The sequence below is a fragment of the Adiantum capillus-veneris genome, chromosome 21 (genome assembly GCF_014529385.1).
Source record: "Adiantum capillus-veneris isolate H3 chromosome 21, ASM1452938v2, whole genome shotgun sequence".
Lineage (NCBI taxonomy): Eukaryota > Viridiplantae > Streptophyta > Polypodiopsida > Polypodiales > Pteridaceae > Adiantum > Adiantum capillus-veneris.
In genome coordinates, this window is record NC_140951.1 from 22484451 (window position 1) to 22628629 (window position 144179).

At 42.3% G+C, this 144179-nt stretch overlaps 1 protein-coding gene across 1 annotated transcript; it reads right to left on the reverse strand.

Annotated features, from left to right (window-relative positions):
- Window positions 1-30262: 30262 nt before the first annotated feature.
- Window positions 30263-63261, reverse strand: LOC147430648 (ribosome-binding factor A family protein). Its single transcript, XM_086493243.1, has 4 exons — window positions 63104-63261; window positions 62771-63028; window positions 30756-30929; window positions 30263-30665 (listed from the first exon to the last, which is right to left on the reverse strand). The coding sequence occupies exons 1-4, from the start codon at window positions 63134-63136 to the stop codon at window positions 30489-30491; spliced, it is 642 nt and encodes a 213-aa protein (XP_086349369.1). The 5' UTR covers window positions 63137-63261; the 3' UTR covers window positions 30263-30488.
- Between the last annotated feature and the right edge of the window lie 80918 nt (window positions 63262-144179).

Consider the following 144179-nt stretch of genomic DNA (forward strand, 5'->3'; position numbering starts at 1 on the left):
TACTTCTCTAGTTGTGTCATGACTCCATCAGAAAGGGATTCACCGCACTAGAACACATGGTGCTCACACTAATGTTTGCTACCACAAAGTTCCGCTCTTATCTACTGCCTAGACCCTTTGTAATTCTGACAATGGAGGAGGTTTTTCCGTATGTAATGCGACACATGGATGTCTCATCTAGGATCTCTAAATGGCTAGTAAGGTTACAAGAGTTTGACTACACCATGCAAGTAGAAAACTCCACCAGGGCTAGTTTAGCGGGTATTCTTACTCATCGCCACTATGAGAAGAAGATGAAGGTCAACACGGAAGCAAAAGAAGAGACACCAATGGTAGAAAGTCCCAAGCTAGAAAGAGCTCACTCTCTTTTCTTTGACGGAGCATACAAGAGAACAGTGGACCAGTCTGCAGTTGGTATCGTCATTTTCAATGAACAAACAGGAAAGGGTATTCTCCATCAGGCAGCTATTACACTCCCACTCCAACAACAAAGCAGAGTATGCAAATTTAATTCTTGGGTTAGAACAGTGTATTTTGCAAGGGATTCAGCACCTAAATGTGTTTGGCAATGCTTTGCTTTTGATAAAGCAGATAAACAGCACTTGGGTTTGTAAAAATCAGGTTTTACTTGGTCAACTACGCCAAGTTAAGGATCTTTTAAGAAAGTTTGAAGCAGTGCAATTATTCCATGTCCCCAGGACAAAAAATCAGGAGGTAGATGCTCTAGCCAAGGAAAGAATACAAGATGTTCCCACAGGAGCAATCAAACTAAAACTACCTCTCTTTCAAGGTAGTGATGCTAAGCCTGATATTATCAGCTTTCTAGACACAGGAGAATGTCCGGAAGGGTACACTAGGGGCCAGAAATAGTGGCTGGTAAGGAAGGCTACAAGATACCACCTTGTAAATGACCACTTGTATTGTAAAGGCAAGGATCAGATTCTGAGGCGAGTACCAACCTCCAGTGAGATCACAGAGGTAATTTCAAGTTTCATGATGGTGTCTGTGGCGGTCATTTTTCTTTAGATATCACCAGTAGGAAGATTCTACAGGCAGGATACTCTTGGCCTAGTCTGAACAGGGATGTGCATCATTGGTGTAAAACATGCAAGGCTTGTCAAGTGGCCAGTGATCGCACACTAACCTATAAGCCACAAAATCCTATCATCTCATATGGTCCGTTTGAGGAATGGGGAATAAACGCAATCGGTCCTCTACCAAGGGCCCAATTAGGTAAACTATACATTCTAGTTGTTGTAGACTACATGACCCGATGGGCGGAAGCATCAACCACCACCCGCATTACAGCCCAAGAGGTAGCAAAGTTCATATTTGAGCACATCTGTTGCCATTTTGGCACTCCTCTTGAGATAATATCTGATAGTGGGAGAACTGATGAAAACGTTAGGTATTACATGCCGACATTCCACACCATACTATCCACAGTGTAATGGCCTAGTAGGAATGGTAAAGGGAATGATCTGCAAAATCATCACAAAGTAGGTGAATAACCACACAGGTGACTGGGATAAACATCTCATGGCCGCTCTATGGGCCTACCGAACGACATTCCGAACATCATTAGGTTTCAACCCTTTCCATCTAGTTTACGAAAAGGAGGCAATTCTACCCATTGAGGTACAGATAGCCAGCTTACGAGTCATGGCTAGCCAATTACAATGCCCAATTATGAATCTCCGCAACCACATCCTGGATCTGGAAAGGCTCCAACTAGACAAGGAAGATGCAATCAATCACTATGCAGTGTAGGCAGAGCGACGCCGGCTCACATTCAATCAAGGGCTTAAAGAAAAGGGCCTGGAAAAAGGCATGTTAGTATTGAGATACAACAACAGATTTGACACCAGGAAGGACAAGAAATTTCAACCCCGATGGGAAGGACCATTCATTGTCAAAAGGTGCTATGACAACGGCAGCTATAAGCTGATGGAAGCAGATGGGAGAATTCACAAGACTAGACGCGATGGATGGAGGCTAAAAAGGTATTTCCTTAGGTTGGATCCAGAGTTCATGCTAGATATTCCAGAAGAGGGGGAACCCTCCAACTCCGCGAATAAAGAATTAGAGGTAGGGCTAGAAGCATGAATGCCTCTAGACAGACGGGAGGGCTAATGACGTCCGGTTTTTGAAACTGCGACTACGAGAACCAAACCCCAAGAAGGGGAGAGCATATTACCAAGAAAGAAAAAAAAAGTTTCTTTAACATTCACCACCCCTCTAGGCTTAACCATTGGCGGGGCACCACCAATTCAGCCACATCTCCCCATTATTGCCAGAAGACAGAGCTCTCTCTCTCTCCTACTGCTCGGCTCCGCCAACCCACTCTCTCTCACTTACCCTACCGCTGGATCACCCGGCCCAATGGGCGCATAAAAAAACATTTCCTATATTGCCTAGCGGGCCGCCAGTTTTGTAAATTCTCTCTCTCTTTCTTTCATTATTCACAATCTCTCTCTCTCTCTCTCTCTCTCTCTCTCTCTCTCTCTCTCTCTCTCTCTCTCTCTCTCTCTCTTCGCTCGTCCATATCCCAGCCCAGTGGGCCGCCATACCTGACCTCTCCCTCTTCCCTCTAGTCCACACCCCCTCGGCTCCACTCTCCTCCCTATCCTCCCCCCCCCCCCCCCCCCCCCCCCCCCCCCCCCCCTTGTTTTCTTCCCACCGGCGGACCACCGCCCTATCTTCCCCTCCCTCATTTAGCTCTCTCACTCTCTCGCCCTTTGAGTGAGTGGCCCCGCGGGCATGAAATAGGATGACACTCTCTCTCTCTCTCTCTCTCTCTCTCTCTCTCTCTCTCTCTCTCTCTCTCTCTCTCTCTCTCTCTCTCTCTCTCTCTCTCTCTCTCTCTCTCTCAATTCACCCCCTCCACATAACCTCTCCCTCTTGTCTATACCCCCCCCCCCCCCACTCACACACTCTCTCCCACTCTCTCTCCCACGGGTGGGAACCAGCCACAATATTATTCTCTCTCTCTCTCTCTCTCTACAACCACTAAACCCCCCCCCCCCTTTTTCCCATTCTGTTGACCACTCTCACACCCCCCCCTTCTCGCTCTCTGTCGACCACGGGCCACCCAAGCCCTTGCTCCCTCAGACTCTCTATCTCACGCTCTCTCTGCTCAAGCCCAAAGTCCGCAAGCAGCCAAGCGCTCCCTCATCTCGCACTCTCTCTGTGTCGAGCCCACAGCTCGAAGGCCGCCATGCATGAAGTAGAAACGCTCTCTCTCTCTCTCTAAGTCGGCCCGAAGACACAGCATGGCACCGAACCATTTTCTCTCTCTCTCTTAAACACACCCACACACACACACACACACACACACCTCAATCCCCTGAGAATCCCACCATCCCCCCCCCCCGCTCACTCACGTTCTCTCACCCTCTCCCTCGCTCTGTGCAATCGGCGAGCTTGCGAGCCAGAAAAAAAAGGATTTTTTTATACAATATATGATTTATTACACCCTCATTCCGACACACACATTCTCGTTCACACACACTCACCCACATGGCACACACAACCCCAATCTATACACACACATGCACGCAAACAATAACATATGCACTCACATATATAGTACGCACGCCTACACGCACGAGTTTAAGTATACACATACACACGTACGCGTATAGGCACACACCAAAAAACACAAAAACAAATCAAAGGACATCTACGACGTCGACAAAAAAAGAAAGGAGATGGTCAAGTCTCGCGTCGCCAACACCAAAACAAGCAAAGGCACCGAAGGCATGCCCCAGTCGATCCCGAAAGTGACGAATGCATTACACCGATGCACCAGCTAGGCCGGCATCGCGTCCAGGACGCCCTCTTCAGTAAAACCTGTAGGTTGTCGTCATTTTTCCAGTTTCAAACCAAATCTTGTAAAAAAATCCCAAATTTGTAAATTCTCATCTCTCTAGGTGATGGTCACAAAGGCCCACCTAGAGGTTTTCCTTATAATATTTCCTAAGACAAAACAAGGGTCAACCACCCAGGGCCCACCGCCTTGCTTTGTCTCCCCTGACTAGATTACCCTAATCAAACTAGATTACCCTAATCTAAAGCAGTCAGAACCTATAAAAAGGCACTGAGAGGTCACTATGGAGGGGGGGCAAGTTCATGAGAGGTCAGCAACAATTGGTAGTATTTTGGTGGGAGGAATTGGCAACATTTGCATCACAAGAGAGGGGAGTTAGTGTAGCAATTTTCTTTGGAAATTCGTACTATGTGAAGAAGCTATGTCTACATCTCGACTCCAATGGTCAATGCACACACACTCATGTTAGCAAGGTTCTCGTGTCGATGAGTCATCTTTAAAGAACGCACCAAGTAGGCTCACTATCTCTCTATCACCATAGTTTTCCACCTCGTCGGAAATAAGGTTGTTGTAAATATTGCAAGAAAATAATTCTCCCTCACACCCCCGAGGGTTTTCATCACCTGTCATTTTCCTCTCTCTCTCTCTCTCTCTCTCTCTCTCTCTCTCTCTCTCTCTCTCTCTCTCCATGTGTGTGTGTGTGTGTGTGTGTGTGTGGAGAGTCTGTGATATTTCAAATCACCGTTGTCTGTGTCCTAGCCGCTCAAAGCTAGGTGGTGCCCCCCCTGTTCGCTTCACCGTGACCGTTGTCGTATTGTGACACGTACATAGTGGGAACGCATGCTACAAGATCTATCTTGTAATTTTTTAGATACATAATTATCTTTCCTATAAAGTACATATGCATATTTAAGTATAATAATAAGTCTTCTATCTCATCCTATTATTTTTCTCAAGGGTAACATATTCTTACTTTACCATCAGAAAATACTATTGGAAAAGTGTCAATAGCTCCGCCTCTTTAACTTGGGGCAAAAAGCATTGATTCTTTATTTCTACTATCTCATTATCATCTCACACCCTAGCTAGATCCTATATCTAGGGTAAACTCCAATATATATATTCTATGTATTTTTCATATTTTTCTTATATTTCTTTTTAAATAGCTACTAGGGGGGAATCAAATCCTAGTGGGACACTAGGTGGCATGAGTTCAAAGATACAATTATTTTAATGCATTATTGCAAGCATGATTACAAAACTTTGTCAAGGAGCAATGTCATGCTTTCATATGGCATGAGGTGTCCTTTGGAATCAAATGAAAATCTAAGCTAAGGGGACTACAGGAAGACTTTTGCTGCCAGAAATGAACCCTATTTTGATGATTTTTTTACACAAGGTTCCAATCCGAATTGGAAAACGATTTTAAAATAAAAAACGTAGCTAATGAGCTGAAGTTTCTGCCCATATTTTTACTTTTTTATTTGGAGCCACGGTTGAGGAGATATAATCAAAATATTGGACCCCAGTCTCCCCACGTCATGCAGGGACAGCTCATTTCCAACTTTTTCAATTTTTGTTCACACTGGCTCCTCTCTTCTTGTTTAAACCCTTGGGGGTTCCCTTCACCTATAAAAGGGGACCTCTTCTTTCTTGAAAAAAAACTAAAGCATTCAAGCCATTGATGAGAGGAATTCATGAGGGAGCGAGTAGTAATGCCAAATTGTACTTAGCCATTAACATAATCCTAAGCCTACACTTTCTCCTAGAGGAAGACTAGCCATTCTTGCATACTATCCTTGGAAGATCAACTCTAATCAAAGAAGGTCGTGGACTTGGTGTATCAATCAAAGTGGAATTATCCACTCTTCTTCTCTCTCCATCAATAATGGTGCCGAAGGGTTTGTCAAGTAAGATGTGTTCTACATTGATGTTTTCTTGATTTCTTGTTGTTTTCTTTTTTATCTCTAATCCTACATATATATATATATATATCTAATCTCATCTCCTTAACCAAACCTATCTCTCTCACTCTTAGTAATTCATCCTCTCTACAAATTTTAGGTTCTCTTTGCTACAGGTACATCTCTCCCCGCAGTATCCTTATTGCGTACGGGCAAGAATAGAGCTTGGGAGGGAAACTTCTCATCTCTTCACTTCTCTCATATCTACATTTTACACATACTAGATTTATCATAGATGAATAATCCACATGATGATAATTTATACCGCTTTCACTATGTACGATCTATTTGAATTAACGTATGGATTAGCCGTAAAATACACTTTCAACAACGTATAGTGTTTCTCTTTGGCCCAGAAAGGCTCAATGAAATACTTCTATCACCGGATCCCATTATACTACCTCTCATAGACTATAACCTTTCTTTTGACGTAAGGGTAGTTATCTTGCTATGAACCAAGAGAATTTGTACACACAATTAATCCCAATCACTAGACAATATATATATTATGGTAAGCACAAAACTACAATTCCAAAGAACAATTCGTAGCCTATTTGGTCAGCCAAGGTTGAATGCCATTAACTCATCTATTAACCCTTTCATACTACCCATGATACGATATGACCATAGCCTTGATGTTTTCATCTTTGTGTTGTTTTGACATTCTCTTTTGTGTTCTTTCTTTGTGTGTGTGAGTGCAAGAGAGAAAGAGTGGGTCTTCTTTGATTGCACTTCTTTCCAAACCCTAGTCTTCATGGCATCTATGGTTTAACTCCTTCATATAGTTTTTGTTGAGTTCTCTCATAAACTCTCACAACCATAAGCCTGGTGCTTTCCTGGCAAGACCGCAAATTTCTCGACACCGTCTTGTGGCGTGCATTGGCTCCCGGCTTTTTCGAGGCCGTCGGGATTCGTGTCACGCTTTGCGTTCGTCAATGTCTACTCTCAATGGCCTAGTTCTATCACCAAAGTAATCCACCAATGTCAACTCTCAATGGCCTAGTTCTATCACCAAAGTAATCCACCACACCATGGTTTCTTTGCGCATAAATTTCCAACAAGGGGCCAGATGGAATGTCAAGCCCATGGAAAACAAAGATAAGAGTGATGCAAAGGGTAAAACCAATGCCCAAGGCAATTGAAACAACAACAATAATCCATCCAAGGAGATGGAAGTTTACAAAGGTGAAAACAAACTCTCTCTTGAAGATCTTGAAGCTTTTTGTAAGTACCAATGTTTTAAGTGTGGGGAGCAAGGACATGGCTATCATGCTTGCCCCAAGATAATACCTACAATGAGACTCCTAGAGCTTCCACTATCGAAGCTCCAAAAGAGGATGCTCATTGCAAAGGAGCACCTCTCTCCTATGCTTGGGGAAAGGTAAGGGATCATGATGCCTTCATCTTGTTTGACCCTGTCTCTACTCACAACTTCATATCAATGGAGTTGTTTGACCCTGGCTCTACTCACAACTTCATATCAATGGAGTTGGCCACCAAGTTGGGCAATCAAGCTTTTGAGATGGGAGATGTTGTAATGGCCGACACCGCTGTTAAGGGATAGCAAGCCTCCCTTGCTCCCTTGATTGGGAAGTTGAGGCTTCAGGTCCAAATTATGTTGACAAAGAAGATTTTTTCATCTCTCCTGTCCAACATGAGGATAATATCCTAGGGACACCATGGTACAACTGCATGGCTGCCAACATGAGGTTCCCTGAAAGGAGAATCTAATTCACCTACAGGGAAAAGAACATGTATATAGATGCTAGTGAGTCTGGTCGAATTACACCACTTGTAAATCCTCGTGCTTTTTATAAATCAATTAAGAGCTCAGTTTTTGCGTACATGATTTTTGTCAAAGAGTCCCTAAAAGGTCCTAATGTTTCATCAAATGTAAATGGTAGGAATCAAGAAGATTTAGACCCTGTCTAATTTTCTAAAAGGATTACAAGGTGTGTTCATCGATGATATCCCTATGGACTTACCTCCAAAAAGAGGGGATGATGACCATCAAATTGATCTCCTACCAACAAGCTCATTGCTTAAGAAGCCTCCTTATTGAGTTTCCCAAGCTCAACAAGAGGAGATCATGAGGCAGTACAAGAATTGGTAGACAAAGGGATGGTGAGCCTCATGACTAAAGAACACGGGGTCTTTAATGAAGACCCTGTCATGGAATCGACGATGGATGTGGCAAGCGCGAATCTCGAGGGAGATGGACGTCCAGCAAAAAACGAAGGTCAACGTCCGTCCGGTGGTTCGAACCCAACACCTTGGCCATGGCATCTTAGTGAGCTAACCACGCATGCACATGCATTTCGATGTCAACAAGGCGAGAAATAAACTATATAAGCTAAACTTCTATGAGGAAAAGTAAACTCGGACACGTCCGTTTAAAATCGGACGGTTGAGCTTACCTCTGCTTTTGTCCACGTAGCTTCTCGCCGTGGATCCCATGATCGGGCCTTCATTTAAGACCCCGTGTTACTTAGTCCTGAGGGATGGTGAGGCCTAGTTCCTCTCCCTTTTGTTCTCTAGTTCTTTTAATGTAAAAGAAAAATGGTACATACCGTATGTGTGTGGACTATCGAGCAATAAACCATATCATTATCAAAAATAGATTTTCTGTGTCTCGGGTAGAAGAGTTGTTGAATAAGCTACAAGGCTCTACCTACTTCAATAGGATTGACCTTAAAAGTGGCTATTATCAAATAAGGATAGTGAATGAAGATATCCTAAAGACCGCGTTTCGTACAATGTTTAATCTTTATGAATATCTAGTCATGCCTTTTGGCTTTACCAATGCACCATCCACATTCAATCGATTAATGGATAAAATATTTAGACCCTACTGCAAATTCATTAGAGTGCTCTTTGATGATATCATTATCTACTTCAAGTCATTGGACCCTTTGGAACGCCAAAATTATGCTCTTAGCTGGTACATGCTCAAGTATGTAGTTATTTCTATAACTTGCAAGTGACTTGGAAACTAGTCCTTGAAGGATATTCCATTTTTTTGCAGCATTAAGTACTAACACTTGGCTTTTACAAAATTACAAAAGGTCATCTCTACAAAAGATATACACTTAATTCATAGGAGCACCCCGCAGCTATGGCTAGAGGAGGTTAGGTAAAAGATTTGTTAGGTGTCGATTATTATTGTATTTGAGGAGTTAAATATTCGTAGGGAATCCAAGATTGAAAATGTGATTTTATTTTATTTTTTGGCTAAAATTCACGACTTAGAACTTACTATAATTCTTTGCATATGTCTTCTTTTGACATGGAGAAAAATGCAATGTTTTATTTCGCTCATAACCAACCTATGGTAGAAGCAAAGTGTAAAAAATTGTTTCAAGCTTGACAAATAAATTGCTAAAACTTGGTAGAAAAATAGGACCTTTAGTGTCTTAGGACACTTGAATCTCCAATTTACAGAACTAGTGTTAAACCCACATGTGCAATTATCCAAGGAAAACACACTTTATATATAAAGGAGGTGTTACTCCTCTTAAGAAACACAAAGGGGCACCCATCCCTCCCAAGAGCTCCAATAGTGTGGCTATGGCTTCCTACAGTTGTCATGTTAGCATACCTATGGTGTTGTTATACCGTGTGCGGGTGGCAATGACAGTAGTCGGTGGTGCCTGATGGCGCTATTAGTGATGTCCCCCCCCCCCCCCCCCCCCCCCTCCCTCCCTCTCGGCTTCAACCCCGAAACGGGGAAAAAGAAACAATTTTTGGAAAAGGGTATGCTATGTTTATAAAACAAGGAGGAACAAGCTGGAGAGGAGAAAAAACATATTTTTTGTTTGGACTTTTTGGAGTGTTATGCTCACGAATCTCATCAAATTTCATCGATGAACAAGAGGAAGGGAGGAAGGAAAGAGTCAAGTTTTTTCTCTCTCACTCTAGGGATTCTTTTTTGAGCTACGAGCAAGAGGGGAAAAGGAATCTATTAGAACAAAGGAAGAGGGAAGAAGAAGAAGATTTTGTTTTGGGGACTCTCTCTCTCTCTCTCAATTGGTAAGGAAAGTTGAAAGAGGATATCAAGTGCAAGAGTGGTGTTTCATAGAGATTGTGATTGCCAGGTGGATGGTTTTATTAGGGTGGTAGAATTACGAGTATTAGGTTTGCAAGCCGAGAAGCATACCAAGGATGGCGTACACAATTGGATTGTAATTGGGGTTTCAGAATCTATAAGAGAAGTTGTTGCGAATTCTAGGGACAAACTTTGAGTAATTTTTTATTTCTTACTGCTACTAATCAAAGTTTATTTACTCGTTATCTATCATCTCCTACAATTATTCTTTAACTACATTTATTTCTAATTAACTTTCAATAATTCCTAGCTGCACCTTATTCTCTTGGTTCTAGCCTAGACTAATTTTCCATCTATAGCCAGAGGCCCTGTGCCTTCTTGGTCTCCAATGGAAAGTTATGCTTTCCGACATTGGGTGTACATTTCCCTCTTCAGAAGAATTGGGCACTCCATTGAGACTCGCTTTCCTAGAAAAGTGACTCTTATGTTTGGTGAAGTATACCTGTGATGTTCCTAGTTTCATCCTTGTCAGACATACATACACCAATTATACACACATGTCACAATGCTAACTTTCAAACCTCAAGATTTGAACCCGCAGGTTCACTTGTGTATGTTGGCACAAATGCTAGATATATGCACACATAATATTACAACTATTATTATGCTATCAGAATACACAAACATACTAATGAATATTGAGTTATTATTTACAAGAAAGATACATAACACTCCTACAAACTCTTATATCACAAAGAAACACACAACAACTATGGCACAAGATATTTATGTCATATCAAAGGCTTCAATTACACCAGCTATATCCAGGAGAATGTCATATCAAAGGCTTCAATTACACCAGCTATATCCACGATTCAGGAGAATGACTCCTTATATAGAATTATGAAACTCACGCTATCTTTTCACATCTCCACTTATCCTAAGGTCTAATCAAGTCTACAATATCCATGCATCCCCTCTTCCTCTTGTGGATCCATAGCTTTAAAGCTTTGTGTTGAGACCTTCAATGAAGCTTTTGTACCCAGATCCTAGCCTATTTTGCATCGAGATCACCAAAACATAAGAAGTATGCAGTGCGGCTAGAAAAATGGCAGGCCTCTAACACTGAGGGTTTGGATCAAAACTTGGGGGTGCACTATGTATTCATGTTTATTTATCACATAATTCAATAGAAGAGATTTTTAAATACAAAAATTTTAGGAAAATTAATAGAGATACATTAACAAAAAGGATTTTTGCATTCCATTTTTGGAAAAAACAATAAAAATAAAGGGTCATTATAATTATTCAAGTTTTTAAAATACCCTGCGAATGCACGTTACATAGGGGGTGCACTAGTGTGCACCCCCGGGAGAAAAATCAAGAAAATTGTGGAAACTTTGAAGCAAAAGAAACACTTTTAAAAAAACAAAACTCCATCCATGAAAGCCTTAACCTAAAAAAGAACCAAAATTAGCTCAAAACTTGTGTGTGTGGTGATCTTGCATAGCCTCTCTCTCAATTGCACAGATACAATGCTCATTCGCCATGTTAAAACCCTAATCTTTCACCTCAATTCTTCATCGAGACCGTTAAATGGAAGCTTAAGCACTTCACTATACAAGCCCAAAAGGTTATTTGAAGAGAGAAACCCTAATTGGTGGCCGTACAAGCTCGAACACGAGGTAGAAATAGCATGGGATAGCACAAGGTCACCTTCTTTGATCACATGTATCTCCCTCATTAGATAGACAAATGAGCTAAATTTTTACTTTATAAGACCCTCCAACTTGAGCAACCACGTCCACCATTGTTGATAGGTCATTTGATCCATTTTGGGCTATTTTGAGGTTATCTTTATCCATTCTATGGCCATTTTTTGACCAAAATGATATTTTTCTAAAAAATCAAAACAAAATGGCAAAAATTTCTAAATTTGTGAAAATTTTCTCTTGGGCTCAAAGTCCATGTTCAATATCCATTTACCACTAGTCAAGCACTTTGGATACATCCTTTATGGCTTCGCATGAAGCCTACTATTTTTTAACGAGATTGTCGCATTAATTTGTGCCATCACGATGCACTTGACCAACTTATTCATGTTATAATGTGAAAAAATATGCAATAGTGACAAAATTATTCATGTTATTATGTGACAAAACATGCAATAGTGCCACATCTAGGGACTCGACTCAACGGTAAGGTATGTACACACCTACAACCATGGCAGCTACTTTCACACGTATGAAACTATATACAATGTAGAATTTGGTCCCACATATCAAAAGGTATAAAAAATGAGATGGAAATTGTAATTTCACATTGTAAACATGCTACAGCACGACAACGGAAGGGGAAACAAAAAGTGCGTGGATTTTCATCCCTTGTTATTGATACTCCTGTCTAAAACACAGAGTGGGTATTTGGAGTGCAAAGCTGGAATGGGAATGGGAAATGGAAGCTTGAAAATTGGCCATTCCTTGTAACTAAAACTCAAAGTCCTTGACACATTAGTGTTACTAGGAGAGTCACAAAATCATATCAAGTTGTAGGTAAAGCTAATATCCTTCATCCTATAATGAGTTTTAGGTAGAAAATACAAAAATTGTTGTATTAGAGAGCAATAGAAATTTTCTTTTAGTATCCCTTGTAGTAAAAGTATCAATAGTACAATGTGTGTGTGTGTGTGTGTGTGAGAGAGAGAGAGTGAGTGAGAGAGAGAGAAGATATCATTAAAAGCGAGGAGAGGAGGCATGTGTGGCAAAGAGGTGAGCACAAAGTGAATAGCCTGCATCACCCTGACATGGGCAAGATGAGCTCCACCATAAAACTTATATCTCCACTCTTCAAAGATCCAAAAATTATGGAACATTTTCACGATAAAGATAAACTTATGAGCTACGACTTTGTTTTTAACAATTTTCATAATTTGGAGTGAATATAGGTGCAAAACAATTCAACAAAACCATGTGTCCTTTTCCACTCCCCAAAGTCTTCATGTGGCTCCCTTTGTGTTGACATTGGCATTGTGTATCCAAAAGTGAGCCCCTCCAAGTAAAAAAGCATTACCTATAGCCTTGAATTTTTGCTTATAAGTATATGAATGGTATTGATCGTTATAGAATTAGGCATATAATATTATAAAATCTTGGAAAGTAGGATAGAGCAAAAGGATCTATCGGTGGTATCAAAAAGTGGTGTCTTGGAAAGTTCTTTGATAGCACTTTACAAAGCCCATTTTCATGTTCTACACGTAAACTAAACTAGTGTATTATATATCAATGGATAGTTTTTCAAAAGTAGAATTTAAAGGTATAACATTCGACAAATTTTGAGATTTTTTGTAAAAATTATAAGATCCTTCACTCTTTTTTTAGGGTACCACCAAACAGTATTAAAAGTGGTACCAACAATACATGGTTTCACCCAATAAGAATGTGCACAAAGGAGGGAATTCAAACACAACTACGACAATCATATCAAAAATCCAAATTTGATCCAAACTGGTCCTTAAAATTGTATAGACACAATCGAATGTGCAAAGCATACTAAGCATACTTCAAACACCTACGTACAACAACCTCCATACTGAATTCTATCAGAATAGGCTCTATCAAATCTATTTTGACTCAGATTTGATTATAATTCCTTTATAAGCTATAAAAACAAAAACATGATCTTTTGTATGTAGATGTATGCTTTGTATCAAGCATCAAAGTCTGATCCATTTCTTTTAGGCATTGATCAATCCAAATAAAGCGTTCAAAAAGTAATAAATTATTAGAAATGAAATACCACATGTAAAGATAATCACATCTTCCAAGAGACACTACAAGAGGTCACTTGAATTTCGGTGCCACATTACCGGGCGTCACTGGCGGGCGTCGGTATATGTGTGTGTATTTATGGAGGGAGCTAAGGTTTTTTTTTTAATTTGATTTTCAAATTTCCGATGCCTCTTTCGGCACGTATTCCGACGGCAGCGCGAACGCGCATTCCAACGCCCTTTCCGATGATTGTACCAATGACTGTACCGATAGCTGTACTTGCAAAAACCAAAACCGTGGTCTTTCTCTGTGCATTTCTCTTAGTTCTTGTGCCACATCTCAAGCTCTCCTCTTCACCATCTCTCACAGATCTGCTGCGATACACGCCATCGGCGGTGCTAATCTTGCTTGTGGGTTAGCGCATAACACTAAGGTAAGATTGTTTTCATGTTTACTTATAGATTTAGGGTTTAGGGATTAACTTTGTATTTGTGTGTGAGTTTTTACAGGTTCCACGACTTTTACAACAACTTTCATTGCTCAAATAAGACGAATGTGAGTGCTCAAACCTTTAAATGCATATTAAGTTTATTTAAATTACTTTGTATATTAAAAAAAGATAATTTCATGCTTTAAACTTTCAATGCTTTAAAAGAAATTAGGATTTGTTATGTGAAATTTCATTTTAAATTATGGAAAAAATTTGTTTAAGTTTATGAAAAAATCTTGTTTTGAAGAAATTTTTTATTGAATTATGTCGTTTTTCAAATTATGTAGTTGATGGGGTTTATGTTTTAGGTTAAGTTTAGGTTATAAGTTAAGTTAGATTAGGTTAGGTTACGTTAAGTTAAGCTGCATTGTTATGTTAGGTTATACGTTAAGTTAGGTTGGGTTATCTTATACGTTAGGTTAGATTAATTTAAGCTACGTTAGGTTAAGTTATATTAGGTCAGGTTAGGTTAAGCTACGTTAAGTTAGGTTATGTTATCTTATATGTTAGGGTAATCTATGTTAGGTTATGTTAGGTAAAGCTACATTAGGCTATGTTAGGTTTAGCTACGTTAGGTTATGTTAGCTTAGGTTAGGTAAAGCTACATTAGGTTAAGTTAGGTTAAGCTACATTCGACAATACGGCAAGCTATAGAGCTTACCCACAATGCATATTAAAAACAACACAATGGCAATCCATTCGTCAAAACGGTAAGCCATAAAGCTTACCCACAACACATATGCATTGTGGGAAAGCTCTATGGATTTTCGTATTGCCAACGGCTCGTCATTGTGTTGTTTATATGTTTGTGAGTGGTTTTCAAGTCCTAAAATAGCACCATGGTGAGCCGTTTGGCAATACAGCAAGCCATAGATCTTGCTTACAATGCATATGCATTGTGGGCAAGCTTTATGGCTTGTCGTATTGCCAAACGGCTCGCCATGGTGTTGTCTATATGTCTGCGAGCGATTTTCAAGCGTTAAAATTACCTCGTGTCCCTAAAAACAACACAATGGAGATCCGTTTGGCAATACGGCAAGCCATAAAGCTTACCCACAAGGTGTATGCATTGTGGGCAAGCTCTATGGCTTGCCATATTGCTAACAGCTCGCCATTGTGTTGTCTATATGTCTGCGAGACGACGAGCGATTTTCAGACCATAAAATCGCTTCGCAACTCTAAAAACAACACAATGGTGAGTCGTTTGCCAAATTGGCAAGCCAAAGAGCTTGTCCACATCACATATGCATTGTGGGCAAGATGTATGGCTTGTCGTTTTTAAACGCCTCACCATTGTGTTGTTTTGATGTTAGGTTAGGTTAGGTTAGGTTAGGTTAGGTTTAGGTAATATGTTAGGTGAGATTATAGGTTAGGTTAGAGCTATCGACGGCATAATAGTCGAGAAAATACAAACGGACTTCGCATATGACTTGTGTACTTTTAAAAACGCAAACGGACTTCGGTTAGGTTAGGTAGATGTTATAAGTTAGGTTATATTAAGTTAAGTTAGGTATAGGTTTTACGTTAGGTTAGATTATAGGTTAGGCATAACGATTATAGATTAGGTTAGAGCTAGTGTCAAATTAACAGTAGAAAAAATGCAATCCGACTTCGAAGATGACTCGTGTACTTCTAAAAACGCAAACGGACTTCGGTTAGGTTAGGTTATAGGTTAGGTAGATGTTATAAGATAGGTTACATTAAGTTAGGTTAGGTATAGGTTTTACGTAAAGTTAGATTATAGGTTAGGCGTAACGATTATAGGTTAGCTTAGAGCTAGTGTCAAATTAATAGTAGTAAAAACGCAATTGGACTTCGAAGATGACTCGTGTACTTCTAAAAACGCAAAAAGGACTTCAGTTAGGTTAGGTTATAGGTTAGGTAGATGTTATAAGTTAGGTTACATTAAATTAAGTTAGGTATAGGTTTTACGTTAGGGAGACGTTATGTTAGATTATAGGTTAGGCATAACGATTATAGGTTAGGTTAGAGCTATCGTCAAATTAATAGTAGAAAAAATGCAATTGGACTTCGAAGATGACTTGTGTACTTCTAAAAACGCAAACGGACTTTAGCTAGGTTAGGTTTAGGTTATAAGTTAGGCTACATTAAATTAGGTTAGGGTTATGTTATAGGTTAGGTTAGATTATAGGTTAGGTTAGAGCTAGCGTCAAATTAATAGTAGAAAAAACGCAATCAAACTTCAAAAGTGCACACAGACTTCAAGAACCTTACTATATAGTCATTGACCAATAAAGACAAGATTATTACCCTATGGTCCTAATCTCCGTGCACCTCTAGACCAAGGTGTGCGGGGATCGGGCCTGGCTAGAGAATGTGAAGTTGTTAGAGCTAGCAGAAAATAGTTGAAGAAATGTAATCGGACTTCAAAAGTGCACACAGACTTCAGAACTTTAAAATATAGTCATTGACCAATAAAGACGAGATTATTACCCTGTGGTCCTAATCTCCGTGCACCTTTTAGACCGAGGTGTGTGGGGATCGGGCCTGGCTAGAGAATGTGAGGTTGTTAAAGCTTGTCATGTACTTAGTAGTGTGTAGTTATAACAACTAGAGTGTTTTAATTATTTGTTGCATCATTGGTAGATAAAGTATGGACGATAGGATGGTGTGTCCTTGTGCGCATTGCAAGCATCATATCTTTTGAAAACACAAAATCTACGACCAACACATACGCAATTACGGTCTCTTTCCGATAGAGCAAGTACAAGACCTGCGTTATCAATCTCATGGTCTAGAGATTGAAGGTCAAAGTCCACAAGTAGATATTGCTCCAACTTCATCCCAGAAAAGACGAATTTCAAACGATCAGCCATCGACTGAGTCCTCCCAACCAATACTTGAAGCGGCATTTCAAGAAGTAGAGATGGAGCAGATGTTGGACGCGTTCTTTGACATGGATTCCAACATAGAAGGCGACAACATTGAACACAGTACTGTGGACCAGCCTCAACCATCCCGTTAATATTGACGGCATGATAGCAACAATGAGGAGGGCGAGATGATGCAAAGTCTTGCACGCATGCCGCTCTACACTGGTGCAAAAATCTCACTTCTACGTACTGCATTGGCAATGCTTAATGTGCTAGTCTGTCTACAGTTAGTCTGACGCCTCAATCACAGAGCTTTTCAGGTAAACATATTTATCCTAAGCATGGTAAAGTGCAAATTACAGTTCATATAAAGTGATCAAAGGGCTGACTTCTTCATGTAACGTCAGGTTGCTGAATGAGAAAATCTTGCCAGAAGGGAATCACATGCCCCCTACCCGTCCACCCGCTAAAAAGCTTCTTACTGATTTGGGCTTCGATTATCAGAAAATACATGTATGTCCTAATGATTCTATACTTTTTTGCAATGAGTATGTAAACCTGGAACAGTGTCCCAATTCTGGATCAAACAGGTACAGGGAGGACATACAAGGAAAATTTATCCCTACAAAGGTCTTTCAACACTTTCCTATCATTCCAAGAATAAAGAGCATGTTTAGGTGCAAGCCCATAGCCGCTTTGATGACATGGCACTCAAATACTAGATCGACAGATGATGTTATGCGGGTACTTGCTGACTCTCATGCATGGAAGCCCATAGAGGAAAGGTGGCCTACATTTAAGAACGAGCCTTGATGTATCCGCTTTGGTCTGGCAATGGACGTAGAGGAAAGGTAGCCTACATTTAAGAACGAGCCTCGATGTATCCGCTTTGGTCTAGCAATGGACGTAGTAAAGCCATTCGGATTACGGAGTTCGTCATGGAGCACGTGGCCTATTTGTCAGGTTAATTATAATCTTCCACCATGTCTCGCTATCAAGAAGGGCCATCTGTTGTTGTCATTGATTGTCCCAGGAAAGTACAAAGCAAAGAACATAGACGTCTATCTAGCACCACTTATAGAAGAGCTCCAAATATTGTGGACAGGAATCGATATGGTTGAAATGTCCCAACCAATCCGACGATGGAATGTACATGTGCAAGGCATTCTCATGTGGACCATGCACGATTGGCCAGGGTTCGGTGAGTGCTCAGGTAAGTGCCTTTAAAACCCTCGCATGCATGTCATTCATGGCTATGTCAACGCTTTTAAATATTAATATGTGATGTTTCAGGCTTGAGTAACTCGGGCAATCATGCATGTCCAAAATGTGGTCCTTGACTTGGCTTCCGCCACTCTGAGCATTTGATCAAGACAGTTTACGAGGAGCATGGTAGATTTTTGCCTGAAGGACATGAGCTACGTGGACCAAACATATGCAAACATGACATGCATCCACTGAAAGCAAGCAATTGGAAAAACATGTGGCTGGAGAGGAGAGGGTTGGGTGCCACCTGGAATGAAAATACTTTCTATTTTTCATGATATGCTGTACTGGAGTGACCTGCTGATTAATCATTTGCTCGACCCAATGCACATCTCCAAGAATGTGGGGGAGATCATCTGGAATACCATCACTCAAAAAAGGGAGAGCAAGGCCCAAAGAGATGACCTGCAGGCTGTGGGTCAAATGCGATATGTGGCCTCGACTTAAACCCAATGGAAAGTGGTCTATACCAAAAGGTCCATGGGTTCTGAGTTGCGCAGAAGAGCAACAAGGGAAGAAGACTATATCTTCATTCAAGACTCCCACAGGGTGCATGCGATGTTTGAAAACGGCTTTTACGAGAGATGACAATCTCAGTGGTCTTAAGTCCCACGATTGGCACAAATTTTTACAGTTCATCTTACCAATTTCCATAAAGGGTTGTTTGACAGATGACATAAGAAGAACAATCTACAAAACCAGTGAGTTGGTACGATGGATCAGTTCCAAAGAGATAAGAGAAGACAGCATCGATGCAGCACACTTAAATGCTATTGAAGCAGTGTGCATGGTGGAGAAGTACTTTCCAACAAACATTCTTACCATCCAAATGCATGTACTTGTGCATGTGGTCGATGAAGTTGCAATTGCTAGGGTGGTCCATAGCAGGTGGATGTTCTTCTTGGAGAGATTTATGAAGACTTTAAAGGGGTTGTTCGTCAAAGGGCTCGCCCCGAGGGTAGCATGTCCAAAGAATGGCTTGTACAAGAGTCTCTTGTCCTCATCAGTGAATTTTTTGTCTCAATTGATCCAGAGATGCCTCGAATGTGAACTACTGAGGTCAACGCCAAGGTGACAGGGGATGAGCCGCAAGGACAAGGCATCGTTAGGAAGATAGACATCACAATGCGAGAAAAGGTTATGAGATATTTCCTTCTCAACTCAGACATCATGCAAAAGTGGCTAGAGAGGTACGAAGGGGAAAAGCAACAACATTTGACAGATTGCCTTCAATTCAAGCGCAACCGTGCAACTAGAAACCTTCCTTTTCCATACCATCTTCAAAAATTGCCTGACTTTCCAACTGGGCGGTGATTATATGCGACACTCTCAGAGGCAAAGAGGAGTGGAGTGTTGATTACTGAAGAGGAAGAGGAGATGTCAAGGGGTTTCGATTGGCATGTACATTTCACAACCTCCTTTTTGAGCTCCATATGAAAATTAGTTTGCTTTGATAAATTTTAGTCTGTTTCAATTTTGTGGTTGCAGTATCACAAATATGGAGCTTTGTGGTCGCATGGGAAGCACTTCAGGGTGCAACAGATCGACGAACAAAGCCTTCACTTTCGACAGTGGTGTTAGGGCAAGCTTCATCCAAGAAAGTAGGAGTAGTTCCAGGGATGAGAATACAGAGACTGGCCAGCTTGAATACTTTGGCTACATCCAAGACATCTTGAAGATTAGCTTTAGAAAGTTTGATATGTTTATCTTTGATGTCAAGTGGTTCAAAGTTATTACCAGCGGCCCTAATGCAACTGTGCGCAAAGACAAGAGTGGATTGATTCAAGTGAACTCTAGGCGGGTGTGGACAAATGTGCGGGATACATTCGTACTTCCGCAGCATTGTGAACAAGTTGTGTTCATACACGATCCACTATGGACAAAAAATTATGAGAATGATATGTCTAAACCCTGCTGGCTCTATGTCGTTCAAGTTGCTCCACATAGCAAGCAAGTGTGTGAAGAATTGGACGTTGAGCTCGAAGAGTGATTCATGAACAAAGCGTAGAATCGTCTCCAACTTTAAGTTTAAATTTTGAGGTGAATGCCAGCATTGAGAAATTGTCTAAACCTAGAGATGAGGTGTCAAATAGTGAAGCTGATGCGGTGTCAAGAAGTTGGCGGTCTTGCCAAGAAGGCACCGGGCCTCTTGCTGTGAGAGTTTGTGAGTAAGCTCAAGGGTTATGAGAAGGAGCTAAGATGTAGATAACATAGCTTGTAAAGCTAAAGAATAAATGTAGCCAAAGAAGCCGCTCACTTTCACTTACAAACACACACACGTGATGGAGAGAACTCATGAAAGATAGTCAAAACAAAACAAAAATGAAAACATCGAGATTACGATCATATCGTATCATGGGTAGGATAAAAGGGTTAATTGATGAGTTAATGATATTTAATCTTTGTTGTCTAAATAAGCTACGCATTGCTCTTTGGAACTGTAGCTATGTGCTTACTATAATGTATATGTTTTGTCTAGTGATTGGGATTAGTTGTGAGTACAAATCCTCTTGATTCATAATAAAATAACCACATTCACATCAAAAGAGAAGTTATAGTCAATAATAGGTAGTATGATGGGATCTGGTGAGAGAAGTATTTCGCTGAGCCTTTCAGAACCAAATAGAAACACTATGCGTTGCTGAAAGTGAATCTTTCGACTAATCCAAATGTTGACCCTAATAGATTGCACAGAACGGAAATGAAATAAATTGCCTCTATGTGGATTATGGTTATTCATCAATGATATACTTAGTATGTTCAAAGATAAAGGTGTGAAAGAAGTGAAAGGAGAAGAAGAAGAGAGTTTCTCTCCCAAGCCCTATTGTTGCCCTTAGGCAATAAGGATACTGCGGGGAGAGAAGTACCTGTAGCAAGGAGGTTCTAGAGTTTGTGGAAGAGAATGAGAACCTAAAGAGAGAGAGATGCTTGTGAAAGATGAAGATATGGTTACTAACCTTGTGCACAAAATTGTTTCCCGCAAGAAGGTTGTACCCGTTACATTGACAAGATTGCTGCCTGAATACCTTCCAATGAAACAATTAGGACACAACAAGAGAGATGAAAGGAAGAGTAAAGATAGAAATAGAGATAGATCTAAGTGTGGTGGTGGTATTAAGGATAGATAGTGAGAGATAGAGATAGAGATAGAGTTAGAGTCAAGTATTGGACTAGACATGCAAATGAAAGAAAAACTAGCAACATATATCTTACATGAGAGCAATCGTCACCACCTTAATGGAGAGATAAGATGAGACAAGACTTCAACCTTTCTTCAAGGGAAAGTATGGCACTAAGATGAGTGTGTCACTATGGAATTGAGCTATTCTCACTCACTCATAAATTGCCCCCAATGAAGAGAAGGTTGCCCTTTTTATAGGTGAGGGAGCCATGTTTTACATAATCACTTGATTGGGCTAAAGAATTAGCCCAAATCAAATGTTCTTTGGATATTTCTTAAAATGGGAAATATTAGGACTCAAAATATCATGAAATTCAGCATTTTTGGTCGTTGAGGCTCCATGTGGGTGCATGATGTATGTGGGCCCCACCTAGGCATCTTCTGTGTGGCTCCAGCAAGGGGTCCCAACTTGTGTGTCTTGTCCTTCAAGGCATCTTTGAGGTGTCACATTCACATGCTTATGTCTTTTATCCTCCAAATATCTTATTTTATGGAAAAATACCAAGATTACCTCTTTTCATTTGATTCACCTGTTTACCATCTCTTCTTGCAGTGTAGTTGTGAGAGGATTTTTCACTGTTTTCCCTGTAACTTTTGACCTGTAACTCGGATTGACATGCTTCAAAAAGAAAAATTGGCCTACTAAACGAGCTTGACTTGGTTTTGGCCTTTTCTACATGCCCTTAGGTCAGGATTTTCAAATTGGGATGGTCCAAGAAGCTTTGGATCTTCCTTTTCATAAAGTCTTCTAGTAGGCCCTTCCCTCTTGTATGTATCCAAGAAGGTATACATTATTGAAGGGTTATATTATTAAATAAATGTGAAAAGAAGAAAATAATTTATATATAGTAGGGTATAGCTGAGATATTAGAAGAAATATACAAATGCTTTTCCCCCAAACAAAAAGAGGCACAATCACTGATACTTCTCTTGCAGTACTTTCTAATAGTAATGTACATTTATATTACTTCAAAGGTAAATACTAAGGTATGGTAGAAAGCTTTTCTTTATGCATATGAGTATTATATGAAGTATACTTATGCGTCAAAAAGTCACAAGATAAATCGTTTAATGTCCGTTCCCACTATATACGTGCCACAGTACGACAGCGGAGAGCGATGAAGAGGTAGAGTTCGATGATGAAGATGCAGAAGTACAAATTGAGATAGACATCTTTGGTGCATCAGATCTCATAGAGGATAAGAGATTAACTAATGACTTTTGCTAGGAAACCTTTTGTAAAGCTCTTTATTTAGTCTACAATACACTTTAGATTTTGGTCATTTATGTAGCAATTTCGTTGATTTGTTATTTGTATTGATTAAGTATTTCTTAAGTAAACTAACGTATTTTGTGGGTGTTGTTTGTGTATGATTAGCCATGGCCAATGACGATGAGCCATACTCTCTTAGTTTTAGTTTTCCAGTCACTCTAGCCGGCATGTCACCCGAGCAGATGGGCTCGTTTTTGTCTTAGTTCACACCAGAGCAGATCGCAATGGCACAGCACCTTTGGGGTGCAGGTACCTCTAGACCTACTACGATCGACCCTACGCCCGGGACTAGTGTGGTCCCTACACCGAGCGGCCCCACACCTCAGCCTAGTGTGCCCCCTATGCCTAGGACTCGTGTGCCCTCTACACCGACGGGTGGTTCATCCTCGAGACGACGTAGCTGTCGTTTTGGAGGTGGTGGTTGTTGTGGTAGCGGTTCTACCGATGCGTCCACACCATGGAGAAAGCGTCCACCACTCTCTTTAGTAGATAGTTCACCGATGGGCACACCACATACACCTTGGGGATCACACGAGCATGATCCTAGCAAGGTGTACAGGAGCAGGGATGGGGCTGTTGTGGCAGATAGTGTCGGAAAGGAAATGCGACAGAGGATTTGACAGCTCTGTACGATTCAGTTTGGTCACTCTGTGATGGAGATTTGGAAAAATCTCGATCTTGAGAGAAAGAATTACATCGTCGACTCCATTTAGAGAGAGGATTAGAGAGAGGACAGGCCGGCAGAGGGATATGATCAGGTCTCGAACGCCTGGATTTTGAGCGTGGTGAGGTCCACAATGTCACACCGTCGGTCAGAGGCCAGAGACAGGTTCAATGATGGCAGTCCCAAGCCGGCATGGTTGGATGCAGAGGAGTGGACGGGGATTGCACGAGAGACACAAGACAATCCCAATAGATTTCAGCAGTAGAGAGATACAGCCAGAGCACGTTTGGAGTCTGTTGGAGCGTCACATCTTGGGAGTGGAGGCTATGATACGCTTCGACATGAGTTTGTAAGTTTTATACCTATGCTTTATATTATTGATAATATATATATTATTTGAAGATTTATCTAATGATTAAACCATAATTTTGCAGGAAGTTGCCGTGAAGCGCCTTCCGACACGCCAAAAGAAGAAGTATGGGTACAAGCATGGACTTGTGGCCCTTTTGACCCAGCTGTTTTGCAGGAGGAGGGAGAGGACGTCGATTGGGAGGCATTACCATGAGGGCTTCTCACTCAGTGATAGTTTGCATATGTACAGTTTTGTAGTACTTATGTTTATGGTTTATGGTTATGTTTATGATATGGTTAAGGTTTGACAGTCAACTTAAGATTATGGTTTTTCTATGATGGTATGACAATCATCTGATGGTTATGGTTATGGTTGTGCAAGGTTATGGTTATGGTTTTGATTATGGTTTTGCTATGGTTATGGTTATGGTTATGGTTATGGTTCTACATTGTTATGGTTATAATTTTGGTTCAGGTGATGGTTATGGTTTTGCTATGATGGTATAGCAATCGTGTGATGGTTATGGTTATGGTTATGGTTATGGTTATGGTTATGGTTATAGTATGACAAGCAAGTTATGGTAATGGTTATGGTATGGCAAACAGGTTATGTTTAGGTTTTATAGTTTTCGACTCATGTTTTAATTATGTTAACAAGTTATGTTATTCTTACAATTTTGCTAATTGCCATACACTCGCTCTTTAGCGTCAGCTTGTAGGTGGAGTGCGATTGCTTGTGCACTCTTCCTTTGGACAGAGAGGGCTGTTTTCTTTTGCTGCAGTACATGCAGCATTAGTTCCCAGCCCTCTCTACCCAAAAAAAAATTGCAGGTTTTGGTCGTCGGTACAGGTGACAGTATCACCGTTGGTAGAGCCAACGGAATGAGCGTCGGAATTTAATATATTAATACCGATGCTTATTACGTTGATTATTCCGACGCCTATTCAAAGGCCTATTCTGACGCCGGCCATACCGATGGTCATACCGACGCTACGATACCGGCGTCTCTTCCGAGGCTTATTTCAGCGCTTTTTAGTTTAAAAATTAGTGCTATTTCGTCGGTACCTGCACCGACTTCTGTGCCACGTCTTGTAGTGAGAAATGATAGATATCATCCACAAACACTTTACATCAACACGCACATATAGGATGCATCTCCACCCTTTAAGCTTCATTGTACGGCTAGGCAACATAGCCCCATCATGCTTTTAGTCCCATCAATCTGGTCCATTTCTTTTAGGCATTGATCAATCCAAATAAAGCGTTCAAAAAGTAATAAATTATTAGAAATGAAATACCACATGTAAAGATAATCACATCTTCCAAGAGAAATCATAGGTATCATCCACAAACACTTTACATCAACACGCACATATAGGATGCATCTCCACCCTTTAAGCTTCATTGTATGGCTAGGCAACATAGCCCCATCATGCTTCACTCCCAAGCTAAATGTGTGCATAAATGCGACAAACCCCTCATACATCATCTCATGAACACAATCAGAAGAAAATATTGCCCCCATTTGGTCGGGGTAGAATGCTTCAAGATCAAACACATCCTCATCAAAATTATAGTCATGGTTAGTTGTTTTATCCTGAACACAAACATCTCCCAAAACATTGAGCAAACATCATCATGGTTATCCAGTGCATCCAAGGTATGAAGTGCAAGTATGAGATCCAAGAATTGGTGATTTCCAAGTTCCTTGAGTCCACCCCTATGTTCTCCTTGCCAAAAACATCATCACGAGAAGACAAAAACTCCCCAACAACATCATCCTCATCAGCAACGTTCACCCCATCATCAAATATCATTGTGCCATCATCAAATATCATTGTGTTATGTAGATTCCCAAAAACAAAAGTTAATGCTCTCATTTTAATGACCAAATTTCTTTTGTCACCACCCTATGAGCATATTCTAGGTCATGTTAGGGGTATCTAGGGGTTCCTCTAGCCTTTTTTTGGCCCACCTTCTTTTGTAGTCCTATTCTTGACTCCCTTGGTGTCCCCATTTGTGTATGACTAGAGTTTTACATGCAAACCCATTCTTCTTCATCACTCGCATCAGTCGCAAGTTTGCCCTCATATTTGTCTCTCAACCTCGTGCATGCTTTTGGAGATTTTCCAATTCTTTTTTGACTACTGCCTGATTTATGTTTGTCCCTAGTATGGTCAACTGACCACTCGTATGCGCTTTTTAATTGCTCAAAGCTTTTTCATTTTTCCAATGCCCTTTACATTTCCTCATTACATGATTCTTTGTGCAATTGATGATTTTAGTAAATTTTATGCATACATTTGTCATAGATCATTTCGTACATGTGGTTCCTCTAGGACATTCATCCAACACATAGCATTATTCATGTAAACTATGCTCGTTACTCAAAAATATCGCACACTTCTTCCTCCTCTTCTTAGGCTCCAATTGCAATCACTTTCCTAAAATAAAATGATTATATCAAGCCCTCATGATCAATGCACTACACTTATTCAAGATTAATTAGATACAGAGAATGGAGAACCTCGGATGTTGAATTTAATTGGTTGCACAAACCAATTTGGGAATTGTCAAATGTGTCCGAGTTTACTTTTTTAAGTCCGAGTTTACATTTCAGCATTTTGGTCTACTTTAAATGTTTTTGTTTTCACCCTTTGGACAACCAAACGGTGAAAATCAAGAAAAGAGAGTAATTATTCCCCTTACCTACACCAGGCCTAATTCAACAACTTGAATCCATCACTAAAAGGCTTGCATGTGTAGGTTACAACTGGTGGAGAAAATGCAATACTTTTTCCTGAGGGTCACCTACACCAACTTGATAGCTGGTCATTCAAAAGCCAAGAAAAAAAAATTGTACTGGCTCAAGTGGAGAAGCCAAATGCACCCCAAACATGGCAACCTGGATAGATGGCATGTTGCTGAGGAGGCTCTTTCTACACTGACTTGGATGGAGAATAAGGGAAGCTCATGTAAAAGTCCAAGGAAGTCAACAGGCCTGAGAGGGGATGCACCCTAGAAATTGTCACCCACAACAACCTACTAGATGGCATGCTGAAGGCCAAGGAAGTTGATATGGCTCTTGCTAGATGGATTGTTAAAGGTCAAGGCGTATTAAAGGTGAAGAAAGCCAACAATGCTCTTGTTATCCTAACTCATTGGGATATGAGGGATGCACCCCGTCCACTATTACCTACAAAGCCTAATAGATGGCCCATTAAAGGTCAAGGAAGTCTACAGGGGTCTTGACATACTAACTCAGATGGAGGAGACTGGAAGCATCCCATTTACAACAAACTAATATATGGCATGTTGAAGGCCAAGGATGTCAATATGGCTCTTCACACTTACATCAAATCAAAGGGGTGAAGAAGAAATGGATTTTTCTCTTCTGACAAAAGTGTTATGTGCTTGAATTTTAAGGTGACGTGTATATTGCTCGCTAGTGCATCAATCACTTCAACATGTTTATAGCTATTCTTGCTTACTCGCCATCGACAGTGCGTTTCTGTGAAATTAGTGCTATCTATCTTGATCTTCCTATCTTTACTTGGCAAAGAAGGGAAACATGTGTGGACATAGAGAAGGGGAAATGCATGTATGTCAAAGTACGGAGGATCGTTCGAAGCAATGCATCAAAACTTGGCATCCCTTGATTCCAAACAAAGGTGGGCATGGGAGGGAGCACCAAGGATGCAAATCAGATTAATCCTTAAGTGAAAGTCGAGTGGGAATCAACCCTTGTGGTAGGAGTAAAGGCTTGAAGGGCAATGCAGAGGCATTAGGTACGATATGGGATGATAGCAATTTTTCCTATTAGCCGGGTTGTGGTATACTTTGGCTAGGAATGTTGAATCCTTTAGAGAAGTGGATGATGTACTAGTTATTTCAAGGTGAGCGTTGTCCAAGGAACCACGGAAGCTTATGAAGTTGTTCAATGTAAGAAATATAGAATCAGATGTGTGGGTCGTGAGCATACAAGAGGCATTTCCTATGGATACAATGTGCTATTGGGACATGTAATTGTGTTTCAGACTCTGGTTTTGAGAACTAGCATTGTAGGATTAGTTTTCTATCGTTCCAAGTGGTGATGTTGATGTTGTCTTTGTTGAATTTCACGAAAGAGGAGGATTTATGGATGAAGTTTTCATGTTCATTGTATTTGTTTCCTACACTATATCTTTGAAATAGATGATCTCTCGTTGATGTATGGTTCTCTCTATTCATCCTGTAAGTACTAATGTGGATGATTCTCTATAAGACGATCTTTGCCTCGGCATGTTGCAGTCACGAAAAAGTTCAAGACAAACTAAGAACTAGCTATAAAGTTGCAATATAGCTTTCCATATCTCAATAATCAATTTTAGAAGGCAAGAACACCCTTGTTCACCGTGGATTTGACATGCACAGTGGATATCTGTGCATTTTTTGGGCTTTTATGTGTTCTACTTATAGTATTGCGGGTCGACCAAGTTACCGGCTCCCAATCCTATAGGGGAAAAGTGATGCACCTTTACAATAAGAGAGGTTACAACAAGCACTGTTTGCAGAAAACTGGCCTTTAGTGAGAAATCCAAGCTTGCCTTGCAGAAAACCTCAAAATTTTGGTTTTGGTGTAAAAACGGGCAAATCCTAAGGATCTCTCCAGTTAGAAAAAGTGCTTTTGGTGAGCCCTGGCTACAAGCAAGTTACAATCATACAACCGACAATACAGGAAAGGTGGATACAACTATTCTATGTAGCTTCGACTACAAAAAGGCACCAAAGCCTAGCCAGCAGCACGACATGAAAAGACACCCCCTGCACATAGCCAAAACAAGCAACCAAAGGCGTGACGGACAGAGCAGGGCTTGGAGGCAAAGGAAAACAAGATGAAGCCTCACATGGGCATTCTAAAACAAAAGGTCACAACATGCCTTAATATTTTTTGTCTGTTAATAATCATAAAACTGCTTAACGATCATATTGTTTCAAGGGCTGGATGTCAGATCTTAGAAGATGGTAAGATATTCATATTATTAGGGATACCTATGGGTTTCAAGGTATCATTGGCTCAAATGTGGCAGTGGGTGTTGACAAAATCATAAAGAAAAGATTTTTATGGCAATCTTACCGGCCTAATTTGGCATCAAGGACACTGTTCCTGAAACATTATCCTCGAAGGCTTACCAGGCCATTTACATAATTCCCCCCACTGGATGAAAACCTCAAGGTCAAACTCGACATTAAGTGGGATGTACAGTGGAGCTCATCGCAATGGATATACAAGTTCAAATGCATTCGGAGCTTTCCAATCCCCATTAAGCACAATTTCCTAACCTGGCTGATCTTCCATCAAGGTGTATGGTCTGCCTACAGCGCTCTAAACGCTAACAGTGGAGATGGAGTACGCAACAGATGTCAAGGACTAGAAGATATCAACCACAACAATATGAAGATGGCAACGCTCAAGACATGGTGTTTCATTCTTCGTCCACAGGACTTCAATGTCAGAGCAATCTTACTTGGAGAATGCACAAACATGGACATTCCTCTTTGGGAATATTTGGAGGTCACTTTACCTGTGGTATTGCTGGATTCAAAGGACTGAAGCAATTCTTAAAGAAAAGACTGAAGAGAAGGCCTAGGACCTTAGAAGAGCTTCTACCTTTTGTGTCTCCTTCATGAATTTAGTTTATCCCTTCCCTCTCTCTACCAAACCCCATAGATGGCAAGTCCGGACATCTATTATGCTCTGCCATGGCCAACAATCCTTCGGATTTGTAACTCCTCTTCTCATGGGATGCCTCTTTCCCCTCCCTTGAGGCAAAGTTGTATTTTTTCTTTTCTTTGATATATTTCTGTTCATCTCAAAAAAGAAAAAAAAAAACAGGCAATTAAAGAGAGGTACCCTCTCACAAACTAAATTTAAACACAAAGAACCTTTCTCCCTTCTCCTCTTAAGGCCTGTTTCATCAGGCCAAAATTGACGACCACAAACAAGATTAGAACAAAAGAGCCTCAAAGCAAAAGGGAGTAGCAGGTGGCGTATGTACAGGTGTTGCAAATAGCCCTGCATTATAAGCCATCAAGCATCAACTCGCTCGGATGGTTTACACGGTCATACACTCCATGAAGAATGGAGTAGACTTATACATCAGAGGTCATCTACTCACTGTCCTTATCCAATTCATCCTTGCTGATTTCCTTCAATTGCAAGGAGCAAATCACTTTGTGTCAACCAAATGGACTTGGCCTCAGGATTGCAAGCCCATGGTTACTGTGGAATCCGTTTAAAAGAGTTCGCGATGCCGGAGACTATGTTGATGTCATTCAATATAAGGTTATGCCTTGTTTAAGCATGCATTACAAGGCCAGCCATTTAGTTTACAATCTCACAAGTGAGCATTATGTATGACCCAATTCAATATTTTCCACCTAACTAGATTTTTATTTTTTTTAAGACACTTGTGAAATATCATCATCTTCTCTCTCTCTCTCTCTCTCTCTCTCTCTCTCTCTCTCTCTCTCTCTCTCTCTGTGCTTGGCAGACAACATAAGGTTGCATGCACACATGGAACGCTCATCAATCATTCACTGATGGACTCCAAGGGGTGTCTGAAAAACTGGATGTTTGAGTGTGCTCGCCGCACAAACACTCATGCTTCTGCAATTACAACCAATTTGCTCAAGTGCTTAATTGCCAAAGCACCAAGCTGGCATATGTACAGGTATTACAAATAGCCCTGCATTTTAAGCAGGCAAGCATCAATTCACTGGGATGGCTCACACAATCATACACTGCATGAAGAACATCATAGCCTTCTACATTGGCCATCATCTACTCACTGTCCTTGTACAATCCATCTTGGTTGATTTCCTTTGACGCAGTTGCAAGCGGCTTTCCATCTTCCTCTATGTCCTCCCAATTATCATCATCATCACTATCATCGACACTGCCGTTCCCTGCTTCTCTCTGTTCTCTCTCTGTTTTTAGCCGGTCCAGAATAGCAAGAACCTGGCATCAAGCACATGCAACTCAGCGCTTTGAATTTTCATACTCAACAGAAAGAACAAGCCTCTATGCAAGACTTCATACAGCACATACCCGGCTCGCTCTCTCCAGAGAATCATCCATTATGAAGCGAACCTCTGGCGTCAGCCTCAGCTGCATTCTCTTTCCTAAGCCAGCTCTTACATGCTTGGTCTTGGCTTTTAACCCTTCCATGACGATTTCCTTCCCCCTTTCATCACTACATATTGAAACATACACTTTTGCAACCTGCACAAGGCCAACCTTGCTTCATGATAATAAGTTATGGTGGAAAGTGCCATAACGAGAAGAGAATTGACTACTAACATATTTAAACGTACACTTATGCAGCTTCATGATCATAAGAAAGTTATGGTGGAAAGTGCCATAGCGAGAAGATAACTGACTACTATCGCTACCTCCTCACGATCATGAATGCAAGAAACTGGCTTACAGAAGTTTAACAGAAAATGAAAATCAAGACTCTGCACGAAGTAACAAGCCCATGTGTAGCACTTCACAGCCCATGGTATATTTAGAATCTATAAATAGAACAGTAGGAAGTTTGGACTGTGATGGTAATGATTGTGCCTCATAACTACCTTGTCGTGGGTTAGTAGCCTGCACCTTATATCGTCAAATAGAACATCCATGTCCAGTTCACAATGCCATGGTTATTTCCTTTAAACCACAATAGGAAACCAGAAAAATACTTGCTATGCAGGGACCCTGAGATGTTCATGTCCTTGGCACCTAGAATCTGTGAAACGTTTCAAAAAGATTCTGTATGACCAATTTGTCCTTAAAACCCTTATATTTACTACCTGCGTAGTACACGTACATAGTGCAAGGACACTTTGAAGAGAAGAAAACGCTGAAGGAAACTGCAAGAACCCACGTGTGCTGCTGAAAGGATTGGTAAAAAATCAATCCATCTGTGGTACGTGGCTTCTTGGATTGGACATTGTTAGATCAAGAGATTCGCGTTCTTTTGTTAGTGTGAATCACATTTGCGATGGCTACCACTTCAAGCATCGTCAGCAGGCTGCTGTACAGCAGTGCCACATCATCAGCTGCATCCGTACTGGCCTCCCACACCAACAGCATCTGTACAGGGTGCCACATCACCTGCTACGTTAGTACAGCTGGTTCATGTCAGCAGACAGCCGCGTCATCACTTTGTGACAGGGTGCACAAACTCCAATGCGTTTCGTATGAGCTAAAAGTTTTATGACTCAAATGTTATGTCCATTATCTCCAGATATTTGGTGTAATCTCATAAAAGTTTGTGACCTATTTCGATGAGCAAAACCCCCAAAATTATCCGTGTTGTGCAGGAACCTTCAAAAATTTTAGGTCCTTGGCACCTAGAGCTTGTAAAATGTTTCAAAAGTGTTTCTCTTGAAAATTATAGCCACTACTTCTACAGATGGCGCAATAGAAGGGTTTAAGGGAATTAGGTCTCCTCAATCTCGGAAAAATAAAATGCCTTCCAAAACATCTTGTGAGAAGTCAAACTAATAGCGTTTGGATGAATCCTGGAAAGGACTCTTCGCCGGCCCACTCTAATGCGTAGGTCATGCGATACTTGAACTTCATAAAGGTCTGCAACGCTTGCTTCTTTGGGCCACGCCGAAAGCGACACAAAGTCATATGCGGCTCCTTCAATGCTTCAACTTCGTCTATAGTCATGAGTCTACCTTCTTCAAGAATCTCCGAGGATGAAAACTCCTGAAACCATTTCCAACACAAAAACATGAACATACCCATTCCATGTAAAGTGACTGGAAAAATTCTAATCTTCTTGAAAAACTGTGCATGCAATGTAGATGGACATAGAGACGGAGCTCCAAACCGTTTATCAAACACACGCAAACAATGGAATTGAAACTTGTCTTTCTGATCTAAATCTATCAACTGTGGCAAATCACAATGGAAATGCCGATGCTTGATGCTCAATCCTTCTTGTGCTCTTTCTGATATTGTGCCATGCCAAGGAAGAGACATGGAATGTGAATTCCTTGGGTGCAAACATTTCATCTTGTCATGAGTAATCTGCATACATCCGTGCTCATTCATGAGTGAATCGTGTTCAGCGTGCAATATGTCATGCCTATGAAAAGGGATCACATAAGGATGGTGACTAAAATACAGGAAAGCATCACGAATGAAACACTCGAACAATGCGTGCTAACTAATCATTCGAACACATGATACTTCCTGTGGGGGTTCTTTGGACCTCGACTCGAGAGCCAAGATCGGTTCTCCGTGATCTATCGAATCTGCAATGAGGTTAGCTTCACTACACAAAGTATCAACTAAACCATCATCCTGGTGAACAATCACATCATTATCCTACATATCATCATGCTCCTGAATAATCATATCTTGATCATGCAAATCATCATGCTTATCATTATCATGCAAATCATGCGTGTCGTGCTTTGGAGAAGACGAGACTGAGAGAGTCTCCTTCTCCTGATCCTTTGCAATCTGCGCCTGCACAATAGAAAAGAGTCGGAACAACTCTTGTATGTGTTGGTCTCTCTGTTCGGCCGCCAAGCGCGCTTGCTCACGCTCGCGATCCAATTCGGATCTTCTTTCGTTGTGCTCACGTTCCATTTTGGCTCTTCTTTCTTTGGCCTCCAAACGTGCTTGCTCGCGCTCACGCTCTATGGCTGCCCTTCTTTCTTCCCGTTCACGTGCTATGGCTTCCATTCTTTCTTGGTACTTACAATCAATTGCTGCCTTTCTTTCTGCGGTTCTTTCTTCGCGTTCTAACTTTCTGTCCATCATCATCTTGTCGAAAGCCTCCATAGGAGTTAGTGCAATCCTTGGCGTAGATGGGAAAGGGGGAGGGTCGGAAAAACCTCTTGGTAGGGAAAATTCTTCTTCGCCTCTTCCATGCTCATCACCTCCATGCGAAGTATCCATTCCGCTTCGGGTGATGACCATACACTAAAGTCGTGGGCTCTTAAGTTCAAGAGGAACTTGGGTTCTTGTGGGTCTTGGGTTCTTGGGTTCTTGGGGGTCTTGAGTCTTGAGGTTCTTGAGGTTCTTGATGGTCCTGAGGTTCTTGAGGGTCTTGAGGTTCTTCTTTAGCTTGCAATCTGTGTCAAAGAAGGATCTTCTCTTTACCCAAGCTCTTCTCTTTCCTGCGAGTGCACCCCTTGGCGGCCTTGCGCTCACACCAAGGTTGCTTTTTCCCACCTGACGTCGATTGGCCGGCCGCTAAGTGCACGGTCTGCTCTCAATGAGTAAAAAGAGAAACAAGGGGAGGCTGGACAAGCCCTTTTTTCTTGGGTTTCCTATCACTCTTCACAAACACGATTAGGAAACGACACCCCCAAGTGGACTTGGGTTACGTGCGACTCCAACAAGCAAAAAAAAAATTATGTGGGTTCTTCTGGTTCTTTCCTTGAGTGATACAGAACACTGCCAAAGCTCTGATACCAATGTAAGCTGCAGCGGAAGTGAATGTTGAACTTTGCTCAAGATGAGTGCTCCAAACTATGCTCAAGGTTCCTTTTACTTACAGAAGGGAGAGCCTTCCGTTCCTTTAGTGAGAGAGTGCAAATGATCACAAACAATGTGGGTAAACACTGTGCATGAAAGTACTTAAGACTGAGAGATATAGAGAGAAGAATACGACACCAGACAAGTTGTCAAACCCTCCTCCGAAGGCCCCACTCTCTATGGCGAGAGCGGTCTACTATTGATTACACAAATCTCTACAATGCTTTGGACTTGCCGACGACGATGAGGACGACGACGAGACGGGCTGAAAACTGAAAACGCTATGGGCTGAAATCTGAAAATCTTGTATCTGCTGATTTTTTACTCTATGTCGATGACGATGTCAATGGCGAGCTGAAAACGCAGATGCTGGAATCTGCATTTTCCGGGCTGAATCTGCAAACTACGCTGGATCTGACCGAGCGGCGAGGATCTGTTGTGGGAAGGTGAGATCCGCAAGGTTTGGGACTTCTACTGCGATGTCTAACTGCTGAAAACTGAAAACGCTGGTGCTTCTGGTGGTTCTGTCGCGGTGAATCTGCAAAACGCTAAGATGTCAGGTTGATCCAAAAACGCTAGGTGTTGATCTGGGTCCTTAATGCAAAAACGCTAGGCTTCTACTGTTTTGTTGCTGCCGGGGCTGATCCGCCATGCAAAAACGCCAAGGCTGCTGTAGGTGAAAAACGCTAGGCCTGCTTGCTGCAAAAACGCTAGGTTTGTTGATGGGGAGGAGTCTTGCTGAGAAGGTGCCTGTTGAACTCTTGTTCCTGCTACCTCTTCTGCCAGAGAGTGCTAGCGCTAGGTTTCTTATGTACTTGCTTATCAAAATTGCCTTACCTAGTTCCCAACAAAAGTCACTTAAAAAAAAATAAGTGAAAATTAGTTAAAATAGCGAAAATAGGTCTATGCACTATAAAAATACTCTTGATGGGTTCTGATGGAAATCTGATGATCATGCAGTGTGCAACCAAAGGATATGCATCTACTCTAAGTGTCTGGACATGCACGGTCTACGAACAGACTCACAAAAGTGCCAGATCACTTCCTAAGCTAGGCTGACTGAACTGAACTGAACCCGTGTCATGAAGTAGCTTGTCCACGTACAAATAGCGTTAGATGTGCACGTGACAACCGAATCTGCAATGAGGTTAGCTTCACTAGAAAAAGGATCAACAAAACCATCATTCTTATGAACAATCACATCTTTATCCTGCAAATCATCATGCTTATGAATAGTCAAATCATTATCATGCAAAGCATATGTGTCGTGCTTTGGAGAAGAAAAGACTCAGAGAGTCTCCTCCTGATTCTTTTCAATCTTCACCTGCACATTAGAAATGAGAGATGAAGAATGAACAACTTCCTCTCTACGAATGACAATGGGAGAGTCACTTTTGGCATTGAAAGTGAAAGTATTTTCCACCCAATCAATGAGAGGGTTATGCTCACGAAACCATCGAATGCCCAAAAGCATATCACATGCTGAAAGAGGAGATACTACAAATTTTCTGCAAAAGGACGCTTGTCAAACAGTGAACAACACATCAATGCATTCTCCTGTAATGAGAGAATCCATACCAGGAGCGAAGCCCGACACCTCAAAAGGAGATGTTGTGCGAACCTCCAAGCAAGCTCTTTCGACAAGAGGGACTAATCACATCATGCATACTACCAGAATCGAACAAGACCACCATGTGTAGACCATGCACATGATCATAACACTTCATGAGAGACTCATCAATGATAAGATCATGAGAAACTGGGGACACACGAGTGTTCTCATTTATGGCATTGATAGAGGATGTGGGTTTTATGGGTTCTTTAGGTTTGTTAGATTCAATCTTAGGACATGTTCTTTTTATGTGACCCTTGATGTAAATGATAACATCGACCTTCCTTAGAATAAATGCTTTGTTCTTCTGACGTGATGTATCCTCCTAAAATTCCTTGTGCTGCAATTTCATTTGGGGTGAGCTTAGGTTTAGCAATTGTGTTAGCTTTACCCTTAGATTCATTCAGAGTGTTCTTTTCCAAGAGACTATTGAAAGATTGGCTAGAAGAATTACCGTTCTTACCATTCTTACCATTCTGAGGGTTCCTGAGAAGTCTGAGTGGTACTTGGAGAAGTCTTGTTTTCCCTTAGGCTTTCCCTTATTGTGCTTCATCTCTTGTGCGAGAGCAATCGCTACTGCCTTGTTGAGATCGACTGGGTCGAGTAACTCGCCATCAAATCGTCCAATCCATAAAGGAATGCCTTCTTGCACTCAGCATCCGATTTGCGTAATTGGGTGCTGAGCTGCAAAACACGATTAGAGAAAGACATAACGGGCATACCATTTTGCTTGAGACCACGCCAATCGTTCTTCAATCGTGCTAGGTACTTGGGTGGCATAAACCGCGCCTTGAGCTTGTCTTGGAAGTCGGCCCAATTGAAGGAAAGGGGCGCGTCTTCGTGGGCTGCCTCTAGGTGCGCGGCCAACTGTGTCTCTTGCCATGCGTGGTATCAAGGTTGGATCAAAACGTATGTACGGATCGGTTCCGTACCGTACGCACGTTATGCACGTTTTTTTTTTTTTTTTGGGGATTGTTTTTTGTGTGGGAAAGCCGTACGGTGCTGATTTTAAAATAAAAATCTAAGTCTCTTGCAGTAGTTACACAGTAGGTGGTTGTCATGTAAAACATGTCTTTGAATGTCTCTATAAGTTGTTGGCTTCTCTTTTGTTTTTTATTGGAAATGTCCTAGAAAATTTAGTACTTTGCGGTTTTTTTACAAGAGTACGTATTTTTAACGTACATAAAAAAATTTCATGTACGGAACAACGTACAGTACGTACATATACGCCACGTACAGTACGTTGGTACCAATTAATGGCATCACCGACAAGGTACATGGCTGCCGTCAAAACCTTGCTATTCCCTGTCTTCTTAGTTGTCACAAAATAAGCATTAAATTGATGCAACCAAGAATGAATAACACTAGCATCCATCTTACCATCATACTTACTGAACATGATCTTCTCTGTGACGGGGTTGTTGGAGTTCAAGTCTCTGCTACTTGATGAACTATGAACATCTTTGACCGGCTCGGGTTTCGAGGTGAGTACTTGTAGGACCAACTCTTGCATGAGTTGGTCTCTCTGCGCTTCACGCTCTAACTCCAAGGCCGCTCGTCTGTCATCGGCCACTACTCATTAGGCTTCGCGTACTTGCTCATGCTCAAGCTCAATAGCTGCCTTTCTTTCTTCAGTCGCCAAGCGCGCTTACTCACGCTCACGCTCACGCTCCAAGGCTACCCTTTTCTCTTCGGCCGCCAAGCGCGCTTGCTCGCTCTCACCTCCATGCGAAGTATCCATTCCGCTTCGGGTGATTACCATACACTAAAGTCTTGGGTTATTAAGTTCACGAGGAACTTGGGTTCTTGTGGTTCTTAGGTTCTTGAGTGCTTGAGGTTCTTGAGGTTCTTGAGTTCTTGAGGTTCTTCTTTAGCTTGCAATCTGTGTTAGAGAAGGATCTTCTCTTACCCGAGCTCTCCTCTTTCCCACGGGCGTACACCTTGGCGGCCTTGCGCTCACACCAAGGTTGCTTTTTCCCACCTCACGTCGATTGGACGGCCGCTAAGTGCACGGTCCGCTCTCTATGAGTGAAAAGATAAACAAGGGGAGAAGCCCTTCTTTCTTGGGTTTCCTGTCACTCTTCAAAAACACAATTAGAAATCGACGTGCCCAAGTGGACTTGAGTTACGTGCGACCACAACAAGCAAAAAAAATTCTTGTGGTTCTTTCCTTGAGTAATACAGAACACTGCCAAAGCTCTGATACCAATGTAAGGTGCAGAGGAAGTGAATGTTGAACTTTGCTCAAGATGAGTGCTCCGAACTATGCTCAAGGGTTCCTTTTAATTACGGAAGGGAGAGCCCTCCGTTCTCTTAGTGAGAGAGTGCAAATGATCTCAAACAAAGTGGTAAACACTGTGAATGAAGGTGCTGAGACTGAGAGATAGAGAGAAGAATACGACACCAGAAAAGTTGTCAAATCCTCCTCCGAAGGACCCACTCTCTATGGGGAGAGCGGTCTACTATTGATTGCACAAATCTCTACAATGCAATGGACTTGCCGACGATGTCAACGACGACGAGACGGGCTGAAATCTGAAAACGCTTAGGGCTGAAATCTGCAAATCTTGTATCTGCTGAATTCTGACTCTGTGTCGGTGACGAAGGCGATGATGATGACGCGACGACGATGCGCTGAAAACGCAGATGCTGAAATCTGCAAATAGCAGGCTGGATCTGCACACACTGGCTGATCTGACCATGCGGCGAGGATCTGCCGCAGGAAGGTGAGATTTGCGAGGTTTGGGGGCTACGGTACGGAATCTAAATGCTGAAAACTGAAAACGCTGATGCAATCATGGGTTCTGTCGCGCCGGAATTCTGCAAACGCTAGAGGTAATCTGCAATTGCAAAAACGCTGGGCTGATATGCTGTCTTGTTGCAAAAACGCTAGGGAATCTGCTGTGATCTGCTGTCACCAGGCATGATCTGCAACTACAAATGCTGGGGCTGACCTGCAATGCTGAAAACGCTAGGTTACTTGATGGCTGAAAAACGCTAAGTTGTTCTGTAACAAACTGCTGATGTGTCAAAGCCTAAAGAATGGAGCCAACTTACAGATGCCAACCGAGGGGCCTAAACCCTAAGAAGAACAAGTAAGAGAAGAAGAAGTCCTGTCACAAAGTGATGACCTGGCGGATAGCAAAAACCCTAAAATTCCTACAAACCCTAATTTCTGCCAGAAACCCTAATTTCCGGAAATCGCGAAGGCTGAAAAAAAAAATGATGAGCGACTCGAATTTCGCTTTTGAAGAGAATGCTTTTTTTAAACAAAAAAGAAAGCCAAAAAGCACGGCAAAAAGCAGAAGAAAAGCACTGACTTTCCAGGTTATTTGGGTCGTCAGTTGACTTTTGACAAGGCAAAGAAACAGAAGAAGCGTGTTCGATTTGAAGGAGCACCCAGTTCTTCTTCTTCTTCTTCTTCTTCTTCTTCTTCTTATAGTTCTTCTAGCTCCTCGGATTCGAGCGAAGAAGACAGAAAAGGTAAAAAGCAAAGCAAGAAACAAAGCTTCGGAAAGGGCAAGAAAAAGGCAAAGAAAGCTACATCTCGCCCAGAGACTGACAGTTCTACTGAGGACTCGTCTACAGACAGCTCAGATTCCGATGACGGAAAGTTTTATACGAACAAGAAGAATTTTTACAAAGCCAACCAGTATGACTTTCTCGAAGATAAAAGCAAGAAAGTCCAAGAGTTTAAGGAAGGTGGCCACTCGATCAAGTTTGATACTTTTCAAGATACTCAGATGCTTCGAAGGCTTTGTCTTTTATACAGCAGTTTGACATCGCTTTCGCGGGAGGACGCTATTCAGAGCACTCCAAGATTCGGAGAGCTACCTCTTACCTTAAGGGGAATGCTCGTACTTGGTGGTCCACGCTTCTTTTAACAAGAGTGCGCCAGTTAAATGGCTGAATATTGAGAAGCTTTTTATTTCTTCTTGGTTAACGCAAGAATATAAACGAGATATACGAGCTGCTTGGAACCATCTTCGAATGAACAAGAAAGATACAATCAATGCTTACTGTGAAAGATTCTGGAGCTCTTTTCTACCCGCCTCTTCATTCAAGAAGATCTCGTTCAAAGAACAGATTGAGCGGTTCACCTTGGATCTACCTACAGAGATCCGAAATCACTGCTTGGAACAGAAGTCAGCTTCTATTCAGGAGTTGATGAGTCATGCGAAGCGGGGCCTTGCCATTCACTCTTGTCAGTCTGACCTACCCCACAGATGAGGCCATGACACAACGAGCCGAACAGACTTCTGGGAATGAAAGTCGAAAGAAAAAGAGCAACCCAGAGAAAAAGGATGCACGACCCAAGCTTACTCCTGAGGAGAGAGCTCGCTTCATCAAAGAGGGGAAGTGCTTTGGATGCGGGGAACATGGACATATCTCCGCGAAGTGCCCTAAAAAGGCACAGAAAGAACAGAATGATAAAGACGATGACGGGCCTGAGAGTTCGAGAGCAGCTGAGGAATGTGGCAGAAAAGGCAGATAGAAAAGCAGAACCGGTACCACATGGCGTGGGACCTACACCGAATCTAATGAATGAAAGTACAAACTTTGCTGCTTTTGGGGCAAAGTGAAGGTCAGGAAGCTCTTTTGAAGGAGCCAAGTCTTTTCACTTGGAATTGGCGGCTCGATTTGAAATTACACCCGACAGACTGACACCACAGGCGGAGGTAGTTCGACTGGCACCCGGATGGGATGTTGCCATTACACGCAATGACAGGGGTGTTCAGGGCACGCGAGTGACGTTCTACTCACGATCCCTTGGTACCACAAGAACTACGCCGTGGTTGACTACCGGGCCGAGAAAGCGACTTTGATAAATGAAGGGCTTAGAGATTGTACTTGATGAACTTCAGTTTCTTACTCATTCTTTTGGGAGAGAACTAAACGATGGATAAAGGTTGAATATATTTTGACCTGATCAAAAGAACGCCAAGATTTTTCTCCACACTCATGCCGATTGCTTTTCGGAGGGCTTGAGATCAAACCATTGATCTGATCCCTGGAAGCATGCCACCGAATCGGCCACCTTACCGTGTGAGCCGAGTACAGAATGAAAAGATTATGAACCAGTGAAAGACATCTTGGAAAAGGGTCTTGTCCAGCCTAGTACTTCACCGTATTGCTCTCCAGTGTTGTTGGTTTTGAAGAAAGACGGATCTTGGAGAATGTGCATCGATTATAGCACTCTCAACGAAATCACCATCAAGAACAGATTTCCGATTCCTAGGATCGATGATATACTCGACAGGTTAAAGGGATCCTCGTGCTTTAGCAGGATTGACTTGAAGAGTGGATATCATCAGATTAGGATAGCGCCAGGGGATGTCTACAAGACAGCTTTTCGGACAACTTTTGGGTTATTTGAGTTTTTGGTGATGCCTTTTGGCTTAACCAATGCTCCTGCGACATTTAACCGGATGATGGACAAGATTTTTCAAGAGTACAGGCTATTTGTTGGCACTTTCTGAGGCAGAACACAGAGATCATCTGCTTCAAGTCTTTCAGGCATTACGAGATCACACTTAGTGATTAATGCAAAGAAAAGTGAATTTTTCCTACCAGAGATACACTTTTTGGGACACATTGTGTCAGCAGCAGGAGTGCAGATGGACCCGGCCAAGATAGAGACTATCCGTGATTGGCCCGATTTGAGGAATGTCCATGAAGTTAGAAGCTTCTTGGGACTGTGTTGATACTACAGGCGGTTCATACGAAAGTTTGCAGAGGTTGCTTCCCCTTTGCATACCTTGACACAGAAAGGAGTACCTTTTTCGTGGGGACCCACAGAGGTGACTACCTTTGGGACATTGAAAGAGAAATTGACTACGAGACCTATTTTGACTTTGCCAGACTTGCAGAAGTCATTTGAAGTATATTGTGATGCTTGTGGTCGTAGTCCGAGTACGGTCTTCATGCAAGAAGGCCATGTCATAGCTTACGAGAGCCGTTTGTTCTCTAGGCCGGAGATGACAGCACAGATTTATGAGAAAGAGCTTTTGGCGGTTATCCATGCTCTTACTCAGTGGCAGCATTACCTACTCGGAGCGGATTTTACTGTCTTTACAGACCATCAGAGTTTGCGCTACTTCTTGTCACAGAAGCAGCTTTCGGAAAAGCAGATGCGGTGGGCGAACATCTTGTCACAGTTTCACTTCCAGATTATCCATGTGAAGGGACAGAAGAATGTGGTGGCAGATGCTTTGTCTCGGAAGCCATTGATTCTGGCTATTTCCGCGATACATCATAGAAGCTTCGAGGATATGGTCGATCAGTATGCCACAGACACAGATTTTGCAGATATTTTCACACGGATACGGGATGGGGAGACAGTAGCTGGATACTCCCTTCGGGAAGGCTACTTGATGAAAAAGACTATGTTATGCGTTACACAGCCGTTGAGGAATAAGGTTATGACTGAATGCCATTGTCCACCTTTTATGGGTCACCGCGGCATTGCTACCACCATGAAGGGGGTAGAGAGATACTTCTTTGGGCCGAGACTCAAAAAGGATGTGGAAGAGTTTGTGCGCGGTTGCTTGGTATGCCAGAAGGTCAAGTTTGACAGGCATAAGGCACAGGGATTGTTACAGCCTTTACCCATACCCACCCACCCCTAGGAAAGTATTACAATGGATTTCATTTTTGATCTCCCAAGAACACAGAATGATCATGATGATTTTCCGATTACATGGCACATCTGAGACGATTGTCTCCGACAGAGACCCCAGATTTATGAGTTTGTTTTGGAAGGCAATTTGGGAGAACATTGGCACGCAGCTGCAGTTCTCGTCATCGTTCCACTTGCAAACTGACGGGCAATTTGAGATTGCCAATTCAGTGATTTTAGATTTATTGAAGTCTTGTATCTCGGATTAGAAGACTCAATGGGAAAAGAACTTACCTTTGGTGGAATTTGCCTACAATTATTCGCGAGATTTGGATACGGCTTTTGCCAAGGTTCGCGAGACTTTGCAAGAGTCTCAAGAACGACAGAAAAAGGCAGCGGATCGCCATCGTCGCGACTTGAAATTGAAGGAGGATGATTGGGTGCTCTTACTTTTGAGAAGGCACGCCTACGAAAGAAAAAGGGAAAGAAGAGGCTTTTTCCAAAGCTTAGTATGCGATACTACGGACCTTTCCATATCACTGACAAGATAAATGATGTCTCCTTCCGATTGAAACTGCCAGATACTTGGAGGATTCATAATGCATTGCATGTGAGTCTCTTGAACCATGTTAAGGGTGATGTGCCTGATGATGGGGAGCTTGATGAGCAACCCGAAGTGGAAGAAAACGAGGAGATCCTTGTTCCTGAACAGATTTTTGCACATAACGATACGAAGAAAGGTAAAGTCCGAAGGCGGTTCTTGGTTTAGTTCAAGAACTTTCCTGCATTTGATGCGAAGTCGATAGAGGAGGAGGACCTAGCAGATACTCCTTGGATTGTGAAACTTTACCTCGATGTTTTGGTTTAGCATAGTCTACTCCAAACGGAACCCAGAAACTCAGCTTGGCCGAAGATCTGGTGCAGTGGGATGCACAAGAGGGCAGTTACTCCGCTCCTTTGTCAACAGATGCCTTGATTTTGATACTAAAGTCACTGATGTCTCTTTGAGCTTCAGGGATACTGAGAGCTGACAGTATTCTGCTGGATGACTTTATGAAATGGAATTCCTGATTATGATACTGATTTGTTCTTGACTTCTTGTGAGTGCAGGAACTGATAGCCGAGATGACTGCAGCATTTTGGTCTGTTTGATCTCGAATAGACATGGTTGCAATAGGGGTTAGTCAATCGGACATCATTGAGGTCCCGATTGGACCTAGATGTGATTGCTAGCTACATTGCCGATAAATCATGGTCTAAGATCCGAATGAATGTTGAATGTCATGTGATGTCCTGTGATGTCTGGTGATGTCCTGTGATGTCGTGTGATGTGACTGTCGATTTTGTACATGTGCTAGATGTGTGTTCCTAGTACATAGGTACAAACAGTCAGTATCTGCTAAGACGGTTTATGGCTTTTGTCGGTTTTGCAAGCGTAATCGCGGTCGATTACAATGCTTTCAAGAGGGGGGTATGTCACAAAGTGATGACGTGGCGGATAGCAAAAACCCTAATTTCTGCCAGAAACCCTAAAATTCTTGCAAACCCTAATTTCTGCCAAAAACCCTAATTTCCGAAAATCGCGGAGGCTGAAAAAAAAAATGATGAGCGACGCGAATTTCGCTTTTGAAGAGAATGCTTTTTTTTAAACAAAAAAAAGGAGAACTTGAGAGAGAAGAGCTTTTGAGCTCTTATGCTTTTTATTTTAAAAGCTTTTGGGGCTCTGCTTTTGGGCATCCCTTGTACCTTTAAATATGTGGAGAGGGCTTCACTTCTCAGGGCATCTGGACGCAGAGTCTGAGAGTGAAACCCTAGCCACTCTCTTGTACTTTGATTTGATTAATATAAAAAGAAATACCGAAAGGGGCGCCAGTCTTTGGGGCCAATATCTCTAGGCACGGAACTCCGTCGGGCCAGTGTACATCTATTGTGATCTGTGACTTGTTTTGAAGTGGTTATTTGGTGCTGTCGCGGTTGATTCTTGACTTGGAGTGTCCAAGTCTGTTACAAGTCCTACCAACTTATGAGGACCCCGTTCGATGGGGCCCCAAGTGACACAAAGGATTAAAATAAAGTAGGACCCGCATACACAACCAAAAAAAAAAAAAAAAAACTGATGACGCGGCAGATTGAAACCAGCCCGTAGGGCGGTAGGCGTTGGCTTTCACCCGAAATTCTTTACTTTAGACACACACACAGAGAGCACTTTGCAAAGAGAACTTGCGACGGGAATTAACACTTAATCACACACACGGCTAGGAAGCTAGAATGCTCCGAGCAGACGCCGACAACCTGTAGGCCCCAAAATTGGCGCCCCTTTCGGTATTTCTTTATTCTTTAGGAGGGTAAATTACAAGGTAAGGTCTTGGGAATCCTTCACGTGTATCCACCTAGATACCATTTGATTTGGCCAAATTTCGGCAACGTAACAGCCCCAAAACTTGCGCGAAACCCATTTCCCTGCTGGAACTCGCTTGCACTGTCGTATACCCTCTGATTCCTGTCCAAAAACAGTAAATTCAGCACGCTGTATTTACTGGTTTTTGCCCTGTTTTCAGCCCCAAACAGTGCCCTAACTGTCCTTTGCCAGTGGGGCACGATTCCCAATGATCCTGGCGTCCGTATGGCTGAAAAACAGTGAATTTACAGCGCATACACAGCGCTGATTTTGCACCTGTACGGTGAGGTTATGACCCTCACCAGTGCCTGCTTTGGAGCAGCAGTTAGCTACCCCTGTTCCTGCTCAAGGAGGCTCTTGCCTCAGCACAAAAGCATGAACCCACACAACTGTACATCAGTCAAATGAGGAGCCCTCTTATGGGGCATCACATAACTGCACGTAGGGGAGAGAGAGAGCTGTGTGTAGTGTGCAGGGCATCACTCCTAGCACCACACTATACATGAGAGGGAAAGGAAGCACTCCATAGCTCTTAACCTCTGACAAAAGCTGAAATGAGGCCTCTCCCAGCATAAAAATCAGCGCCCATTCTTCTGCAAGAGGAAAGTGCATGAAAAGTTGACACTTGGCGCATATACAAGCATTTGCCCGTTTCAGGCTTGCCGCTTAAAAATATCCTGACCGGTTGCCCAGTTGACTTCGCGGCAGAGTTGTAAAATGTTCCCCTAGTCATACCGGAGGTAATGACGCGAACACATTTCACGGCCCAAAATAGCAGTTCCCTAAATTTTAGGAGATGCTTCCGTTGGGCTCCCACTGGTCTTCTGACCATCTATCCTCATTGGGACCGCATCCAAAATTGCAATGTGGCCCAACTGTCGGATACTTTTTGTTGGTAGTCCCACCTTGACTTTACGCCTTAATTGAGTTCACTTCCTAGTATCCACCAACTTGCTAAGTGCGACGGGGGGACCTATATGATCTTGCTCTGAGCCTAGACATCCTCTTACCATACGAATTCTAGTGCCGACCACTTCCCGTCTGCGGGTGAATCTACCATTCACATTGGCCATACAATGTCCGACCGTTTGCTACTTCAAAAAGAGGGTCTCAAAACAAATAAAATAAACCCCATTGGAAAGAAACCAACAACCAAGGTTAGCAGTTGCCGCATCTCTGTGACATGGTTAATAACTGCCACGTCCTCGTGACATACCCCCCTCTTGAAATCGCAAACGTCCTCGATTGCATACCATAAATACACGCCATTGATGATCTTGTGCTATTAACACTCTTTTATCATCGCATGTATCCGCAAGAAAGGTCGTAACATACATAGATACAAATGACTTAATGAGGCCTTCATACTTTTGCCATTTCCATCTATGGCACTGAACTCATATGTACATTTAATGTACTAGCTCTATCATTACCCCTCCTTTGCACACGTTGGGTTGAGGCATAAGTAGGCTGTAACCCAAAGGCTTCAAGGTAAAGCTGCAATACATTTGGTGACTCTGACAGTTCATGCTCTTCCATCCACTTTGCATCCATAGGTGGATAGTTCTTGAACTTCACCAAATAACGTCTTGCAACTTGTCCTTTAACTTTTCTAGTCCTTATGTGCCAAAACTTGCTCAGGTACCAGGATCTCATCAAGTTCCTCAACTTGTGGCTGATCCTCAACTGGCATATCTTCTGGCACATCAACCACAAAGGGTCTTAGAAGACTCACGTGAAACGCATTATGAATCTTCCATGCATCAGGCAATTTCAGCCTGTAAGCCACATCGCTGATCTTGTCAAGCACTTGAAAAGGCCCATAGTAACGCATGCTGAGCTTAGGAAACAGCCGTTCCTTGCCCTTCATCTTCTTTAACCTTGCCTTTTCGAACCTTAAGAGAACCCAATCACCAGGTGATAGTAGCAATTCACGACGGTGACGATCAGCAGCCTTTTTCTGTTTTGCCTGAGTCTTCTCCAAGGCAACTTTAATCTTCTTATACATCTCATCCATGTTCTCAACATATCGATCTGCCTCAAAGATCTTGTCCTTTGTGTGCAAAATGGGAGGAACCTTTTTGCCGCCTTCAACAATTTCAAAAGGTGTTTTGCCAGTAGACGAATGCACCTTATTATTGTACGCATACTCAAGCATAGGCAAATACTGTTCCCACTTGCCCTTATTATCTGACACATAGCATTTCAGCAGATCTAAGACAGTAGAATTGGCCTCTTCTGACTGTCCATCAGTTTGTGGATGAAACGAAGACGAGAACTTGAGCGTAGTACCCATGTTCTCAAACAATCCTCTCCAGAACAAACTGGTCATGCGAGGATCACGATCACTGATAATCGATTGTGGCATACCATGGTACTTAAACACATTGTACATGAACAAGCGTGCCATTTGATCGGATTTTATCTTCTTCCTGACAGGGATAAAATGGGCCTGCTTGCTGAACCTGCAGATAATGGTCCATATACCATCATTCCCTGTTGGCGTTCTTGGAAGATCAAAGATAAAGTCCATAGCAATGCTTTCCCATGGCTTATCCGGAATCGGCAGTGGTTGTAACAACCCTGGTGCCTTTGGCCTGTCAAACTTGACCTTTTGGCAAACTATGCATGCTCGCACAAAGGCATCCACATCTCTCCTCAAGGTAGGCCAATAGAAGAACGTCTCTACCGCTTTAACTGTCGCATCAATGCCACGATGCCCTGCATACGGTGGGACATGACTCTCTTCCATGACCTTATGTCGCAGTGGCCTAGTTGCATCATCATAAAACCATCTCTGAGGAGGTAGTGCTCGTGATGTTGCCCCTCTTGTAACTGTTCAAAGATCCTTGCAAAATCTTCATCAACAGTATACTGTTCCTTCATGTCATCTAACTCATGATGATAAGGAATTGACACAGCTGAAATTTGTGGCTTTCTTGATAACGCATCAGCCACAACATTCTTCTTGCCTTCCACATGCATAATCTGGAAGTGGAACATGGAAAGAATGTTCGCCCATCGCATATGCTTTTCGGATAACTTTGACTGTGTCAAGAAGTATCGCAAGGTCTGATGATCTGTTTGGACAACAAAATCAGCACCTAAGAGGTAGTGCTTCCCGCTAGAAAGCGCATGAATCACGGCCAAGAGCTCTTTCTCATAGACTTGCATAGTCCTCTCTGGCCCTTGCAAAATTCGACTTTCATAGGCTACTACCCGTCCATCTTGCATTAGCACTGCTCCGATGCTACTGCCACACGCGTCACATTGGACCACAAATGACTTCCTGAGATCTGGAAAAACAATAACTGGATCTGAAGTCAACTTTTCCTTTAAGAGACTAAAAGCTGAAATCTCTTTTTGGGTCCATCTGAAAGTGACCTCTTTCTTTTGCAATGCGTGAAGAGGCGATGCTATCTCTGCAAAATTTCTGATAAACCTTCTATAGTAGGAACACAATCCCAAGAAGCTTCTGACATCGTGCACAGTCTTCAAGTCTGGCCATGTCTTGATAGCTTCGACCTTTGCGGGATCCATTCTTACACCATCCTTTGAGACTATGTGGCCCAGAAAGTGGATCTCTTCGAGGAAGAATTCACTTTTCTTAGGATTGACAAGTAACCTGTGACTGCGCAGCTCTTCGAACACAATGGTCAAGTGACGCCTATGCTCCTCTTCATTCTTCGAATACACAATCATGTCATCGAAGAATGTTCCAACAAACTGTTGATGCGAGCGGAAAATCCGGTCCATCATTCTGTTGAACGTGGCAGGAGCATTTGTTAGCCCAAACGGCATCACTAGAAACTCATAAAGACCAAATGTCGTTCTAAACGCAGTCTTGTGCACATCCTCTGGGCTTATACGAATCTGATGGTACCCACTCTTCAGGTCTATCCTGCTGAAAATTGCAGCACCCTCTAAACGATCGAGAATATCATCAATGCGAGGAATAGGAAACCTATTCTTGATGGTATTCTTATTCAACGCACGGTAATCAATACACATGCGCCATGAGCCATCCTTCTTCTGCACTAGGAGCACTGGGGAGCAAAAGAGTGAAGAACTAGGCTGAATCAGTCCCTTCTCTAATAACTCCTCAACCTGGCCCATAATCTCTTTCTGCTGCGCCGCACTAACCCTGTAGGGAGGTCTATTTGGTGGGCTACACCCTGGCACCAAATCTATCCGATGGTCCTCAGGTCTCTCTGGCGGCAATTGCGACGGTAATGAATCAGAAAAACAGTCACTAAACTTTTGCAAAAATGCTGACCTTTCTTTATCTAACACAAATAAATTTGACTGATCACTATCTGAGACATCACGTGCAAAAATCAAGTACACAGAAAGATGATTCTTTATTACAGAAATGATAGCAGAAGCAGATACAATAGGGACTGACTCTCCTTTAAGCTTTACATCCAAGATGTGAGTTTTGCCCCTATGCTGTACAGTGATCTTTTTGTTGTAGGCATCCAAGACTCCATGCACTCGGAACATCCACGGGATCCCCAACAAGGCGTCACAACCTTCCAGCGGCATGATGTAAAACTCTTCAGTGTCCACATACGACTGAATATGCAGACGCAGTTTTCCAATGATGGGAGTAACACACTCTGAGTGGCCAGGACATGCCAACCCTGCCTCTGCTGTGTACCCCATCTCTTCAGCTTTGATGCCGAGCTTCATAGCTAACTCTGGTGAGATAAAGTTGGCTTTGGCACCTGGATCAAAGAAGATGAGTGCCGTCTGATCCCTAACTTTACCCCATGCCCTGCATAACTCACTGGCATCTGTGTTGGGCCTGTCACCCACCATGTCTGGCACTAAACCTGCCGTGGGTTTTGGCTTCTTTCCTTTCTGGTCTTCTTTATCCTCTGAGTCAGCTGGCCTTTTCCTTTGTGGACAATTGATAGAAATATGACTAGGCTGCTCGCATATAAAGCATTTGTTCTCAGCCATTAGGACCTTCTTTTCCTCGAGCGACTTGCGCACAAAAGGCTTCCTTTTCTGTTTCTTTGCCTGCGCTCCAGAAGTCCCAGCTGAATCCTTGTCTTTGGTGGCCTGTTCTGACCCCTGTGACACATCAGGAGCCGTTTTCACAAAGGGCTTCTTCGCTGAATTTTTCTTTTGCTGCCCTCCTTTGTCACTGCTCGGAAATCAACTGTCCTCTCCTTTCAACAAGGCAAGACCAGTGTTCGCAACTTCCATAAGCTGAGTAAGGGTAGCGACTCTGTTCTTTGTACAGTAATCGCGAAGCCCTTTAGGCAACCCACAACAATACTTCTCTATCTGCTCTGTCAATGGCACAAATCTGTAGGAGGTCACTGAGAGTAATGCTTTACAAAACCTCCTATTGTACTCCAGCAAGCTCTTGCACGAAGCTGCCGTAAGCTGGTGCCAATCTGTCAGGACATCGGCTTCAAATTCATTTGATAGCCAAGCAGATGCAAACATTTGCTTGAAGTAAACCCAAGTGGCGGGTACCTGTCCTTGCATTAACAATGTCATCCACCATGTAAGCGCATTGTCCTTTAAGAAAGTGGCAGCTTTCCTGACCTTCGAGGCCTCTGTAAATATTCCCTCCCGCATAAGCTGTATCAAACTGCTGGAGGAAAGTGAGTGCCTTTGTCTTATCCTCGAAACCACTGAAGGTACTGAACTTTACCGCTGCACCACCTTCTTTGTAAGCCTTCGGCTTCTCTAGTGCCCCCAAGTTGTCATACGGGATGGTCTGCAACATGGGCACTGTACTAGGCATGATCGGCACGCTTTGACCATTCACATTTTGCGTAAGAGGTGCGATATCTGGCTGCTGTCCAGAAAAACCAGCCATGCCAAAATGACCCTGAGGCACCCCAAACTGGCCCTGGTTGCCGTGGAAACCTTGCTGCATGCCGATAGTACCATACATGGGGTTTGGCATGATGCCTTGCATACCCCCGAACACTGTTCCTGGCATGTACGGCTGACTTCCAGGCGCATAACCAGCCATACTTTGGAACACTGATCCACCCCCGAAATACCCAGGATGTACCATGGGTGGTGGAAAAACTGAGTGCATAGCCTGGTATCCAGCTCCCTGCCCATTCAAGACAGCATGCTGGCTCTGAAAGGTGGCGGGCTGAACTGGCATAACCTGTGGAATAGGCGTTCTAGCCACCTGTTCAAGCACGAGAGGAACCTGCTTTGGAGCCCCCGACTCCGCAACATGCGAGTGTTCCCTTTCCTCCTGCGCCTCATGAAGTACCTGGGCTTGAGCTTCAACAACCTCCGTACGCGGCGTAGGTTGCCTATTTTGATGTTGCACTGGTGGCGCTTGCAAGAATTCCATAAACCTCGGATTCTGCACCAGCTGCGAAAAGACATTCACCGCGGCAACTAACTGAGTTTTAAACGCATCATCCTCAAGTTGCCCTGTCATAAAGCCCTGTACTACTGGAGGGACATTCACGTTGACAGGAGGTACAGACTGACGTGGCCGTGAACTCTCGCCAATCTCAAAAACCATAGGAATCTCCTGCCTGTCCTTTGGGGAGGAACCCTCTTCCATAATTCCCTTCCCCTTGTCGGCCATAGTGTAATCCCCGCGTTCTTTCACTGTGTGTCTTTACCCTCAACAATCCAGGCTCACTCTTTAAGGAAAAAGTGATTGATATCCCGGCAATGGAACCATGAAACCGGCCCGTAGGGCGGTAGGCGTTGGCTTTCACCCGAAATTCTTTACTTTAGACACACACAGAGAGCACTTTGCAAAGAGAACCTGCGACGGGAATTAACACTTAATCACACACACGGCTCGGAAGCTAGAATGCTCCGAGCAGACGCCCACAACCTGTAGGCCCCAAAATTGGCGCCCCTTTCGGTATTTCTTTATTCTTTAGGAGGGTAAATTACAAGGTAAGGTCCTGGGAATCCTTCACGTGTATCCACCTAGATACCATTTGATTTGGCCAAATTTCGGTAACGTAACAGCCCCAAAACTTGCGCGAAACCCATTTCCCTGCTGGAACTCGCTTGCACTGTCGTATACCCTCTGATTCCTGTCCAAAAACAGTAAATTCAGCACGCTGTATTTACTGGTTTTTGCCCTGTTTTCAGCCCCAAACAGTCCCCTAACTGTCCTTTGCCAGTGGGGCACGATTCCCAATGATCCTGGCGTCCGTATGGCTGAAAAACAGTGAATTTACAGCGCATACACAGCGCTGATTTTGCACCTGTACGGTGAGGTTATGACCCTCACCAGTGCCTGCTTTGGAGCAGCAGTTAGCTACCCCTGTTCCTGCTCAAGGAGGCTCTTGCCTCAGCACAAAAGCATGAACCCACACAACTGTACATCAGTCAAATGAGGAGCCCTCTTGTGGGGCATCACATAACTGCACGTAGGGGAGAGAGAGAGCAGTGTGTAGTGTGCAGGGCATCACTCCTAGCACCACACTGTACATGAGAGGGAAAGGAAGCACTCCATAGCTCTTAACCTCTGACAAAAGCTGAAATGAGGCCTCTCCCAGCATAAAAATCAGCGCCCATTCTTCTGCAAGAGGAAAGTGCATGAAAAGTTGACACTTGGCGCATATACAAGCATTTGCCCGTTTCGGGCTTGCCGCTTAAAAATATCCTGACCGGTTGCCCAGTTGACTTCGCGGCAGAGTTGTAAAATGTTCCCCTAGTCATATCGGAGGTAATGACACGAACACATTTCACGGCCCAAAATAGCAGTTCCCTAAATTTTAGGAGATGCTTCCGTTGGGCTCCCACTGGTCTTCTGACCATCTATCCTCATTGGGACCGCATCCAAAATTGCAATGTGGCCCAACTGTCGGATACTTTTTGTTGGTAGTCCCACCTTGACTTTACGCCTTAATTGAGTTCACTTCCTAGTATCCACCAACTTGCTAAGTGCGACGGGGGGACCTATATGATCTTGCTCTGAGCCTAGACATCCTCTTACCATACGAATTCTAGTGCAGACCACTTCCCGTCTGCGGGTGAATCTACCGTTCACATTGGCCATACAATGTCCGACCGTTTGCTACTTCAAAAAGAGGGTCTCAAAACAAATAAAATAAACCCCATTGGAAAGAAACCAACAACCAAGGTTAGCAGTTGCCACATCTCTGTGACATGGTTAATAACTGCCACGTCCTCGTGACACAGATTTCCGAAAATTGCGCTAACATGATGACGTGGCATGCTGTACGGATTTCCGTAAATTGCGTTGGCCGATGACGTGGCAAGCTGTATGGATTTCCCTAAATTGCGCTGACAGCTTTTTGGCTTTGCTTTTGGACCAGAAGCTTTTGAGTTTTGAAGGCTTTTTACTGTAACCGTTTTTCAAGCTAAGGGCCTTTAAATATGAGGCTAGGGCTCATTCTTTGGCATGCTTCCTGGCGAAGGTGCAGAGTCTCGAGTACCGGCTTGTACTGTGTTGATGCAATATAAAGAAATACCGAAAGAGGTGCCAAGGTTTGGGGCCAATACTCTCTGGGGTGGAATTCCGCCACTCCGTGCCGCGTGTCGTCTCTCTCTCTCTCAATTCAATTGTTAATGAAGTGCTAAAAGTCTATTCAGTCTGCTCTTTTCTATTGGCACGTGGTGCACCTCTTGTGACATGTTCCACCGGGGGTCTTGCTGAGAAGGTGCACTGCCAGACACTTGGTACCTGCTGCCTCTTCTACCAGAAAGTACTAGCGCTAGCTTTTCTTATATACTAACTTGGCCAAATTGCCCTACCCAGTTTCCCAACAAAGTCACTTAATAATAGTGAGTGAAAAATGGCTAAATGTCACGTGACACATCCAACCCTATGTGTCCGTGGACAAGCTACAGCATGATCAGGGTTCAGTCAGTCCAGTCAGTCTAGATTAGAAGTGATCTGGCACTTTTGTGAGTCTATTCGTAGATCGTGCATGCCCAATCACTTGGTGTAGATGCATATCCTCTGGTTGCACACAGCATGATCATCAGTATTCCCCTCAGAATCCATTAGAATCAGTTAGGGGATTTTTCCAATGCATTTAGCCTATTTTCCCTATTTTTGACATTTTTCACTTATTATTTTTAAGTGACTTTCCAACAAAAGTAGGTAGGGCAATTTTGCTAAGTTTGTATATAAGCAAACCCAAGTTAGCACTCAATGGCACAAGAGGCAGCAGGAGCTCCCCACTCAACAGGCACCTTCTCAGCAAGATCCCATCAGCACCCACAAGCCTTGGCGATTTCCCTCTCCAAGCCCTAGCGTTTTCAGTTTTCCCCCATCGCCCACAACCCTCTGGCGTTTTCAGCATTGCAGTCGTCACCACAATCCCAGATTGGCCAGCGTTTTCAGTAACGCTACCAAGATAGCCAACGTTTTCTATCTTCAGCAATTCCTGCAGCAGCAGACAGTTAGCGTTTTCAGCAGTTAAGGACAGCAGTCAATTCAGCCTTAGACATTGCAGACGAACCCCATTTTCAGCCCTCAAAAACGCAGCCAAAAACAGCGTTTTTCAGCCACCCGAATCAGTCCCAAATTTTCAGCCATAGCGTTTTTATGGACAGCAGATAGAAGACCGCAAATTTCAGCCCTAAGTCGTCGTCATCATTCCCGTCGTCGTCACTGACATAGTCCCGGGTTGCATCAGTCCATTGCATCGTCATTGTACCACTTTGTGCAATCAATAGTAGACCACTCTCGCCGACGAGAGTGGGGCCTTCGGAGGAGGGTTTTACAACGTCTCTGGTGCCGTATCTCTCTTCTCTCTTTCTCTCAGTCTCATACACTTGCACGCATAGTGTCCATTCACTTTGTTTGTGATCAATGATCATAGCACTTTCCATTAAGAACGGAAGGCTCTCCAGAACTAAAAGGAACCTTGAGCACAGTTCGGAGCACTCATCTTGAGCAAAGCGCAAACATTCATTCCGCTGCACCTTACATTGGTATCAGAGCTTTGGCAGTGTTCTGTATCACTCAAGGAAAGAATCACAAGAATTTTTTTTGCTTGTTGTGGTCGCACGAACCCAAGTTCGATTGGGCGTGTCGGTTCCTAATCGTGTTTTTGAAGAGTGACAGGAATCCCAAGAAAGAAGGGCTTGTCCAGCCTCCCCTTGTGTCTCTTTTCACTCATTGAGAGCGGACCGTGCACTTAGCGGCCGGCCAATCGACGTGAGGTGGGAAAAAGCAACCTTGGTGTAAGCACAAGGCCGCCAAGGGGTGCGCCCGCCGAAAGGAGTAGAACTCGGGTGAAAAGAAGATCCTTCTCAAACACGGTTTGCAAGCAAAAGAAAACCTCAAGAACCTCAAGATCCTCAAGAACCCAAGATCAAGAACCCAAGAGCCCAAGAACCCAAGACCCTCAAGAACCCAAGTTCCTCGTGAACTTAAGAACCAAAGATCATAGTGCATGGTCGTCGTCACCCGAAGCGGAATGGATACTTCGCATACAAGTGATGAGCATGAGAGAGGCGGCGAAGATTTTTCCCCACCAGGAGATTTTTTCGACCCTTCGCCATCTACGCCACGAGTTGTACCAACTCCTATGGAGATGATGGTCAAGTCAATGATGGACATGATGCTAGCACAACAAGAACGAATTGAAAGAAATGCAATAAAACAACAAGAAGCGAATCGAGTTGCGTTGGCACAACAAAAAACCAATTGCCTTGCTTTCGAACGCGAGCGCGATGAAAGAAATGAACAAAAAGCAGAAAGGGAGGCCGAGCGTGCAGCTCAAAGAGAGCTATGCACTCAACAATTGCTTCGACAAGTGCTAGCCGCGAAGACAGAACCACCCAAAGATCGTCGGAGTTCCTCAAGTGGTGCAAGCCACGATGCGGATTCGAACCATCCAGTCACAGAGAAGTTGACTTTCAGTAAGTATGACAGTAAGATGGTACTACGGTTATTCATTCTTGGTTGCATCAATTTAATGCTTATTTTGCGACAACTAAGAAGACAGAAAATAGCAAAGTTTTGACGGTAGCTATGTACCTTGCTGGTGATGCCATTAATTGGTACCACGTATGGTAAGAGGCACAGTTAGCCACGCACCTAGAGGAAGCCGACGAATTCACGCCCCTTTCCTTCAATTCGGCTGATTTCCAAGGCAAGGTCAAGGTGCGGTTTATGCCACCTCAATACCTTGCACGATTGAAGGACGATTGGCGCGCTCTCAAGCAAAATGGTATGCCAGTCATGTCTTTTTCTAATCGTGTTTTGCAACTTGGCACTCAATTACGAAAATCGGATGATGAGCGCAAAGAGGCTTTTCTCTTTGGATTGGACGAGTATATCAAGTACGATGTCGAGGTGCTCGATCCAATCGATCTCAACAAGGCGGTAGCGATTGCTCTCGCACAGGAGATGAAGCACAACAAGGGAAAGCCTAAGGAGAACAAGACTTCCACAAGTACCTCGCAGACTTCTCAGAACCCTCAGAACGGTAAGAATGGTAACTCTTCTAACCAATCTTCCAACACTCTCTCAGAAAAGAATTCTTCCAATGTATCTAAGGGTAAGGCTAACACAATTGCTAAACCTAAGCTTACTCCAGATGAAAAGGTAGCACAAGGAATTGTAGGAGGATACATCACGTCGGAAGAGCAAAGCACTTATTCTAAGGAAGGTCGTTGTTTTCATGGTCACATTAAGGGTCACATAAAAAGAACATGTCTTAAGCTTGAATCGAATGAATCTAAAGAATCCACAGAACCACTTCCTCTGTCAATGCAATGAAAGATAACACGAGTGTGCCCCAAGTTTCTCACCCTCCCATTGATGATTCTCTCATTAAATGTTATGGTCGTACGTCGGGGCAGCGTTTTTTCATATTGTTTGACCCCGGTAGTATGCATGATGTGATCAGTCCCTCTCTTGTTGACAGAGCCCGCCTCGAAGTTAGTCCGAGATCTCCTATGGAGGTCTCTCGCTTTCTTCCCGGTATGGACGCTCTCATCACGGAGGAGTGCTTTGAGGTGTTATTTGGAATTCAACAAGCTGCCTTCACTAGACAATTTGTTGTTTCTCCTCTCTCAGGATGTGATATGATTTTGGACATTCCATAGTTTTGTGATAATAACCCTCTCATTGACTTTGAGGCTAACACTTTCACTCTCAATGCCAAAAGTGATTCTCCCATTGTCATTCATGGAGAAGATATTGTTCATTCTCCATCTCTCATTGCTAATATGCAGGACAAGATTGAAAGGATTCAGGAGAAGGAGACTCTCTCAGTCTCGTTTTCTCCAAAGCATGACACACAGGATTTGCATGATTATGAGAAGCATGATGATTTGGATAATAAAGACAATCATGATGATTTGCATGATCAAGATGTGATTTCTCACAAGCATGATGATTTGCATGCAGAAGATGTGATTGTTCACAAGGATGATGTGTTAGTTGATGCTTTTTCTAGCGAAGCTAACCTCGTTGCAAATTCGATCAATCATGAAGGATCAATCTTGGCTCTCGAGCCTAGGTCCAAAGAACCCTCACACGAAGTATTATGTGTTCGCATGATTGATACGCACGCATTGTTCGAGTGTTTCAGTCATGATCATTTCCTGTATTTTAGTCAGCATCTTTATGTGATCCCTTTTCCTAGGCATGATATATTGTATGTTGAGCACGTTTCTCTCATGGATGAGCACGAATGTATGCGGAATTTTCATGAAAAGCTGAAAGGTATGTATGTAAGGAAGTCACATTCCATGTCTCTTCCTTGGCATGACACAGTACTGAACGAGCACATGAAAGTATGAGCACCAAGCATGGGCATTTCCGTTGTGAATTGCCACACTTGATTGCTTTAGATCAAAAGAGAAAGCTTCGATCTGATTGTTTGCATGTGTTTGATGAACGGGTTGTCACTCCGTCTCTATGTTCATCTACATTGCATACACAGTCTTTAGCGAAGACAATATTTTTTCCACTCACTTTACATGGAATGGGTATGTTCATGTTTTTGTATTGGAAGTGGTTTCAGGAATTTTCAGCCGTGGAGATTCTTGAAGATGGAAGAAGCAGGACTCTAGACGAAGTTGTAGCATCGAAGGAGCCACAAAAGACATTGTGTCGCTTTCGGCGCGGCCCAAAGAAGCAAGCGTTGCAGACCTTTATGAAGTTCAAGTACCGCACGACCCACACATCAGAGTGGACCGGCGAAGAGTCCCTTCCAGGATTCCGAATGCTATTGGCGATCTCCCTCGACGCCATACAGTTCAGTACCAGTACCTCACTTTGAAAAGGAGGGGATGTCACGTGACACATCGAACCCTATGTGTCCGTGGACAAGCTACAGCATGATCAGGGTTCAGTCAGTCCAATCAGTCTAGATTAGAAGTGATTTGGCACTTTTGTGAGTCTATTCGTAGACCGTGCATGCCCAGTCACTTGGTGTAGATGCATATCCTCTGGTTGCACACAGCATGATCATCAGTATTCCCATCAGAATCCATTAGAATCAGTTAGGGGATTTTTCCAGTGCATTTAGCCTATTTTCCCTATTTTTAACATTTTTCACTTATTATTTTTAAGTGACTTTCCAACAAAAGTAGGTAGGGCAATTTTGCTAAGGTTGTATATAAGCAAACCCAAGTTAGCACTCAATGGCAGAAGAGGCAGCAGGAGCTCCCCGCTCAACAGGCACCTTCTCAGCAAGATCCCACAAGCCTTGGCGATTTCCCTCTCCAAGCCCTAGCTTTTCAGTTTTCCCCCATCGCCCACAGCCCTCTGGCGTTTTCAGCATTGCAGTCGTCACCACAGTCCCAGATTGGCCAGCGTTTTCCAGTAACCAAGATAGCCATTGTTTTCTATTTTCAGCAATTCCTGCCGCAAATAGTTAGCGTTTTCAGCAGTTAAGGACAGCAGTCAATTCAGCCTAAGACATTGCAGAAGAACCCCATTTTCAGCCCTCAAAAACACAGCCAAAACAACGTTTTTCAGCCAACCGAATCAGTCCCAGAGCCATAGCGTTTTTATGGATAGCAGATAGAAGACCGCAGATTTCAGCCCTAAGTCGTCGTCGTCATTCCCGTCGTAGTCACCGACATAGTCCCAAGTTGCATCAGTCCATTGCATCGTCATTGTACCACTTTGTGCAATCAATAGTAGACCACTCTCGCCGACGAGAGTGGGGCCTTCGGAGGAGGGTTTTACAACGTCTCTGGTGTCGTATCTCTCTTCTCTCTTTCTCTCAGTCTCATACACTTGCACGCACAGTGTCCATTCACTTTGTTTGTGATCATAGCACTTTCCATTAAGAACGGAAGGCTCTCCCTTCCATAAGAACTAAAAGGAACCTTGAGCACAATTCGGAGCACTCATCTTGAGCAAAGCGCAAACATTCATTCCGCTGCACCTTACACTAAAACAGGGAAAAAAGACTTTGTACACTGTAAAATGCTCCTGATGGAATCGGATGGTAATGTTGATGATCATGCTGTGTGCAACCAGAGGATATGCATCTACTCTAAGTGCTTGGACATGCACGGTCTACGAGCAGACTCACAAAAGTGCCAGAACACTTCCTAAGCTAAGCTAACTGAACCCTTGTCATGAAGTAGCTTGTCCACATGCACATAGAGTTAGATGTGCACGTGACAAAAACTCAAGCAACCCCTAAGTTAACACCCGATGAAAACTCTGCTAAAGGAATTGTAGGAGGTTGGTAAAGTCTTGAAGAAAGAACCGCTTAAAAAAAAGAAGGAAGATGTTTTAAGTGTCACACTAAGGGTCACATGAAAAGAGATGTCCTAAGGAATCACTTAAGAAAGAATCCACATCTTTTGTTAGTGTCATGCTTGAGCTAAGTAAGGCGTCCCAAGTTTCTGATGATCATCTTGATGAGTCTCTCATTAAGTGTTATGGTCATGTGAACTGTCAGCGTATTGTAATCTTGTTTGATCCTGGCAGTGTGCATGATGTGATTATTGATTCTCTTGTAAAAAGGGCACGCTTAGAAGCTACTCCAGCAACTCCCATTTCAGCAAGCATCTTTTGCTAGCAAGTTTGTTGTGTCTCCGCTAGCTGGATATTATATGATTTTAGGCATTAAATGGTTTCATGAGCATAAGCCACAAATAGATTGGAATGACAACAAGCTCGCTATCTCTCAAGGGGGTGCCTCTCCCGTGGTCATTCACGATAAGCAGAGCAACAAGCTCTGCTATCTCTCAAGGGGGTGCCTCTCCCGTGGTCATTCACGATAAGCAGAGCAACCATTCTTTGCCTCTAATCTCTCATGTGAAGGCTAAGCGTGAGCTACGTCAAAGAGCTCAAGCGGCGTTCATTTATGCCACTCCAATGGCTCAGGACCTCAAGAACACAACACACTACTCAAGCTTGTTTAAGAAGTATGAGCATCTATTCTTGCAAGATGATCTCCCACCACGTCTCCCTCCCAAGCGTCCGGAGGATCGTCGCATCGAACTCATGGAAGAAGTGTACCCCGTCAGCAAGGCTCCCTACCGCTTGAACAAATCACGAGAAGAGTAGTTAGAGCAGTAGCTAACCGAGCTAGTGACCAGGGGGTCTATACGACCTGGTGTAAGTCCCTTTGCTGCTCCTATTTTGTTTGTCTGTAAGAAAGATAGGTCTTCTCGTTTTTGTGAAGATCAGAGGGCACTCAACAAGATGACAATCAAGAACAAGTTTTCTATGTCTCGCATTGAGTATATCCTCAATAGGCTCAATGGGGCGAAGGTTTTCAGCAAGGTTCGATCTCAAGAGTGGCTACCACTAGGTGAGGGTATTCAAAGGTGATACCTACAATATTGCCTTCAGGACCGAGCAGTATCTTGTTCTACCTTTTGGATTGACACGTGTTGTGGGTACTTTCAATTGTTTCATGGTAGGTCGTTTTGGTGACATGATCGGCATATGTGTGTTTATTTTCCTTCATGACATTCTCTTTTTTTTTTCATCGTGGCAACACCATGAACCAGATGTAGAGAAGGTTTTAGCTCGTTTAGATGAGTGTCAGCTATATATTGCAGCTAAGAAGTTGGAATTTTCTCTGACTGAGGTTACTTAACTAGGCTATATCATCTCGACAAAAAGTGTCGAGTTGGATCCCGCAAAGGCCAAAGAGGTTTGTAAACGGGATATACCCAAAACAGTGTCAAGCATATAGTTCGCACTTTTACACACATTGCCGCACCAATGACTGATGTCTTGAAAGGGGTTAAGACTCGCCATCAGCGTGTTGTCTTGCTCGAAGCAGCAATTGAGGTTGTCGAAGCTCTCAAGGTTGCAATGATTGAAGCTCCGTGTCTCATCCTCGCCCCTTGGGATGACCCTTTCGAGGTATAGACGGATGCGAGCAACGTCGCCATAGGAGTTGTGCTGCAGTAGCATGGCCGTCTAGTTGCATTTCTTAGTAGAAACTTAAACAATGCAAAAAAGAACTACTCAATATACAATAAGGAACTTCTCTTTGTCATTCATTCTCGAAAGCATTAGAAACATTTCTTGTATTGATAGAGATTTTATTGTTCGTACTAATCATGAAGCCCTCAAGTGGCTCTAATCTATGTCTAGTGCATATTGAAGTGACTATCCAGCAAGGTAGTCCCAGTTTTTTGAGCAATTTGGTGGTTTGATTGAATATGTTCCTGGTAAAGCTAACCCCGTTGCAGATCCGTTAAGACGCAAAGGACAAATCTTGGCTCTTGAGTCAAATTCAAGAGTCTCCATTCAAGGAGTATCTTTTGATAGCATCAAAAAATAGTATGCAGATTCTGAGTTTGGTAAGGCATGGTTGCATCCCAAGGGCCCAGCAACTATCTCATTCGTCATAGTCTCTTGTATTTTTGTCACCGTCTTGGTGTGTTACCTTCTCTTAGGCAAGCCATCCGTAGGATTACTTTTCCCTCACCACGTTTCACACATCAAAAACAAGGGCGGCGGTTACATCATGAAATGTGCGCGGGCGATGTGATTGAGCTATGTGTGTGGGGAAGTCTAGGTGGTGGATTTAATTATCAGGGTTGCAAGGGGAGGGGGGGAGGCATGTCCATGAGATTACTTTAATACTCAAGTTTAATTTTCCATAAAATCTCCACCTTAGATCTTGATGGGTGTGATAATCACCCTTGATCCCACACTCTTGCCCATGGTAGTTAGTGGGGGGCCGGAAGCCCTCCAATGTGCTAAACCTGCAAAATGCAACACTATGCATGCAAGAGATGAGTGCGTTGAGGGGGAGAGAGAGAAAACATTGCAATGCACAACCGCTAGAGAGACAGTGTTCCAGAACTGGAAACACTAGAGAGAGAGAGAGAGAGAGAGAGAGAGAGGCTCTACGATGCCAAACGCTGGCTCAAATCTTCCATCACAATGTATGTTAAACAAGAGGGGCAAGGGGTCCCTATATAGGGGCCCTCCTAAAATGCTTGACTCACAAGTCTACATCCTACGACCCACATATAAATGGGGGTGCCCTCTAGAAAATGACACCTCAGCCATAAAAGTCCACATGGCATAAATGTGTGAAGGCAACACATTGATGCCACATCATCACAAGATGATACATGGATAACAACGGCAGAAAACAGAGACCTCGAGAAAGCCTAGGAACGTGGGTCCCGCCTCGTGCCACTCTACCGCACATACCTAGCTCGTATTGTCAGAAAATGTATGTCTACCTCAAATACGTCCGGGCACAGCCACAAAACAGCCTGCACTCCCTAACCTGCTCCTCAAAAATATTGGAACTGAGCTGCACCAAATCAGATTCAACTGGACACCAACTTGGAAGTTGCCAATACCTCATCAAGGGAGTCTAGCCTCAAAAAGCTGGGCACAGCCACAAAGAATCCCTCACTCTCAACATAAACCCATGAGATGACCTAAAAACACTAACACATCTAGGAGATGAAGCATTCAAAGAGAAAGATGCCATGGAACCTATGGGATTAGCGGCAAAAGAGAAAAAGAAGGCAACAAAAGGGGCAGTTACCTGCAAGTCGTTGGAAAGGACAACATCACTAACAGTGGCAAGGGAGGTAAGATACATGTCTGCACCAAGGGCAGTTTCTGGGAGAATGGCATGCTGGAGCACCTTGTCTTTGATGAGCATGTCTCCAATCTCACGCTTTATCTGCTGGGCCACCATCTTTACACGTCGAGGATGTGCCATACACACTATTCTGCTTGAACCATGACCTCGATGAGCTGTCACATGGGAGAGCCACGCATGCTTGCAAAAGGTGAGCCTCTGTGAGAAGCAAAAGATGTTTAATTGAGCCACAAAGAGTCCTACCAATTTTAGCATTCTAGAGAGAGGAAGAACCTGGCTGAAGTCGAGAGCGGCAGGCAGCTGCATAGTGCCAACCGTAGAGAGGAAAGACGTTAACAGTCGTTCAAGTGGTCGTTTCTCTCCTGAGTCTCGACAATGAGTAAAGAATACCACGGTCACCTATGAAACTTTGAGCAAAACAAGTGTCCAGCTACATATAGGGTAAAGGGGCCATTAAAATACCGGGTCCTCTAAAGGGACCTCTCGACCCCTCACTTTAAGTTATTTTGTGTTCACTCAGAAGACACCAATGGCCCTTTGGTGAGCCGGCTAGCGCAGCTTGGGATCGCGTCTCTGTCATCAGATCTTGTGTGCAAGCCTTGTTGGCGCTATTGGCATACTTTACCCCCCTTATGTGGCTTGTTACCAGAGCCCGTTTTTGTTACATCGCGTGGCCTCGTGAGAGCTTCGATCACGCCAAAAAATTTGTGCGACGTAGCGACTGATCTGCTCTATCCATTGAGCGTCTTTGCAGCAAAAATGGTGAATTGTGTTGCGTGCAGCCTGTTGCCCCGCTTAGGTGGCTCTAAGTTGGGGGTTTTACCCTAGAATGAAAACAAGGGCACTCCCGTAACAAAAGATACTCTCTCTCTCTCTCTCTCTCTCTCTCTCTCTCTCTCTCTCTCTCTCTCTCTCTCTCTCTCTCTGGAAAAGCTCTTTCTTATATTACATCTATACTATATATTAAGCAGATAGACATTCAGGGGGCCACGTGGCGCAATTTACCTCATCCGGTAGTGTGGCTCTATAGCTGATCCGGTAACGCTGAGGACAGTGCACGCTATAGAGAGAGAGGAGGCCGAAGGCCGCCGGCCACACTAGTTTTTATAATATACATCTGTATGGAGCAAGTTACTCGGCATCTAAAGCAATGAAGCCTCTCTCTCTCTCTCTCTCTCTCTCTCTCTCTCTCTCTCTCTCTCTCTCTCTCTCTCTCTCTCTCTCTCTCTCTCTCTCTCTCTCTCTCTCTCTCTCTCTCTCTCTCTCACACACACACACACACACACACACACACACACACATTTCGGTTGAACGCCACTTCTTAGCTTTGGTTACTTTCATTGTATTCATTTGCTCATTGCATCAACTAACACAAACCATTGTTAAGTATTCAGGAGGTCGTGCGGCTAGCTATTTGCATCCATGTCAATGAAACACTTGTAATATGTGCTCATTGCATCTTCATCCCTCCTTGCTAGTTTTATTCCAGCCAAAAAGTCCCAATTTCTGGTCACACATAAACTTCCTTGCTGATGGTGACAATTATTGAAATCATTGTGTAGTTCCAGCAATGGGGACGCCAACACATTTCTTATGATGTAGAGACATGGGCATACTAAAATGGGCGCTTGCCTTCTACATATGTTCTTCTAGCATCAAGGTCTGCATGAGCTTGTTTGTAATCCTTGTTTTCATACAGACCTTCCAACCTTGGTGGTGTTATCTTTGGTTTGATTTGGTTGAGAATATCTCCAAATGCTCTTGGTCAATGAGATGTTTTAGCCACATAATTGATTTATTTTTTTTTCATTTTCATATCTATAACAAGTTTCTTGCTTTGCACAATGCATAGTTAAGGACGAGTTGTGGTGAGCTCAGTATAAATCCTCATGCTTGGACGTTCAACCCTTAAAGACACCATATCCTGCTGAGGTTGGCTAAGAGGCTACATCATTAAAAATATAAAAATCATGAATGTCATCATCTATACATCGTCGCTTCTCCTTTTAACAAAAGTAACTATATATATCCATCATAGGAAAACTTTCTATCTTGTGAAATATTGCTGCTTACAATTCATTCTTTTACACCTAATTGCTTTTGCATATAATAAATTTATATATCAATGATATGGAAAGGTAGATATGATGATACATAACATACACAAGCTTATGGAAACAAAATCTCTCCCATTTTTTCCACGAGGCTTTTCATATTCTTTTCTAGTTCGTCATTTAGACTTTCCCTCTTGTTCCTCCTAGTCTAGTCATGAATATTCAAGACCAATGAAGTTGTTCCAGATCTTCAAAGGACGGTTACTTTGGCCAACCTAGCATAATGATGAAAACCATGCATTTAACGCTTTGCCCAAACTTACGACCAGATAACATCATGCATAACTAGGGCATCTAATCAAATGCATACAATACTCTCTCGAATGACAATTTTCAAAAGTAGATTTCTAGTCTCATCTCCCCATGTCGTGCATGTAAACTTCGATATCGGATCCAATGGAGTTGTCCCAAAGCCCCCTAAAGGTAGCTACTTTGACATACCTCCGATAGATATGCTTTGATGTGAATGAAAACTTCTTGGAGGACTCAAAGAACTCACATTCATGGACCACATTATAAGAAATGAATCTCTTTAGTGGCTTGGGTATGGCTTTTTAATCTTTTTTTTTCTCATTTTCTTGTCAATCAATGAGTCTTTGCACTATCGCTAATATGGATGGTTATAATGACTCTCTATGATAAATTTGTGCACATTTGTGTTTAAGACACATCGTCATCTTTCATTTTATATCAAACGACATTCATGACATGCATACATGGGCATATGAATCAATGAAGATCATCTTGTATGCTATTGCAAGTATTGCCATCACAACATTCTCCATCTCAAGAAATGGTTTTTTGACATGAGATGTCAATCCAAGTATTGTTAAGGCCAATTGAAAGGAATATTTTACCATTCATTCTAATTCTTTGCATTTCTATAAAAGAAGTTTGTGGATACCAAATTTGTGGGTTAGCAATTTATGGATGCCAAATGACTTGAAAGCGAATAGAAACTTCAAGAAAGGCAAATTCTTTGCATTTCTATAAAAGAAGTTTGTGGATACCAAATTCGTGGGATAGCAATTTATGGATGCCAAATGACTTGAAAGCGAATAGAAACTTCAAGAAAGGCAAGTACAACTTCAAAAACAAAATTCTAATTGCAAGGAAATTGTGTAAATCAACAATATTGCAGGTATATTACTTTGGAAAATGATCAACCTATCAATCAATGTTATTATTTACTTTGGAAAAGGATCGACCTCCAATCTCATAAGGGCAACTTTCTCCTTTCATTAAAACTTTACCAAAATACAAATTCATTTCAGTTTTGGTTCTCTTTCCATGTAATTAGTTTGCAGTTTTATGTCATAACGTAGCTACAGCTTATATGATAGTTGATGTACATATACTTAAAATCATCAATTCGGTTAGCTTACCCGACTGGTGATTAATTGTCATGCCTATGGTAAGACCGGGCAAGTCAAGGGCCAAGATGGACATGCGATAAAGGGGGTCCTATTATTAGCAGGGCCAAGGGCCTATATAGGACATGGTTGGGTGGTGAGTTGCATGGTTAAATCCTTCGTGGTCTTATACTGGTATTAGACCTCAGGGGAGGGAAGAGCTATGGAGGAGGGAGGAAAGCATTGCATGGATTATGCATAGCTATGCATGCTCTCTCTCTCTCTCTCTCTCTCTCTCTCTCTCTCTCTCTCTCTCTCTCTCTCTCTCTCTCTCTCTCTCTCTCTCTCTCTCTCTCTCTCTCTCTCTCTCTCTCTCTCTCTCAAGCCCGAGTATGGTGACAAGCTGTAGAAAATAGCCCTTTCATGTCGATGACGCTCAAGAGCCGACCATGAAAACGGCGTCTTGAGGTAGGAGACATGCTTGATTAACTTCCACCAAATTTGATGGGCTTTGGCTTGGGGGATGCGTGTCGGGCTGAGGGAAACTTTACGTTTCTGTGCCATGCTCGTCGGCGCACCACACAGAGAGTGCTTTGCATTGTGCTGTTTCGTGCAAGGTTGGCTGCCATCGCCGCTACAGGTTCACATTATTGTTTATTTTTCAAATTCAGTGGGCGCCCTAAGGGTGCCCTAAGGCCACCCTAGGGGTAATTCCTACGGCAATCAAGGCCATGCATCAACGGCCATGAAGGGTACTAGGCCAGGACCACAAGCAAGGGCTATTGTAAAAGCATGCAATGTGCAAAATAATAAATGACAGTGTTCAGTGTGTAGCAAGCCTCAAGATTTACCATTGAGAGCAAGGCATGGCTTGATGCTCGATGTGCTTCTCATGGATTAATGCAGATGTATTCAAAGGCATCTAGGCATTGAACTTCCTACAAGAAAATTGAACCTTCGAAGTATCATGGGGATATATAGCAACCGCCAACAAGTATGAAAATACAATTTTATTTACGTTGAGTTTCTAGATATTCCTCGCAAAGCTTCCTTTGGTAAGTCGTGCATTATAGTAAGGCACAATTTGTGGCTTAGTAAGGCAAGTTCAGGAAAGGACTGTGGCTTGTTAGACAAAACCGACCAGACTTTTTTCCATCTCGTTTAGAGCTTTGGATTAGGGCATGACTTCTAGGCAAGTTCACTAAATTGGAAGCAATAAAAAACAAACATGATCAACCCATTGTTGGCAAGCCACATCCGAGGGGTACATGCAAGCAGTAGTTGAGAAACTCAGGTACGTTTTGTTTCTACAATTACTGCAGGTGTTTATGCTTCTAGTACGGTATACTACTCGACAAGGTCGATAATCGGTAGGGTTAATTTTCTTTTACATGTCTCGAGTATGACAATGTCATAGGATGCACCACAGGAGCAAGGCTTCATATAAGTATACTTGAGAACCCGTCGGCTTGTGTGTTAAGTCAGTCAATATCTCTGATCCTCTTTCTGCTATCAAGCGGAGGGGGAAGGCAAGGCTTCCAAGACCATGTCTTCGTATATATGTATATGCATTGGGTGCATAATCACTCTAAAGCAATTATAGCTTGCCACAGTGCACGAAAACACGAAGTACATTAAAAGCACAATCATGCAACAGGGTGTGACATTTTTCAATGCCAAGGGGGTTGGTCACAGAAAATTTGTAAGTACTTTAACTTTAAGTTTCATTTTTGAATTTATTCCATCTTGCAAGATTTTGTAATGACAATTTGACAAGCAAATGTTGCTTCGGTCATGCAGAGTTTGACAATTAGATGACCTTTGGTAGCTAAGCTTCAGGAGCTACCTCTTATAATATTGGGCAATCTCGTGATTCTCAATAAGCTACACGATTTGGCAAGGCCGGTTCTTTACGAAAGCTCAACAATTTCGATTCTCTATTGCTTTGACATTTGTTTGTCACTCAGAGCACTTGGTAGCTAGGAGCACCCATGTTCCGTTCCTCTCATCTTCTAGATGAACTTATGCAAAGCAAGGCTTCACTTTAGGGAATTTGGCTTAGAAGCTTCCAAAGTTTGGCATATGCTAGTAGAATACAAACTTGGGAAATCTTGGCAACATGTCCACGTGTTTTTCATTGGAGGTCGGTATGAACCAAGCCCGAGGGCATGCAAGGTACATCCGACAGCTCTAAGTTTCTCAATATACAAGGCTACGAGCCACATTCCAGCAAAGGCAACTGCTCTCAAATGGACAAAAGTTTACACATTTTCAATTTTTGCTTGTATTTGTCTTTCAATTTTCATTTGAATAAGATTTCAATTTTGAACAAAGCAAAGTGCTTGGACAAACTTACTACAAAGCAAGGCTTCTATTTCGTGCCATAGTACTATCCATTGACTTAAGATCAAGGATAATAGCACACAGAGTTGGCAATAAGAGGATATAAGATCATAGCTATGTTTTACAATGACCAACTGCGATGTATCCATGCCAGCACACATCGTGCTTGTGATAGTTGCTTGTGATCATTGTATATGGCTATATCGGCGGGTTACTTTATACAGATGATTCTTTTTATGGATAGCAAGTAGGCATGGCCTCGTTATCACATAAATAATTCATGGAACAACATGAATAGACAAAGTGGGCCTTAAAGTAGGTTATCTCTAATTACAAACCCAAGAAAATCTAGTATGACTACTTTCTATTGGGTGTTAGGAATAATTCTTTCATGTTCGTGGAGAGATATGATTATTTTGAGATCTAGTTGTGAATAAGATTCCAACATGAGAAGAGTTGTTGCTTACTCCTAGCACTAATTATGTCTCTAAGAGTGGTATTTTTAGGGGTATGACCCAAATACTATATAATCACTCCATAAGTCTTGAGGATCACAATATGATCTCATCACAGTTGTAGTTTTAAGGAAAAAAGTTCAAAATCTACATAGGGGTAGTGAAAAAGTTCAACTTTCCAAGTTGATTCCAAGCACTATTAGACACGATGGACTGTGTTGGTCACCGTTGGCTACTAGTTTGAGTAGTTTTAATACAGATAGTCTAGCCAAGGATTTTAACATTCCAGATTTTAACCCAAGGGTTTGGATTACACATGCAACACCCAAGGTTACCAATTTATACCGCTTGATTTTCACTAATCTTTCAATTAGTATTACTAGGCCTTCCTAGGTGAGAGATTTGGTCGAGTGCATTTGACTATGGGTAAGTGAATACCATGTTCAACCTTCAGGTACGCAGGTGATTTGGTTTCATTCCATTTTTTAATATGCTTTGCTTGAATTTTTTAAGTAGGCTGTGTTAGCTTACATGCTTTCATCCATTTTTCTCTTGAGAGACATGACAAGGTCATGTAGGAGCAAAGTATTTTGGGTCATAGTGTCCAAAATACATTTTCTGCATTAAGCAGGTGACCAAGGCAAACTCGACCGGCAACTCTACGGCATCGAGGCTCCAAAGGTTGTGGGCGTTTCGAAGCAACGAAGTGGCACTTGGCGATGGTCTGCTTCCTTTGGTCTGTCGAGGGTGAAGCAAGCCCAAGGAGGGAGTGCTTTCAGGCGACGAGCTCAAAAGCAAGGAGCTCACATGCATGCGTACATGCCTTGACAACGAAGGCAAGAGGAGTAAAGATCGATTCTCGACGATGACACCAACGAGGGTTGTCGGGATCAGCTTTTGGTGCCCGTCGAGGCTGTGACGACGAGGATGTTTGTACTAGGTTGTTCTGAGAAAAGAAAATCAAGGATTGCCCACATTTTTGTGTGATTTTCCTTTCCCCCTCTGTTCTATTGCTCTTGTGCTTGTGTCCGCAGTGTCGAGTGTGTGTGTAGGCAAGTGTGCCCCCCATCAAACCGGCGGTGTCTCGTGGCAAAGAGAGGGAAAGAGGCTTTGGGTGTGCATGGGAAGCTGCAAAATGTGTAATGCGGTGCGTATGTGGGGGATCTTGATCTGGTACAGTGTGGTCGAGTCAAGAATGTGCAGGCGGTGGTCTGCTAGAAGCAGGAAAGAGGATTTTGAAGGTGAATCCCAGTGGATTGGGGTGTTGTGTTTACCCTCAGCTATAGAGAGGCAAGCTACTTGTGTCTCGGGTGTGTTCCCCTTTCCCCCTATCCATCTTCTGGTGCCCCCACGGAGGAGCATGCTGATTGCTCCCGTCAGTGAAGGAAAATACAGGTTTTCGTATAGGTAAGGATGGCGTCCTGAAGCTATGGTCCAATTTTTACAGGTGAAGAGAATCCAAACGAATGGCTTGCAGATTTTGAAATGTACATGTTGTCTTTGCGAATGCCTAATGAGGACGACAAGATGCAAACCTTCCCTTTGGTGATGCGCGAAAAGCCCATTAGGGTTTTCACCATGTATTGGACACTTATTCTCTCACCTGTCTTCAAGCCCGACAACTTGGGGTAGTTCAGCCAAGTGGGTTGGCTTCTTTGCAAAATTTCTTGCGCTTTCCACGTCCTAATCCTTGGTAGAGGACAGAAGCTGAGGTTGTCTCTGATATTTTTAGGTGCCTCTACCAAGTGGATTAGGTATTGTGGGTACTTTGTAAGCCAGGCCTTCCTCCACTGTGGCTGAGAATCCACAATGAGCTTGACCCCTTCTGGTTTTGAGGTATCTGCATTGTAAAGAGGTACAGCTGGCTCTTCTCTAATCCGCTTGTTTATGGTAGCTGCCTCATATTTCAGCAATGGATATGGGAGAGAGGGTTTTCCTCAATGAATGAATAATTACAAAAATAATAGTCCTCCGAATAGTTAGATGCCGTGGGGGGTGTGTCCAGCTTCTAACATGCAACAATGTCATGAGGAAAGTGGGCATCAAGGTAAAGACCAGGTTTTGTTTCGAATCTTGCGAGCAGGTTTTTGGTGGCCGTCGATAGTACGTGATGTGCACTATTGGTGCAAAACCTATCATGAATGTCAGACAATGGGTGAGAGGAGGTTGATAGCCGAATCGCAGGGAGCTATCATTGCCCAAGATGCTTTTGAGAAGTGGGGCTTGGATGCCATTGGTCCACTCTCGAAGTCGGCAAGCGGTAAAAAATACATTGTAGTGGCGATTGACTATCTTACCAGGTGGGTCGAGGCCAAAGCTGTGAAGGAGGTCAATGCACAGATTGTAGCCCACTTTGTTTTTTGTAAAATTTGTTGTCGTTTTGGAGTGCCATGGGTACTCATTTCTGATAGAGGCCAAGGAGCAAGCTTATGCAGGCATTAGTGGAGAAATTAAAGATTCAGCATCAATTTTCCTCACCTTATCATCCCCAATGCAATGGTCTTGTGGAGAGTGCCAATGGACAAATCATCAAGATGCTGACAGAGTATGTGTATAAGCAAGATCAATCTAGAGATGTGCCTATGGGCCTACTGGACATCCTACAAAGTGGCGACCAACTTTACTTTACTCCCTTTGAGTTGGTTTATGGTAAGGAGGCAATACTGCCAATGCATGCACAACTGTGTGCTTTGAAAGGTATGTGGCGCATCAATGCCACTCCACAAGCTGTCTTATAGGATAGGATTGTCAGCCTTGAGGCATTACAAATGAATAGAGAAGTAGCAGCAGACTACTATATGAAGCAGCGGGAAAGACGAGTGGCTAAAGTCAATAAGAGTCTGCCAGACAAGAAGATAGAGGAAGGAGACCTAGTAATGAAATACGAGAGCTACTTGGACTTCACCTTCCAAAAGAAGTTCAAGAAGAAATGGACGGGTCCGTACAAAGTGCAAAAGGTGTTTCCGAATGGGACCTATCAGTTGGTGAGAGTTAATGGTAAGTTTCTCAGGCACATGGTAAATGGTGTACGGCTCAAGCTGTACTTTGACAGAGGTCTGGTGCCTGATGTAAACCAGATTGTAGCCAGGGGGTCGAGCAACCCACGTGAAAGGGCTCAAGAGTAACAGACATACAATTTTGTACATATTATACATATTGTACATATGGTGGTGTGTTTTCAAGTGTGCTTGAGTATTTGCAGAGTGTTGCAAGTTTCAAGTTCAATATGTTGGGGTATAAAGCCCAATGGGGTTGCCCAGGTAAGAGGGCGGGCCGCCAGGTATGTACACATATTCTTTTGTAAAAACCTAATAAGAACTCACGATGCTCTACACATTACAGTAGAGCGAGCTCACCATATCGTCGTGCTCTTCTTCTCGCACTCTCTCTCGCGTCGCACTTCTGCTCGTACTCCTTCAACTGGTATCAGAGCTCAGATCGAGGCTCGGGGCAGCACTGCAGGAGGCTAGAGTCACCAGCTCAGATTGGAGTGAAATTCGACAGGCGAAGACACGGCCCCAAATCTTGTGGGGTAGCCCAAAGGGCTTGGTGTTCTCAGAATTTCATTCTGAGGTCATCTCGGCCACCGTTCGGCTGCGACAAAGGTCTGCGCAGGCCATTTTCGACTACGTGGTCTCGGCGGGTGCAGATCTGACTCTGCAAATTTGGGGTTTTTCGGCCTACGACTGCAGGTGCTGAGGATATCGACACTCCGAGAGTGTTGATTTGTGATTGTCTACACATCGAAGGACGGCTCACAGTTCTTAGAGGCGTGTCACATACGACACGGGCGCATCTACACACAGACTGTAGGCGACATCCACTAGTTCATCAGGTAGCTTGTGTTTGCTGCTTGATATTCCAAATTTCATCCTGACATTGCAGGTACTTCCACATGGGATGTATTGTCAAAGATGATGTATGTCTGTTGAGGGTTTGCTGGCTGTGAGTCACACAGCAAACAACCGCCGCAGTGGTTACAACATACAGTGGGAAATTTGTGGATGTATGACTTTGTGGGAAGTCTATGTACTGTCAGATTTACTGCACCCTTTGTTGAGGGTCGAGTGAGGTTTTATTAAGCTGGGGGATTCTCGAATGTTGAGATCCTTTCGGTGATACAGGTCTTGGAGCGATCCCTCGAGCACCCTTAGATAGGCAGCTAGGATGTATTGACTGTGAGTTAGACAGTTGGGATTGCATCTTTGCTTTACTGCCGTTGAGGCATTGTCGCAGTCTATGCTTACAGGATAGTGACAGGATAGTCAGAGACAGTACAGGTGCAGGACAGGTTTACCCACAGCTTACAGTGTTAGAGAGACAGTGTTTTTTGAGCTGTTTTTTGGTCTGTTTTTTAGTACACCAGAGCCATTTTACAAAGGAGACTCTGCCAAAATTTCTGCAGAATCTGAAGCTTTCTTGGTTCATTTGACAGGTTGATATTGGTTCAGAGGTCAGTTTACAGGGGAAACTCTGCCGAATTTTTCCCAGGAAAGTAAACTACTGTGAAGCATAGCTATGGCTGGATCACAGGACACTGCTCTTTACAATATCAAGAAGCTGGATGGAACCAATTTCCCATTGTGGAAGAAGAAGATTTGGCACGTGTTGGTACAAAAGAAGCAGATAAAACCTATAAAGCTCAAGGGGATAAAACCACAAGATATGGACGAAGATGAATGGAGCGAAATGGATGAATTGGCACTTTCTACCATTATGCTGACTTTGGCAGAAAGCGTTTACTTCAATGTAGCAGACGAGATGTCGGCTTATCAAGCATGGTTAAAGCTGAGTGATCTTTATGAGAAGCAGAGTGCAGCTTCACAGGTATACTGGCTTAAGAAGCTTGTTGACTTGAAGATGAAAGAAGGGACACCTATGTCCAATCATCTGAATGAATTCAACACAATCTATAGTCAGTTGTCAGCTCAAGGTGTCAAGTTTGATGAACCTATTAGAGCTATGTTCCTGTTGATCACATTGCCGGAAAGTTGGGACACTTTTTGCATAACTTTCAGTAATTCTGCACCTCCAGATGGTTTGAACATAGCTGGTGTAGAAGGAAGTCTGCTTACTGAAGAAACCAATAGAAAGACAATGGACAAAGGCAAAGGAACAGCCTTAGTTGTCAGGGGAAGGACCAAAGAAAAGTACAAAGGTGGAAAGAGGAATCAGTCTCGTAGCAAGTCCCGCAGTGCTAAAGGCAAGAGTGACATAGAATGCTACCATTGTGGCAAGAAGGGTCACATGAAAAGAGACTGCAGAGAATGGAAAGCAGAAAAAGGCAAAGAGAAAGCTGAAGACCATGGTGAGAAGAACAAGTCCTCAGTAAAGATTCAAGAAATAAATGTGACAAACACTGTTGCAGAGGATGACAGTCTAGTGTCAGGAGACATCTACTTCTTGAAGAATATAATGGACTCAACTCTTCTTACAGCATCTGATGGAAATGCACTGAGTGACTGGATTATAGACTCAAGGGCATCACTTCATGTGTCTCCAAACAAGGAGTGGTTTACCTCTTATGTGACCACTAAAGATCATGTTCGGCTAGGCAATGGGCAGACATGTGATATCTTAGGTGTTGGAGATGTTCAATTGAAGTTTCAGAATGGCTCTTCTTTCACGCTGAAGAATGTGAGACATGTTCTCGCAATTACAAAGAGCTTGATCAGCACAGGTTTACTTGATGATGCTGGCTACGTCACCACTTTTGGACAGAACATGTGGAAGATATCCAAGGGTTCTATGACAGTAGCACATGGAGTAAAGTCTGGAGGACTTTACATGATTTATGTATCAAATGTCTCTAAAAATGTAATCAATGTAACCGAGCAGCCGAACGTTTCTTTGTGGCATAGCCGGTTAGGACATATGTCCAAGAAGGGAATGGAAATCTTGTCTCATTATGGTTATTTGCCTGGATTTTCATTTAATGATTTTGAATTCTGTGAACATTGTTTGTATGGTAAGCAAACACAACAGCCACATAAGCATAGAAGCAGTAGAAGAGATACACAGTTGGCACTTGTTCATAGTGATTTGTGTGGACCTATGCCTAACCTATCTCTAGGGGGAGCTTCTTACTTTATGACATTTATAGATGATTACTCGAGGAAAGTATGGGTTTACTTTCTCAAGCACAAGGATGAAGCGTTTAGTGTTTTCAAAACGTTTGTGACACTTGTGGAGAATCAAAGTGGCAAGAAGCTTAAATGCTTACGCACTGACAATGGTGGAGAGTATGTTTCAAAGGCCTTTCAGGACTTTTGTGAGTCAAAAGGTATAAAACGTGAACTTACTGCTCCTTACAATCCTCCTCAAAATGGTGTTGCTGAGAGGATGAATAGGACCATACAAGAGAAGGTCAGAAGTATGTTGTCTAATGCACAACTGCCAAATGGGTTTTGGGCTGAAGCTGTATCAACAGCTGGATCTCCTAGCAAGGTTTTGCAGAAGGATTTAGTGCTAGAGATGGTATGGTCAGGCAAAATGCCCTCATACAAGCATCTCAAAGTCTTTGGCTGTGAGGCATATACTCACGTTCCAAAGGAATTTAGGAACAAACTTGAGCCAAAGAGTAGAAAGTGCATCTTTCTAGGCTATGGTAATTCTGGTGAGATGGGGTACAGACTTTGGGATCTCGAATCCAGAAAGGTTGTCCGTAGCAATGATGTTCACTTTAATGAATCCAAATATCATTCTAAACCAGAGAGGGTTGAGGAGATTAGAAGAGTTGTCTTCCAAGAAGATGGACCTGCACGTGCAAGACAAAATGTCAGGGCTCAAGAGGAGCAAGGATAGGATAGAGTCGAACCACAAGTTGTGGCTGAGCCTGAGCCACCTATTATGCGTAGATCTGGACGTATCACGCGACCTCCTGATAGGTTTGTTCCATCTATGAACTATGTCATGTTGACTGATTGCAATGAGCCTTCATGTTACAAGGAAGCAGTGCAAATGAAGGACTCCGGGAATTGGCAATTGACCATGCAGTCAGAGATGACAGCTCTGCATAAAAACCAGACATGGAAGCTAGTTAAATTACCATGGGGCAAAAAGGCTCTACCTTGTAAATGGGTTTACAGGTATAAGATCACCGCTCATGATAATCAGCCAAAGTACAAAGCAAGGCTTGTTGCTAAGGGCTTTAAGCAAGAACAAGGCATTGACTTTGATGAAGTCTTCTCTCCGGTGGTCAAGATGACTACATTGAGATGCTTTCTTGCATTGGTTGCCATATTAGATTTGGTGTTGCACCAAATGGATGTCAAAACAGTGTTCTTGCATGGTGATTTAGATGTGGAAATTTATACGCAGCAGCCAGAAGGGTTTGTTGAGAAAGGCAAGGAAAATTGGGTATGCCAGTTGTTAAAGAGTCTTTATGGCTTAAAACAATCACCAAGGGCATGGTACCATAAATTCCACAAGTTTATGCTTTCTCAAGGCTACAAACGTAGTGAGTTCGATCACTGTCTATATACAAAGAAGGCTAAGGATGGCAGTTGGTTGATCCTTATTTTGTATGTGGATGACATGTTGATTGCTGGCAAGCACTTGGAAGAAATTTCAGCTTTGAAGTCAAAGATGGCAAAATCGTTTGACATGAAAGACATGGGTGAGGCAAGTCATATACTTGGTATGCGCATTGAGAGAGACAGATCAAAGAAGTTGATTTGGTTATCTCAAACAGAGTATATTGACAAGGTTTTGCAACGTTTCAATATGGAGAAGGGAAAGGCATTGAGTGTTCCATTGCCACCATATGTGAAACTTAGCAAACAAGATTGTCTTGTGTCTGAGGAAGAACAGGTTGAAATGGATAAGATTCCATATGCGTCTGCAGTGGGTAGTTTAATGTATGCAATGATTGCTACTCGCCCAGACATTGCATTTGCAGTGGGAGTAGTAAGTCGATACATGTCAAACCCAGGCAAAAAACATTGGGAGGCAGTGAAAGGAATATTGAGATACCTGAAAGCTACAAAGAGTATGCGTATATGCTATGGGAGTCAGGAGCTAAGTGTAAAGGGTTTTACAGACTCAGATTATGCAGGTGACTTAGACAATCGAAGGTCTACGTCAGGGTATGTCTTTACATTGGCTGGTGGAGCAGTATCATGGCGTTCTAGATTACAAGATTGTGTTACTCAGTCTACTACAGAGGCTGAATATGTTGCAGCATCAGAGGCATGCAAAGAATCAATTTGGCTTAATCGACTAGTAACAGATTTGGGAATCAAAGAAGAGATGCCTGTGTTATATTGTGATAGTCAAAGTGCTATACAATTCGCTCGCAATCCAGTTTATCACTCAAAGACAAAGCATGTGGATGTGAAGTATCATTTCATCAGGGAAATGCTCGAGGATAAGCAACTTCAACTTGTCAAAGTTCACACCACAGAAAATCCTACTGATCTACTTACAAAAGGACTTCCCACAGAGAGCTTTGCGCATTTTCGCAAGCAGTTAGGTGTAGGGTAGTACATCACTTCTCTACATCTCTTGTATATTAGCTTGTATAGTAGCTTCTCTCACACTTAAAGTACCACATTGGACTTTAAGTGGGAGGTTGTTGGGGTATAAATCCCAATGTGGTCGCCCAGGTAAGTGGGCGGGCCGCCAGGTATGTACACATATTCTTTTGTAAAAACCTAATAAGAACTCACTATGCTCTACACATTACAGTAGAGCAAGTTCACCATATCATCGTGCTCTTCTTCTCGCACTCTCTCTCGCGTCGCACTTCCGCTCGTACTCCTTCACAATAAAGCTACTTTTGGTTGAACATGAATGTTCAACAGGGGGGTGGGCAATGATGGTGCAACCAAAGTTGGTCTATGAAGGGAAGTGCTCTATGGAGAGCTATGGGTGTTAGCACCCGCATGGCAAAGGGCTAAAGCAGGAATGAAGGCCTTGGGATAGCATGTCGTGGCAGAAGCGTATGTCTAATGCGGTTTCTTAGGCCAAAAAGGCCCCATAATGGTCCAGGTGGAACAACAGGTAAAGGTGCTCGGAATGCCGAGTCAACGTTCTGGAATGTAGTATTTGAGATGCTCTAGAAGCCCGTCCAAACGGCTCGTCAAATGGAGCCACGATGTGCGAGATATGTTAGTTCAAAGTTAGAATGCTTTGCAGATCTCGACAGACAGGGCAGGTATAGATATGCAGATAGAGATGGGATGAGTGGATACACGTGAAGTGTATCCACAGAGATGGGATGAGTGGATACACGTGAAGTGTTTGAGTTGTGGAACATGCCGGTCTTTTCGAATTGCCATTTGGAGCTGAGACGAGCAAGTTATGGCATGTGGAATATTTACCGGGGGTCAGGTATGTGCTCACTGGCCGCGTTGGTAGGTGTGTTGACAAGGATATTTTTTAGCTCGCCAAGGTTTTGGAAAGTTTCATATGACATGGGGAGTCAGTCAAAATTTGCGGCTTGCCAATCGGAGTCATGGGCATTGCGATACGCATAATTCAGGTCGGCAAGCAGTTACGACGAGAAGGGATCGAATATTTTTTTTTCGTTTCTTGAACGGGTTGTCCAAAGCCATGGTGCAAAGTGGTGGAGAAACGCAAGGCTTTTGGGGTCGGTAGGTGGAGCTCGTATGTGGTGTGATCGGAGAAGTTATGCAGCAGGTACAACCCAATACCAACACCGATAGAATGTGAATCAAATGCTTATATCCTCTTGGTTATAAATGGAAAAGGAAAAGGTGGGCTGGAGGGGCTCTCACAAATGAAAGCTCAAAAGTTAACCGGGGGAGAAACAAATTTGTTTTGGGGAAAGCCAAGAAGTAACGGCGCCAGGCTCAGTTGCCCAAAACGACTTTTTCAGAAACCCATTAATTAGTAAAAAAAAAGGAGGAGGCCGTTGTTGCCCCCTTGGAAGTGAGAAAAAGGGAGGGTTATTTTTTGGCTTTGGGGGAGGAAAAAGAAGAAGGGTTTTTTGGGCGGGGGTTTCGAAGCAACGAAGTGGCACTTGGCGATGGTCTGCTTCCTTTGGTCTGTCGAGGGTGAAGCAAGCCCAAGGAGGGAGTGATTTCAGGCGACAATAGCTCAAAAGCAAGGAGCTCAACTGCATGCGTACATGCCTTGACAACGAAGGCAAGAGGAGTAAAGATCGATTCTCGACGATGACACCAACGAGGGTTGTCGGGATCAGCTTTTGGTGCCCGTCGAGGCTGTGACGATGAGGATGTTTGTACTAGGTTGTTCTGAGCAAAGGAAATCAAGGATTGCCCACATTTTTATGTGATTTCCCTTTCCCCCTCTGTTCTATTGCTCTTGTGCTTGTGTCCGCGGTGTCGAGTGTGTGTAGGCAAGTGTGCCCCCCATCAAACCGGCGGTGTCTCGTGGCAAAGAGAGGGAAAGAGTCTTTGGGTGTGCGTGGGAAGCTGCAAAATGTGTAATGCGGTGCCTATGTGGGGGATCTTGATCTGATACAGTGTGGTCAAGTCAAGAAGTGTGCAGGCGGTGGTCTGCTATTAGCAGGAAAGAGGATTTTGAAGGTGAATCCCAATGGATTGGGGTGTTGTGTTTACCCTGATCTGTAGAGAGGCAAGCTACTTGTGTCTCGGCTGTGTTCCCCTTTCCCCCTATCCAACGTTGTCGTGCCGCTTCGCTCCCATGACAAGAAAATAAGCGAAGGAATACCGATCAGGTGTATTTGAATCCTGCATGATTGTTCATCAGTTATAAGGGCTTGCTAACAAGCCAATTTTTAAGCTAAAAGTGTACCAGATGGGGCTCTAAGGACCAAAAGATGTCTTGGTAATGCCAAACAGTAAGTGTTCTTAATGTGGTCATAGATGGGGTTTTATTAATCAAAGTCAAAGTACTCGAAGGGCTCTACGTGCTTGTCTTAATGGCTCGTCAATCGGAGCTACGTATAAGAAGTTATGACAGTTTTAATTTCAGTCACAGTAGCAGATCTGTACCAGATTGAGCACCTGCTAATAAAAGGTCAAAGATGAAAGAAATACATGAGTCCGAAGTGCTCACTTTCAGGAGCATGTCGGACTTTTCAGTTCGACGATCGGAGTTCCGGTTGCCAAGATATTAGTCGTTAAAGATTCACGGGGGGTCAACTCCACACGAGTTCAGTCCGCTCGATCGGAGTGCAATCTGGGATTTTTATAGCCTCAGCAGGGTTTGTATGCAGCTTGAGAGGTCTACAGGGATTTACGGCTCGTCAGACAGAGTCCGGCTTGATAAGATAAAAGAGCTTGAGACCGATGACAATTGTTGGCGCTGCTGAACTGGGTAATTGTGGCATTATTTGAGATGCTGGTATGGACAGTAAAATCACAATGATATGGTTAGTGAAGGATTGTTGGAGGAGACGACATGCTTAGCAATGCCTTGATTGTTATGTATGCTAAATTCAGTGCCTGTTAAAAGGCTGCCAGACTTGAGAAGGTTGCTCGGCTTCAAAGGCCACCCAAAAACTTGAGAAGGCCGCCCAAAGGCAACCAAAGAATTGGGGCATTGGACACCCACAATGAAGCTTTGCCCGCCCAAGCCACTAAGGGCCGCCCAAAGGCAATCAAGCCAGTGGTGGCCACCGCCCATTAAAACCCAATGGCCCCCATGGGGTGGCCACCCAAAACAAAGTTAAGTTTTTTACTAGTGGGAAAGCAAAGAAAAAGAGAGAAGCATGGCGAAGCAACTGCAAGAACGAGCTGCGCAGGGGAGAGAAGGCACTCGAAGCAGGCTCCAGGATGCTGGGATCGCTTCGGAGTAGAAAGAAGAAATGACAAGCAGGGCAGGGCGATCTTATTCGGTCCAAGCGGCGCGTGATTTGGTGAGCCCGTCAAAACAGTCTACCATGTCATAGGGATGAGTCGTGCCACGTTAGCTACCCATTAGCGTCATCGCTAATGGGTAGACTATTTTTAGCAAGGGAGCCATGCAACCTATAAAGGAGGGTGTCGTGTGATTCTTGCTGTCCTCTCCTCATCATCTTGTTGAACTTCCTTTCTCCGGGGGAAGAGGCCAAAGCTCTTAAGCTCTCATAAGCCGAGCTAATCTTAATATCCTTAAGCCAAGCCAAAGACTCTAAGCCTCAATAGCCATTCAAATCGGGAAGCAAACCTTCCATAACTTGTAATAATCCTTTTTGAGCAACATACTGGGTCGAAACGCATTTTCATTAATTAATTTCTTCAGCAGATTCTTCTACACCTTAGCTCTTAAATTGGACGTCTGAGTTGGATGCATTTCACGCGCTTTGCATGGGGATCCCTCCGGCATCTGCCCGCTAGCACTCACCTGCAATGGACAATCCCGCCCTGTAGAAACCCTCCTCACCACCTGCCCCAATGGCGCCCATTTGCTCTCGAGAGCCCATGCCCTCCGTTCCATCCTGATGCAATACACAGACACACACCCTACGTGCTCTGCATAATCACAATAGCACGTCGATCGTCAAGAGCGACAAAATTGGAACCCTCCCCTGCAACAGAGAGGGAGAGGAGGGAGAGAGAGCCTGGCCATGCTGCGGCGCCCCAATTCTCAGCACCTCCTGGCTCGCACCTGTGTTCGTGACACCCTCAGACCCGTGCCAAGGCTATCCGCATCCTCCTAATCGGAAACCACTATCGCCACCAGGCAAAAAGCAGTCTGTGTCAGTCCACCGCTCTGACACACGGCATTGACATGCCCGCGACAAAAGAAAAATCATCCTATCTCTCTCTTCCTACCTCTCTCTCCACGTGCGCAACTATCTTTTCCCTCAAAGCTCCAGGAGCATCTCCCTGGATTCCCATTAACTTCACTTGCTTGCAAAATCGTGGCCACATACTAATCCTAAGTTAAACCTCCCTAGTGATTCGAATCTCATTGAAGCCCAATAATCCTAAGCCGATTCATCTTAATCCTAAGCCGATTCATCTCAATTCTAAGCCGATTCATCCTAATCTTGACGCGATTCATCTCAATTCTAAGCCGATTCATCTCAATCCTAAGCCGATCTATCATAATCCTAATCCAAAGCTTGATAGTTATGGTAATTCTAAGCCGCTCTTATGAAAAAACTCCCAAAGCCATAGCTGAAGAGAAGATCAGGCTCTCTCTCTCGACCTTGAAGCAGCAGGAGGGAGTGAAGCCGGTCATTATTGATTTTCTTGATTAACACCTGGATTAAGCCAGGTTCCACCTTGTAAGGAGCATTAAGCCTCCATTAACGATTGATTAATGATGGTTAATGTTGATTAACTGGTATTAAGAGAACTGATTGTTTTGAGCTCTGTTTCTGCTAATTGTGTCTGTTGCACCTCATTTCCCCGCACCTCTCACAGCTAGGGGCCCAATGCCTTCCCAGCTCACCTTTCGCACACTTATCCCCCGACATTCTTGGTGAACCCGACGCGGAACGAGCCGGGGTGAGCAGTGTGGTGGAAGAAGATGTCGACATCGCAAGAGGCTGCCATGCAGCAAATGATGCAGTAGTTTGCTGCTTACATGCAACAACAACAGGCTACCCAACAACAGTACAATTTGCAAGAGAGTATCTCTAAAGCTCGGCACACGGTTATCGAGAAATTGCATTGATTTGAAGGCCAGGATATTAGCAAGTTTTGCAATATCTACGAGCAGACAATGGAAGAGAATGGAATTGATGATCAGAATGTAGTGGAAGGTTTCCATTTAATTGCGGAGCCGGAACTTAGAAGTCGAATTAAAGAAATTTAGGCGGTTCAAGGCCCGAATTGGTAGGATTTCAAGAAGGCACTTCAAGAGGAATACTTCCTTGAGGATTCACAAAGAGTAACAAGGCAAAGCTTTATGAAGTGGGAGAACAAAAATCTGTCTGCACGAGAGTTATTACGGGAATTTGAGAAGAAATTTGAGCAATTGTCCTCAACAGAGCAACGTTCAATGAGGGATCAGAAGGTTGAGCTGTTCATTCAGGCTGCTGATCCTCGACTTCAGAAGAGTTTAGTGCAGTTGCTAGAGGATTCAACATGAGAATTGGGCTTAACATCCGATTGGAAGGTAGTCACTGAAGCAGTCAACATGATCGTGAAGCGACATATGAGAGTCGATAAGCTGATCGTGGCTGACATCATGGATGTTGCGAAAGAGGAACCTAAAGAGAAAACAACCTCGGGAATACCCAGAGTGGAGGAGCCAGTTCTTGACGAATTGGTGAAAGGTATTAAATTTGAATTTTAAAGTTGTTAAATTTGATGGACTAGTTGCAAAGGGATCTACATCTGAGCCTAGACAATAGCCACCACGCAAAGGCTAGGACCGATGCATGTGGTGTGACACTGAAGACCACAAGTACGTTAAAGAATGTGATGAATTTGACGAAGCTTATAAAAGGGACGTGGTGTTCTGGAAGGACAAGAAGATACACCTTAGGGCAACAGGTGAGATGCTCCACCTGAACTTCGGTAGGGGCGGCATGAAGAAGATAGTTGAAGAGATTCAACATAATGTTGCTCTTGTGGAAGCAGCTACATATGGGCTGCAAGTCTGCGGGAAAGGTGATGATGATGGTGCAGGTACCAAGGGTCAATTATGGCCTTATGCTTTGAAGACAACAGAAACATGGCAGGTAACTTATGGGAAGCTGCGACAAGTAGGGAATTCAATTCGAGAAACCGCAAAGTGGATTGATCCAGTGGATTCCCTCTCGGTGTATGCATTCATTGCGAAGTCTCAAGCTAATGAGTCTATGGTGAAGGAAAAGCGGAAAAGAGATGAAGAAGCTCCTGGGACATCGAAAAGGACAACGAGATTCAACAGAAAAAAAGAAGAAGGTCCTACTCCTAAGCCCGCTGTTGAAGTGGTGATGGAGGATATACCTAAGGACAAAAAGCAAGGTAAACCCAGGGGACCCTCATATAAGCATAAGTCTGACATTGAATTAGCTACAGATTTAAAGAAAGTTTTTGAAGAGCGCATTCTAAATAGCAAGGTGGTGCTCACATTGGGTGACATTTTGGGCATTGCCAAACGTGAGTTTCACGAGGAGATAATAGATATCATCAAAAGAAAGCGGCAGATACCAAGTGAACAGGAGCCGGAGTCAGTGAAGAGCCAGGCGGTACACCACATTGAAGCAATTCTAGACGACTATGAAGAGTATTTGGCGAATCTTGAAGAAGAAGAAGAAGAGTCGAGGTCTGTGGTGGTGTCATATCCAACCGTCCCTGAGGTAAGGCATGTTCATTTCAATGAAGATGAAGATAGTGAAAGCATACCAAAGAGGCACTTTTCAAGGACTCATTGGGCAAGAGCAACAACCGAAACTATTGTGAATCTTGGCGACATCGAAGAACCGGTCTTAGCACTCATAGATCATGGATCAGAGATCAATTTGATGGCTAAAAGCTTGCACAAAAAGGGGAAATGGCCTATTGATGTGGACCATGGTTGGCGGATTCGAGCTGCCAATATGCTTCCAGGTGACCTCTATGGTGCTTGTGCCAATGTTAAGGTAACAATAGGGGATGTCTGTGATGAGCAAAATTTCTTTATACAGGAGCATTCCTCTTATCCATTAATTCTGGGGCAACCCTACATTATGGCTGTGCGAATGGAAACCAAAGTGCTAGATGATGGATCAGCCTATGCCAGGGTTCGTGGCCGAGATGGTAAGAAAGCACTGCAATTCTTGACTGTATGTGTTGGCCATGCCAGGAATAAGGACAGTCTACGTGATCATCCAATGCCAAAGATACGCAAGGAATTTAGAGAACACAGGTTTGCACAGGATTTTCTCGGAGTGCCATTATAAAGCGGGACTATGGTGGTACAAGTGAGGAGAAGTTCTCGCGAAGAGAAGCCTTCACTTCCGGGGTTTTGGAGTTAACATCTGAAGGTTCAGTATCTTTCAAAAAAATTAATGATTTGCCAAAGTGGGAAAAACAGTATGTTTCAAGTATCCAAAGTGAATTGCAGCGTTGTGATGTGCTTGAATCAGATGATGTGATTTCAGGAGTCTTTGAAGAGGTAGATACTATGTCAGAGCTTGAGGAGCAGGCAAAGCAGGTTACAAAGCAGAACTGAAGTGGTCAAGGTCCATTCAATGGACATGTATGATGAGTTAAGTTTATATGAAGCACTTATGCATATTGAAGATGATTCAGGTGAAACTGTTGAAGCACAGGTAGAGACAAAATACAAGACTGTTGCAAAGAAAATGAGGCCAGGGGCTACACTGCTGCTAGAAGGAAGTGATGGGATGATCAAGGAGGCTTCTCGACAGCCTATACTCAGGGATCCAAAGAACATAGGGCATAAGTTTACTAAGGAGACATTGCAGCAGCTGAAGGTCGGAGAAGACGGTTTCCTCAATGAAGAGGAGATCAAATTTTTTCAAGGTATGCTCGAAAAACATGGTAAACCTTTTGATTTTGAGCCAAGTGAGATTGGGTGTGTGGATCCAAGTGTTGTTTCACCAATGGTTATTTTCACTGTTCCACACATGCCATGGAGCTTGCGTCCTATTCCAGTTCCTAAAGCTCACTTGCCAAAGCTTATCAATTTGCTTAATGAAAAGATTCAAATGGGAATTTTGGAGCCGTCATGTGCTCCGTATTCTAATCGATGGTTTACTGTTCCGAAGAAAAATGGTACATTAAGGTTCATTCCGGATATGCAACTAGTTAACAAGGTAACAATCCGCAATGTGGGTACTGGCCCAATTGTGGATGAATTTGCTAAGGCCTTTGGAGGTAGATCTATTTACTCCATGGGTGATCTTTATTCAGGATATGATCAATTCCAGTTAGCGTTGGAGAGCAGGGATCTTACTACAATGTGTACTCCTCTTGGTTTGGTAAGGATGTGCACTCTGCCACAGGGTGCTACTAATTCAGTAGCTCATATGAACGGCATGAATAAGGTATTAAGGGACTTTATCCCACATGTTACTATTCCTTTCATTGATGATCTACCAATTAAGGGCTGTGAAGAAGGCTCAAAAGATGAAGCAAAAGACCAGAGGGGGTGCCGACAGTTTGTTGCTCAACATATTGCTGACTGTGATGCTATATTATCGAGGCTTGAAGAAGTTAACTTAACACTTTTAGGTCAAAAATTGACTTTTGGCGCTAAGGAGGTCTTAATTGTGGGACATATGTGCAGTTCTGAAGGAAGAAGGCCAAGTCCAGCAAAAGTCGAAGCTATCCAAAAGATGAAGGAAACATGTTCTTCGGTTACTGAGGTTCGTCGATTCTTGGGTGCATGTGTGTTCTATCATATTTGGCTGCCACACTTTGCTCATGTTGCAGATGTGTTGTATCAATTGCTACAAAAAGGTAAAAGGTTTGTTTGGGAAGAAGTTCACACACAAGCTATCAGGAAATTGAAGAAGATGCTTCTTGAGGCTCCGACCTTGAAGAAAGTTGATTATAAATGCGACAGGCCAGTTATTTTAACAGTTGACACTAGCCCGACAGGTATTGGATGGGCTATAGGTCAAGATGATGCTGAAGGACACAGGTATGCAGTGAGATTTGGAGCCAAGGTTCTCAATGCTCGTCAACGAGGATATCCACAAGTTAAGAGGGAACTTTGGGGCGTTGCTACTACTCTAAGGACCGATAAAGAATACTTTATTGGAGCTTCAGTTGTGGTAGAGACAGATTGCTTGCCACTGATAGGGATGATTGCAAACTGCTCTACTCCGGATATTGCCATGCTATGATGGATAGCCTATATTAAGTCTCTTAACCCTGAAATTTTGTCATATTCCAGGTAGAGATAACCCTGTCTCAGATATGTTATCAAGAGCCAGGTTTGAAGATGAAGAAGAGATGCTGACCACGAGTGATGATGTTGGCTTGGAGTTCTACACATCTTCTTATCTACATGCCAACTGTGGAAATATTGCTCATGTTTTTGAAGTCTTTTCTGAAGAGTTTTATGATGGAGAGTGGCTTATGATTGGCCGCTACCTAAGTACTCTCACTAGACAAGAAGGATCGAGTGATCAAGAATTCAAGAAGATTAGGAAAAAGGCATATGGCTATTTCCTGAAAGATGGACATTTATGGAAGCAACCGAAGCGCCCAGGAGGGGTACCACAACGAATTATTTGCGACAAAGCAACCCAATAGCAGGTGATTAAAGAGTTTCATGAAAGTTTATGGGCTGGACACAAAGGACTCTGGGCAACCTTTGTCAAGATTAAAGACCGGTATTGGTGGAGAGGTATGTACAAAGATGTGGTTCAATTTGTGGAATCATGCTTAATATGCCAACAGTACTCTAATGTGCAACATAGAGATGGATTGCATCCCACCTATCCACTGGCTATGCATTACAAGTGGGTGGTGGACCTTATTACAATGACAGTAGGAGTGTGGCAGATGAGATATATTGTTCTTGCCAGGGAAGATCTTACTAATCAGGTTGAAGGCAGAGCTTTGCATACCAAAGCTACCACTTCAGTATGCAAGTTCTTGCTTGAAGATGTTATCTCGAGGTATGGATGTGTTGGCAAAATTACTGTAGATAGAGGAGAGCTAGATGCACATGAAGCTCGAGAGTTTTTTGCTAGTATGGGCATTAAACTTGCTCTCACTACAACATACAATCCAGAAGGTAATGGGAAGAGTGAAAGAGGACATCCACCTATTGTTAAAGCTTTAGCGAAGGCGTGTGAAGGATATATTGGTGATTGGCCTAAAATCTTGCCATTTGCTTTATGGGCTAATCGCACTATACACAGTTCAGTTACAGGATTTATGCCGTTTGAATTGATGCATGGGCAAAAATCCATTATGCCTATAGAGGAAGCAGTTACGACTTGGACCATAATGCCATGGGAAGAAGGTATGTCTACTGAAGATTTTCTTGCTCTACGTATTCGCCAGCTTGAGAGGCGTCAAGAGGATATTGAAAAGGCTAAAGAGAAGTTTAAGGAGGCAAAATTGAAGAATAAGGCAGCATTTGAATGAAAGCATAGACTACAACCGCATGCTATAAAAGATGGTGATTGGGTACTTGTCTACGATATTATCTTGGAGAACCAATACTCTGCTATGCGGAAAATGGTTAAACGGTGGTTTGGAACATATGTGGTGCAACAGGTTTTTGATAATGTGACATATCAATTATGTGAACTAGACGACACTATGCTTAAGGTCCCTATTGCAGGAAAACGGATCAAGCTGTTCAAGAAGTGAGAAGGCGAGATTGTTCTTGAAGATTCCCATTTAGATCCGCCTCCAGAGGATCATGTTATGTATACATCAAATGATATGTCTGATGATGATTATAATGTAGCTGATTAAGTGCAATTCGCACAAACCGGAGGCTCTGCAGGTTCAGAGGGGGTGAATGTCATGCCGCTTCGCTCCCATGACAAGAAAATAAGCAAAGGAATGCTGATCAGGTGTATTTGAATCCTGCATGATTATTCAACAGTTATAAGGGCTTGCTAACAAGCCAATTTTTAAGCTAAAAGTGCACCAGATGAGGCTCTAAGAACCAAAAGATGTCTTGGTAATGCCAAACAATGAGTGTGCTTAATGTGGTCATAGTTGGGGTTTTATTAATCAAAGTTGAAGTACTTGAAGGGCTCTAGGTGCCTGTCTTTACGGCTCGTCAATCGGAGCTACGTATAAGAAGTTATGACAGTTTTAATTTCAGTCAGTAGCAGATCCGTACCGGATTGAGCACCTACTGATAAAAGTTCAAAGATGAAAGAAATGCATGAGTCCGAAGTGCTCGCTTTTAGGAGCATGTTGGTCTTTTCAGTTTGACGATCGGAGTTTCGGTTGCCAAGATATTAGCCGTTAAAGATTCGCTCGGGGCCGGCTCCGTACCAGTTCAGTCCGCTCGATCGGAGTGCAATCTGGGATTTTTATAGCCGCAACAGGGTTTGTATGTATTTTATGCAGCTTGAGAGGTCTACAGGGAGTTACAGCTTGTCATATAGTGTCCGGTCTGATCAGATAAAAGGGCTTGAGACCGATGACAATTGTTGGTGCTGCTGAACTGGGTAATTGTGGCATTATTCGAGATGCTGGTATGGACAATAAAATTCACAATGATATGGTTAGTGAAGGATTGCTGGAGGAGACGACATGCTTAGCAATGCCCTCATTGTTATGTATGCTAAATTCGGTGCCAATTAAAAGGCTGCCCGACTTGAGAAGGTTGCCCGGCTTCAAGGGCCACCCAAAAACTTGAGAAGGCCGCCCAAAGGCAACCAAAGAATTGGGGCATTGGACGCCCACAATGAAGCTTTGCCGGCCCAAGCCACTAAGGGCTGCCCAAAGGCAATCAAGCCAGTGGTGGCCGCCGCCCATTAAAACCAAATGGCCCCCATGGGGTGGCCACCCAAAACAAAGTTAAGTTTTTTATTGGTGGGAAAGCAAAGAAAAAGAGAGAAGCATGGCGAAGCAACAACGAGAACGAGCTGCGCAAGGGAGAGAAGGCACTCACAGCAAGCTCCAGGATGTTGGGATCGCTTCGGAGCAAAAACTAGAAATGACGAGGAGGGGAGGGCGATCTTATTCGGTCCAAGTGGCGCGTGATTTGGTGAGCCTGTCAAAACAGTCTACCACGTCATAGGGATGAGTCGTGCCACGTCAGCTACCCATTAGCGACATCGCTAATGGGTAGGCTATTTTTAGCAAGGGAGCCATGCAACTTATAAAGGAGGGTGTCGTGTGATTCTTGTTCTCCTCTCCTCATCATCTTGTTGAACTTCCTTTCTCCGGGGGAAGAGCCAAAGCTCTTAAGCTCTGATAAGCCGAGCTAATCTTAATATCCTTAAGCCAAGCCAAAGACTCTAAGCCTCAATAGCCATTCAAATCGGGAAGCAAACCTTCCATAACCCGTAATAATCCTAAGCTAAACCTCCCTAGTGTTTCGAATCTCATTGAAGCCCAATAATCCTAAACCTATTCATCTTAATCCTAAACCGATTCATCTTAATCCTAAGCCGATTCATCTCAATTCTAGCCGATTCATCCTAGTCATGAGCCGATTCATCTCAATTCTAAGCCAATTCATCCTAATCCTAAGCCGATTCATCTCAATCCTAAGCCGACCTATCATAATCCTAATCCAAAGCTTGATAGTTATGGTAATTCTAAGCCGCTCTTATGCAAAAAATCCCAAAGCCATAGCTGAAGAGAAGATCAGGCTCTCTCTCTCTCTCTCGACCTTGAAGCAGCAGGAGGGAGCGAAGCAGGTCATTATTGATTTTCTTGATTAACACTTGGATTAAGCCAGGTTCCACCTTGTAAGGAGCATTAAGCCGCCATTAACGATTGAATAATGTGTTAGGAAATAAGACGTAGCTAAATAGATAATTGAGTAGATTACTTAATGGAGAGAGACAGATTTATATACACGAGATTATAGAGTAGAGAGAGAGAGAGAGAGAGAGAGAGAGAGAGAGAGAGAGAGAGAGAGAGAGAGAGAGAGAGAGAGTACACACAATATACGTGGTTCACCCAATGTGGGCTACGTCCATGGGAAAGCAGCCACTCAATGGCTTTAGTACTTCAAAACAAGAAGTAGTTTACAAAGGGATTATACCCTTAATGGAGCTCCCGCCTTGCTTCACTCTCACCACCTCACACTCACCTTGTTGCATCAACTTCACACTATGAAATGTGTGTAGAAATGGCCTCCTTTTATAGGCCAAAAGGGCTGCCCTCTCTTATGAGAGACAGCCATGTGTAGCCGCCCTTGTGCGAATAAGTCCAAATCGGACCCTCCAATCCGCCCATGTGTGGCCGCCCTTGAGAAGACAAGTCCGCTTTTGAATTCGGCCACCGGCCACCGGCCATTGACTTCCAACCACCGGTCACCGGCCATTGACTTCCGACTACCGACCATCGGCCATTGACTACCGGCCACCGGCCAACGGACCGGTTGTTTTCCGACCACTTTCCGGCCACCGTCCGGCCATAATATTCCGGCGAAAAAGAATATTCCGGTGAAAAAAAGTCTCGAGGGCCTCCGCCCCCGAGGCGTTTAAAGTTGCCCCTGATTCTTGTCCGTGAAAATTTTGGTTTCCGGTGAGTGATTTTCCTTCACACACGATGGCTTCTCCTCATAATGGGGGCCTTACAAATGTGTGCTTTTACCACAGAAAATTACAAGGGTAAATCAGGCTCCATACTTAACATAATGATGGTTACTGTTGATTAACTTGGTATTAAGAGAACTGATTGTTTTGAGCTCTATTTCTGCTAATTGTGTCTGCTGCTCCTCATTTCCCCGCACCTCTCACAGCCAGGGGCCCAGTGCCTTCCCGACTCACCTTTCTCACACTTATCCCCCGACAACGTGATGTGTAGTATGGCATAGATGTCTGTTGGGATTCAGGCGAACTAGCTGGACATCCCACTTACTACTAACCCATCTACTAACTTAACCATTATACACTTATTCTTTAATACAATAGAATAATGAGCTGCAACATGATAATATCTAGGGGGGCTAGCTATTTTGTGACATTCATAGATGACTCTACTCGAAAGGTGTGGGCATATCCTTGAAACATAAGGATCAAGTTCTTCCTGTGTTCGAGAAATTCTTAGCACTTGTTGAGAATCAGTCTGGCAAGAAACTCAAGAGATTGCGGACTGACAATGGTGGAGAGTATGTCTCCAAGGAGTTTGACAATTTTTGTGCTAAAAGGGGGATAAAAAGACAGTTTATTGCACCATACACACCAGCTTAGAATGGAGTTGCTGAGCGCATGAATCGTACGATTCAGGAAAGAGTCACAGCCATGCTTTCTAGGGCAAATCTCACAAAAGGCTTTTGGGCAGAAGCCGTCTTGACCGCAATGCACATTATAAATCGTTCACCTAGTACGCCATTAAATTATGAGATTGAAGAAGAGTTATGGTCTAAACGTAAGCCCCACTATGACTATCTACGTGTTTTTGGTTGTGAAGCTTATGATCACGTGCCTAAACAACTTCGATAGAAGTTGGAGCCAAAGTCACACAAATGTATTTTCATTGGATATGGTGAAGATGGAGAGATGGGATATCGTCTCTGACACCTGGAATCTTGTCGAGTCATATGTGATCTTCAATGAGTTGAAGATGCATAAACAACCTATCAAGGAAATAGAGGTTCGGAGAGTCACTTTTGAGGATGTTGCCTCAGAGACAGCGAAATCAACTCAGCGGGCTAGTGATGTATCTTCCACTAGCAATGCTCCAGAGGGAGCGGATAGCAATGGTCAAGGAGTGAGACGGTCTACTAGAGTCTCTCGTCCACCTGCGCGTTTTGAGCAAGGTCTTGATTACATCATGTTGACCGATTGCGGTGAGCCAAGCTGCTACCAAGAAGCCATGATGACGGATGATGTGGTGAAGTGGGAGCAGGCTATGGAATTTGAGTATAACTTGATTCTGGCTAATGACACTTGGGTCTTGGTAGAACTGTCAAATGATGCAAAAGCTTTACCTTGCAAATGGGTTTACAAGAAGAAATTTACCTCATGTGATCCAAATCCAAAGTACAAGGCTAGACTTGTAGCCAAAGCGTTCAAACAGCAAAAGGGGGTCGATTTTGATGAAATCTTCTCGCCTGTGGTCAAGATGACAACACTTAGAACCGTACTTGGTCTTGTAGAGATTGAGGACATGGAACTTGTCCAAATGGATGTGAAGATAGCATTTATTCACGAGGATCTTGATGAGGATGTTTACATGTAGCAACCTGAAGGGTTTGTTCAGGAGAACGCATCTCGTGAGGAGCTAGTATGTAAGCTCAAAAAGGCACTTTATGGCTTAAAGCAGGGTTCAAGGTAGTGGTATCATAAAATTGATGCATGTATGAGGTCTGAAGGATATAAAAGGAGCAAAGAGGATCACTGCTTGTACACAAGAAAGCTAGATGATGGCTCGATGATCATTCTAGTTTTATATGTTGATGACATGCTTGTAGCTGGGAAATCCATTGCGGAAATTGCCACCTTTAAGAAAACACTTAGCAATAATTTTGCAATGAAATATTTGGGGGATGCTACACACTTTCTTTGCATGCGAATAAAAAGAAATCGCAAACGTCGTATTCTGGATTTATCTTAGGAAACATACATTGAGAAAGTTTTGCAGCGTTTTAATATGCAGGGGGGGGAAAGCATTAAGTACCCCCATGCAGGCATTCTTGAAACTCAGCAAGGAAGATGCACCCAAATTTGATGCTGAGCGAGCTGAAATGGCTAAGGTACCATATTCTTTGGCAGTGGGCAGTCTCATGTATGTTATGGTGGCCAAGACCAAACATTGCTTTTGTAGTGGGAGTGGTGAGCCGATATATGGCAAATCCTAGCAGCAAGCATTGGAAAGTAGTGAAGCACATTCTTAGGTACCTCAAAGGTATGATCGACAGGTGTTTATGCTTCAAGAATAGTGATGCATCCATCATAGGTTATGCGGATGCAGAGTATGCCTGTTGTGTCGACAATAGGAGATCGACATCTGTCTATGTCTTCATATTTGATGGAGCAACAGTATCTTGGAGGTCACGTCTTCAAAATTGCACGTCGTCTTCCACTACAGAAGCAGAGTACGTTGCATTGTCGGATGCAAGTAAAGAGGCTGTATGGTTATCTCGCTTGGTCAATAATCTTGGCATTGATGAGACTCCAGTGATATATTGTGATAGTCAGAGTGCTCTTGCATTGGCAAGGAATCCCATGTTTCACTCCAAATTGAAACACATTGAAGTCAGGTATCATCTTGTGAGAGATTTCTTGGCCAAAAAGCTCATTGATTTGGTCAAGGTACACACTGACGACAACCCAACAGATGCTTTGACAAAAGGCTTAGCTTTGGAGTGGTTTACACATTGGAGTGAGTTGATGGGTATAGGTTGAAGCCACTAGATTGCTTCATGATTGTACATACCAGGTCACTTGGGCTGCGTTGGCCTTCAAGTGCGAGTTTGTTGGGATTCAGGCCAGCTGGCCGTACATCCCACTTACTACTAACCCATCTACTAACTGGCCATTATACACTTATTCTTTAATACAATAGAATAAGGAGCTGCAACAGGATAACATTGTTGTGCGCTCCACCCAAAGCAGGTCTCTCTCTCTCTCTCTCTCTCTCTCTCTCTCTCTCTCTCTCTCTCTCTCTCTCTCTCTCTCTTTGCTCTCGCACTTGCACTCACACACACTTCCCACGGTACCTTCAATGTCTTGCTAGGCACTAAACCGGTGAGAAAACCACCTTATTGTATGAGTGCTAAAGAAGCCAAGGAGGTTGAGAGTCAGTTGACCGACTACCTCGCCCGTGGTTTCATTAGACCTAGCACTTCGCCTTGGGCATCACCAATTCTAAAGATGGTACTATGCGCATGTGCGTAGATTATCGCGGATTAAACGCCATAACCATTAAGAACAAGTATCCTCTACCAAGAGTGGATGAGTTGTTTGATCAAATCCGTGGGGCAAGATACTATACAAAGATAGATCTTCATTTAGGATACCACCAGGTGCGTATCCTTTTGCAAGATATCTCCAAAACTGCCTTTAGAACACGGTTCGGGCATTTTGAATTTTTGGTTATGCCTTTTGGTCTAACCAATGCTCCAGCTACATATATGACACTCATGGATAGTGTCTTACATCCCTATCTTGGAAAATTTGTTGTGGTTTTCCTTGATGACATTCTCATTTACAGTAAGACTAAAGATGAGCACATAGAACACTTACGATTAGTGTTTGAACAGCTACGAGCTCACGTGTTGTATGCTAAGCAAAGCAAGTGCGATTTCTTTAAAACAAAGATACATTACCTCGGTCATGTGATCTCTTATTCTGGCATCAAAATGGACACTGACATGGTCGCTGCCATTCTTCGATGGCCACATCCCAACACGGTTGAGGAGCTTCAAATATTTTTAGGCATGGTTGGATTTTACCGACAGTATATGCGTGATTATGCCAAAATCGTTGTTTCTATGATGACATATCAACTTAAAGCAAAAGGTAAGACCTTTTCTTGGAAGAAGCCCAAAAATGCAGTTTCGAACAACTCAAGGTAGCTATAGCCACTACTCCCATCCTAGCAATCGTTGACCCACTTAAGCCGTTTGTGGTAGAGACTGATGCTAGTGATAAAGCAATTGGTGCGGTACTTCTCCAGGAGCGAAGACATATGCCGAGTTTGAAGTAGTTTTTCACCATGAGAGTATCAAATGGTTTACTACTCAAATGGACTTGAAGGGCCGTAAAGCTAGATGGGCCAAAATCCTTCAAGATTATGATTGTAAGCTACGATATCGCAAGGGGCGATATAATGTAGTAGCGGATGCACTAAGTCGGATGCCTCAGATTAATTCACTTGCTTTCACGGAAATAAAGAGTGGATTGCACAAGATCAATCATATGCTAAAGTGTGGACTGCAATTTTAAAAAGGGATTCCTCACACTCACATGTCTCTGTACAGCCAGATCAACATGCCTCTGCACGCGCAGATAAAAACTCCAACACACAAAGCTCCACCCCTACTCAGGAAGAGCTTAAGCGATGGAATAATTTTTCCATTGATGATGGCTACTTACTCCATAAGGGTAGAGCATGTGTGCCAAAGGACTCAGACACTAGGTGCCAAATCTAATTTGAGTGTCATGATAGTCCAAGTGCTCATCTAGGTATTCGTAAGACATATGCTTTAGTTCGACGGTAATTTTATTGGCCGGGATTACATCATGATATTCAAGAGTACGTACTAAACTGCCAACAGTGCCAAGTTAATAAGGCAGAGCACCTAAAGGTAGATGGCCTTTTACATCCTTTAGTGATTCCACAAGGTAATTGGGAGAGTATCTCTATGGATTTTGTAGTAGGACTACCTACTACAAATCGTGGCCATGATGCCATATGGATAATTGTAGACCGTCTCACAAAGATGGGTCGATTCATTCCCACTAAGACTATGGTTAAGACACCAAAACTAGCATGACTATTTGTAGAGCATATATATAGACTCTATGGTCTTCCAGCTAGTATCATTAGTGACAGAGATCAAAAGTTTGATAATCACTTCTGGAGAGCTGTGTTTCAAAAGTTGGAAACTAAACTTAATCTAAGTACGACTGATCATCCAGAAACAGATGGTCAAACCAAAAGAGTTAATCAAGTGCTAGAGGATATGCTATTAGCGTACGTTAGCAAGAAGCAAACCAATTGGGAAGACTACTTACCTATATTGGAATTTTCTTATAATAGTTCAAAGCATGTGACTATAGGGTTTAGTCCATTTATGCTTTTATATGGATTTCAACCTAGATCACCCATTCCGGTGGGGTTGGCTAAGGAGAAGATACAACAAGCGAAGGATTTTCTCCAAGACCATTTTGACATGCTTCGAGTTGCTCGACAGAATGTTAAGCAAGCTCAAGATCGATATAGAAGTACGCAGACGAGCATCGTCGTCTTGCTACTTTCGAAGAAGGAGACAAGGTTTTCCTCAAAGTTTTGAAGCGTTCAGAAAGTTTGAAGACGGGAAAAGTTGCTAAACTTTCACCACGCTATTGTGGACCGTTTACCATTCTCAAACGTATAGGTCAAGTGGCCTATAAGGTAGCTCTCCCAAAGCACTCACGAGTTCATCCTATTTTTTATGTTAGCCGTTTATGAAAATAGCTAGGACAGAATGATAATTTCATTGACATAGGTGTGTTAGTTGACCTTATCGAACCGCCAAGCATACCTCATGAGCCCAAAAAGATTTTGGATTCTCATGAGCTTTGCACGAGACATCATGTCAGACGACAGGTGTTGGTAAAATGGCTAGATAGACCTGAAGAAGGTCTACAAGGGAGAATGTCTCCGCACTTAAGAAACGTTTTCCTACACTCGTTTTCGAGGACGAAAACAATTCTCCAAGGGGGGGGGTAATGTAAGGACATGGGTCCTAAGGGCAATGCCACCGGCACATCCGGACAATGTGTACGCTAGGGGGAGGCTATAAGATAGCACGGTTGGGTAGAGACTAGCACACGCATTACCACCACCCTTTCAAATGCGGATGTATTCAAAGGCATCTAGGCATTGAACGTCCTACAATAAAATCGAATCTTGGAAGTATCATGTTGACATATAGCAACCGCCAACAAGTATGAAAATACAATTTTCTTTATGTTGAGTTTCCAGATATTCCTCACAAATCTTCCTTTGGTAAGTCGTACATTATGGTAAGGCACAATCTGTGGCTTAGTAAGGCAAGTTCAGGCAAGGCCTGTGGCTTGTTAGACAAAACCGGCCATACTTTTTTCCATCTAGTTTAGAGTTTTGGATTTGTTAGGGCAGGACTCCTAGGCAAGTTTACTAAATTGGAAGCAGTCAAAAACAAACATGATCAACCCATTGTCGGCAAGCCACATCCGAGTTGAGAAACTCAGGTATGCTTTGTTTCTGCAATTACTATAGGTGTTTATGCTTCCAGTACGGTATACTACTCGACAAGATCGATAATCGACAGAGTTAATTTTCTTTTACATGTCTCGAGTAAGACAATGCCATATGATGCATCACATGAGCAAGGCTTCATATAAGGATACTTGAGAACCCGCCGACTTGTGTGTTAAGTTGATCCATATCTCTTTAATGTGTCCTGTTTCTGCTATCAAGCGGAGGGAAAAGGCAAGGCTTCCAAGACCACGGCTTCATATATATGTATATGCATTTGGTGCATAATCACTCCAAAGCGGGGTGCCCTAAGGGTGCCCTAAGGCCACCCTAGGGGTTATTCCTACAACAGTCAAGGCCATGCATCAACGGCCATGAAGGGTACTAGGCCAGGACCGCCCTGAAGGAAGCTACTTTGACATACCTACAATAGATGTGCTTTGATGTGAATGAAAACTTCTTGGAGGACTCAAAGAACTCAAATTCATGGACCACATTATAATAAATCAATCTCTTTAGTGGCTTGGGTATGGCTTTTTAATCTTTTGTTTTCTTAATTTTGTTCTCAATCAACGAGTCTTTGCACAATCGCTAATATGGAAGGTTATAGTGACTCTCTATGATAAATTTGTTCACATTTGTGTTTAAGACACATCGTCATCTTTCATTTTATATCAAACGATATTCATGGCATGCATACATTGGCATATGAATCAATGAAGACCATCTTGTATGCTATTGCAAGTATTGCCATCACAACATTCTCCATCTCAAGAAATGGTTTTTTGACATGAATGTCAATCCCAATATTGTTAAGGCCGATTGAAAGGAAATATTTTACCATTCATTCTAATTCTTTGCATTTCTATAAAAGAAGTTTGTATATACCGAATCCGTGGGAGAGCAATTTATGGATGCCAAATAACTTGAAAGCGAATAGAAACTTCAAGAAAGGCAAATTCTTTGCATTTCTATAAAAGAAGTTTGTGGATACCAAATTCGTGGGTAGCAATTTATGGATGCCAAATGCCTTGAAAGCGAATAGAAACTTCAAGAAAGGCAAGTACAACTTCAAAAACAAAATTCTAATCGCAAGGAAATTCTGTAAATCAATAATATTGCATGTATATTACTTTGGAAAATGATCAACCTATCAATCAATGATATTATTTACTTTGGGAAAGGATCAACCTCCAATCTCATAAGGGCAACTTTCTCCTTTCATTAAAACTTTACCAAAATAAAAATTCATTTCAGTTTTGGTTCTCTTTCCATGTAATTAGTTTGCAGTTTTATGTCATAACGTAGCTACACCTTATATGATAGTTGATGTACATATACTTAAAATCATCAATCCGGTTAGCTTACCCGACTGCTGATTAATTATCAAGCCTAGGGTAAGACCAGGCAAGCCAAGGGCCAAGATGGACATGCGATAAAGGGGGTCCTATTATTAGCAGGGCCAAGGGCCTATATAGAACATGGTTGGGTGGTGAGTTGCATGGTTAAGTCCTTCGTGGTCTTATACTCGTGTGAGAGCTCAAGGGAGGGAAGAGCTATGGAGGAGGGAGGAAAGCATTGCATGTATCATGCATAGCTATGCATGTTATCTCTCTCTCTCTCTCTCTCTCTCTCTCTCTCTCTCTCTCTCTCTCTCTCTCTCTCTCTCTCAAGCCGAGTATGGTGACAAGCTGCAAAAAATAGCCCTTTCATATTGATGCCGCTCGAGAGCCAACCGTAAAAACGCCCTCTTGAGGTAGGAGACATGCTTGATTAACTTCCACCAAATTTGATGGGCTTTGGCTTGGAGGGTGCGTGTCGGGCTGGGGAAACTTTATGTTTTTGTGCCCTGCTCGTCGGCGCACCACACAGAAAGTGCTTTGCATTGTGTTGTTTTGTGCAAGGCTGGCTGCCATTGCCGCTATAGGTTCACATTCTTGTTTATTTTTCAAATTCAGTGGGCGTCCTAAGGGTGCCCTAAGGCCACCCTAGGGGTTATTCCTACGGTAGTCAAGGCAATGCATCAACGGCCATGAAGGGTACTAGGCCAGGACCGCAAGGAAGGGCTATTGTAAAAGCATGTAATGTGCAAAATAATAAATGACAGCGTTCGGTTTGTAGCAAGCCTCAAGATTTACCATTGAGAGCAAGGCATGGCTTGATGCTCAATGTGCTTCTCACGGCTTAATGCGGATGTATTCAAAGGCATCTAGGCATTGAACTTCCTACAGGAAAATTGAATGTTGGAAGTATCATGGTGACATATAGCAACCGCCAACAAGTATGACAATACAATTTTCTTTACATTGAGTTTCCAGATATTCCTCGCAAATCTTCCTTTGGTAAGTTCTACATTATAGTAAGGCACAATCTATGGCTTAGTAAGGCAAGTTCAGGCAAGGCATGTGGCTTGTTAGACAAAACAGACCGGACATTTTTCCATCTAGTTTAGAGTTTTGGATTTGTTAGGGCATGACTCCTAGGCAAGTTAACTAAATTGGAAGCCGTCAAAAACAAACATGTCAACCCATTGTCGGCAAGCTACATCGGAGGGGTACATGCAAGCAGTAGTTGAGAAACTCAGGTATGCTTTGTTTCTGCAATTACTGCAGGTGTTGATGCTTCCAGTACGGTATACTACTTGACAAGGTTGATAATCAATAGGGTTAATTTTCTTTTACATGTCCATGCCATAGGATGCACCACAGGAGGAAGGCTTCATATAGGGATACTTGAGAACCCGCCGGCTTGTGTGTCAAGTCGGTCAATATCTCTTTAATGTGTCCTCTTTCTGCTATCAAGTGGAGGGGAAAGGCAAGGCTTCCAAGACCACGGCTTCGTATATATGTATATCCATTGGGTGCATAATCACTCCAAAGCAATTATAGCTTGCCAGAGTGCACGAAAGCACGAAGTACATTAAAAGCACAATCATGCCACAGGATGCTACAATTTTTCAATGCCAAGGGCATTAATCATAGAAAATTTGTAAGTACTTTAAATTTAAGTTTTGTTTTTGAATTTATTCCATCTTGCAAGATTTTGCAATGACAATTTGACAAGAAAATGTTGCTTCGTTCAAGCGGAGTTTGATAGTTAGATGATGTAAGAAATTTGGAATACAATAAGGATCTAGTAGCAGGGAGAGTAGAGAGAGGTACGATGCTAAGTAGATTAGTGGAAAATCAAAAACTTTAGATTAGCACACTATAACAAAGTGATGGTGTCATCTACCCATGCGCTCTCAAGGTAGAGCTTAGATGGCGATTTAGACAAGCAGAGCAAGTAGGCATACAAGGGACTAACAATCCTTACACAAGGACGTGTTGTGTGCGTCAAGTGTGCACACCATTCTACAATATTACTCATGAGAAGGCCTCCTTATATAGATGTAAGGGAGCCTCTAAACTCCCATGTGCAGTCACCCTTAGTTAGCCAAGTCCAAGTAGGACTCTCCCATGCGCCCATGTGTAGCCGCTTTTGGGTAGACAAGTCCTCCTAGAAATCGGCCACCGGTCAAGGAAACCCGGTCACTGACCAAAGACCAAGAACCACCGGCCATCGGCCACTGGACGGCCATTTCGCGATTGTCTTCGGACTGTCATCCGGCCAAGATATTCTGGCGAAGGAAAAAAAAGTGTCAGGGACTTCCCCAAAGTTGCCGCTGAATTTGCTCCGTACCATCCACGATCACAAATAGAGATCTCATCAGCGTGCAAAGCTGGAATCCACCAAATATATCTACACCATTGGCTTCTCCTCATATGGGGGCCTTACAAACTATGCAGCATATATTGTGGTGGCAAAACTGAGAGAGGTGGGCATTACAAGTATACTAACAGATGATATTTGGTAGCTAAGCTTCAGGAGCTACCTTTTATAATATTGGGCAATCTCGTGATTCTCAATAAGCTACATGATTTGGCAAGGCCGGTTCTTTACGAAAGCTTAACAATGTCGATTCTCTATTGCTTTGACATTTGTTTGTCACTTAGAGCACCTGCTAGCTAGGAGCACCCATGTTATGTTCTTCTCATCTTCTAGATGAACTTATGCGAAGCAAGGCTTCACTTTAGGGAATTTGGCTTAGAAGCTTCCAAAGTTTGGAATATGCTAGTAGCATACAAACTTGGGAAATCTTGGGAACATGTCCACGTGTTTTTCATTGGAGGTCGGTATGAACCAAGCCCGAGGGCATGCAAGGTACATACGACAGCTCTAAGTTTCTCAACATACATGGCTACGAGCCACAAGCTAAATAGATATTTGAGTAAATTACTTAATGGAGAGAGATAGATTTCACACACAAGAGATTATAGAGTAGAGAGAGAGAGAGAGAGAGAGAGAGAGAGAGAGAGAGTACACATGATATACGTGGTTCACCCAATGTGGGCTACGTCCACAGGAAAGCAGCCACTCAATGGCTTTAGTACTTCAAAACAAAAAGTAGTTTACAAAGGTATTATACCCTTAATAAAGCTCTCGCCTTGCTTCACTCTCACCACCTCACACCCACGTTGTTGCATCAACTTCACACTATATAATGTGTGTAGAAATGGCCTTCTTTTATAGGCCAAAAGGGCTGCCCTCTCTCATGAGAGGCAGCCATGTGTAGCCGCCCTTGTGTAGATAAGTCCAAATCGGACCCTCCAATCCGCCCATGTGTGGCCGCCCTTGAGAAGACAAGTCCACTTTTGAATTCGGCCACCGACCACCGGCTATTGACTTCCGACCCCACTGGCCACCGGCCAACCGACTAGTCATTTTTCGACCACTTTCCGGCCATAATATTCCGACGAAAAGGAATATTTTGGCGAGTGATTTTCCTAAATTTTGGCCATGAAAATTTTTATTTCCGGCGAGTGATTTTCCTTCATGCACGATGGCTTCTTCTCATAATGGGGCCTTACAAATGTGCGTTTTTACCACAGAAAATTACAAGGGTTACATTAGGCTCCATACTTAACAAAGGCAACTGCTCTCAAATGGACAAAAGGTTACACATTTTCAATTTCTACTTGTATTTGTCTTTCAATTTTCATTTGAATAAGATTTGAATTTTGAACAAAGCAAAGTGCTTTGACATACTTACTACAAAGCAAGGCTTCTATTTCATGCCATGTACTATCCATAGACTTAAGATCAAGGATAATAGCACACAGAGTTGGCAATAAGAGGATATAAGATCATAGTTATGGTTTGCAATGACCAACTGCTCTCAAATGGACAAAAGGTTACACATTTTCAATTTCTACTTGTATTTGTCTTTCAATTTTCATTTGAATAAGATTTCAATTTTGAACAAAGCAAAGTGCTTTGACAGACTTACTACAAAGCAAGGCTTCTATTTCATGCCATGTACTATCCATAGACTTAAGATCAAGGATAATCGCACACAGAGTTGGCAATAAGAGGATATAAGATCATAGTTATGGTTTGCAATGACCAACTGTGATGTATCCATGCCAATACACATCGTGCTTGAGATAGTTGCTTGTGATCATTGTATATGGCTACAACGGCAGGTAACTTTATACAGATGATGCTTTTTATGGATAGCAAGTAGGCATGGCCTCGTTATCACATAAATAATCCATGGAACAACATGAATAGACAAAGTGAGCCTTAAAGTAGGTAATCTCTAATTACAAACCCGGGAAAATCTATATGGCTACTTTCTATTGGGTGTTAGGAATCGTTCTCTCATGTTCGTTGAGAGATATGATTATTTTGAGATGCAGTTTTGAATAAGATTCCAACTTGAGAAGAGTTGTTGCTTACTTCTAGCACTAATTATGTCTCTAGGAGTGGTATTTTTAGGGGTATGACGCAAATACTATATAATCGCTCCATAAGTCTTGAGGATCACAATATGATCTCATCACAGTTTTAGTTTTAAGGAAAGAAGTTCAAAATCTACAAAGGGGTAGTGAAAAAGTTCAACTTCCCAAGTTGATTCCAAGCATATTAGACACGGTGGGCTGTGTTGGTTACCGTTGGCTGCTAGTTTGAGTAGTTTTAATACAGATAGTCTAACCAAGGATTTTAACATTCCAAAATATAACCCAAGGTTTTGGATTACACATGCAACACCCAAGGTTACCAATTTATACCGCTTGATTTTCACTAATCTTTCAATTAGTATTACTAGGCCGTTCGAGGTGAGAAATTTGGTCGGGTGCATTTGACTATGGGTAAGTGAATACCATGTTCAACCTTCAGGTACGCAGGTGATTTGGTTTCATTCCATTTTTTAATATGCTTTGCTTGAATGTTTTAAGTAGGCTGTGTTAGCTTACATGCTTTCATCCATTTTTCTCTTGAGAGACATGACAAGGTCATGTAGGAGCAAAGTATTCTAGGCCATAGTGTCCGAAATACTTTTTTTTGCATTATGTAGTTATGGATTTGCCTGCAGGGTTTTGTTTGGTACATATTGTCACATGAGGAGCAACATGGTCTAGGAACTCATGGAGTTCGGTTTAGCCAAGTGTGGAGCAATGATTACGAGGGTCCCTCTCATTCATGTCGCTGAGTGTTTACAGTTAACTCCACTGACAAGTACCTCTTGTACTTGATGGATGTCATTTTTCCAAACATCCTTATATGAGACATATTCCACATGTGGAGAATATGAGCCTCTAGGACTAACACTAGCACCCGGTATTTCAATTATGTGTCGTGATAGAGTCCCTAGGTGCTGGTCACATCCGTTTGTTAGACCATTTCACGCACATCGTATCAGGAACACTTTCAGTGGCCAAAAATTGTTGGATACCTAGTAAGATTTGTTAAGATACAAGTTCAAATTAAACAACTTTAACAGATGATATGCAGTAAAGATATGTTATGTTAATGCACTAGTGCATTTGGTACCCAGATGTGATGAATTTTAACATTCTACTATGGTCCAAATATGCTAACACAATTTTCACATGGGAAGTATTTAGTTCTTTCCTTGTGACACGTGAGCATGAAATTCCCCATAAGCATTGGCAAGTACAACTATGGATATGCAAGTTCGGATTTGTTCTTCGCTAGATGCATGCACACTAGGTGTTATGGACCCTAGTGTTTAGCAAAGGCTGATTTGGAGCGGCATGCACATTCATGACACTAATAGCTTCTAAAGCATTTTGCACTTGCACTATCTCTTTGACATTGATTGTAGATCTACCAATCACCAATAGAGGTCATGGATAGGTTTGGGTGCTTGTAGATCAACTCACTATAGTTAACCAAGGTAGTTGTTCCTAAAATTATTGATTGCTCACCAATCATGCATGACATTGATCGTCGCTATTTACCAGTCATTTAGGAGGATTGTATGTAAATGATGTGAAAACACACCTCAATACTATCAGTTATCCAAAGAGGATAGGCAGTTTACAAGTGTTAATCTTGTGCTAAAGGATATGCTAAGCGCGTATGTTAGCACCAAGAAATCCAATTGGAAAGGTTATCTCTCTATTTGGAATTTGCTTACCATGAGGCAAAGCATGTTGTGAGACTAAGTTTAGACTCTTCATGTTCTCAACCTTGAACACCGGTTATGATGGAGTTGTTTATTGATGAAGATTGATAACAAGTCAAGGACTTATAGTTTGCTGATAAGTTACGTCAACCATTTTCTTCCATGGAAAGTGAAAAGAGGTACTCTTTTGGGTACATTTTAGTTGCAATAACTTGTTTAGCATACTCAATTGAGTTCTAAACGGAGTCTATACGCTTAGTTGGGTACATCTTAGTTGATAACTTGTTTAGCATACTCAAGTGAGTTCTAAACGGAGTCTATACACTATGTTGGATGTGGGCCGGTTACATTCGATGGTTGCAAAGGGACAACAATGTAGAGAATCAAGATGTTCTTCTTGATTTCATTGAACCTCCTATTAAACCGTATTCCTGTCAAACGGACATCTGGATCCATGAAGGATGCCATTGTAGAAAACATTGGTGTTCTTATAAAGATATCACCATTTTTGTTTTTGAGGACGAAAAGGATTCTCCAAGGGGGGGTAATGTCAGACCTAGGGTAAGACTGAGCACGCCAAGGGCCAGGACGGACATGCAGTAAAGGGGGTCCTATTATTAGCAAGTCCAAGGGCCTATATAGGACATGATTGGGTGGTAAGTTGCATGGTTTAGTCCCCCGCGACCTTATATTGGTGGCGACCTATACTTGCGTATGGGAGTCTCACAACACACATACTGTGACAAGTAGTTGATTTGCTCTACCATATCTACATTGGTCATGAAGAGTGTATCTATGGTGAAGGTACCTCTTCTTAATTTTGCTTTGTCTACAATCAAAGAAAAAAGCATTGGTTCTCATCAATCAAGAATGGAATGCACACTCAAGAGAGCACACATATAGGAGATATCAGTTCTCTCTACACACATACAAGCATGCACATAGTCTCACACGCACACTTGCAGTGCACGAAACAATGAGCACACACACCCAATAGAGAATAGAAGAGAGTAAAGAAAGAGTGAAGCTCTTCATTGCCTCAACATAAAGTGCAAACCAAGATTGCAAGCTATGGAAGCTTGAGCTTGCAAAAAAGGAGAAGAGACCTCTTTCTTAGAGATAAGGTAAAAATCCCTTTGACATTCTACAAAGAAAATTTTTAACCTAGACTTCAAACTTTATAACTAGGCTTCAAAGTAGTTGTTCGGCTAGATTGACAATAGTTAAGATAACTAGTTTAAGCATACATTAGAGAATTAGGAGATACAAATTGGAATTCATATGAGCCCAAGCTATCATAGAAACATTGCATCACATTGAGCATCACCATTTAAACATTCAAGAAATATTACAATAAATATGCACAATGTTGACCTACCACCTTTTATCTTTGTACTTGCAATTAGTAACTCCAATGAGGGCATAAACTTGTATTCTTTCTCTTCTCCTTATCCTCATTCCAACAAATTATTACATGCCCACATTTAGTGTCTTTATAGCCTCTTTGTCCATCATACCAATAGGTTTTGACCTTCTTGCAACACTTTAAAAATAGGTACAATAAGGCTCCAAGTGATTCTTTTTTGCATAGGCAACAAATAGGCAGTGAGCGTATGGAAGGGTTGCTTTAATGGATTTTCCAAAGCATAAGTTGGCTGTTGGAACTTCTTTCACATAGATATATGATTAAGCTTTCTTTGTGAACTCCAAGGAGCTTCCAAATCATCCTCATTCACTCCACTCTATGGAACTACTCTCTTTCATTCTTTTGTTCCCATCTGCTCCTTTATGCATGATGGTTGAGATTTTAAAAAGAACCAATGCTTCTTCACTCTCTCTTGCTTTGTGCAAGTGTATTTTAAGTAGCTAATCAAGTTTTCTTAATCATTTTAAATGTTTCATCATTGTGTGGTGCTTCTTGAGTGATTGGTGGTTCCCTATGTTGTGCATAGTAGCAGGAAGGAATAGGTGGCTTTCTTGTTTGCTCATAGTGCACATACATACCTTTCTCACTGCATGCATTGATTACATACATCACTTTCATCTTGCATTGATAAATAATCAAGAGTCTGGTAGTTTGAGCATTGGACAAGTAGGAAAGAGTCGGCATAGTGTTCCAACTCTGTAGGTTTAAGATTAGGTGTGGTTGATCTAGCACTATGGTCAATATGCATCTCTTGAGATCACCATTGTAGTGGTGTCTCTAGATAGATTCCATGCTCTAGACTAGAGCTCACCAGATTGACTATCTAGTTGGTTGGTATGACACTATACTACCATGTCTGCACAAACTTCTTTTGGCATCGTTGTCGACGAGTGAAATAGAAACAAAGCTTAGGACGATGCATTTTTTCTTACATTGCATGCTTCTTTGGTTTCATCTTCATTCATTATATTATAATTAGATTAAATTTTATGATTAATTGCAATTTTTGCACAAAGTTTCTCAATAAAATGATTAAAAAGCTAACTTTTCCTTGCTTTTTTGCACCCCCAAATTTAAATTTAAGTGGTTAAATTTCTTCATCAACACTAGGCTCAACCACCCTAGAGAGGATTTTTTTCACCAAAAAACATAAAAACAACACCAAAGTCAACTTCGTTGCTTAGATTGTTTTGGGCTGCTCAGATTGTTTTTGAGCACTCAAATCATTTGGGTGGCAGGGGAAATTTTAGACCTAAAGTGGACTGATGTAGTCTTTGGACTATAATTGGACAAAACATTCTAAGAAAAATTTGGGGTCAAAATTGAGATGCTACCAATAAATAAGTACACTAAGGCCTTCAAGTTGCGCAAAGTACACTCAAGCCTTCAAGTTGCCCAAGCTTGCATTATCTTGCCAAAGTTCTTGGCTTGCACAAAACGATATGAGCTCAAATGTTTTTGGGCAACTGGCGTTTTCTAGCAAAATTTTTCTTTGTTGATAGTTATGGGCTCTCCTCTCAAGGTCAGAGACCTACCGATGACAAAAAAAAAAGTGACTCGTGCATGAAACGATTTGAGTTGCTCCCCAAACGATCTGAGCACATGTCTATAGTTTAAAAATGATCTGAGTTATAAAAAAAATAATTGACCTCTATCCAAGGACCCTCACAAGAATATTTCAATCCCCAAAGTACATATCCACCTATGTGCATCTATGAAAACCCAAAAAGATGTACCAATTTTTAAAAAAGAATCACAAATTTGTTTGGCCACAAGATCTAAAGCAAGAAAGAAGTAGGGTTCCATGAAGACTTCATGCATCTAAGGACTAGCACCACATTTGCTTCTAGATCTACTCTGCTATCTCGTGTTATAAATCACAATAGTTGGGCAAGACTTTCCGAGGATCCTCTAAGGACCATACTGGACTTGGGGTATTCAAGTTCTCTATAAAAAAAGATGTGCCACTTGTGAGTGAAGAGTCTTGGGAAACCCCCTATTTATGACTCATATGAACTACAAATGACTCCCATTTTTACACTAATATGACATGCATTGGAATAATTACTATGCCCCTAACTTATATATAAGTGTTAATCAAGTTTCTCTCTCTTAAGTAAAAACCAAGCTTAACTGTATTCTAGTTAGAATTTTAAAGTCAATATCTCTATCATATTGGCCAATTTTCTCAAATAATGGGGTAACTATGTGTAATGTACTTGCAAAAGTTGTCTTGTTTAACATTGCATAGTTGCTATTCATATGTCTATATGTATGCTACTAATACGGTCTCAGAGAGAATTTATATTCCCTTCTTTCCATACATCTTCTAAAGAGTGCGTGGTGAGTGCGAGGGAGAAGAAGAGCATACATAGAGTGTTGGTGGAGCTATTTGCGAGGATTAGAATTGCCTCACTACTCCTTATTGTTCTATATGATCAAAAGAATAGATAAGGTTAGTATGGTCAGTGTGTTGGGTGTGTGACCAGTTGCCTTGAACCTTAGAAAACTCCCGTGAAGGCGAACGTGGATGAAGTATGTACATCTATAAAAAGGTGCAATGTATAAGCCACATAAAGGGTAGGCTCTTTGTGAGAGCATATGCAAGGCTGTCATCTGCATGAACCTTGACTAGCTCAATGTGCTTGCTAGCCAATATGTCTCATATCACATGACACATGATAACAGACTTCTATGTATTGCAACTTGGAGTGAAACAAAAGGTTCTTTGCTAATGCAATCACACTTTGACTATCACAATGCAACACTTGAGTCTGAGTAATGACAAGATTTGTCATACGTGAGCTAACCATATAGCTTCCTTGCTAGCATAAAAAACTGCCACCTACTCTACCTCTGTGGTGGAAGACGATGTACATTTTTGGAGACATAATCTCTGTGGATGGGTTTGCTAACCTCACTCTTATCTTATTGCAAACATAGCAAGAACCACAAACATAATTGTCAATCCATGGGATGAAGCTTGTCATAATAATCAATATCTAATTCTCCTAAATGATTTTCTCATGTTAAACTGATCATTTAATATGGGGAAGTGCTAGGGGAGAAAAAGCTAGAATATTGGTTAAGCTAGCAGACTGGCCACAGTAGGGATCCAAAGGAGGCAAATAGGGATCCAAAGGGGGGGCCATCTGCAAAAGAGCCATGTGCAACAATGGGCTAAAAAGACCCTAAGGTTCAGCCCATTAAGACTTCCAAAATGCTAAGGTTCCAAAATTCAAAGGTTGTGTCCAAAGGTCACAACCATGGGGGGAATTGGATGCTTTGTGTGTGTCCCAAAAGTCTTTACAAATCCCTACATAGGAGGGGGGAGCCTTGCTTGTAGGGGATGAGAGAGAAAGTCACACACACACACACACACACACACACACACACAAGCTCCCTTTACACAAAGGGAATGAGGGACACATGTCAGCTCCCTAGGCCAGATACCCACAAGGTGTACCCAATTCCTATTGGATGGCCTTGGAGGTGGACCAATGAGAATTAGGCTAGAGTAAATCTAGTTTAATTAATTTAAAAACACTTAATAAAATAACAAATGAGAATTAAGCCCTCTAGAAGACTATTGGACGGTCTCCCAAGGGGTCCAATGAGCATTCAGCAGCCCAATGGCTTGCCTGATTCCTATTGGCCAGGAGGAAAAGGGGTCCAATGAGAGTTCGGTTGAATTATTAAATTACCTAAAGCTCTCACAAAAGGGGAAAGGGGGACACATGTCAGAAGGCTATCACTTATGCTGCTTAATTGTGATTGGCTAGCCCTAGGGAGGTCCAATGAGAGGGTAGCATGAGCAAATAGCAAGAGGGGTCGACCAAGAGAGAGAGGGGGCTGATTTTTGCAAGGCATTATCACACACACACACACACTCACACAATCTCATGTGTGAAGTAAACAAGACTCTCTCTCCTTCTCAAGCTTTAATGGAAAGCTTACCACCTACTCAAAGCTTGTGAGAAGGGAGGCCTACACCAACAACTCTTGGCTTTGTGATGCAAATCCAACCAAGAGCCAAGCTTCAATGCATGCTCATCTCCTCTACCATGCTAATTACTAAGCTAAGCTAAGCTAATATGAGTGATTATGTGAGAATATGTACATCTTTCTCGTAAGAATACTCCTACTTCCTCTCAATCTACTCTCATACCCTGCTAGCTCTCACCATCTTCAAAGGTGTGTGAGGTCTTGGGTCTGAGACCGGGGAGAATTGATGTTGTGTTTGATAAGTGTTTTGCTTAGTGCATGAAGCTTTCATCTTCATTGCACTAGCTAGTCTTGAAGGAACACAAAGAATTGTATTGTACAATGTCTCTCTTGATGGGAGAAACCATAATACAAAGCCTTTTGGAGGGGGGACCGGCTCCATGTAAATCCGGTCCATGTTGTCAATAGCTTAATTTCTCTCTCTTTTGAAAGTATTGTTCATGCTAACTAACTAGGTGTTATGCTTTTTGTTGCTCTCTCCACCCAAGCACTCTTGTAATTCTCATTAGGAATCTATTCTAATGAAATGCCCACTATGTTCATGCTAATTTTCGCTACACACAAGTTTTTAGGCCATTAAATGTTACAAAGTTGACTCGACTAGTGCATGGAGGCTCTAAGAGGGTGTCAATATTCTCTTGGAAAACAACATACAACTCGCATCCAACACAAGCTACACTCAAATGACCTGTCATCAAAAGTTAGTCACTAATTGGCAAACAAACCATGACCGTTACATCATCAAACAACGTCCGAATGCTATGAAACTTTCAGGACAAGTATATAAGACCTAAGCACACATGCATATTGAGCCTTCGGCTCTCATATGCTATGGCATGCCGTTCTTGAAGCAAAATTGCTCCAAGGCAATCACCACAAGCATCAAATTGGACCTCAAATGGTTTTGAGAGATCGGGAAGCATGAGGATTGGTTGAGAGGTAACCTTCTCCTTGAGCTTATCAAAAGCATTTTGCTCCTTAGCAGTCCATACATACTTAACGTTCTTCTAAGTTAAGTCATGTAGTGGTCCTACTACTTGAGAGAATTTTGCTATGAAGCGTCTATAGTATGAACACTTACCAATGAAGCTTCTTAGCTCATGTAGATTCCTTGGGTTAGGCCATGCTTTTATTACCTCTAACTTTGATGGATCCATACGGATATTATCTTGAGAGATAACATGACCTAGCTATTGAATCTCTTGAAGGAAAATTTGCTTTTCTTTTGGTTGAGAAAAATCTTATTCTCCCTCAATGCTTGAAAAATCACTTGGAGATGTTGCTTATGTTCCTCCAAAGACTTGGAGCATATGATGATATCATCAAAGAACACTCCAGTGAATTTGCAGTAAGGTCTAAAAAATTTCTACATTAGAAGATTGAATGTAGCTGGTGCATTAGTCAAGCCAAAAGGCATGACTAGATATTCATAAAAACCAAACGTTGTGCGAAACGTGGTCTTTAGGATATCTTCATCCACTATCCTTATTTGATGATAGCCACTCTTAAGGTCAATCCTACTGAAGTAGGTAGAGCCTTGTAGCTTATCAAACAAATCTTCTACCCGAGGCATGGGAGATCTGTTTTTGATAGTGATATGGTTTAGTGCTCGATAGTCCACACACATATAGTTTGTACGATCTTTCTTTTGCACTAAAAGGACTGGAGAACAAAAGGGAGAGGAACTAGGCCTCGCCATCCCTTTGTCTACCAATTCCTATACTTGCCTCATGATCTCCTCTTGTTGAGCTTGTGAGACTCGATAAGGAGGCTTGTTAGGCGGTGAGCTTCCTGGAGGGAGCTCAATGCGATGGTCATCATCCCCTCGTTTTGGATGTAAGTCCATAGGGATATCATCAATGAACACATTTTGGAATTTTTTCAGAAAATTAGACAAGTCTAACTCTTCTTGATTCCTACCATTTACATTTGATGAAACATTAGGATATTTTAGAGACTCTTTGACAAAAGTCATGTACACAGAACTGAGCTCTTCATTGATTTATCAAAAGTAGGAGAATTTACAAGTGGAATGGTGCAACCACGCTCACTAGCATCTATATACATGTTCTTTCCCCTATAGGTGGAGTAGTGTGCCAAAGCATCCAGGTGGTACAATCAGGCAACAAGCACATAAATTACAAAATCTGCTATTTTGAAAACATCAACAAGAATCCTCGACCACGGAAACCCTTAACTACCTAAGACCCAACTCTTGCACTGCATACTGATTTGAATTGCATTGACCTTGAAAGCATGATAGAGCCAACCAGGGCTATGCATAGACACGATTGTTCAACCCATGTACACAATCATCCCGGAGTACTCCATCTAGAAGGGGTGGAAAGAAACTTCATTAATGAAGGGCAATCCTTGAAGAGGGAGAAAAAAGTTGCATGTTAACTTGTGGTTTTTTGCAAAATTACATAATAATACCCTTAAAAATCATCAACAGGGGAATCTCAGTTGATAACATCTCCTTGATGAGTGTAATAGTGTATATACTATCAAAAAGTACATCAAAAAATAACTTAATTTTCTTATTTTCATAAATTTTTCTTGATATTGGAGCTTAAAAATGGAGAAATCCATCAATAAAATAATGTTTTTCAATGGATTTTGATCTTTCAATTTTCTTTTTTTAGTGCATTTTATTATTTTCAATAAACATGTCAAAAATTAATTATAAGTAGCAAATGAGCTCAGATGAAGGTGGAGCAATAAAAGGAGATGAGAAAAAAAAAAGAGGAAGCCAATCAAGAACAGTACAAGGAAACAACCAAAGATGAGGCTGGACCTTCTAAAGAACCTCAAACAGAATCCATTGGACCTTCTAAAGAGCCTCAAGCAAAATCCAAAGAGTGGGAAACAACGGATGAAGCTATCATCCAAGTTAATGAATATGCAAAGCAGATGCAGCTAATGACGGAGAAAATGCGAACAACAGCTCTTAGCCACAGTGCTAAAGCTTGTGAACTTGAACAAGTGATTGATACTCTCTGAGGCAAGCTTGAAGATAGGATGAATATCATTGAAAATCTTTAAGGCCAAATCAAAGAGCTGAAGAATGAAGCAGAATAACACCAAAGTGTCAAGGAAAAGCAACAAAAGGAAATGGAAGAGTTAGGGGAACTCCTCACAAAGTTGTTGGATGCCTATAAAGCAAGGACCAACAGCAGACTGAAGTAACAAATGGACTTATGAGCACTACTCAGTCCGAACATAAGCTACAAGTACATTTGAATGTAGCAAATGCCTCTTTGCAATACTCAGAGAAGAGAATCAATCACCAAGCGGCATTTTTAAAGCAAGTAAGGGGAAACCCAGCAGTAGCTTCACTCAAGAGGACCGATGAAGTTGACAAGACTTTAGAAAAGAGGAAGAAAGACTTGGAGCTTTAGTTGAAGTTGGAACAAGAACAAAGAAGAGTCCTTGTCCTAATGTGTATGCAAAGAGAAGAGCAGTTTCTTAAAGAGATAGAGGAACTAAAGAAAGCCAATCAGTTGTTGAGAGAAGGGAATGTGGAAATTCAGGAGGAGGCAGGTACATCTGAACAGTCAAATGTAGAGATACCATCAATCTCCTTTGCAGAAATGGAAACAAAACCAACTGAAGGGAAAACATGAAGCTTTGTGCCAATCACGGACGAGGAACAAGTGCCAGTGGTCCAACTCTCTAAAGCTGAAGAAGATGCACTTAAAAAGCAGATTTTCACAAAATGGATGTCGGGGACTCTTTTTATTCTTCGAACCGCCTACCAAAGTCTCAAGTATTTCATGATGCAAACCAAGCTTTTCGACAAACAAATGAGGTGGGAAAATTTTCTTTCACAATTTAATTTCCATATTGTTCACATTGTTGGTAAGCACAATCAAGTGGCTGATGCACTTTCATGATGACCAAAAGTTAATGCGGTGTCTATAGCTACTCACAATGATCTATCCTCTATGATAGATGAGTATGCTACTGACCCTCATTTTAGAGACATAATGTCAGCCCTTGCTTTGAGGAAGAAAGAGAAACCATTCACCTTGCAGGATGGTTATCTTCTCCATGGAACTAGGCTATGTGTTACCTATTCCCTTCGTGAGAAACCTATGTATGAATCCCATGCTCCTCCATATGCGGGGCATAGAGGTATTCAACCTACTCTTCGAGGAGTAGAGACGTATTTTTATTTGCCTCCCATGAAAGTGGACAGACAAGAGTATGTTTCAACATGCATAGTATGTCAAAAGACCAAATATGATAAAGGGAAGCAACCTGGATTACTCCAGCCATTGCTTATCCCAAATTCACCATGGGAGAGTATTTCCATGGATTTCATCTTTGGATTACCCAAGTCTATCCATGGAAACACAGGAATATGGACAATAGTCGAGAGGTTTAGCAAGCAAGCACACATTATTCTTGTCAAAAAGACTATTAAGGCACACCAAATGGTAACTCTCTTCATATCTCAGATTTTCAAACACCATGGATTACCAACATCCATCGTATCAAATAGAGATCCTAGGATGACCAGTAATTTTTGAAAAGGTCTCTTTGAAAATTTAGGAACAAGATTGAATTTCTCTTTGGCCTATCACCCACAAACGGATGGACAGAGTGAGATAGCCAATCTTACGATACTCGATCTACTCAAGACTTATGTTACCAAAGTAGATCAATGCTCACAATGGAAAAAATACTTACCTCTTGTAGAGTATACCTACAATATTATTGTACATACTTCTACAGGAAAAGCACCTTTTGAGATCATTGAGGGAAGACCTAAAAGTCCCTTGCTACTCAAAGTACATGGGAAGATCTTCACTGCCGATGAGTATAGCTGTGACCTACAATAACCTTTTCAAACGATTAAGGAGGCTATATCCATCTCTCAACAAAGGCAAAAAGTTGCTGCTGACAAGCACAGAAGGGCCTTAACGTTCAAGGAAGATGATTGGGTCTTACTTAAATTTCCTAAGGCTTGATTAAGGCAAATGACGGGAAAAATTCCTACGGGCCATCAAAAGTATTATGCTAAGTTAGCAAAAAGATACTATGGTCCTTTCCAAATCTTAAAGCCCATCAATGAAATGTCTTACCAACTCAAGTTGCCCAACCATTGGCTCATACACAATGCCTTTCATGTGAGCCTACTTAAGCCCTATAAAGGAGAGGCACCAAGTGAACCAAGTGAACCAAGAAGAGCCACCAAGTGAACCAAGAAGAGGTGCTACAACCCAAAGCTATCCTTCGGCATGAAGACAAGGTACTACGGCATGGTAAGATTATCCGATGATATCTTATTAAGTTCAAAAGTTATCCTTTTGAAGATGCTAGATGGATGCAAGGAATACAACTTAAGGATAGTATGAACCTTGTCAATGCTTACAATGCTACATTAGAGTAAGCAAATGTAAAAATTTCTTTTAAATGACCAATGTTTTTGTTTTATAAGACTAGTTCTCTTTTTTATTGTGCACAAATTTAAATAGTATGCATGCTTAGAATCATGTTTGTGATGACGACGTCTCTCAAACACCAAGTAGAATTTGTCACTCTACTTTGTGAGAATGAAACGGACTAAAGAGCAGACATGCTTGCGGTAGCTATGTCTCCCAAGCACCAAATGAATTAGTCATCCATCTTGGAAAGATGTCGTAGGGTAAAAAGGGATCCTCTACCTGCTAAGTAAGATTGACTAATGACTAAGGCTTTATCTCTTCTACCTCATAGTCAAGGACGACTATTATTTCAAGAGAGAGGTAATGTCATAAAATCTAATATCTAACCAACCCAAATGATTTTCTCATATTAAACTGATCACTTAATGTGGGAGAATAAACGGGAACAAGGGTTAAGATATAGACATGTGCTTATAGATCTATTTCAACACGGGGCTAGTGGTAAAGGGGCCCAAATGAGAGATGGTTTATCAAAGAGCAAGGCTAACCAATGGAGCATAAGACCTTAGGGTTAGATTCATTGAAGACCTCCAATAATGTGTGTAAAAGTCCTTTGACCTTAGGTAAGCTAGGGCTGAGCTTGAGGTGGGAACCCGACCCAGCTCGAGGTGTTTGTCCTGCTTGAGGTTCTTGTCATGCTTGAGGTACTTGCCGTGCTTGATTAAGGTGCTTGTCTTTTTGGATGACTAAGGTGCTTGAGGTTCTTTGTTGTGCTTACTTGAGATGCTTGTGGGAACACCCCCAAGCTAGAAGTGCTTTGTCATGATTGATGAGCAAGGTGCTTGAGCACCTAAAGTCAAAATGATCCCTACATAAGAGGGGGTGAGCCCATATTGTAGGGGCTAGTGAGAGAATACACACACACACACACACACACACACACACACACACACACACACACACTCAAGGTAACCCCAAGCCTTAAGAGGCAGCAAGGACACATGTCAAGCTCCTACCCATGTTACCTTTAAGAGGTGCTTGAATCCTATTGGACAGGCTTAAAAGGGGTCCAACGATAAATTACTTGAGTTATCTAATTGTTTTTGCATTTATCAAGTCCTGTCTATCAAAGGGGAAAGGGGGACACTTGTCCCAAGACTATCCCTATCGCTAGAAATTACCCAAGCTTGTGAGTGGCTAGGCTTGGCATGAGCCAATGAGCTTCAAGAATGAGCTTCAAGCATGAGCTAGAAGAGGGGGTCGACCAAAGCAAGAAGAGGCCTTGATTGCAGGTTATACTCACCCACACACACTCACACACACTCTCATTGTGTGCTATGCAAAGTGCAAGAGCTCCATCTCCTTCTCCAAGCTCCTTGAGAAGTTGAGAGCCTACACCAACGCTCTTGGCTATGGAGTGCAAATCCAACCAAGAGCCATGCTTCAATGCTTAAGCTTGCCATCTTCTCCATCTTCATTACTATGCTTAAGGTTGCCATCTTCTCCATCTTCATTACTATGCTATTATGTATGCTAGCAAGAAGGGTTATGTTAAGTGCGGAACTAATTATTTCTCCTATGAAATGTTTCTTCTTCCTCTTCCCTACCCTCATTCCCTGCTACTTTCAAAGGCGTTTGAGGTCTTGGGACTGAGGTTTGGGATAGTTAAAGATTTATTCAAAGTTTATGTTATGCTTGTGATGTATGAAGCTTTCCATCTTCATTGCATCACCTAGGTCACAAGGAGCACAAAGATTGTATTGTAACAAGTCTCACTTAATGAGAGAAATCATAAATACAAATGTCTATTGGAGGGGGGACCGGCTCCACATAAATCCGGTCCTCAACTGTTGTCATGTTCTCTAGATTCTCTCTCTTGCAAAAGTATTGTTCATGCCAAGTTAACTAATTGCTATAATTATGTTGCTATCTTCAATTATTTCACTCACTATGCTCACAAAGTAAATTCTCAAAAGTACTCTCATTAATTTCCGCTACTCTCAAGTTAAATAGGCCAATTTCATTACATGCTATATTGAGCTTGAGTTCTAAAAGCATGTGGTTGTATTGGTCCGACAAAATCTATGCCCCATTTTGCAAAAGCTCTAGCCCCCATCATTGGTCTTAAAGGCATGCTATCTACACTTGTTGGCATTTTTTCTCGTCATCTTTGAACATATTCTTTGGCATCTGCAAAAAGTGTTGGCCACCATATGCCTGCCATTAAAATTGCTCTAGCGATGGTTTCACTAGAAAAGTGACCTCTAGCTAATCCAGCATGTGCTTGTTCTAGATTTATTCATCTTCATTTGATCCTTTCCTCTTCAATACAATTGGTTTTCCAATAAGATCATAGTCTCTTGCTTTAGTTTCGATAGCTCTTTGACGCGTTTACTCACATCCTCCGAAAATGTTATGCTTGATAAGTTACTCCACTTAGGAACAAGTGAGATTTGAAATAATGTCACATGAGGTATGGGTGTTTGTTTCTAGAATTGAAGACAATTTTTCACAAATGAGTGAACATTACTCCTCATGGTTGGCCAAAATACTCCAAGTCTCATGATCGGTTGCATAGTTTGGTCTACTGCAAAAGTGAAGTCCTATTATGTTCATGTGTGCTTGATTTAGGTATTGGGTTTCTCCTTGAGATTAATACACAAAAGCAATATTCCCTCTTTATTTCTTTTGTAAAGCCTTCTAGCTAGTAATTGATATATAGCCGATTGTCCAATCAATCCTCGTGTAATTGGAAGTGATATGTGAGAATCCACTTGAGCTATAGTCATCAATGAAACCATATTTTTTTTACCACGAGGTATCATTTCCACGGAGAACAGATATGCATCAAGTAGATCATCGTCTACCCCTTTTGGTGGTTCTCCTAAAATAATCCTTGATAAATGATCTGCTCTTTAGTGTGTGGTGCCCTTTTTTACAACTACAATGAAATCAAATTCCAAAAGAATGATGTTTGAGATTGACACATACTCTTAATTTTTCATTTTTCTTGGGTACCACCAAAATTGGAGATACCCAATCTGTATGTTCAATTTCATGAATGAATTTGGCTTCCTTGAGCTTTCCTATCTCTTCTTTGATCTTTTTGTCTACTTGGTTTTGCATCATCTCTCATAGGTATGGTATATTGACAAATTTTTGGATCAACACCCTTGAGATCTTTATAAGACCAAGCAAAGATATCTCGGTATTCTTTCATTAAGCTTAGCAAAAGCTCTTCTTCTTCTTCTTCAGTCAAGTCACTCGCAATGTAGGCAGGTTTGGGCTCTTCTCCTGGTTCTGCTAAATCTATTTTCTTTGCATTTTTAGGTCCTTCATAAGACTCACCCTTCTTTCTTAGTTCCCTTATAGGTTGTTTCACTATGATCTTTCGGTCCTGGAGAGTATATTTTTTGTAGTGGGATGGAACACTCATTACATATTACTCTCTTCCTCGGTTGTTTCCATTTTAGTGGTATACACCTCCATTAGAGTTTTCTTCAACTCTTGATATTTTTTCTTTCGTTCAACCCGTGTCATGGATGATTCGTCATCTTGGAGCTTAGGTTTTGATTGAGTTTCCTTTCTCGTTTTCCTTGATATTTTTGATGTTCCTTGCTTGTTGTCTGAAGGATATCTACCCATGATTTTGTCTTTGACACAATCATGTGCATCTATCTGCATCAAAAACTGTGTTTTGCTAGAAACCGATGGCCTAGGTCTAGATTCAAGTTTTTTGCTTCACTTTTCCTTCTTTACTATTTCTGTCTCCTTGGTTTTTGGTTTGGAAAGTCAATTTTTTTTTCCTCTCCTCATTTTAGGAGTAGTTGTGCTCTCACATGTTCTTTGTCTGATCTAGAATCATCGGATGTAGTTGAATGTTCTTCAAACTCGTCAGTAACATCATAATAGAGGTCTGAAAAGACTTGTTGAAATTTCAACAAGTCCTTGGGTTCCTGAACTTCATCTTCAATGTGAAGGGTTGAGATCATTTGTATGGGAATTATATCATAACCATCCTCATTGCAAAATTGAGTAGGCATAGATGTATTCACACACACATCCATTGTTGCCAGATTTTGAGTTCATTCAAATGGCTCAAACAAATGCTCTGGAAAGGGTTCATGTATATATGCTTCATCTGTGCGATCCCTTTCTAAGATACATTCTTCTCGTTTTAAACTTCCGTTTTATGAGGCTCCACACATCCAAATAGGTTTATCTTTGTTTAACCAAGATGGAATCTTTGATTCAGCCGAAGAGATTGAGTCAAATTCTTGAATGGGTGTTTTCATTAAATCTCTATAAGTGTGATCTTTCCAATTAACCCCTGTGATTGATCCCACTTGCTTCAGTACAGGTAATTGTTTCCCCAATCTTGAATGAGATGTACTTGCCACATGAATTGTCTTCCCACGATAATTTCATAATTAAGTTTCTTTCCAAAGTCCACCATTGCAAAAGTATGTTGATAATCAATTCCACAAAAACTAGCTATCACTTTTTCAAGTAGTCTTAAGGGTTCTTCTATGTGACCATCCGCTAATTGTAATTTCATTTGAGTTTTTCTAATGGCCAGTTTTCCCCATGATTCCCATACTGCTTTTGTGGCTATGGCTATGCCAGCCCCACTGTCCAATATTGCATGGTTTCTACATCATTATATCTCACCGAAAGAGTTGTGTTTCCTTCTTCCCCCTCGTAGTATTCTCCAACTTTGTTCATAGGGACATATCTAATCTCCTTGTTATCCAGTTCATGTTTCAATTTACCCAATTCTTTTGCAATTAGCCCTATTATGCCCACCTTCTCTAGAGTTTTTTATAAATCATTCCATAAATATGGTCTGATGTTTAACAATTCTCCCAAGGTAAGAGTACATTAAATGGGTGTTGACATGATCGAATGGACATTCTCTATCTCTAGGGTCTATTCCGCTCTTTTTACCTGAGTGGTTTTGCACACTATGGACTCATCTTTGTTGTCTCCCAAGTAAGAGGGCGGTGTTTTTAGAGTCAATGGCTTAGACATTCCTGATGCTTCAGAGCCGCAATCCCCATACAAGGATTGTATATCAATGTCCCTATCAAGAGGTAAATTGTCTAACCAGACTTCCTCTATAGGAGCTAATTTCAAAGGTATGCTCCTATCATTACTCTCTCTCACTTTTTCCATAAATGTACTAGCCAGTCTTCCTCCACAAACGGAATTCCATCTAAAGCATCTTCACTGTTAGGCAGTATGAGTTTTGGATCTTTAGTTTCAAGGTGGGGTTCTACCATCACTTTGGCTTTCTCTTTCTTGGTTTCTACCACAAGCTCCTCAGGTTTTGCTATACTCTCAAGCTTGGGTTTTTGTTTTTCCAGCATTTCTTGAGTAATTCTTACCAAATTTTGATAAGCTTCAACCTTAGCTGCTTCCATATTTAGAGAAGGATAGTTTTTCCATTTGTTTTTCATATTTTGGCCTGCTTTAAGTCCCTCTTAGATAGCTTGCATCCATTGATTGGCTCAAAAATTTTGTCTACCAAAATTGACCCTTCATATTTTATTGCAGTTTCCTTGATTCACTCCCACTTTCTTTCACTTTTTCTTGGAATATTTTTTTGGAATTTTCCTCAATTTTCTCCTTTGATTTTTGTTTTCTCAAATCATATCTTTGACGTCTTCTTTTCTTGGTCTTTTGAGAGGAATTTTTAGTATTCTCTGATTCATTAGAGGAGTTATGTTTCTTTTTCTTAGCTTGGGCTCTAGTGATCACCTTGAACCGAACAATAGGTTCACTTTCTGAGGAGCTACTAGGTATCACTCAGACTACATTCACCACTGCTTTTTCTTTGTTTAATGGATTTTTTGAACAATCTTCAGGGAAGTGTCCACCCGTCCTGCAACATTGTGTATAAAAAGCTTCAACTGGCTTAATGTTCTTGTCAGGTTATGGGCATTCATTTTTCCAACGATCATCTGCACCACAATTATGACAGTTTCCAATCTTTGCCTTAAATCATGGCTCTTATCATTGGAGGTCTAACACCTTGATTAGCTACAAAGTACATCGGTGTAAGCTCTGGTGTAGCATACATCACAGGTTCTTCCATGAAGGTGGATGTGAAATATACCACTCTCCTTCTACCATTACTGTAGATGGACTAGGCTCAACATAAGGTGTAATAGGCACTAGTGCTTGTTCATCTATGACTCCTTATGAATGCATGTACTTTTTAGGCATTGCATTATGTTCAGAAAATGGGGGTTGTTGACCCAACACTGGTTGTGGTTTTTCCATACCCATCAGTGATCTTTGTGCTGGGGCCATATTAGGCTGACATCTTTACATGGGTTGTCCATATGGTCTCATAGGCACACATTGAACGTTTCCATTATACTTTGGTCCGTAATGCACTCATTGGTCTCATGGTTTGTCCATTTACCTTCAATAGCACACCATGTTTGTGGCCTAATTGGTTGTCCATGTTGAGGTATCTGTAGAAGGCGAGGTTAGTCCTAGCAGGCGGCGAGAGCTATCCCTTAGAAGACCGACCAGCGGGAGGCAATCAGATTGGTAGTAATTATCGTAGTCAGTTACTGTAGTAACTCCTGAGAGCCATAAATAGGACCCGATACATTGTAATCAGGCTTCTTAACTGTTTTGTATTTCGGCTTTAGCTTTCTAAGCACTTTGGGGTCTACGAGCTCTTCGCCTCTAGCTTCACTTTGTAATCATTACTTCTGTAATCTTCTGAGCTTAAACCCATTATACATTGTATTGGTTGTCCTTGAGCTATTAATTTGAATTTGCAAATATTCTTTCTAGTCTTTCAGTTATGTTTCTCTGTCTAGTATCACATTCCAATTCAATTATCTATTTCAGTTCAATCAATGCTCTGTTCTAGTCTCACTAATTGAACTGACGACATAACCAGTAGCTCTAAATTGTAACACCAAAATCAACTATCTGAAGAGATCAACTCCAATTCCATTTTGGCGATCACAGTTGTTAGAGCTGTTCGCTCTTCAACCAAAAAAATCTTCTCTCCCAGTTTAAATTTTTAGCTGAACACATGGCACCCAAAGTCAATCATGGTCGTAAACCGTCAACCCAGTTAGGCACTGATTTCGACCGCGTCGACCCTATTCTTGAGGTCTAAAAAAGAGAGTCTGAGCATAAGAAGGACCCGGAGAGCAAGATTGAGGCTTAGGAGGAGCAGAGTCTTGCTGATGAGGCTAAGGACTCTCAGTACTCCAGTCGTTCCAGGAGGAGAAGGGCTGAGCGGGAAGAACACAAAACCAGGGGTTCTCAGTCCACACATAAGTCAAATGGGGCAGTAAGGGCAGTCGTCAATTCCAATAGAAAAACTAGGGAAGAGACAACGATTAAGACTGAAGAAGAAGTTGACTGGGATGTTGACACAGATCACTGCAAAAAGTCTTCTTGACGTAGTCAGGCTTTCAAGAGTAGAAGAAGCAGAGATGATGCCATTCTGCATGATCATACTTCTTCATTGAAAATCTCTTTCCCAGTGTTCAAAGGAGGAAACAAAGATGACCCAGATGTTCATATTCAAGCTTTTGAATAGTATGCTGAGTTGAAGAATGTTACCATATACATGTGGTAGTGATGTGTGTGAACACACTAGGACCGTTGGGGAATTTTTCCCCTCTTTAGGAGGTTTTTTTCCCCTGATAATTGTATATACGCCCATCAATCCAGGGCTATCTATCTTTCCATTGCCCACTAAGTAACACACTCTCTATTGTGTGCCCTGAGCTTCCTTCATCTTCTCCAAGCTGTGCGTTTCTCTGCAACGCTAATTTCAACAATTGGTATCAGAGCAGGTTACGTCCTCCCAGGCTTAGTCGCTAGCTGCTCCAGAACAAACCTGCTCACTTTCTATGATTACAGTGAGGTTTGGCGAGCGTTCGCCAGTTGACAAATATTTCGGGCTCAGATTCTGATTCAGGCTCATTTCGGCCTCCGTTTCCCCTACAGGCAGGTCTGCACAGGCAATTTCGTCATTTTGTGCTGAATTTCTGTTAGTGCTTATTTTTGCATAACAAGTGCCTTACAGTCTTCTATGGTTTGTGCTGTATAGCACGTGTTGTTCCCGCTTTGTTTCTCCTATTTTTGGGCAGTTTTCATATCAGGTGCAACATTTACCATGGCTGATAACAATACAGATGTCTTCAAGATGTTTGCTGCTGAGGACAGGTTGGATTGGGACAATTACCCTATGTGGGCTTATATGATGCAACATGTTCTTGTGTCAAAGGGCGTCTGGAATATTGTGCAGGGCATTGATGTATGTGCTAGTTCTGAGGATGTAGGAGATGTTGAGGATGTTGTAGGTCTTGTTGCAAGGATTGCTGCTATTACAGTTGTTTTGCCTACGACAGAACAAGCTCGTTGGGATGTAAAGCATGCACATGCTCATGCATTGATTGTGTTTTTTGTGAAGCGCACCATTGTTCCTCACATCCGTTCAACAAAATCTACAAAACAGGCTTGGGATATTTTGGCTGCTCTTTATGCAAGTCGCAATGAGGCTAAAATTGCTTTGCTGCGTAAAGAGCTGGAGTTAAAGATTATGCATGAGGAAGATGATATGGACACTTTCCTTGCTAGTGTCAAGGATATTAATGAGCAACTTATTTCTGTAGGTGAAGTCATTTTAGACAGTTCCCTTGTGCAGACTGTTCTTGACCAGACTTTTGCTAGTACTTGGAGACTTATGACCCAAGGAAATCCTGAAGTTGTCAAGTTTGATACATTATGCACATTGCTGTTGCAAGAGTCACTTTCTAGAAAAAATAGGACTAGGCAGCGTGCAATTGAACAGGCTTTTATTGCTTCTCAGAGAAAGGGTGGTAACAGCAATACAACCACTTCTTATGGTTCTGCTGCGAGTGGAAAAAATTCTGTTCCTAATGATTCTGCTGGCAACAAATCGTATGGAAATTTTGGTGATAAGGGAAAAAAGAAAATGCGTTGCTATTATTGTAAAGCTTATGATCACTTGATCAAGTCGTGTCCTAAGTTGAAGGCCAAAGAGGCTAAGAAGAAAGAGGGTGGTTCCACTGCAAATGCTGGTTCCAGTACAAATGTAGCCATTGTTGAGTCTTGTTAGGAAATAAGATGTAGCTAAATAGATAATTGAGTAGATTACTTAATGGAGAGAGACAGATTTATATACACGAGATTATAGAGTAGAGAGAGAGAGAGAGAGAGAGAGTACACACGATATACGTGGTTCACCCAATGTGGGCTACGTCCACGGGAAAGCAGCCACTCAATGGCTTTAGTACTTCAAAACAAGAAGTAGTTTACAAAGGGATTATACCCTTAATGGAGCTCCCGCCTTGCTTCACTCTCACCACCTCACACTCACCTTGTTGCATCAACTTCACACTATGAAATGTGTGTAGAAATGGCCTCCTTTTATAGGCCAAAAGGGCTGCCCTCTCTTATGAGAGACAGCCATGTGTAGCCGCCCTTGTGCAAATAAGTCCAAATCGGACCCTCCAATCCGCCCATGTGTGGCCGCCCTTGAGAAGACAAGTCCGCCATTGAATTCGGCCACCGGCCACCGGCCATTGACTTCCGACCACCGGCCATTGACTATCGGCCACCGGCCAACCGACCGGTTGTTTTCCGACCACTTTCCGGTCGCCGTCCGGCCATAATATTCCGGCAAAAAAGAATGTTCCGGCGGCCTTTAAAGTTGCCCCTGATTCTTGTCCGTGAAAATTTTGGTTTCCGGTGAGTGATTTTCCTTCACGCACGATGGCTTCTCCTCATAATGGGGGCCTTACAAATGTGCGCTTTTACCACATAAAATTACAAGGGTAAATCAGGCTCCATACTTAACAAGTCTTCTGTGAAAGGAGACCGTGTTGCTGATGTGGATGTAGAATGGGCTTCTAGGGCAGAGTGCACTTACAATCCTGTTGTCCATGATGCATGCTTGTCAGTTGTGCTGCAGATTCACATGTGTGGTATTTTGACAGTGGTACTACAAAGCACATTACCTCACATCGTGAATTGTTCACCTCTCTTGAGTCTGTCCCTCATGGAAATTCACTCACTTGTGCCAAAAATGCCTCTTATCCAGTTCAGGGAGTTGGAAAGATTGTGCTTACTTCTGCAAATGGCAGTTCCTTCACACTTGTTGATGTACTTTATGTACCTAGGATTAAGAAGAATCTCTTGTCTGTATCCGCACTTGCTAGACTTGGACTTGTAGTCAAATTTGTGGATGACAGATGTACATTTCATGATCTCAGTTTTGGTGATGAAATTGTTGCATCTGGCCTTTTGTGCCGTGGGTTGTATAAGCTCACTTTGTATGACAAGTGTGGACAAAATTTTGCAAATGTTGTTGCGGATTCAAGGGATATTTCAGACGCAAAACTTTGGCATGCACGTTTTGGTCATTTGAATTTTGCCAGTTTGCTGCGTTTGCAAAAATCTGATATGGTTGCTTCTTTGCCGCCTCTTGAAGCACCTGTCAAACATGTTTGTGAAGGCTGTATTTTGGTTAAGATGCAGCGTTCTAAGTTTCCAAAGGATGGTTCAGTTCGGGCCACATGCAGGTTGCAGCTTGTGCATAGTGATGTTTGTGGACCCATGCAAACTCCATCCTTGGGCAATTACCTTTACTTCGTGACTTTCATTGATGATTACTCCAGGCATGGATGGGTATTTCTGCTTAAAGCAAAGTCCAAAGTATTAATGTGCTTCAAAAAATTTCTGGATATGGCTGAAAATGTCTCGAAATGTACTATGGGCACCCTCTATTCTCATCGAGGGGGGAGTATATGTCTCATGAATTCAATGCATTTCTGGCTAGTCGTGGGCTAAAACACCAATATACAGTGCCTTATACACCTCCACAAAATGGTGTTGCTGAGAGGAAAAACAGGTCACTTACGGAAATGGCACGATGTATGGGCAAAAGTCAAGCTTTTCCGCATTCCTTTTGGCTTGATGCCATCATGTGTGCGATTTATGTACTAAACAGGTTTGTAGTCTATCACTCCATATGAAGCATGGCATGATAGAAGGCCTTCTATTGAGCACATGCGTGTTTTTGGCTGTTTGGCATATGCCATGGTGCCACAAACACAACGCAAAAAATTGGATGATAAGGCTTTCAAATGTATTTTGTTGGTTATAGTGCTGAAAGCAAACCGCAAACAAAATGTATTCTGGTTTCACGGGATGTAGTGTTTGTGGGAGATTCTGTTCAGCCCTTGCTGTCATGTACTAGAGACAGTAATGTAAGCTCATAAGACATTTATGACACTTTGTTGCCTCTTTTCAGTGGTGGAAATACGAATGTAAGTTCTAATGACGAAAATGTACAGCCTATGGGGGTTTCTGAAAATGTTACAGATCAGCCTATTACTAATGCAGATGTACATGATGTACTTGATGAGGAAAGGGCTAAAAGTGAGCATGCTAGAGGTATGCCAAAATGGCTGGTGCACATTTTGTGTGACAGTAAATTGGATGCACCTTTGTATAGTCGTACTTGTTCAGGCTCTCGCCATGCATCTTATGCATCAGATTGTTATGCTTTGGCTGTGTTTAGCTTACTTATAGAAAATGACACATGGATTTTATGTGATTTGCCTCTAGGCAAAAAGGCCATTGGTACAAAGTGGGTTTACAAGTTGAAAAGCAAGTCGGATGGTGAGATCGATCGCCATAAGGCTCGACTTGTTGCAAAGCGTTATGCACAACAAAAAGGCATACATTATGAAGAGACTTTTGCTTCCACTTGTTGTATGACTACTGTGCGTTTTCTATGTGCATTGGCAGCTCATTTTGGTTGGGATGTACATCAATCAGACATTGTTACTACTTTCTTGAATGGTGACATATTTGAGGAAGTTTATGTAACGCAGCCTCGTGGTTTTGTCATAAAAGGACAAGACAAAGTGTGCATATGGAAGAATGCTCTGTATGGGTTGAAGTAATCTCCTCATGCTTGGTATGAGAAATCTGACACTCATTTGGTCAAATGAGGCTTTCGTAACAGTCCACCAGAAAGCACATTGTATGTAAAGTGTGAGGGTGATGTACTTCTCATTGTGGTTCTCTATGTCTATGATTTGCTGATCATTGGATCAAATGAGAGACATATTGCTGAATTTAAGGCTGATTTGAATGCTACTTTCAAGATGAAAGATTTGGGGCTGTTGCATCATTACTTGGGTATACAGTTTAAGCAGTGTGATGGTGGTATTGCCTTGTGTCAAAAAAGTTACATAGAGACATTGCTATGTAAGTTTGGACTTGAGGATTGCAAACCTATTGCTACTCCCATGGAAACAGGTTTGAAGTTGATTCTACATGATGGTGGCGATCCTGCTGATGCCACTCTTTACCAAACTGCTGTTGGCTGCCTCATTTATGTATGCAACACGAGGCCGGATATTCAATCTGCAGTCTCACAGATCAAAGATTTATGCATAGCCCACGGTCTAAGCATTGGCAGGCTTTCAAGAGGAATTTTTGCTACCTTAGTGGCACTTTACATGTTGGCTTGTTTTATCCCAAGGGGGGATCATTGCCGCCAGACTTACATGCTTTTTCGGATTGAGATTGGGTTGGTTGTATTGACACGCGAGTGTCCACAAGTGGTTTTTGTTTCATGCTTGGCAGTTCATGTATATCATGGTTGAGCAAGAAGCAACCGACTGTGGCCACTTCGAGTTCTAAGGCTGAGTACATGGCAATCTTCACAGCTACGATTGAGTGTGTATGGCTCAGACGCCTTATGGCTGATTTGGGTGTTGGACAAAACACTGCCAACACTATCTACACTGATAGTCAGAGCGCATTGGCAGTTGCGAGAAACCCAGTTTTTCATGCTCGCACAAAGAACATTGAGGTGCATTACTACTATGTCAGGGAGAGGCTCTCAGGAGGAGAGATCAGCTTCGCTTATGTGCCAACACAGGACAACCTGCATATCTTTTCATAAAGGCATTGTCTTGTGAGAAGCTTGAAGCTTTCCGCAAAGCTTTGGGCTTACTCCCCTTTGTGGATTGATCATGTCCTCAGGGCATGGCACTTCCCTTTACTCATGTGCCAGCTCTCGTTCACCGCATCACTCCAAGGAGAATTTGTTACCATATACATGTGGTAGCGATGTGTGTGAACACACTAGGACCGCCGGGGCATTGTTTCCCTCTTTAGGAGGTTTTTCCCCCCCGAGCATTGTATATACGCCCATCACCCTAGGGCTATCTATCTTTCCATTGCACACTAAGTAACAGACTCTCTATTGTGTTCCTTGAGCTTCCTTCGTCTTCTCCAAGCTGTGTGCGTTTCTCTGCAAACCTAATTCCAACAAAGAATATTGATGAAGATGATTGGGGGGAATATTTTCCTCAAACACCCAAAGATGCAACAAGGAAATGGTACTACCCTTACCCAGCCTACCAACTTAGATCATACATCAAATTGCTCAAAGCTTTCAAATTGGAGTATTCAGACAACAGGGGTGATGAGGAAATCCGCTGCGAGCTAGATAAGATTAGACAAGGGAAGTTGTCAGTGAGAAGTTATGTAGAAAAGATTAAGGAGTTAACTAAGAATTTGCAAGAGCCACCATCAAAAAAGAGGCTACACGCATGGTTTTTAAATGGCTTCCGTAGTAAGAAGCTCAGAGAACAAGAGGTACCTGTACCAACAAAGAAATTCAATGATTTGGTGCAGAGAGCTTTGAAACTTGAACAACAAGCTAAGAAGGAGAGAAGCGACAAGAAGAGAGGTCCAGTAGTAGCAGTTCTTCCTCTGAGAATTATGATTCTAGTGCGACCTCCATCAGCTCTGATAACAGCTCAGATGAGAAAAGCAAGGACAAGGCTAAGAAGGGGTCTTGGTCCAAAAAAATTGATGAAATGGCCCGGCAGATTGCCGAAATCAGCCAAACCGAACAACCAGTTAGGAGAATGGAAACTTGGTGCTCAAGGTGCAAATCTAAAGATCACGTTTCCAATGAATGAATGTCCACACTGTACCTATTGCAAAGCATATGGACATTTATGGAACAATTGTGGCATTCACATTCATCACTTCAAGAAGGGAAAGGATTTGTTAGTAGTAGCATTTACCAATGTTGAACCAGCCCGAGTAGAGACAACCAGTGTACCCCCATTAGGAAGAGGATGGGGTCTAGGAGGGCCTCTTTATTTGCCATGATATTATGGAGGTGATTAACATTTTGACGAATAGATGTATGCCATGTGTGCAAGAATTGTGGGTGTGTAAGAGAGGTTTAAGGATGGTCAAAAGATGCACTTTCCCCCCCCAAAAGGGGGACGTACAACTTTATGATTTTCGGCCTTCCATAACTCCTACATATGATCTCCGATTTGAGCGGGGATTATAGATCTTGAATCTACACACAAAGCTCTTTCCATAGTTATGTTACATGATATACTTTTGCCCGCTAGATTTTAAATTTCATTTTGGGGGGAAAATTTGAATTCAGATAAACTAGTTGTTTTGCCTATTTGAATTCAAAATCCGTCCTTTGATTACTTTCTTAATACAAAAGGTTTGACTCCCTTAAATTTCCAAATAAAGGGGCCCTCCTAGACTCCATTCTCTTCCTAATGCAAGAAGACAAACCAGGTATCAATGGCACTAGTATAGGGTGCGGTAGATACCAAGGCCGGGGTCGTGGTAACTTTCAAAACTGAAGCCTGAACTGTTATACTTGTGGCAAGTATGGGAACTTTGCGGCTCAATGTCCACAAGCGCCCACTACTGCGGCTACTGAGGCGAAAGTCCAAGAGTCAGTTTCAGTAAGAACAGTTACACGCACTAAAGGGGTAGTCATTGAGGAAATCCTAGATGAGCCGATAAAACCAGTCAGTGCTGAAACTGGCAAATGGAATCAGCAGAGAGAGGTATGGAAGGCAAAGGGCAAAGAGAAGGTAGTATACGAATGGTAGCAGCAAAGATAATTGGCGGCTAAGATCACAGAAGATCTAGCCAAGAAGCTACCAGAGTAGCTAGAAAGTTTTGAGGCTCAAGTCATTCAGAAGATACCATCCCAGTCTTATGAGAAAAGACAGTCAAATCAGTCAGGATCTGGACTTTCTAAGACCATGCTAGCTGCAGTCCATGGATTGGCGGAGGATCTAGGAAATGTCAAATCAAATCTGATTGGAATGAGAAACAGTGAAGAAGGTAAAGATGACACCAGAGCAGAGGATTGGCATTGTGCAGATGGTCCTGATTCCTCAAGTTCTGAGGATAACTCTGGTCAAGAGAGAGAGGAAATACATGTAAAGATCTGTGAAAGAATTTAGAAACTGACAGCTGAATTAGAAAACATAAAAAAAACTTTGCCCGAAGTAGCAAAATTCATCAAACATTGAAGGAAGGCAGAAGCCGACGCTAGATCAGTTGACCTTGCAGCTGTCATGGATGATGAAGTGCCGGTGATCCAGGTAGACTACAAACTCAAAAAACAATGGGAACCACTATCCGGTGTCATACTGAATGGAGGGGCGGGTGTTAACATCCTGGGGACACACCTTCAACAAATTATGGGAATCACAAACTTGAAACCAACACCATTCAATGTTCGGATTTCCGATCATAGAGTTGTGCAAGCAGCTGGGATGATAAAAAATATGCAGATAAGGGTGGAAAAAGAAAAGTTCAAGTCTAGCTTCTTAGTTCTGGATGTGCAACACACATATAGGATGCTACTAGGCCGCCCATGGCTGCGAAGGGCACAGGCTGTTGTTCACGATTATGCTAAGCAGACTCTGACAATATAGGGTTCCAGTACAAGAATTCGAGTCCACACAAACAACACTAGAAGCTGGAGGAAGGCATTTGGACCAGAGGAGCTTTGCCAGAAGTATGGGGTAAAGAAGATTGAAAGAATGCTGGTTAAATGATCAGTTTAATATGAGAAAATCATTTAGGAGAATTAGATATTGATTATTATGACACATTCGAGGTGCAAGCTAGTGGTCGAAGCTTTGGGCTTGGTTTCTTCTTCAAATGTGCTCCAAAGTTCGTAGATATTTGATGCAAGAGTATGGACCATGGCCCTTTTTTCTGACATGAAAGCTTTGGTGATAGGTGACTTGGACATAGAATTCATAAATGATTTCATTTGTAGGTATTATAGAGTAAACCCTTATTGCCTTTGAGGAAGGATAGCCATGCTGTGTTTTGTATTTTCAGCCTTGTGGAATATCCCCAAGCATGTCAGCATCATCCTAGCTATTTTTACTAACATGGTATCAGCAAGGTTCGGGATTCTCTTGTAGTTTTTTGTGGTGCTCATTAGGGTTTTCACAATATAGTCCTCATTGAGTGCCTTGCCTTTTGGTTTGTATACCACACTATTAAACTATTTGTTGGAGTAACAAATGGAAAAATCCATGTTATTCTCTTCAGATTGTGCATCAACAAGGACATGAAAGATCTTAGTCCAAGCACGAGCTTTCAAAATTCGATCAAAAATCAATCTCTGCTTCAATTGCTGGAATACTTCTTAGTTTTTGTCAGTCCACTCAAACTCTATGATGAGAGCATAGAGGGACCTGGCAATGATTGTTTACATATAGATGAATCTTCTATAGTAACCACAAGGGCTTGTACCTCTCTAACTTTAGTTGGTTTTGGAAGAGAAACAATCACTTGTATCTTTTGAAGATCTGTGGAAATGACACTATGTGTCCCAAACTCTTTCCATGTCTTATCAAAAAGACATATTTCTCCAAATTTAAGCAGATGCGATAGGTTCTGTATTTCTCAAATATCTTCTTTGGATGTTCTATATGTTCGTTTCTCAAGAGAGAGTCCACGCATAAGTTTTCCATGTAAATTTCTAGGAATTGTCTTAGATATTCTTTAAATGCATAACTCACCAGCCTTTGGAATGCGGCAGGTGCATTGGTCAAGCAAAATGGCATCACTCTATAAGCGAATATGTCCCATTCTGTAGAAAAGGTCATCTTATGGTGTGATCCTTTGTCTCTATGACAAGCTAGTTATAGCCTAAAAATCCATCAAGAAAGTTGTAAGCTTCCGTGCCTATGACCCTCTCAATCACATGGTCTGTAATCAAGAGGGGATAGTTATTTTTTATGGTAGCAATGTTTACCTATTTAAGATTTACACAAACTTGAAATTTTCTGTTCTTCTTGGGCACTACCACGATTGATGACACCCAATCTGTGTCTTCAATCTCATAGATAAACTTTGCTTTCTTAAGTTTTTCTCCTCTTTGATCTTTTGGCGAACATTTCATTGTCCGTATAAAGACATTGTCTGCGAGGTTTTGCATTACTATTAAGAGGTATAGTGTGCTGGCATGAAATGCAAGCCCACAAGCTGAGAGAGATTCAAGAGTGAGATAATAAAAAATTTGAGGAGGTGGATCGTGCATTACATGAAGCATCATTGATTGAGCCACATCCAAAAATTGTGGAGTTAGATCCCCCCACCACTAAACTAGAATAAACATTTTAAGCATTTCAGATGTAGTGTGTGGATTGGTAATTTATGTAGATTGGTATAGACAGTTGTTTTTTGAAGTCTTCCATCTCTCTGCCATCCCCCCACGCCATGTTAATTGCATTAGAGAAGTTCTATCCAGCATTTTGCTCCGCATATTTTAATTTGATTGTGTTTTAAAGTGAAGAATCTATCGCTTATTTTGTGGAGTGAGGAGCTCTCGCTTGTTGGACTTATGAACTTGTCTTCAGATGTAGTGTGGCTTGTGTGCAAGCACATTGTTGAAAGTGCAAATATATTTTTCAGAGACCCAATCATCACTCCATAGCAAAGTATTTTTAATGTTGCAGCACCATTTTGGGTGACAGCCATCATGGTTTATTATTTGGTGGAGGGATCTTTTTGCATAATATTATGGGATCCTACACAAAGTTCATAGAGAGAGCTCTTTCAATAAATTTACTAGCCAGTCCATTTTTCCTCAAAAATCTCTCTCTATTCCCCTACTCTCTTACCTTGCGTAATGCCTCTAGCATATACCAATAAATCCGGTTAAAGATAAAAGAGTCTTTATCAACCGTTAGCAAAAGTTCTACAAATGCCTTGGTCAAAGTCACAATCCTCTCTACATTCCACCAAAAAATTAGTGAGTTGACAAGCTGCGCACATCACAAGCAGCTACATCCTGATAGCTAGGATACTTGTGAATCATGCATCCCATCATCTATTGGCTATAGTTTCAATGAATGCAGGATTCACTTCTTGCAAGGTGTGGCAAGAACATAGTATGTGGTAGCAAACCTTGTCACAAAAAATATCTGTAGAGTTTTATTATGCAACTTAGTACGAAAAAGCGCATACAAAAATTGATGCTCTCTAATAAATTTTACCACATAGTTTGCATCCAATAGAGGCTTCACACAATTCATTTTACCAATGTCTTTTAATAGAAAATTAAGAGTATGAGCTGCACATGATATCCGAGTACTCTTTGGATAATTAGCTTGATAGCCTTTCCTATAGCCTTGCAGTTGGATGAATTATCAGTTACAATAGCAATCACATGCTTTGGCCCACGTGCCCTTTTTATTGTATGCTTGTACATCCTTGCTAGATATTCACTCATCTTCTCTTTCAACAAGGTGTCAATAGCTTTCATCAACATAGACCCTCTAGGGTTGATAAGCATCACATTAATCAGCAGCTTCTTCTGACCATTAGTTTATCCATTTAACACTATGGTGCAACCATATACGAGAACAAAGTCTACACTGTATGCTTGAGGATGGCTTCAATAATGTCTTTGAATTTATCTAGATACTCGGTGCGCATCTTGTTAGGAAATAGGACGTAGCTAAGTAGATAATTGAGTAGATTACTTAATGGAGAGAGATAATTTTCACACAGGAGAGATTATAGAGTAGAGAGAGAGAGAGAGAGAGAGAGAGAGAGAGATCACACACGATATACGTGGTCCACCCAATGTGGGTTACGTCCACGGGAAATCAACCACTCAATGGCTTTAGTACTTCCAAACAAGAAGTAGATTACAAAGGGATTATACCCTTTTAGAGCTCCCACTTTGCTTCACTCTCACCACCTCACATCAACTTCACAATGCACCACAATGCTTCACAAATCCGTTTTTGTGTGTAGAAGAGGTCTGCTTTTATAGGCCAAAAGGGCTGCCCTCTCTCATAAGAGGCAGTCGTGTGTAGCCACCCTTGTATTGACAAGTCCAAATTGGACCCGTCAATCCGTCCATATGTGGCCGCCCTTGAGAAGACAAGTCCACTTTTGAAATCGGCCATCGATCATTGACTTTCAACCACTGGCCACCGGCAATTGACTACCGGCCATCGACCAACCGATCGGTATTTTTCGACCACTTTTCGGCCCCGTCCGACCATAATATTTTGGCAAAAAGGAATGTTCCGCTCAAGACTGGCCGTTGAAATTTTGGTTTCCGACGAGTGATTTTTCTTCACGTACGATAGGTTCTCCTCATAACGGGGGCCTTACAAGGTGCGTTTTTAATACAAAAATTTACAAGGAATAAATAAGGCCCCATACTTAACACATCTCCCACTTGGACACTGATCTCCAAACCAAACCTATGATTACTTTCCATCCTGGCTTCTTATCCTTGAATGTCGATTGAAGATGATCAGAAGCTCAACTTCTCTTTTTGACCACCTTTGTAAACATGTCTGTAGGATTTTCACTTGTATGCACCTTTCCTAGCTTTAGTTGTCCCTCTTTCAAAAGTGTGCGTATGAAGTGATACCTCACCTCAATGTGCTTTGTCCTTAAATGAAAGGCTGAGTTCTTCAAAAAATGGATAGCGCTTTGGCTACCGTTGTACAAGACACGATTGTCTTGTTTGAATCCAAGCTCTTCTAATAATTTGTGAAGCCACATAATTTCTTTGCTTGCCTCTGTCCATTGCTACATACTCTGCTTCTGTGGTAGAAAGTCAGACCACTTTCTACAGCTATGAAGCCCAGCTTACTGTTGTGCCTCCAACCGTGAAGACATAGACAGTAGTGCTCCTTCGAGTATCTTTGTCACCTACCATATCTGCATCAGCATACCCTTGAAGAAAAATATCAGTTCGTCCAAAATACAAAGCATTTGTTGTTGTCCCTTTCAGATACCTAAGTATCCACTTCATAGCTTGCCAGTTCTCTTTACCTGGGTTGTCCATGAACCTACTTACAACTATCACTACATGTACAATGTCTGGCCTTGTCTAGACCATAGCATACATAAGAGAACCTACCGCTACAGCATATGGAACTTTAGACATATAGGCTATCTCCTCTTGAATCTTCGGACACATATCCTTGGTTAGTTTAAAGTGACGAGCGAAAGGTTTAGAAACCGTTTTTGTATTTTGCTTGCAAACCTTTCTAGTACCTTCTTGATGTAATCCTCTTGAGATAGCTTTATCGTCTTCTTCATCTTGTCCCTTTATATCTTTATCTTCATACCAAGTATCCTCTTTGCAGCACCTGAATCTTTCATTGAAAAATATTTAGATGTTAGGTCTTTGATGTCCTGCATATTAGCACTTGCAATCAACATGTCACCAACATACAACATTAGGATGATGAACTTCCATCTCCCAAATTCTTTGTGTAGACGTAGTGATCTGAGTTGCATCTTGTGAATCCATGATCCAACATCCATCAATCAACTTAACTTCCACTCACGTAGCGAAAGATCTACTTGACAGCATGCCAATGCTTAGACCCTGGGCTGTGTATAAATTTGTTTACCTGTGAGACTGCAAACTGAATATATGGCCTTGTGTTGCATACGTAAATAAGGCATCCAATAGTAGTTTGGTAAAGAGTGACATCAGCAAGATCACCAGCATCATGAAGACTCAATTTCAAACATGGTTCCATGGGAGTGGCAATAGGTTTGCAATCCTCAAGTCCAAACTTACATGGTAATGTGTCTATGTAACTTTTCTAAGACAAGGCGATACCACCATCACATTGCTTCAATTGTACGCCCAAGTAATGATGCAACAGCCCCAAATCTTTCATCTTGAAAGTAGCATTCAAATCAAACTTAAATTCAGCAATACGTACCTCATTTGGACTAGTGATCAGCAAATCATCCACATATAGAACAACGATGAGAATTACATCACCCTCATCCTTCACATACAAAGTGCTTTCTGTGGGACCGTTACAAAAGCCTCGTTTGACCAAATGAGTGTCAGCTTTCTCATACCAAGAAAAAGGATAATGCTCCAACCCATACAAAGCTTTCTTACATTTGCACAATTTATCCTCTTGTGCTTTTTTCACAAAATTGTGAGGCTGCGTTACATAACTTCCTCAGATATGTCACCATTCAAGAAAACGGTAACAATGTCTACTGATTGATGAACATCTCAACCAAAATGAGCTCCCAATGCACATAGAAAATGCATTGTAGTCATATGACAAGTGGGAGCAAAGGTCTCTTCATAATCTATGTCTTTCTACTATGCATAGCCTTTTGCAACAAGTTGAGCCTTATAGCCAACAATTTCACCATCCAACTTACGCTTCAACTTGTAAACCCACTTTGTACCAATGGCCTTTTTGCCACGAGGAAAATCACATAAATTTCATGTGTCATTTTCTATAAGTGCATCATATTTTGATTTCATGGCAGCCATCTAATTTTTTAAATTTTCTGCTTCATCAAAAGACATAGTCTCCTCAACACCACATAAACTGGAAACAGCCAAAGCATAGCAATCCAATGCATAAGATGCATGGCAAGAACCTGAACGATGACGACAAGAAAAAGGTGTTACCATATACATGTGGTAGTGATGTGTGTGAAGACACTAGGACCGCCGGGGCATTTTTTCCCTCTTTAGGAGGTTTTTTGCCCCGTGCATTGTATATACACCCATCACTCTAGGGCTATCTATCTTTCCATTGCACACTAAGTAACACACTCTCTATTGTGTGCCTTGAGCTTCCTTCGTCTTCTCCAAGCTATGTGTGTTTCTCTGCAACCCTAATTCCAACAATTGGTATCAGAGCATGTCACGTCCTCCCGGGCTTAGTCGCCAGCTGCTCCAGCACACGCCTACTCACTTTCTCCGATTTCAGTGAGCTTTGGCGAGCGTTCGCAGGTCTCATTTCGGCCTCCGTTTCCACTACAGGCAGTACTGCACAGGCTATTTTGTCATTTTGTGCAAAATTTCTGTCAGTGCCATTTTTTGCATAACAGGTGCCTTATAGTCTTCTACGGTTTGTGTTATATAGCACAAGTTGTTCCCGCTCCGTTTCTCCTATTTTCGAACAACAACAACAACACAGATGTGTTCAAGATGTTTGCTGCTGAGGATAGGTTGGATGGGGACAACTACCCTATGTGGACTTATATGATGCAACATGTTCTTGTGTCAAAGGGTGTCTGGAACATTGTGCAGGGCATTGATGTACGTCCTGGTTCTGAGGATGTAGGCGATGTTGAGGATGTTGCCGGTCTTGCTGCAAGGATTGCAGCTGTTAGAGTTGTTTTGCCTACGGCAGAACAAGCTCGTTGGGATGTTAAGGATGCGCAGGCTCATGCATTGATTGCGTTGTCTGTGAAGCGCACCATTGTTCCTCACACCGTTCAGCAAAATCTACAAAACAAGCTTGGGATATTTTAGCAGGTCTTTATGCAAGCCGCAATGAGGCTAAAATTGCTTTGCTGCGTAAAGAGTTGGAGTCGAAGATTATGCATGAGGAAGATGATATGGACACTTTCCTTGCTAGTGTCAAGGATATCAATGAGCAGCTTATTTCTGCAGGTGAAGTCATTTCAGACAGTTCCCTTGTGCAGACTGTTCTTGATGCCTTACCAAATTCCTACCAGACTTTTGCTAGTACTTGGAGACTGATGACCCAAGGAAATCCTGAAGTTGTCAAGTTTGATGCATTATGCACATTGCTATTGCAAGAGTCACTTTCTAGAAAAAACAGGACTAGGCAGCGTGCAGTTGAATAGGCTTTTATTGCTTCTCAAAGAAAGGGTGGTAACAGCAATGCAGCCACTTCTTATGGTTCTGCTGCGAGTGGCAAAAATTCTGTTCCTAATGCTTCTGCTAGCAGTACTTCATCTGGCAATTCTGGTGATAAGGGCAAAAAGAAGATGCGTTGCCATTATTGTAAAGCCAATGGTTTCTCGGGATGTAGTGTTTGTGGAAGACTCTGTTCAGCCCTTGCTGTCATGTACTAGAGACAGTAATGTAAGCTCACATGGCATTTATGACACTTTGTTGCCTCTTTTCAGTGGTGGAAATACTGTTTCTCAAAAACAGTACAGCCTATGGGGGTTTCTCAAAATGTTTTAGATCAGCCTATTACTGATGCAGATGTACATGATGTACTTGATGAGGAAAGGGTTGAAAATGAGCAGGCTAGAGGTATGCCAAAATGGCTCGTGCACACTTTCCGTGACAGTAAATTGGATGCACCTTTGTCTAGTCGTACTCATTCAGAATCTCGCCTTGCATCTTATGCATCAGATTGTTATGCTTTGGCTGTGTCTAGTTTACATGATGTTGAGGAGCCCCTGACTTTTGATGAAGCACAGAATTCAAAAAATTGGATGGCTGCCATGCAATCAGAATATGATGCACTTATAGAAAATGACACATGGACTTTATGTGATTTGCCTCCTGGCAAAAAGGCCATTGGTATGAAGTGGGTTTACAAGTTGAAACGTAAGCCGGATGGTGAGATTGATCGCCATAAGGCTCGACTTGTTGCAAAAGGTTATGCACAGCAAAAAGGCATAGATTATGAAGAGACTTTTGCTCCCACTTGTCTTATGACTACTGTGCATTTTCTATGTGCATTGGTAGCTCATTTTGGTTGGGATGTACATCAATCAGACATTGTTACTGCTTTCTTGAATGGTGACATATTTGAGGAAGTTTATGTAACGCAGCCTCGCGGTTTTGTCATAAAAGGACAAGAGGACAAAGTGTGCAAATGTAACAAGGCTTTGTATGGGTTGAAGCAATCTCCTCGTGGTTAATATGAGAAAGCTGACACTCATTTGGTTAAACGAGGCTTTCGTAACAGTCCAACAGAAAGCACATTGTATGTAAAGCGTGAGGATGATGTATTTCTCATTGTGGTTCTTTATGTTGATGATTTGCTGATCACTGGACCAAATGAGAGACATATTGCTGAATTTAAGGCTGATTTGAATGCTACTTTCAAGATGAAAGATTTGGGATTGTTGCATCATTACTTGGGTATACAGTTTAAGCAGTGTGATGGTGGTATTGCCTTGTGTCAGAAAAGTTACATAGAGACATTTCTATGTAAGTTTGGACTTGAGGATTGCAAACCTATTGCCACTCCCATGGAAACAGGTTTGAAGTTGAGTCACATGATGCTGGTGATCCTGCTGATGTCACTCTTTACCAAACTGCTCTTGGCTGCCTCATTTATGTATGCAACACGAGGCCAGATATTCAGTTTGCAGTCTCACAAGGCAACAGATTTATGCATAGCCCAGGGTCTAAGCATTGGCAGGCTGTCAAGAGTATTTTCCGCTACCTTAGTGGCACTTTACATCTTGGCTTGTTTTATCCCAAGGGGGGATCATTGCCGCCAGACTTACATACTTTTTCGGACTGAGATTGGGCTGGTTGTTTTGACACACGAGTGTCCACAAGTGGTTTTTGTTTCATGCTTGGCAGTTCAAATATATCATGGTTGAGCAAGAAGCAACCTACTGTGGCCACTTCGAGTTGTGAGGCTAGGTACAGGGCAGTCTTCACAGCTACGGTTGAGTGTGTATGGCTCAGACGCCTCATGGTTGACTTGGGTGTTGGACAGGACACTGCCAACACTATCTACACTGACAGTCAGAGCGCATTGGCAGTTGCGAGGAACCTAGTTTTTCATGCTCGCACAAAGCACATTGAGGTGCATTACCACTATGTCGGGGAGAGGCTCTCAGCAGGAGAGATCAGCTTGGCTTATGTGCCAACACAGGACAACCTTGCAGATCTTTTCACAAAGGCATTGTCTCGTGAGAAGCTTGAAGCTTTCCGCAAAGCTTTGGGCTTACTCCCCTTTGTGGACTGATCCTGTCCTCAGGGCATGACACTTCCTTTTACTCATGTGCCAGCTCTCGTTCACCGCATCACTGCAGGGGGGATTTGTTACCATATACATGTGGTAGTGATGTGTGTGAACACACTAGGACCACCGGGGCATTTTTTCCCTCTTTAGGAGGTTTTTTCCCCCGTGCATTGTATATACGCCCATCACTCTAGGGCTATCTATCTTCCATTGCACACTAAGTAACACACTCTCTATTGTGTGCCTTGAGCTTCCTTCATCTTCTCCAAGCTATGTGTGTTTCTCTGCAGCCCTAATTCCAACAAAAGGTGCATCCAATTTACTATCACGCAAAGTATGCTCTAGCCATTTTGGCATACCTCTAGCGTGCTCATTCTCAACCCTTTCCTCATCAAATACATCATGTACATCTGCATCAAAAATTGGCTAATCTGTAACATTTTCAGAAACCCCCATAGGTTGTACATTCGCCTCATTGGCATTTACATTCGAACTTCCACTACTAAAAAGAGGCAATAAACTGTTAGTAATGTCTTGTGAGCTTACATTCCTATCTCTAGTACATGACAGCAAGGGTTGAATAGAATCTTCCACAAACACAATATCCCATGAAACCAAGATATGCTTTATTTGCGGATGGTACAACCTGTAACCTTTGCTTTTAGTACTATAACCAACAAAAATGCACTTGACAGCCTTATCATCCAATTTTTTGCGCTGCATTTGTGGCACCAAAGAATAAGTCTAACACCCAAAAATGCGCATGTGATCAATAGATGGCTTTCTATAGTGCCATGCTTCATATTGAGTCATATACTGCAAAGCTTTTGTAGGACACCTCTTAAGTACATAAGTGGCATACATGATGGCCTCAAGCCAAAACGAATGTAGCAAAGCTAGACTTTTGACCATGCATCTTGCCATCTCCGTAAGAGACTTGTTCTTCCTTTCAGCAACACCATTTTTCTAATTCGTATACGGCACTTTACATTGGTGTTTTGTCCCATCACTAGCCAGAATTGCATTAAATTCATGAGACATATACTCCCCCCCTCGATCAAAACAGAGGGTGTCCATAGTACATTTAGAGACATTTTTAACCATAGTCAGAAATTTCTTGAAGCACATAAACACTTCGGACTTTGCCTTGAGCGGATAAACTTATACATGCGTGGGCTAATCATCAATGAAAGTTACAAATTAAAGGTAATTACCCAAGGACGGAGTTTGCATGGGCCCACAAACATCACTATGCACAAGTTTGCATGGGCCCACAAACATCACTATGCACAAGTTGCAACCTGTATGTAGCCCTAACTAAACAATCCTTTGAAAACTTTGAAGAGTGAATCTTACCCAAAATATAACCTTCACAAACATGCTTGGCAGGTGCTTCAAGAGGCGTCAAGGAAGCAACCATATCAATTTTTTGCAAATGCAGCAAACTGGCAAAATTCGGATGCCCAAAATATTCATGCCAAAGTTTTGCATCTGAAATAGCCTTAGAATCAACAAGTGCATTTGCAAAATTCTATCCACACTTGTCATACAAAGTGAGCTTATACAGCCCACGACATAAAAGGCTTGATGCAACAATCTCATCACCAAAACTGAGAACATGAATTGTACATTTGTCATCCCTAAATTTCACAACAAGACCTAGTCTAGCAAGTGTAGATACAAACAAAAGGTTCTTCTTGATCCCAAGTACATAAAGTGCATCAACAAGTGTAAAATAACTGCCATTCGCAAACAGTCAGCACAATCTTTCCAACTCCCTTGATCGGATAAGGCTCATTGTTGGCACGAGTGACTGAATTCCCATGAGGAACATCCTCGAGAGAGGTAAGCAAGTCGCGATGAGACGTAATGTGCTTTGTAGCACCACTGTCAAAGTACCACACATGAGCATCTGCAGCAACTGACATACATGCATCATGGACAGAAGGACCATAAGTGCACTCTACACTAAAAGCCCATTTTGCATCAACATCAGCATCAAAATATCTTTTCATAGAAGACTCAACAATAGCTACATTTGTAGTGGAACCAATCTCTTTTCCTTCAACTTAGGGCATTCTTTGATCAAGTGATCATTAGCTTTACAATAATGGTAACGTATCTTCTTCTTTTTCTTTTCACCAGAATTTTGAAACAGACTTTTGCCAGTAAAATCATTAGGAACAGGTGATTTAGCACTCACAAAATAACCGTGAGAAGTGGTTACATTGTTGTTACCCCCTTTTCTTTGAGCAATGATAAAGGCCTGTTCAATTGCATGTTGTTTAGTCCTGTTTATTCTAGAAAGTGACTCTTGCAACAGCAATGTGCATAATGCATCAAACTTGACAGCTTCAATGTTTCCTTGGGTTATAAGTCTCCAACTACTAGAGCAAAAGTCTGGTAAGAATTTGGCAAAGCATCAAGACAGTCTTCACAAGGGAACTGTCAGAAATGACTTCGCCTGCAAAAATAAGTTACTCATTAATATCCTTAACACTAGCAAGGAAAGTGTCCATCTCATCTTCCTTATACATAATCTTTGACTCCAGCTCTTTACGCAGCAATGCAATTTTAGCCTCATTGTGACTTGCATAAAGACCAGTCAAAATATCCCAAGCTTGTTTTGCAGATTTTACTAAACAAATATGAGGAGTAATAGTGTGCTTCACAAACAATGCAACCAATGCATGTGCCAATTCATCTCTTACATCCCAACGAGCCTACTCAACCATAGGCAAAACAGCTCTGGCAGCAGCAACCCTGCCACCAAAACCTGCAACATCCTCAACATTGCCTACATCCTCAGAACCAAGACGTACATCAATGCCCTGCATAATACCAAACTCGCTTTGACAAAAGTACACGTTGCATAATGTAATCCCACATAGGATAATTATCCCCATCCAATCTATCCTCAGCAGCAAACATCTTGAACACATTTGTATTGTTGTCAGCCATGGTGAATGCCTACACCTGATGTGAAAACTACCCAAAAAGAGGAGAAACAAAGCGGGACCAACATGTTCTATATAGCACAACCCGTAGAAGATTGTAAGGGACCTGCTCCGCACAAAATGGCACTAACAAAAAATTTATACAAAATGACAAAATTGCATGCGTAGCATTGTCTGTAGTGGAAAAAAGGCCGAAATGAGCTCAAATCAAAAATCTGAGCAGACCGAGCTCTATGATTTGTTCTCAAAGTATTTATAGATCTTCTATCGCTCACCAAAGCTCACAAAAATCGAAGAGAGTGACCACGCATGTGCTAGAGCTACTGGCAACTAAGCCCGAGAGGATGCAACCTG

What these genes read in the sequence shown, in the direction of transcription:
- LOC147430648 (XM_086493243.1), bottom strand. Translation starts at nt 63,136, where the DNA reads ATGCAGCTGCCTGCCGCTCTCGACTTCAGCCAG. An exon ending in CCGCTCTCGACTTCAGCCAG is followed by an intron (nt 63,029 to 63,103) that starts GTTCTTCCTCTC and finishes TGCTTCTCACAG; the next exon opens with AGGCTCACCTTTTGCAAGCA. An exon ending in CTCTGGAGAGAGCGAGCCGG is followed by an intron (nt 30,666 to 30,755) that starts GTATGTGCTGTA and finishes GCTTGATGCCAG; the next exon opens with GTTCTTGCTATTCTGGACCG.